This window comes from Rhinolophus ferrumequinum, chromosome 11 (genome assembly GCF_004115265.2).
Source record: "Rhinolophus ferrumequinum isolate MPI-CBG mRhiFer1 chromosome 11, mRhiFer1_v1.p, whole genome shotgun sequence".
Taxonomy (NCBI): Eukaryota; Metazoa; Chordata; class Mammalia; order Chiroptera; family Rhinolophidae; genus Rhinolophus; species Rhinolophus ferrumequinum.
The window spans coordinates 42,664,071-42,808,249 of NC_046294.1; the positions used below are offsets into that span (position 1 = coordinate 42,664,071).

The 144,179-nt window shown below is 40.6% G+C and overlaps 2 protein-coding genes and 2 pseudogenes across 3 annotated transcripts; 1 reads left to right on the forward strand and 3 right to left on the reverse strand.

The window, feature by feature from the left end:
* Positions 1 to 5,923: 5,923 nt before the first annotated feature.
* On the reverse strand, positions 5,924 to 75,990 carry SWAP70 (switching B cell complex subunit SWAP70). Its single transcript, XM_033121051.1, has 12 exons — positions 75,819 to 75,990; positions 53,385 to 53,525; positions 37,974 to 38,147; positions 28,081 to 28,308; positions 25,725 to 25,871; positions 24,465 to 24,573; positions 21,926 to 22,107; positions 16,121 to 16,228; positions 14,488 to 14,654; positions 8,394 to 8,592; positions 7,358 to 7,454; positions 5,924 to 7,036 (listed from the first exon to the last, which is right to left on the reverse strand). Exons 1-12 carry the CDS (start codon positions 75,915 to 75,917, stop codon positions 6,930 to 6,932), a joined length of 1,758 nt encoding a protein of 585 aa, XP_032976942.1. The 5' UTR covers positions 75,918 to 75,990; the 3' UTR covers positions 5,924 to 6,929.
* On the forward strand, positions 38,158 to 39,597 carry LOC117030338 (60S ribosomal protein L30-like; annotated as a pseudogene).
* LOC117030818 (60S ribosomal protein L21-like) lies at positions 68,868 to 69,344 on the reverse strand (annotated as a pseudogene).
* A 43,149-nt stretch (positions 75,991 to 119,139) lies between the features above and the next one.
* Positions 119,140 to 136,588, reverse strand: WEE1 (WEE1 G2 checkpoint kinase). 2 transcript variants are annotated; one of them, XM_033121269.1, is made up of 11 exons: positions 134,050 to 136,588; positions 132,388 to 132,593; positions 131,827 to 131,890; positions 131,308 to 131,480; positions 130,720 to 130,841; positions 126,143 to 126,289; positions 123,247 to 123,342; positions 123,068 to 123,153; positions 121,994 to 122,164; positions 121,750 to 121,895; positions 119,140 to 120,472 (listed from the first exon to the last, which is right to left on the reverse strand). In XM_033121269.1, exons 1-11 carry the CDS (start codon positions 134,620 to 134,622, stop codon positions 120,319 to 120,321), a joined length of 1,938 nt encoding a protein of 645 aa, XP_032977160.1. In that variant the 5' UTR covers positions 134,623 to 136,588; the 3' UTR covers positions 119,140 to 120,318. The 2 variants fall into 2 exon arrangements, with proteins under 2 accessions (XP_032977160.1, XP_032977161.1); XM_033121270.1 differs by lacking the exon at positions 134,050 to 136,588 and adding an exon at positions 133,598 to 133,818.
* Positions 136,589 to 144,179: the final 7,591 nt, after the last annotated feature.

A 144,179-nucleotide genomic window follows, 5' to 3' on the forward strand; every position in this document is an offset into this window, starting at 1 on the left:
GGGTGTAAGGTCCATACGTGTCACTTGTGTAACCCCTACCCATTTCCAGCACCTCACAAGGTTCACTGGTGCCCTTTTCCAGTCAACATCCCCCCATGCACACACCCCTGGGTAACTACAGTTCTGACCTCAAAATCCACAAAGTAGCTTCGCTGGTTCTGGAAATTAATACAGATGGAATCATTGTTCTCCGTGTTTGGCTTCTTTATAATGTCTGAGATTCATCAACACTGTTGCATCTCTCAGTGATATCTTAGTGCAGCAGCCTTATCTGACTACAGCACAATTCATCGATCTAGTCTCTACTGATGGACATTTGGGTTGCGTCTGATTTGGGGCCATTCTAAACGAAGCTTGTGGGGACAGAGTCCCAGAGAGCAGTTTCCAGGCTCTTGGCCTCACTTGGAAGGGTGCTGGCTCGGGTAGTAGATGGCCATCAGCTGTAACCAGTTAGGCCAATATAACTGCCATGGCTACGTTGGTTGGTTGGTTGGTTGGTTGGTTGGTTGGTTGGTTGGTTGGTTGACTGATTGGCAGGCAGAGAATCGGACGGCAGATTGCAGATCGTGTAGATCCTACTTCGAGTGTCTCGCCCGGCCGCCAGCGAGATGGGGGTGCAGGAAGACCCCTTGTTGGGGTACTGGCAGATGTGTGCTTCCTGTGTCTCCAACCCAGCCGCCAGCGAGACTATAGTGGTATGACTCCCCTATCTATGGCTCCGTGGGTGTTCCTTTTTGGCCTCACCATGTCCTGCGTTCTTATGCGGGGAGCGGGACCAGGGACCCCGCATGACAAAACTGCTGTGAACATCCTCCTAGGGTCTTTGGTGGACATGTGCCTCATTTCCTGGGAGGGGAACAGCTGGTCCAGAGGGTAGGTGTCTTTAGCTTTAGTAGCTTCCCAGAGTTGAGGGGTGACTTTCACAGGTCTCAAGATGGATATATAAAGAAGGGAATAGAGAGGAAGAGAGGAGAAAGAAACAGATATTCCTCAAACTATTCCCAAAACTGATCTTTTCAATAAAATTTGAACACCTAGTAGGAACTGCTGAAAGCCCAGCGCCTCTTCCCCACTTCCACGTGGCCTGACCTTAACTTACCCTCGCTCCACTAGGGCAGCTGTGCCCTGCTGGCACTACCCTGAAAGTACAAGGGAGGCGCGGCCAAGTGGAACAGGCACTAGTGTTCAACGAGGTACGTCACCGTCTGGGTGGTAAATCTGAGCACTCGTCCCTCACCAGCTGCTGAATGGTTCTGACAGACGCTGCCTGTGTTTAGCCACTCAAGGAAAGAAATCAAGGTCTCTCACAGCAGCTTTTACACTTCATGCCTCAGCAACCTGCCTCACAGAAAAACTCAAACATATCCAAACCAATTCCCTTCAGGTCTATGTTGAAAGGGCATTTACAGTTTCCGAAGCACAACGCCCCACACGGGGTGCCAAAGCTCCCTGCCAACTCACAAAGCAAACAGCCTCTCCCTTCCAGGTGCACCCCCTTTACACCAAAGAGGTCAACTCCTGGGACTCCTTACAGGGAAACCCTGCCTTCAAAAGTCTGCTGTGTTCTGAAGAATGGAACCTGCCTTTCTGCAGAGCAGGTTTTTGCAAACTTGGTACTATTCACCATCTAGTCTGGATGATTCTTTGTAACCACGGGCTGTCTTGTGAACAGTAGGCTGTTTAGCAGCCTCCCTGGCCTCCCAGGAACACTCCCAGTTGTGACAACCAAAAATGTCTCCAGACATTGCCAAATGTTCCCTGAAGGGCAGAATCGTCCCTGGTTGAGAACCACTGTGGTGAAGAAAGAACAGTATTAAAAAGCACCACCCAGTGTGCTCTCCCCTCTAGAAGGGGAAGATCAGCGTCCCAGGACACAAGCTGGACTGAGCAGCCTCCTTTGTCCACAATAGGTGTTTCAATCTTGGTAACCATGTAAAACCAAAACACAAAACCACACAGTTTACTCTGGGAAAACAAAGAAAAACTGAAAGGCATAAAATGAATTTGGGAAAGCAGAGTTCAGAGGATTTGGAGGTCACAGCAACAATGAGGGAGAAAATCATCTCTGTAAGTTCCCGTTTGTGAGCTGACACATCAGCCATGGTTTCCCACATTAGTGACTCAAACACCAAACACGAGGCCATAGCTAACTTCATGATGGCATTGGTTTGGGGGTTTGTGGGGACAGAGTCCCAGAGCGCATTTTCCAAGCTCTCGGCCTCAGGTGGAAAGGTGCTGGCTCGGGTAGTAGGTGGTCATCAGCTGTGACTAGTTGGCCACCAGCTGTTACCGGTTAGCCATTAGCCCCTGATACAACAGTCGTGGCTACGCTAAGGGGTGGGTGGGTTGGTTGGCAGAGAAGCGGACGGCGGGTTGCTGATCGTGTAGGCTCCTGCTTCCTGTGTCTCCAACCCAGCCGCCAGCCAGACTATAGTGGTATGACTCCCCTATCTATGGCTCCGTGGGTGTTCCTTTTGGCCTCACCATATCTTGCGTTCTTGTGTGGGGAGAGGGACCAGAGACCCCGCATGCCACCCTGCATGACAAATGGCGCAGCGAGCAGGGTATGGTGTCGGCCAGAATCCCCAAAGGGGTAATGGAGCAGTTTATACGTATAAAAGCTCTGTTTCGGGAGGCCCGTAAGGAGTGGCGCCGAGAGTAGGAAACGCAGTCTGCTTGGGAGAAACGTGACCCCTCAGTGAATTGGTGGTCCTCTGAAGCCTCCGGATGGCACGCCACCCTGTTGGCCGTGGCAGGCGTCATCTTCCTTTTGGTGGTCTGCTGCTGCTGTGGGCAACTAGAGTTGTGGATATTTTACACGGAGGCCTCCACCCAATTGGACGCCTGGCACGGCGAGCAGGATTCTGGCCAGGTAGGAATAGACTCTGACTCTGGGCAGGAAATGTGGCCCCCTCACAGTGTGTGGTACCTGGTAGCCACTGTTCTCAGAATTTGGACCCCCGAAGAGGGGTGGGAGGACATGGATGGCTCTCCAGCCAGTGTGGAGAGGGCCTTGAAGGTTCTGGCTGAGCGGTTGCCGGGGAGGCGAATGGGACAGCCGGCCATGTGGGCTGGGTTCCTCGCTGCTTGGCATCATAACATGGAGGACGCGCTTAATGAAATAGCTCAGGTGCAAGACCAGCAGCCCCCGGTGGGGAGGACTTGGAGCCCTCACCCTACAAAGAAGAACAGCCCCCAGTACCCTGAAGATGCCTGGTTTACTGATGGTCCTAGCCGGGGAGCTGCAGCCATTTGGACGGCTATTGGTATGCAGCCCGAAACAGACACCATTTGGCTTGATACTGGGACGGGCCAGAGTAGCCAGTGGGCTGAGCTATGGGCTGTGTGGATGATAATCAGCCACGAGCCCGACCCCTAGTTATTTGTACTGACAGCTGGGCGGTGTTCCGTGGCCTAACATTGTGGCTTCCTACATGGAAACACCAAAACTGGTTGGTAGACACCGTCCACTGTGGGGTCAAGCCATGTGGCAGGACCTCTGGGACCTAGGGCAGAGAAAGTAGGTGATCTTAATGCATGTCACAGGTCACTCCTCCTTAGTGTCCCCAGGTAACGATGAAGCAGATGCCCTAGCATGAGTCCGATGGTTAGAACGGGCCCCTGCCACTGATGTGGCCCATTGGCTGCATAGGAAATTGCCAGCACGCTGGAAGCCGAACCATGTGGCAGGTGAGCAGACGCTGGGGTCTGCCTTTGAAATGGCAGGAGACAGCAGATGCCTGCTGTGACTATGCCGTCTGTGCCGAGGACAGCCGCCAATGGCAGACGCTCCCCTGGGAGACACAGCTGATTACACGAGGGAGGGTGCCCCTCACTCACTAGCAAGTAGATTACATTTGGACCCCTGCCTAAAGCCTGCAATGCGATATACACATTCACAGCAGTGGACACTGCTACGGGGTTGATGTTTGTTTGGCCATGTCTGCCTGAGGATCAGCGGCATACAGTGGTTGCTCTTACACGACTGTGCGCCCTCTATGGGTGCCCCCAAGTCATTGAAAGTGACAGGGGTACCCATTTTACGGGGCAAGAAGTGCAGCGCTGGGCTGCCAGGATGGATGTACAATGGTTGTTTCATACCCCGTACAATCCACAAGCAGCGGCATGATTGAAAGCTACAACGGAGTTTTGAAGCGAGGCCTCCAGGTATCAAAACACCCTCCCACAATGCGTGACTGGGCTTTGCGTCTATGGGATGTCTTAAGAATCCTGAATGAGAGGCCACGGACGGAAGGGCCTGCACCAGTAGAAGCTCTGCTACATAGAACAGCCGCTCCCATTCAATTACAAGTTACCACAAGTGAGATTCTGTTAAAGCCAGGCTATGGGAGAAATGGAAACGTTTTGCTGCCAGCACCCACATGCTTGAAAGCAGGGGAACAGAGCAATGGACTTGGCCCTAGCGGGTCAAAAGCCCCCACTATCGGTGGTTGGGCCTGATAGCCCCATGGGGGGCTGGTGTGACCCATGATTTGCAAGTGATGCCAGGGGTGGTGGCTGAGTGGCCACCGCAAGTGACTATGGTATATGGAGGTCCTGATGCCGGGATGATTTTGCGGGGAACCTATGTGCTCTCACTATGGCCTATTATTGGGTCCTCTGTTGTTACATGTTGAAACTACGCAAGGGAACCCAAGCGCTGCCATAAAGGTCTGGTACCACAAACCGGTAAAGGTGCCCGTGGCAGCGACCCTCCTTTCCCAGGACAAAAAGCTAGCATGTATCCTCCCAGATGGAAGGGATTTGCCATTGTTGGTTCCTATGACTATGACTATTTCTTTCTGCCTGTAGGTGCCTATCGGCTAATACTGCACAGGGCCCCTCGCTGAAGATGCTTGTCACATAAATTGTGAGGCGAGACCCTGTAAGGGTGGAGTGTGTGGACAGAGTCCCAGAGAGCAGTTTCCAGGCTCTCGGCCTCACGTGGAAAGGTGCTGGCTCGGGTAGTAGATGGCCATCAGCTGTTACCGGTTAACCATTAGCCACTGATATAACTGCCCTTGCTACGTTGGTTGGTGGGCTGACAGAGAAGCAGACAGCAGGTTGCGGATCGTGTGGCTCCTGCTTCCTGTGTCTCCAACCCAGCTGCCAGCGAGACTATAGTGGTATGAACCCCCTATCCATGGCTCCGTTGGTGTTCCTTTTTGGCCTCACCATGTCCTGCGTTCTTATGTGGGGAGTGGGACCAGAGACCCCGCATGACACCCCGCATGACAGGGTCCAAACCCAGTGTTTTCAGGAAGTGTCCCTAAACCAAGCCCATCTCATTATATGAAAAATATGCACACATATACAAAATTTACCCAATTGTCTTATTAAATCAGACAGTTTAAAATGTAGTTCTGGTATTTTTTATTTTCTTACTGAGCCCATTTTACAAAAAAAAAACAAAAAAAAAACGATATAAAACATTTTTACTATACCTTAGAAAATTAGCAAAAAATTAAGAATGTTCAGCATATTACATTGTACAATATTTAGGTAAGAATGTTTGAAAATTATAAATATTTTGTTCCCTCTCAACACGGCACATCACAAAAATATATTTTAGAAACCTTTTTCATATATAATTCCTATAAATGAACATATCCCTGTCTATGAAGTAAAAGGCCTGATTGTGACAAGCATTCCCACACTCCTGAAATTTTCTGTACAGTAACTACAAAAGTAAAACCAAGGGGTCCGTCAGCACTTTGACAGTTGAAACCATTTTAAATCTTAGGAGGAATTCAGTTACCGTCTTACCCCGAAAATAAGACCTAGCCAAACCATCAATTCTAATGCGTCTTTTGGAACAAAAATTAATATAAGACCCGATCTTATTTTAATATAAGACCAGGTCTTATGTAATATAAGACCTGGTATAATATAATATAATGTAATATAATATAAGACTGGGTCTTATAAGACTGGGTAATATAATATAATAATATGATACTGGGTCTTACATTAATTTTTCCTCCAAAAGACGCATTAAAGCTACTGATCCAGTTAGGTCTTATTTTTGGGGAAACATGGTAGTATAAAAACATCATTCCAATGGGATTTACTTAGTTCATCTCTGTGCTTTGATTCATAAGTACAGCACGTCCTCAAATAACCATTTCATTCAACGTAGTTTTGTTATAATGTTGATGAGACGCTGTAGGAACTTAACTCTTGTTTATATGAATTTGCCTATGGGAAACATTGCTTTTGCGCTATACGTCACTTCGCTTAAAGTCACAGAACCTATCGATGATGTTAAGTGAGGACTTACTGTATCTATCTTAGCCAAAGCATTGTTTAAAAGGATTTCTTCCTCCTAGATAGTGACACTGAAGCCAGACTGTAAATCAGTAACACTGCATTAAATAGAAACTGTCTGCACAACGGCATATATGGGCTATAACCGCTTAGTCGAAGCCAGGTCCACGGGCAGCTAGTGACTTCTCTATCAGAGCAGCAATAGCTGACGGCATTCCACGAACTGGCATATGAGGGCAAGCAGACTGGCCCATCTAGTTTAGAAACAGGTACTTGGAGAAGGAAACACGCGGCCACAGCAAGTGACTGACCCCAGTCCTCAGAGGTTCTGATTATCCAGTGAACTTGAGCACCAAACCCCGCTCCCCTCCAAACAATGAGGACGACAGCGCCTTGTTCCAACAAGAATCTGAGAGCTAAAAAGGAATTTTCAGAAGCTGAAGTTTTCAAAGAAAGTCTATTAAGAGCTTGACAATGCTGACTTTTTTTTTCTTTTCTGGTCAGCCCTTATTTGCAGGAAGACAAATAAGGCTTCCTTGGTATATTGACCCACTAGGAGTATTGAAGGAAGAAGAGTTAGAAGCCGCAAAGCCAGTCCCTGTTGTCTTTAGCATAAAGCTTTCCAGCGACACTCGGAATCTACAGAACTGATGTGAGCGCTGTCACTCCGTGGTCTTTTTCCCTTTCCAGGTCTTCTCTCTCTCCTCAAGCTCTGCCTGGGTGAAAGCTGCAGGGCCCCAGTTAGTGATCAGGTGAGGGTTTTTCGAACCTAAAAGACAAACGTGCTTTTAATGTAGGAAGTACGTATTCTTCAAGGGGCATTATCACTTTTCCACAGACAGAACAGGAGCTCTCCTACTGCATCTCTTCTCTGAGGAACATCCATAAATGTCATAACCAGCCAGAACAACCAGAAGATGTACACAAAGGGCCTTCTTATCTGGTAGAAGCTAAATCAGTCAAGAGAAATTTACCCTAAACAGCTTGGGTTTCTGTATATTTGGGCTAAAGAAGCTTCTTTGCACAATTCAAATACATAAACAGAAAAATAAATTCAATAAACAAATGACAAAATCAAAAAATGTGCTACCTGGTTCTATCAGCCGAATCAGTCCTTCGTGATGGGCCACTTTGTCCTTCCAGCTCTTGGTCGTATTAGTTGCCATCTCTAACTTCTTTTTAACTCCCTGGAACAAAAGGAGATTTTTGGATTATGCAAACACTGGTTGCTTAAGAGCCACATAACAAAGATTGGACACTTATTATATGCTTGTGGATTATCTCATTAAACCCTCACAACTACTCTAAGAAGCAGAAACTTTTGTCACTCCCATTTTATAGACGCAGAAACTAGGATTCAGAGTGGTTAGGTAACCTGCCTGAGGTCACACACAGGACCTAATCCACACTAACTATAGATGAATATAAAATGCTGTGTGCTAGTTATGGCTTACTGCCTCTCGGCTCCAAGTTCATTGTCCTGCTTCTGACATTTAATTCTCCCACACCATCTGGCACCATGTAAGTTGTCAGTGGAGCTTACTGAAGGGACAACGGAGGAGGAAGGGGCTTTGCTTCCAAGTTCACTATGCTCCTGTGGTACGCAGGACACCCATGGGTGCTCACCCCACTGAGTTTCAGTGGCACCTGCCTGTGGGCAGCTTCCCAGGGAGCTCTGCTGGCACAGCACCCAGGAGAGCTTATCTGCCATCCAGCAGGCCAAGCCTGTGCCCTCCGCACAGAGGTCTGGCTCACAGCACTGGGCTTAAGGGGACCCTCTTCCAGATGTTCCTTCCTGGGCGCTCTGCCTCAGTCCTAGAGGCACTAGCTGCTTCCTGCATCTGCCATTCCTGTGTTCTCAGAGTTTTCTTCACCTCTTCGTAATTAATCCTGTTATAGTTAATACTTGTTTATATTAAACTTCCCTTGTTTGAGTTATTGTGTGGTTTCTGTTTCCTGACTGGACTCTGACTGATACATCTCATTGCCTATACAAACGTCTTCCGTCTTACTTACAGTGAAGCAAAACTCTTACTATGGCTTCTCATAGCTATGCAAATGTTCTCTTATTAAAAAATGTTTGTTCTTTAACATTTAAACACACACATTTGCAGGGATGCGCTTACCTCATACTGCTCAAGCGCCTGTCTCCGTTCTAACTCCAGCTGCTCCAGCTGTTCCATGGCTTCCTGCAGCGCCTGTTCCTTCATAACTCGCTGATTCTCCAACTCCTGCTTCTCTGCCTCAGTTGTCTGCATGGCCTGCTGCTGCTCCATGTGCCACTTCTCCAGTTCAGCCCTCTTGGAAGACTCTTCCTCCAACAACCTGCAACGTGGACAGCGCAGGATCAAATGAGCCAGGTCACCACACATGACCCAGCACTTGATGGGGGTGCGTTAGAGCAGGAGAGAATATTTGAGCTCATCTCATCTGCGTCTCATTTTACAAGGAGGCAACCAGGCGCCAGAGAGGCCCATGTTCACAAAACTGGCAAGGTGACCCATGTGTCCTGCTCCAAACTCTGTTTCACCCTTTCTGAAAAATAATAACATTTAAGTAGGGCTTAATGTGCCACAAACTGGGTCAAGAACTAAGTGTATTTTCTCAATTAATCCTCACAATACACTTAAGTATTGTTATTCACATTTTAGAGACAGAGAAAGTGAGGCACAAAGGTTAAGTGACCTGTACCAAGTCTTTCACCTGGTAGCGGGCAGGGCCAAGTTTTGAAATTTGCCTGGTTGTTACAACATTCAAATAGTTTTCATCCAGTAAAAAACTATTATCAAGGAAAACGCTGACAAATTAATGAATATGAGGGAAGAAGGAACTAACAAAAAAGTAGACTAATAATAGATACCATTTACTGAAAATGCCAGGCATTCTACCTTCATTATTGCTAACCCCCCCAATAATTCTGGAAAGTATTATTATCCCTATGTTACAGATGAAGCAATCAAAAATCAAAGAGTTTAAAAGCATGTTGCACAAGTAGCAGTGGATTTTGAACCAGGTCTGTGTGACTCCAAATGTTACCTTTCAATATCAGGCTATATATCTGAGAACAGCCAGCTATGCAAGTATTTAAATAAACAAACTAACATACAGCCCAAACCTGTATCCAAAGTGTGGACAATGTGGTTAGATGCCAGTCCAGGACAGGACTCATCTCTAGTGGCTTGACCATTGCTTCTCGGCCTTTTGGCTAAGATCAAGTCTAGTGGTTTGACCATCAGTATTATGGCAACACACTATGCAGCAGGGCAGTTACTACCGTGTTTCCCTGAAAGTAAGACCTAGCCGGACCATCAGCTCTAATGCATCTTTTGGAGCAAAAATTAATATAAGACCCAGTCTTAATTTACTATAATGTAAGACCAGATATAATATAATATAGTGTAGTATAACATAATATATAATATACTACCGGGTCTTATATCAATTTTTGCTCCAAAAGACGCATTAGAGCTGATAGTCCGGCTAGGTCTTATTTTCGGGGAAACACGGTATTACTTAAGAGCATCTGCTCTTCTAAAACCAACAACAAAGGAAGTAAAGTAGCTGACTGTGTGCCCCTTATCTGACCACCAACTCCTCCAGCCCCAACCCCCCGCCCACACCACTGTAAGAATTCCCTCTACAACATCCTGCGTGACAATTGTACAACTCTGCTCAAATTCTCTGTCAGTGTCACAGATCGGGTCAGTCTATTTATGTGCAGCCTCAATCTTTAGAGAGTTCTTCCTCAATTAAATAAGCTCTCCCATCCACTATTCCTAGTTCCACAAAGGACCGATCTGCACCCTCCTCAGATGTCTCTTGGAGTGTGAGGTCCACACCTGAATACAACACTGCAAATGTAGTCTGACCAGTGCAGCATCTATTATGCACCTTCTATGTACTTTTCTAGGCACTGGGATTATGACAGTGAACAAGACTGGAAGGGCTGGCACCTATTTCTTCACCCTAGTGATGAAAGAATAGAGGGGGGATGAAACAGGGGCCGGCCCTTCCAGTCTTGTTCACTGTCATAATCCCAGTGCCTAGAAAAGTACATAGAAGGTGCATAATTTGCAGGTATGTAGGCTGCCCAGGATCTGAACCCCGTTCATGAGTCTAGGGAATCTGTCACAGTAGGCATCTCGATGGGAAGTACGGCCCATCTCCCACTATACAAGCCATAGGCCAGACACCTGCCCCCTGCCCGGTGGCAGCCAGGGCCTGGTGAAGGCTTCAGCTGGGCTGGGCTAAGCAGGTGCCCCTCCCAGAACACTGACTCTGAAGCAACTGAAACAAAGAAGCAAAGACAGTGGAGAATGTATCTTGCTAGTGACAGCAATATCCACTGTCAAGTGACGGCAGGAGCAACCACCCACTGGCATCAGTGCATCCCAAATGGACTCTTCCCTTGGCCTGGTTTGGGCTGAGTCTCCCTTGGTTCCTGCCTATGTCCCAGGCCTGGCCACCTCCCTTTCTGTGGAACTGGTGAACTACTCAGGAATCTTCCACAAAATTATTTTATTACTTTAGCTAACTCAGATTGGCTTCTGTGGTTTGTAAACAAGCCCCTGACCAAAGATTTTAACCTCTCTGTGCCTCAGTTTCCTTGTTTACAATAAAGGAATAGGAACTACACTCACCATCAAAAGTTTGCTGATGAGTTCAATGTGATAATGTGTATAAGGTACTTAGAATAGTGCCTATCACGTAGAAAATGCTCACTATATAGTAGTTCTTATTATTACAGAGGAAATAATACCTCATTTGTTATGGGTCCTTTGAATTCACTAATGCTACCTGAGAGTATATGAGGTTTTGGCAATCATACGACAAGGAAGTAAAACCCCGAATCTTTTTAAATGAATTGCTATTTAGCCAGGTTTCCTGGATCCTGTACTTGTTCTGTTGATATTTTAAACTATCTTCTTAGTATAAAAACAATCACTCCAGCCTGTCAATATCTTTTACGAATGCTTATTTTGATATTCTTCACATTATCTATCTTCCTCATCTGCAAATAAGAAACAGAAACCAACACACTCTGAGTGCCTACCAAATGCCAGACCGTACCCTAAGAACTTTGCATGCATTATCTTATTTAATCTTTACAACCCCACAAGGTTGGCAGTTACCCTTATTTTACAGATAAGGCACTGAAGGCTCAAAGCAGTGAAATAACTTTTCTAAAATTACACAGCTAGAAATTACCAGATCTGAGAATCAAACCCAGACCTCACCCCAGAGCTCGGTTCCTAACTGCTTTCAAATAAATGAAAGGTATTATCATGTGATCATAAAAGAGAGCCTGTTGTTTCACGTGGCCCCAGTGAATAAAACTTGAATCCATTTATTCATTCAAAAACTATCCCTCAGGCATTTACTGTGTGCCAGTGACACACAGACATGACTAAGGTATGTTCCTAGGCCTTACAGATCCAAAAACTTAGTGGGTGGCAGTTATAATGGGGCAGAATGTGGCTTAGCCTCAAGAGCTTTCCAGTAACTGAGTTGTCCAAATGTTAAATGAACAGTTTTCTTCTGAGCTCCTATTCAGAAGAGATTGGACAACCTTCAGAATTACATATCATAACAACAAACTTCAATTTTAATGAAAAAAAAATTACAAGACCCTGATGGCTCAAATCAAAGTTCGTGTATTTAAACAATTTACTATTAAAAAGTATCTCTGGGGAAAGTTAAGACACTGACAAAGAAAAGACCATCTATGGCAAGGGCAAGATGCCAGATATTCCAAGAATGACTCGCTAATGCTGAAAGAACAGGAGGATTAACCCTTGTCATACACCCTGGGCCTGAGATTATGTTTCATTTCATTAGTGCCAGGCTTAAATGTTTCTATCCCAACTCCACGACGACTTCCTATGATTTTCTACCCAGAAAGGTCTCCTCTGAGGAGTGGAAACAAGAAGAAAGCCCCCTTTGCCGATCTGACAAAATGTCTCTCTGAACGAGGCCCACCTTTTGGGACTTCTGGAAAGAGAAGGACTTGCTTCACTTAAAAATGACCACCAGAGGGGGGCAGTTTGTCCATTTCAAGTTCCAAAAACAAAGTTGAAAGAAAAATAATTTAGAATAGTAAAATAACTGTATTCATAAAGTGGCCTATGCACACCAAGAAAAAGTTAACTTTTGTGCAGTAATTTCAGTTTATTGGAGCAGATCTGTATATAATAGTTATATTTGCATTCAAAACTTTGAAACCATTTTGCTATGTACTTAAATCAGAGTGCACCAAATAATTAGCCTGAGTTTTTTAAATAACAGTACCTGGCTCCTAGCCACAGATATTTTGAGTCAGTAAATGTGAGACAGGCCCGACATGTGTATTTTGTGAAAGCTTTACAGGTGATTCTGATATTTACCACTGGTTAAAAACAACAAGTTTTATTATCCAAAATTTTCTCTTATTCAAAACATCATTCATTCTATAAACACAAAACAACTAATACTGTAATAAATTTCTAGAGTTATCTAATTCACTTTATGGTATAATCTCTGCTGTAGCATAATCAACCTCTCTCAAAACTGTTGAGAGTTAATACATGTACCATTGCTCACCTACAAATTCTCTGCACAGGGGCAATCTATAAACTCCCAACATATCGCAAATTATAAATGTTAGGTCTCTGAATGTTAGAGACCTTGACTTAATGTTAGGTCGCTGAATGTTAGGTCTCAGAGACCTTGACTTACAGACAGAGCCATGTCTGCAAGAAAACAATAAAATGTCTGTTGGCCTGCACCTTGCGATAAACTAAGCACCTTGAGCTAAACTTGTTATAACAGAAAACGCCACAAAACAGCTATTGGCTTGCAGGCAGTCAACGTTTTCTATTCAAACAATGCTCCCCTGTCAGCACAGCTCCTATAAAACCCTCCTCACCCCCTCCTTCGGGGCTGCAAGTCTCCTTTAGACATGCAGCCCAGACTGTAGCAGTCTTTGCTCAGCCCAATAGACTTCTCTCTCTGACAATAAAAACTTTCTTAATTTGCCTGACTATGCGCATTCCTTTACCGGCCGAACTATCAATAAAGAGGATCAAAAAAACATCTCATGTCCCTTAGAATGCCTCTCTGGAAGTCACATGGGACTCCAACCTTCCCAGGTAGAATCCTGTGCTATCATCACTGCCAAGGGCAACTGGCTGAGAGTCCCAAGGATCCGGTTACCATCACAGCACAGTGAACAAATACAGTGGGACCTATAAATGCCAGGCAATATGCTAAGCATTTAAGTTTCTATTTGGAAGATAATTTTTCCTTAACAGAATCAAAATTTTAAAGGCTATTTATTTTTGAAGTCATTTTGGCAAAGTACACAGCAAAGACCTCCTTTTTTTCCTGTCTTCCTCCTTAAAGACTAAATGAACATCTTTGGCTGCTCCACATGTGGCATGGCAGCCATGGAAAACCTGCCCCAGCTCATCTCACAACTGCTCCCAAAACAGGGTGTCACAGCTCAAAGCCTAAGGTATATCTGCACTGACCAGCTGCTGCTGCTGAGGTAAATATTTTCAGTGTTGCAGACCAGACATCTTGAAGAAAGTAAATGGGGTAGCAAGTTAGAAACTGGACAAGGATAGCTCAAATTTCCTTTTGGGGTCTTCATTCTACTTTGCCCTCACTGCTGCTACAAAAGCCAAAAATTTAGAGTTTTCACCCAGAACATGACTATTATAAGCAGTATACTGGCTTTAAAAAGTACAAGGGGGAAAAAAATCTAAATTTTAAGAACTTCTAAAACTAAGATTTCAAATAGTATTTAACAAATGTCTCCAATCTTGAATGACCCAAAGGAAACTGCTTATTTCCTCCTTATCCCCCCAAAGTGGCTGCAACTCTAGCCTGAAGCAGGCCTCTCTCCCCAAACCTAGGGTCCTCTCTGGTCTGGAACATGTGGAAGCCAGGTTCTCACCAAAGCTGATCCTGGGCCCACGGACATTCTAGAATATGACGAAGGGCACCCAAGCAAACATACCCCAAGGACTGCTCCAAAATAGATGTAAGGCTGTCTTTAGCCCCAGAAGCAAGGCTCTTCCAGTGCCCCAGATTGAGAATACACGACGCAGCCAGCCAACCCTCTGGGGTCTCCCCAATCTGGCAGAGACACTCCCCCTCTCCTCCAGAGTGTCAGTCATTCCTAGAAACTATTAGCCCAAGCAAAGTACATAAAGCACAGTGTACAAACTGGTCTGGCACCTGGCCTGAAGCTTCCGCACGGTCTCTTCGTCCTGCCGGGCCTGCTTCTCATCCTCAAGCGCCTCCTGCAGCTTTAGGTACATGTCTTCCAGCTCCCGTACTCGCTGCAAGTACTGTTCCAGTTCAGAGGACTTTTGAGCAACCTGTTCTTCCATCTGCTGTCTGATCTGATGGTACAAAAGGCTCATGATTAAGCGCAGGCTGACGTCACCCGCAAAGAAGGCCTCCACCACCATCCTGAGAGGTCGCCACAGCCCACAGAGTGGCAGACCTGTCCCTCGGACCTTGGATGGAAGGTGGAGGCAGCAAGGGCACCACACCCAATACCAACACCAAGACCACATCCAAAGAGTCCAGGGACAAACGATAAGCCCAGTGCCGTGGTATATCTCCATTCCTTCCACTCCGCACTTTAAGACTCAAGTCAACGAAAAAAAATGTTTCCCTGTATAATCTCTCTCTCTTTTCTGTCTTAAAGACACAAGCTCTTTACCAACAGAGCCTTCTGTAAAAGGAAGGACCCCTCTCCCGGTAAGAACCACCAAAGGGGAAAGAAAACCCTGACCTGCAGCGACGCCTCCTGCACGGACCCGTCTGCCGAGCACCCCTCCATTCTCCCTCCCTAGGACACCTCCTCCTAACAACTTTATAGTTTCTCCCTTCTGAACTAAAGATGCTGAATCTCTGCCTTCAGAATCATAAGACAGGGGCATCCTAAATGTAACAGCACACATAGTAACATATATGCCTGCATTTTATAAAATATTTTCAACAGCATTAGCTTACTTCATCCTCGTAACAATTGTGGGAGGTCATATGCTGATCCCCTTAATTTAAAGGAAGAGAAAACTAATACTCAGTAAGAAGGAGCAGAGAGGCAACAAATCCAGATCTTCTGCCTGTGCGTGTACCATTCTTTTACATCACGTCTGCCTTCCTCTGTGCTTTTCTCTCAAAACACAAACATGTCCATTTCAACTCTAAACAACAGAAAGTTACTGAAGGTGATGTGATGAGCATCTGTGTAACAGGCAGCGGGCTCAGCACAACCTCATGGGAGAAAACCTGTGCTCCAGTAACCAGCGAACTACGTGAACCTTGGCTCTCTTGGGGATTGGGAACCTCTAAGATGAATCAGAGCTGCCCAGAACAGCAGACCAGAATTCATACGTTCTCATGATTTCAGAACCCCCCACTTTGTTCATTACAGAGGAGAAATGTCATGGAACCTATGCTTACTTTTTCCATAGTTATTTATTTTCCAAGCCAGGACTCTTGGAAAATACACCAGGACGGCAGGGACTGTCCCGGGCAAACCAGGACATATAGTCACCCTAACCACAGTACGTATCACCCCATTCCATAAATTTCTATTTTGGGGTCTTGAAAGCAAGGTTTATGTCTTTTACCTTTACATCCTTGGCATGGTGACAAGTACATAGAAGGTGCTCAATAAACCAACAATGGACGAATGAATGAATATATAACTTCTCCCAATAGCCTACTGCCAAGTCAGTGGCAGAGCCAAGCTGACAAGATAGCCTCACTCCTGTCTCCCACACCTCCACCCCTCCCCCAACAGGATGGCTCTGTGAGCTTATGCAGCCTCATTCCCCAGCCGTGTGGTACTCACAAGCTTCTCTCGCTCCAGCTCTGTGCTGAATCTGGCCTGTAGTTCCACTTGGGTCTGAAGTCGTTTCTTTTCTTCTTCTGCTGCTCGAGATGCTGCTTCTTCCAGTTTCTACCCAATCAAAAACCCATCCACAGAAAAGCAGGAAATGTTACAGTGAAAGTGGAGACAGAAATGGTCACACTTAAACATATGCGAGAACTCAAAACATTGTTCATGTTCAATAAATACAGAATAAAAACTTTCAGATCTGCTGGAAAGCCATTCCAACAAATAAGTCTGAACATTTTGCAACTGAGTCATTGAGTTAAATTCACTTGTAAACGCTATCATGAGGTTCGAGATCTATTTCTTGAGTTCTTCCTGTACAGCTTTGTCATCTCACACATTCTTCCTTAAAACTTTTACCAGAGCTCGACTTCCAGAAGGGTGGCATGAGGAACTCCAGGGACCTTCTCTCCAGTGAAATAACAATTAAAAACAAACAAACGAAAACACTGCAAGTCTCTGGGAATTATTCTAAGGGCATACAGCAAAAGAACGTTTTTCCAAGAAAATCAGCTAAATCTCAGGAATAACAGTAAGTCTATGGCAGCTACTCCCTTCCCCCACGCTGTCAGTGAGAAGGAAGCACCCCCACCAGCGATGGAACTAAGAACACAGTGCTGCCTCTTGCCTCAGCTCCCAGCTCAGGGAGGCAGCATCTCCCCAGGACAGCCAGGCAACAGTATTTCTCATCCTCCCCAGCTCCGTGTTGCAGAAACCCTATTCCAGGCAAGAGTGGCTGTGAGGTCTGGGGCTCTCTTCCTCCACCCAGCTCCACTCAAAGGATGGAAGTTCTACTTCAGGTATGACGGGCTGAGAATCCTGGGCATGATCACCTCTGTCCCAACTCACTTGTAGGGCACAGGTTCCACAGCCGGAGCAGCAAGCTGAGACCAGAGGCTATGACCTCCACCTAGTGACAGGTTCATAAAGCAGGGGTGTCACTCAAAGAGACGCAGACCACTGTCTGCCCCCAGCTCCAGACACTGGCAGAGGTTTGCCCAGAGAGAAAGGCAGGCTCGGAAGCTCTGCCGAAGAGAACTGACTTTATTTAAAACACAGTGTGAGGAGTTCAAGCCTAAAGATGCTCTTGCAAACAATGGCGATTTTAGTGGTAAGGAGTAAGAGGAGGCTGCCAGCTCCGTGAGACCAGCAAGCTACACCACAGGCCAGCTGCAAGTTTGACAGAGAGAACCTGGGTAAGACAGCCAAGAAGAGCCCTCACCAGTAGGAGCCAGTCTTAAAGACTACCTGTGGGCCTGAATTTAAACAATATCAGACTGTGGGGCACTGCAGGACCCAGGGTATTGCTAAAAACAACAGAGCAACCACTGGAGATTAGTGAGCTCTGACAGAGAGGGCTGTGACACCAACAGAGGCAGAGTGACAGATGACAGAGACTTTCAAAGAGAGCCCTGCTAATATCAGGTCATGCCAGGGCACTGTGTGTGTGCCCGAGGCTGTTCCTCTGAAGAGCACAGAGGCTTTACACAGTGAAGAAAACAGACCTCACGGAAATAGTCCAGCCACTAGTCCAGCCACACTACTAAACAAATAAACCAGCAAACAGTTGGGGGAGGGGAGGAAGCTGTATTCAGAGTGCTACAATATGTTATCTAAAATGTCCAGTTTTCAACAAAAAATTATGAAAATCTCTTTCAGCAAAGAAAGAGGCAAGTGTGACTCCTACACAGGGAATAGAAAGTAGGCAACAGAAACTGCCTTTGAAGGGGCCCAGATAGTGGACTTAGCAAAGACTTCACAGAAGTCGTATGTTCAAAGAACTAAAGAAAAGCACGTTTAAGGAATTAATAGAAGGTATGATGATATCCCTTCAAATACAGAATATCAAGAAAAAGATAGAAATTATAAAAAGAACCAAATGGAAATTCTGGAGCTGAAAAGTACAATAAATGAAATGAAAAATTCACTAGAAGGAAACTCCAGTAAGATTGACTGCTGACTTCTCATCAGAAACATGTGACTAGTTCTGGTCAAAATATTGTAAACAGAACTGAAGTGTGACATTTCTGGGCTGGAATACTTAATTGCCAAACCCTAGAACACTTTGAACTGTGATACAGTGAATAGCAAGATTTGAGACGCTGGCTGTTTCATCAGCCTAGATTTCATGATTATAGATGTATATATATATTCCCTGATCCAGCAAGCCCACTTCTGAGAATTTTTTCTACAGATACATTAGAACATGTAGGAACACAGGTATAAAATAATCCCCTGTAGCATTGTCTACTAAAACAAAGGATTAAAACAACCCAAATGTTCATCTACCAAGGACTGGTTAAATAAGTAATGATACAGCCATTTAACAGAACATTATATAGCTAGAAACAAGAATGAAAAAGCTCTCTTTATACTGACATGCGAAGATCTCAAATATATATATAAATTGAAATACACGAGTTGCAGAACCATGAGATCAAGTATGTACATATTGTGTTTAAAGAGTGGAAAAATAAGAGTGCATATGCATATGTTCTTATATATACATTTAATAAATCTAGAAGGATATACAAGAAATAAAAATTAGTGGTCATTTTAGGCAAGAGGTGGGAACTGGGCAGAGGGAAGAAAGACATAGGAGGAAATCTTTTCACTGAATCCCTTTTTGTATTTTAAAATTTTGGACCATATGATTGTATTACCTATTCAAATGATTACATTTTTAAAAGAAAGAAAAATAGAATTAAAAATTGTTTGGGGAGGAGGGATGAACAGATAGAGCACAGAGGATTTTTAGGACAGTGAAAATACTCTAAATGATACTTTAGTGGTATATATACGCCATTATACATTTGTGTAAACCCACAGAATGTACAAGAAGAGTGAATCCAAATGTAAACTGTGACTTAGGGTGATCACGAATGTCAGTGTGGACTAACCAACTGTAACAAAGGCACTGCTCTGGTGGGGACTTGACAATGTTGGAGGCTCTGCATATGTAGGAACAGGAGACACATGGGAAATCTCTGTACCTTCCTCTTAATGTTATTGTGAACCTAAAAACTACTCTAAAAAAATCTAAGCCGATGATTCCCTGAACCGAAGGGTTCTCAAGGGTGCCCAAGACCTAGTGGGAGATGAAGGATAGTTTGGGGAGAAGTGGAGGTGGTTGGTGGAGGAAGAAGCGAATGTGCAAGCTGAAGCGCAAAAGAAGAAAGATGAGGCAGAGGTCCAAGTAAACCGCTAGCTTGTGCACCGGTGGAAGCCACAGGGGCAGAAATGAGGAAAGCCAGAGGTCAGGGATACTGGAACAAATTGTTGGACTGCATGCCTAATATCTAGGACTTCTCAATGGATCTAGAACATACATTGCCATCTGTTCCCCGCTATCACCTTTTGAGAAATCCACTTTGCTTGTACAAAAATAGTCCTTTGCTCTGGACCTGTGACATTCTACACAAATTCTGTTCTCAGTTGTGGCTGAATGTAATGTGTACAATAAATCATCTGCTGTCTTAGCTGAAGAAAAAAAAATCTAAGTTTTTTCTCAAAAAAAATTATTTGGGAAACCTTTTAAAGAAATCTGTTAATTTATTTAAAAAATACTATGATTTCTCATTCCTTCTTCTGAATTAACTAAGGAGTCTTGAGTCTTAACAAAATTCACAAATATATAACCTAATTCCAGGTGATTGAAATATTCACCTAAGCAGTATTTTTCTAAAAATGCTTCCATGAAAAACTGGAGAATTTTATGCCTTGATAAGAAAAAGAAAATTAAAGATTAAGGGACCTGTAATAATTGTCTAACACTTATCCATCAAACCTCAAATCAGTTGCTTAAATAATTCTGTAAAACTAGGCAGTGGGGAAGCTGTCTCAGTGGCCTAGCCTCGGGCATACATTCACATAACACAAAGCAGGGCATCTCCATGCTCCCAGAAGCCTGAGTTTAAAAGAGTCTGAAAGGACGCTCGATAGATGCATCTCAAATGCACGATGCTAAGTGAAAGAATCCAGTCTTGAAAACCTACCTAACTGTATGATTCCAATTATATGCCAATTTCGAACAAGCAAAAATATGGGAACAGAACACAGGTCGGTGGTTCCCAGGGGTTGGTGTGAGGGTTAGGGTCTGACTCTAAGGAGCAGGATGAGGAGATTCTTTGAGGCACTGGAATTGTTCTGTATTGTGTCTGTCATGGTTACAAGAATCTGTGCATGTGTAAAAACTCATAAAACTACACAAAAACCAGGGCATCTGGATGGCTCAGTTGGTTAGAGTGCAAACTCTCAACAAGGTTGCTGATTCAATTCCCACATGAGCCAGTGGCCTGCGCCCCCGCAACTGAGATTGAAAATGGCGACTGGACTAGGAGCTGAGCTGCGCCCTCCACAACTAGATTGAAGGACAAGACTTGGAGCTGATGGGCCCTGGAGAAACACACTGTTCCCAATATTCCCTAATAAAAAAATTCTTTTAAAAATCAATTAAAAATATATATATACAAAACCCACAAATCTTACTGGTTTTAAATTTTTAAAAATTAAACAGAAGAAACGACACAGAAGCGTCTATCTTAATTTAGGTAGTTGTTTCAGGAATAGTCACTTCATAATTATTTGTATATACATATTTTATATTCTCCTCTATATGCATATTTCACAATGTTTTTTAATTATAAAAGAAGGACACCAAGCCCAAATGCCCAGCCCACTTCCATAACACCCATTCTGCAGTGTGCTCAGTGGATGGAGGAAGCAGCAATCACGTACTGCAGGTGCTCATCCGAGCCCATGAAAGGAGTCTTGAAAGAAAACGTATTGCAGCAGAAAGAGGCAGGATGCGGGAGTGATTCGGAAGGAAGAGAAGCGAAGCCTAAGGGGCTGCTTTTAGAAAGTGGGTTTGCTGGCTAGGAACAACTGTTTCTAAGACTGTATGCTCCCATGGTTCTTAAGATTACAAAAATATAACACAATTTTGGAGTCTACTCGAAGGAAGTCAGCATAGAGTGCAGCATTTCCATGGTTTGCAAAGGGAGAACCCCACCAGGAATGTGGGGCTTTGAACTATGAACAATCTCCATATCCCAGAACAAAGGTGCTGCAGAGAAGAACACAAAAGGTCTTTGAGCTCGTGGTTAACAGGAAGCTCACTGATTCAAGGCAGACAGGCTCATCCAGGAGGTGTCCCAAAGACCATGCCCACACACTGGGGACTCACCGCCACCCCCAGAACCACTGTATTATATAACCGAGGAACAGGGTTCCCCAGTAAACATTAACTATCCTGTACAGCCTATGGCACTTGACCCCCTACCCCTGAGACGGAAGGAGAAGCTGACCCAGACTGTGTCTTTGACCGCAAACAGTAAGTAAAACCCACAGTCCTATACTTGGGTCTTGCAAGGTACTCATGAGTGAAGATGGGAGCTAATGGGGGAAAAATAAACAAGCAACAGACCCTGCCCAGGTCACCAAAAGGGACCTTGACATCCATAGGAGAATAAACTTTCTCATCTTTCTCAGATAAAATTCAACTGTGCCCATTCTTATAAATACGCTTTTCTGGTCAATGAAATGTCCTCTCTGCTCTGACACCCTTATACTTTCAGGGCTAGGAAAACTAGGGTGTCTCACTCAGTGGTCTAGATACACTTCCTAAGAACACAGTTCACCAAAAACAATCCCCCTAAAATTGCAGTAACCTGGTCTTGGTAAAACCAAAACTCCAAAGTAAGGCAGCTGTGGCTCCTGCAATGAAATGAGAGCCGCCCCCAGCCAGGCGCCCACTCCCACCTTCCTCACGGTCTCCAGCTCCTGCTGCTTGTTTTCGTTGGCAGCCTGCAGCTCCTTCATCTGCCTCTCCAGCTCGTCCTGCTCAGCCAGCAGCTTCTTCCGGAGTTCTTTCCGACGCTGGCGGGCTTCTTTGTGTGGCGGGGGGCTGCCCAACTTCAACAGATAGATAGTAGAATGAATGGCTGTAAAAGGTGAAGAAAAAACAGGAAATACACTTTATTCTTTGTAAGCCTAACATGCAAAAGGCATAGTGGGAAGAAAACCAGACAAAGACCCAGTGTAGATTCTGATTCTGTCACTGAGCTGCACTGTGACCCTGAGCAAGTCACACAAGCTCTGCAGCATCACTTTCCTCGTCTCTAAAATGAGAGACAGGATCTTGAAAGTCCCTTCTAGCTCCAAAATTCCATAACTGCGCATCTGTGCTTAAACAGATACTTGACTGAGGAGTACCACACACACTGGAAGAATTTAAAACACTTTCAACTCCCTTCTCCATACTTCGCAGAAGGCCAAATAAGATACAGACGTAGGAAGGGCTGAGATTCAAAGTCCTGGTATCTGATTTGCTACCTGCATTGTTTAGTCTGTCCTTCATCTATGCCTTATGAAACCATCTCCCTCTACAACCCCCTTCCTGAATGATAACAGTAACTACCATTTATTGAATACTTGCTATATATATATATATATATATATATATATATATATACCTTTTATGTGCATTATCTAATTTTTATATGAAATTTGATTTCTTTCCTGATTATTTCAATTATATAAATTTAATTTTTTGAATAGCTAATACTTTCACATTGTTCAAATTCAAAAGCATGAAAGGACACGGAGGACGTCTCCCTCGCACTCCTATCCCCAAGGACTGGGTTCCCCTCCCCCCTAGCAACTAATGCTAACAGTTTCTTGTGCTTCTTTCCCGAGATATTTAAAGTATTCACAAATAAACATGTATATACGCCTTCCACCTTCTTTTGACCCAAATAGTGACATAACACACTCTTCCGAGCCTCGCTTTTTTCACTTAATTTAACTTGGAGAGCTTTCCATATCAGTATACAAAATACTATACATAAAATATTGCACAGTACTCCATTGTGTAACTGTACCATAATTTATTCAACTATTTCCCAATTAATGGACATTTAAGTTGCTTGCAATCTATCACAAACATTGCTGCAAGGATAAGCCATTTTAAAATGTGCAAGTATATCTTCATTAACTAATTATTACTATCCCCATTCCACACAAGAGGAAAGCAGCTACAGAATTCATGACTCAACCTAAGTGACTCAGGAAAGAGGATTCAAACCTAGCTGCACTTGCCTCAAACTCTTAAACCGCATCAAAAATGATCACAATTTTCAATATAATATATTTTTACCTGAAATCGAGGATCCCTATAACTTTGATTAGTTTTAAATCCCAGCTCTGGAAAGCATATCCCTCTTTCTATATATACACCCCTCCTAGACCTAGCCTTTCCCCCAATAATCAGCCACCCCTGAGGCAGCAGCAGACAGTATCCAGATCTGACTCACGGTCACAGGTCTGGACCTCTGGCAGGTTAAAGATAACATCTTGACCTGAGTTATGTTTCAGCTCCTGAACCCTAAGGTGGAATGACCCCCTGGCTACTTTCCCATGAAACCAGACAGAGAGACGCTGGAAAAGACCTCAGAGCTGTCCTCAAGACCAGAAGAAATGTTTATTACCCTTACCTCACTCCCAACCAATCAGCTCCCAGCCGGACCCCAAACTCCTAACCCACAGTGTCTTGTGATTTTGCCCCATATAATCTGTAACCTACACACCATCAGGTAGTCAGGTTTTCAGCATTAGCTTCCTGCCTCCATATTGGCCAATTCAATATTAAACTATTTTTCTTTCTATACTGCAAACTCCTGCTCATGCATTTCTTTGGGCCAGTGCATGCAGGCAGACGGATTCAAAAAAGAGAAAATTCAGGTAATGGTAACATATTTATGTCCAAAAATATCACATTCAGAATCCCCTTTCATGATTTAAAAAAACAAAATCTCATATATAGTGTCTCATTCTTTACTAATTTTGGAATAATGCTTCAGTTTAAAAGTTATTAAATCAAGTTTGTGTTCTTAAGGTTTGTGTTTGAACCTAGTGATTTCTTGTGGAAATAACAGATCTTGAAAATTATTCAAAAGCTACTATTACATTATTCCTCTTCTGTTTTACATATTACTCAACACTCATGGGGGCCACTTTAAAAGTCCTCAGAGTTGTTAAAAGGGGAAATTCCATACCCTTTAAATAGTAAGAGTAAAAAACTCAAAATGTCCAGTTTATAATTTTCCCACAAGTTCATATGCAAATGAAATTGAAAAATTTGGGAACTCCTCTTAACTGTTTTTTTTTTAAGCTACTATGTTACACACAGAAGTAACTATAGACAATGAGGAAACAACCCCTTAGTATCTCTAATGAAACTCAAAAATAGAAAGTGAGAGCTCTCAAGTTATGTCGTAATAAATAATAAAAATTACCATACCCTGAATCCACTCCTGTTTCTTCTTCTTATCTGAAGCACTGATTTCAAAGGTCTTATCAAAACATTTTATGAGAAAAAGGCATTTCTTTCCATCTTTGTCAGGCAAAGACTAAAGCAGAAAGGAAAATTAGTTCTTTAAAATTTCATTTTTAAGTATTTAAATTCAATTCCATCTTACCTATTTGTACAAATCTGGCTGACATTCAACGTCAGTGAAAAATATAGATCTATAAGTGCCTATTACTGATTTACTGATGCTGTCCCCTAGGCGACATCACTATGGGAACCACGCGTTCTGATTAGCATACCACATCTGGACTGGGAGAACCACCAACACCTGATCAAGATGCCATGCTTTGGGCTTCACTGAGCAGTGACTCTTGTACTTGAGCACATCCCTTACAGGAACCCTGGAAGGCATACCTATGGAATTGTTACAATAGCTGACTCTGTGATAAGCCTGGGGAGGCCTGGGTGATTCCACACCCGCTTGATGTAGCTCTCCTCTCCTTACACCTGGGATGCTGTTGCTCCAAGTTGCGGTTCCTGTCCTACATCCTTAGAAGAAGGCTGGTATGGCCTATCATAACCTTGTGAGTCTCCGTGTTTAGTTGATTCTAAGAAGATCCATTAAGTGGGCATTGCACACCCTAAGACATTAATATATCTGTACCACTTCATCCATCAAAATACATTATTGTTTATAAGTGAGATCTTAGGTATTTTAAATATTCTTCAACAAATACAGACGTGGTAGTAGTTCAGATATAAATTAACAACTCAAAAAGTTATGTTCTTGAGGACTTCACTTCTTTACAGAATTAGCAGTTGTGAATAAAGTGTCCTGAAAGTCACCCAAAATATTCAAAGGTAATGCTCGTATCTTCATCAGTTTTATTTATTGCACTCCAAATGGTCCAGATTTTCTGGTACAATCATGATTTCAAACACTGTTTTCTTGAAATTTTTTTTGCTTTATTTTGTGTTTTATGACTCCATTTTATTTAATAAATGATTCCTTAAATGTACAAGTAAATGGGATTTAATCCCTATACTTTGCTCATGAGTATAAGACAAGAAATAAATTCACATTAGATAAAAATTTTGTGAGGTATCTTTAATTTTTAGTCCAGAAACTATGGCAATTTTATGACTATATTATTTTAGAAATGTAAATTTTAAAATTATTTTAAGGCTCTCAAGTCTGGAAGAAGGAAAATAAACTACTTGAGCAGCAGAGGGCAGCACCAGAAAACTTACCTCTACACAGCAGTTTTCATCCAACAGAATGTCTCCTTTCTTGTCTTTCAGATCCTCACTCACATAATAAGAAATTATGTTGGGTTTTAGAACAAACCAGCGTTCAGTCCAGTTTTTCCGTTTATGGCCTTTTTTCATCATGTAACCCTATGAGAGAGCAAATCTGATATAAATGCCTGTCCTTTTATTTACAAGAACTAATATCTCTCTTCCCTGATATTCTTGCCTACTCCATTACCTCACTGATGTATGGTCGTGAATACATAAATATCAGTGGTTCTTGTCCTTTATGGATCATGAACCCTTTGAGGATCTATGAAGGCCGGGGACACTATATCCAGTCAAATTCATGCAAGCATATGCAAACAAAAGTCTACACAAAATTTTAGACACTCAGAGACAACCCCTCCCCTCACTGCAAAGCTATATAGACAGTAAACTTTAGAATCCCGAATGTTAATAGCATTGTGGGTTTTTTTAATTCTTTACCTTTTAGGGATACCTATGGAAATATTTATAGATAAAATGAAATGTCTGAGATTTGTTTCAAGTAATACAGGAGCAGCAAAAGTAGGTAGGGCAGGATTCACCATATGTTGGTGGTTACTGGAATTGGGTGATGGATATATGGAAGTTCATTATACTATTCAGTCTATTCCGTTTAAATCACACACACACACACACACACACACACACACACACACACACACACACACACACACCCTACCCCTAAACAGTGATTCTTAGTAAATTAAAACCTCAATCAATGAAAATGCTAAAAGGTATCAACTTGGCCAAGTATATCTTCTCAATCAATCACCTCTGGCACCAACCTACCTTTCTACCTGACCTCACACTATTCTGGACGATGAATTCTGCTCCACATGAGCAGAAAAAGAACTGGACCAATAATTAGGACACTGGCTTCTAACTGTAGCTTCTACACTCATACGTACTAGTCCTATACTTCCTTCCCACATATCAGCCTCAAAGATGTGTAATTCAAATTTTTACTTCAGCAAAATTACACATTATTATAGGCCAAAGCCCTTCAGGGTTGTTCGAGAACAGCTGAAATTTAAATATTAAATATTAAAAGGTGCTGACAGCCCATGGTAGACTATTCATAACATTAAAGATATGATATTATTAGCTTGGCTGTAAGTATCATTTGATTATTATAGTCAGTTTTAATCATATTACTTGTTCAGTTTCCTAATCCTTAGACATTTAAGCAAAAGCTATCTCATACTGAAATTCATCTATAGCCCTATATCCTGTCATCCTGGTAAGCCTAAAAGCCTAACATTTTAACTTAGGCTGAAATGATGTATCTACATCATTTACACTAAGAGATGTTCAATTTAAGAAATATTCTTTTACAGTTCCAATAGTGGATCTTTAAAGGATCATGATACTATCAGGGAAGAGGGTATGGATAAATTTGGACAGAGACCATGTCTCATACCTCTTTATAACACCAAAACCCTATACAAATTAAGTCTCAATTAATTAATGTTTATTGATGGGCTCCATTAGGCAAAAAGAACAAAAACAACAATATCACCTACTAAGCAAAAAAAGGACCAAAGTAAGGAAATCCCAAATCAGTTATTATTCAATATAATAAAGTAAGAAATTTGAAAGATCCACTAAATATATATATAAATTCAATTTAATAAGCATTAAGCTTCAAATACGCAAGTCAGATGTTATGTAGGGGATGAGAAAACAAACATATCTAATAAGATAAATGCAACTTTGCTAATTAAAGGTATTTATTTAGCAAAATTTCCAAAATTAAGGATATTTTTCTGATTCTATAAAAATAATATAAAATCATATACACAGAAAGTGCAATAATAATAAAGGAATAAAAAATAAAACAAAATTTACAGGAATCCCACAATCTAAAAGCAATCACTTTAACATTTTGGTGAGCATCTTCCAGACAGCTCTACATGCACATATCACAATGCATGTAAGAGATTACAAGATACCACTGTTCAACAACCCGTTTTTTTCTCTGAACAAGATGCCATGGGGATCTTTCATATCAGTAAGTATGGATGTACACATGACATGAAAGCACTTTAAAAATACTTTTGGAAATGTGATCATTTAAACAGTTCTTTCAAAATGAAATTTCCCAATGCTTAACCATACTTCAGAGATGCAACAATAATTCTTTAAAATGCAAGCTTAATATAAGACTGGGAAAATAAGAAACTTTATTCCTGTTCTAAATCAGTATAAAAGTCTAAGTGACTTACAGTCATCTTTGTGATGAAAATTTGTTTTTTTTCCATGTCAAATTCTAAAAATGAGAAGAAATGCAGTGTTAAGGGACTCTTACCTGCTTCAACACATCTAATATAAGCTCGTTGAAGACTTCGTTAATTGCCATAGACACCGTCTGCCGATCCATGCCCTTGCTAAACTGTCCATTTCCAATAAGCTCAATCAGCTCCCACACAGAAAGGCCATCTTTACCATCATCAAAATTGATTTTATAATGTTCAAATTGTTCTTGCTGCCAACCTCCTCCCATAGCTTCTGTCAGTTTCTTAAGCAGGTATTCAATCTATATAAAGAATTTAAAAATTATTATTTCCTGGTAAAACAAATAACTTTTTAACTTAGGTATGTATCTACATTATTTACACTAATATGGTCAATTTAAGCAATATTCTTTTACAGTTCCAATAGTGGATCTTTAAAGGATCATGATACTATTAGGGAAGAGGGTATGGATAAATGTCACTGGTTCTATATTAACTTAGAAAAAGTAAAGGAATAAAAAACCGATAACCCTCTAATAGTATAGTTGTATACAGAACTATAGCAAACTGCACACATCCATTGCCATACACAAACTAATTAATGTGATCTGATTATTCCCTCTTGGATAAATATTTCAATATATCAGAATATTACTCTTACTGAACTAATATGCAAGCACTAAATTAAATAAGCATCTCAAAGTATGGACAAGTTTCTTCCCAATTTACAAATTTTCCACGTAAGCCAATTATTTTAAATCCATGCTGCTTCCTCCCATTAGAACACTGACAATGTTGCAAACAATGGTTGAATTCCTGGCCTGGGCTGGAAGAGCTTATTAAATCCTGAAACATACACCTTTGTGCAAAAAATCCTGTTGTTAAAATCATGGCAGTTAAATAAAACAGTGAGGCAGTAATACTAATGAGAAATTGATCATCTCTTATCTTCTGAAAAGCCTGGGTATCCTACAATGCTCTCAAACTCAACATGTCCAAGCAAGCCACCTCTACCTTCCAAGTGGCTTGCCTTCCTATTACTGATTTCAGTTGGGAGCAACACCATTCACCACGGCAGGATTCTTGTTTTCTACTCCCTTACATCAAATCAGTGCGAAAATGTTTTTACCTCCCTAGATCAGTGTTTTTCAAACTTAGGTTAGGACCCAATATGAAATCACCTTAGTGGGTAGTAACCAGCATTTTCTTTAATGGAATGAAAGATATTTGAGTTCACTCATAATAAAGACAAATACTGTTTTGTGTCAAGTTTTGCTTTGTGTGTGCTGGGTCATGAAATAAAATGTTTCTCTTCCTAAATAGGTTGCAGTCAAAAGAGAATAAACAATGGTGCTCAAGACAGTTCTCAAATCTGTCTCCTCCTACCATGTTTCCCCGAAAATAAGACCTAGCCGGACAATCAGTTCTAATGCGTGTTTTGGAGCAAAAATTAATTAATTACTATAAAAAATTAATTACTGTAGTAAAATTACACTGGGCCTTATATAACATAACATAGTATAATATAATACAATATAATATAATGCCAGGTCTTATATTAATTTTTGCTCCAGAAGACACATTAGAGCTGATGGTCAGCTAGGTCTTATTTTCGAGGCAACACGGTATTCTGTCTGCCTTTGCTCAGGCCTCCTGGTTGGTACCCTGGCCTCCAGCATTGCCCCCCGTATCAATATTCTGCCAGAGAGATTTTTCCAAATCAAAACATAAGCCTGTGACCTCCCCTCTTTTCCAGGGATTCTGTCCAGGATCCCTGTCACTTCAAAGATAAAGGCCACCCTCCTGGGCATCCCTGGGTGACCAGCCTCCTGCCCTCTGTCTCTACGTGTCCTCCGCTATGCCCGTGGCAGACTACATTCCACCAACACTAGCAACAGCAGCAGCGATCAGGGGTCTCAAGATTGTTCTGTAAAGGAATAGAGTAAATATTTCAGGCTTTGTGTATCTGTTATATATTCTTTTTTGTTTGGGGATTTTTGGGTTTTTTTAACAACCTTTAAAAACATAAAAACTATTCTTAGCACACAGACAATACAAAAACAGACTGTGGGCTGGATTCAGCCAGCGAGTCAGAGTTTGCCAACACTTGTCATAGATTATAAGTAGTTTACCCACTTAACATACTTTTTATGCTTCTATGCCTCCCCCCATGCTGTCCTCCTTTACCCATTTCTCTACCTGGCTAACTGGTATTTGTTCAACATCCTACATCATCTAGGATATTCCCATTCCAAGTGAGAGCAGCAGCAGCACTTGGAAGCCTAGGAGAAGTGAAGTATCTCAGATACCACCAAAGACCCCAAATCAGAATCTGCCTTTGAACAAGAACCCCAGGAACTTCCATATGCACATTAAAGTCTTCGAGGCCCAGCTCTAGCAAAACTGCTCTGACCAACCCTAACTCAGGTCAGATGTTTTATGTCCCTGAACTTAACATACTGTATCAAAATTATCTCTGTCCTCATTTGCTTTCCCACCATTTTCTGAATTCCTTATAGGAGGAACCATGTCCCACTCATCTTTGAATCTCCAGAACTCAACATGCTACCTAGAACGTAGTAGAGCTCAATTAATGTTTGCTAAACTGAAATAAAAAGTAAGCTAAGGCTCGATTTTCTCATCTATGAAATGAGCAAAGTGACACTCATCACTTATAACTACTATGGGGATAAAAATGAAACAAATATAGAACATTTTGCACAATGTCTGGCACAGTAGGTACTCCATCGATATAACTTCCCATCTGCACTGAAATGGTATTCAACTATTTTAAATTACATTTAAGAAAGCATTTAGGAAATAACAAAAAGTGAAGAAGAATGCAAAATTAAATTTACATATGATTTCCACTCCATAAAGATTATGTAAATATTTTGATAAACACTAGAGGAAAACATAGAAACAGTAAGTCTAATTGTCACAGATAGGATTGTGAATTATTTTTTCTTTCTCTTCTTTACACTTCTATTAACTTGATTATAATATTGTTTGTGAAACAACATTTTAACAGAAAAAGAATGCAAAATATAGGAAAAACATGTTTGCAAAGAAAAGTACATTCACAAAACATTACAAAGTCAAAAAATATCAAGAGTTCTACTGATTTAATTTGATGACATAGTGTAAAATCCTCTAGTACGTAGATTATCTAATCTCCTAAATCTAGCATATGCTGTGTTTCCCCGAAAATAAGCCCTAGCATGATTTTTCAGGATGACATCCTCTGAACATAAGCCCTGATGCGTCTTTTGGAACAAAAATTAATATAAGACCTGGTCTTATTTTCAGAGAAACATGGTAGTAGGTGGTTAAGAAATGTTTACTTGTTGGAGAAAAACACACTTAGGTCTTTCCTTTCTCTTGTTGGAGATATATCATCTACTGTTAAGTTTATCAGATATTTTCTTGGCTCCTAAATAGAAATAACAGGGGTAGTCAGTAGAAGAGAGAAAAAAGAAATGGTTAAGAGAAAGAGAGAGAAAGGGAAGAGTGAAGGAAAGAATGAGACAGAAAACAGAGAAAAATAACTCAGGCAAGACTGAAGAAAAATAGAGAAAAAGAAAGTAAAAAAAAACATTAAAATAAATAATTGCCCATGGCAAAATACCGTAGAGGCCTTAAAATGTACAGAAATTCAATCTCCCTAAGGCAACAAAAAGAAGGAAGGGCCCATGCTGCCTGATCACAACTTGGGGTAAAGGTAGAACAGGCCCAACTAGAATTTTTAGTAGCAAGGCCAATGTAAGCATATGCATACGGCCACTTGTATGCACAGGACGATGAAAAGTGAGCGTGACAAGATGGTGCATCTGGCTGACCACTTGACCCAAGTCAGGAAATGCAGCCTCAGCTCTTTCTCACCTACCACTATGAATGAACCCAAGCCCCTCGTACTTCGAGCTTCAATTCCTCTTGTATATCAGATGACCTTTTGTAATGTTTGTGACTCAGAAAGTACCTATTAGCAGCAAACTCAGGTCTAGAGGCAGCGTCCCAGGTTCATCTGGAACCTTTCTGAAGGTGCCCTCCCAAACCCTTGCGAGTTTGTCATCAGTACCCAGTATCTATTCAGCATTCCCAGTGACTGTGCCAGACAACTAATCTAGATTCACTTCCTGTTGACTTTTGGCACAATCTTACACTCATCGTAACCAAATAACTTAAGAACCTCTCAATTCATTATATTGAGCCAAGGAGAGACAAACATTACCATTCTCAACTATTCAATTATACTAAATAATAAATCACGTGCTGCCGTGTTAGTCTCAAGTGGCCTGCATCAATTCTAAGAGCTCATTCAGTTTCAGGAAGCAGCTTACTTCCTCCTTCCAAGCAAGTTTCACCAAAAATAACAAAGAATAAACTTTTAAGCTGCATGTGATTTTCGAGGCCTTTGGCTCCAAAATTTATTTAGTTAAAAGTTCTTTCCCTGTCATCATTTAAAAGAGACTTTACTGGCTTAACTATAATTCAGGTTTTATTTCACGAAGGGTCTCTTAAAACTATTGCGGGTTTGATATTTAATTGTATCAAGGCAATTCTTCCAAATAAACACACAACAGACACATCCTATTTTGTTCTTGGCTCTGTGGGAAATAAATACTAATGTAGAAACTCTACTTTACAGACACACATTTCCAAGAATACCATTTGACAAAAATTACAGAAACCTCTCAAATGGCGACATACTAGTTCTTGACTTTTTTGTGTTAAGTCACTGAAATATTTATTCAATATTCTTGACACTAATTTCTGGGTAATGGGAAACTGAGTCAAAAGTAAATTTATTTATACCACTTATGTTATTCATATAACAACCACTGTTACTTATATAATATTAATTGAAGCTGGAGAATAAAATCTTACTTAAAAACAGTCAGGACTTAAAATGCAAATGATCATCATGGTAGGTTGATTATTAGAAACATAAAGAATTACTTTAAATGTATAAAGTCTAAAAACTGTTGATAAGATTACAATTAAACTAATGTACATAATCATGACAAATTAAGACTCTACTTCAAATTTTATTTATATATGTTTTCACATTGAATTTTATTAAAATCTGTAATTCTAAATAAAACCAGTTCAAAATATAGTTTTTAAAAATGTTATTCAAGTATTTAGGAAGGAAGGAAAATCTAACAGAGAATAGCCACCTTAAGAAATATTATGGCTCTAGTGTTTGCCACAAAATAGTGTGACCCTGAATTTGCAGTCCTTGGTGAAAGGCCAGGAGATATGCTTAGAGCTCAATAAATACAAGGCCATATTTTAAACTTCGGGAGGCTGGTTCACCAGCCAGACAAAGCAATTCCATGTAAATCTGTTCCAATGATCCTTCTTTCCCCACAGAAGTCCTCCTGGCCACAGAGGAATAATCTGTAAAACTAACTCTAATTCTATTTCTAACTAGAAGAAATGGAAGGAGTTAAGGATGTCAAAACACAGAGTAAGTTCAGACAATAACATGACAAGGTGTGCTGCCTGGCTACTCCATCAAGTCAGAGAGGCTGCTCCCTTCTCAAATGCGATGAATTTGTCTGGAAAGAGGGCCAAGACATTTCTGTCAGCCCGCAAAAATAAAGGTAAGCATGGAGTCTTGGCTGGGCAGTAGGGCGCAGAAAGGATCGTCATGGTATACATCCAAGTTCACGTGGGTCCCCATTCTTTGGGCCACTTGGAGCAGAAATCTGGTGGGTTTCTTAGGCAGAGCAGTCAGGAAGCTGATGCTAACTGGCTCCCTTCACAGCCTGTCACTCAGTTATCATTCAAAGCCAATGACGAGTCCTTCACAGCAAGCAGGTGCTGCCTCGAGGAAGAAGGTAAGTCTCCTTGCTCATTAATTTCTAATTCTGAAATCAAGACAAGGTCACTTTCAAGTCCAACACAAATATTTCAGCCAACGAAAGAACCAAAACATCACAGGTAAGAGACCCACCCCTCCTCCAGTTCCAAAGAAAACACAAATAAATTTGGAAAACTAAGTGTAACTTCAAAAGGTCTTACAAGACAATACTGGAAATTTTATTAGCATAATTCTTCCAAGCAGCAACTATGTTTTCAAAATACCATTTTATAATATATACCATTTTAAAAGATATACCATTATATTTCTTTCTACTCAATATTCCATTCCCTTCTATATGTCTCTATATTAAGCTACATAATTTTTGTGGACAAAAATTCCATAGCTCATTTTTTTTTATTTCCCCTTTAACAACCATGCGCAATTACATCACTATGGCTATTGAGTACTAAGAAACTGTTCCTACCACTGACTTCTCCTTGGTCACCAATGACCACCTAATTGTTAAATCCAAGAGCAACTTCTCACTCATCACTAAGTTTTCTGTAGCATCGAATGCCAGTAACTACTTTTCTGCTTCTGAGAACTTTTTCTTTCTTTGGCACCTATGACTCAATATTCTCCCAGTTCTCCTACACCATAGACTTTTCAATTCAGCTTTCTGTACCCAATCTACTTCCTCCTGCTGCTGTAGAAACAGTCCCAAGGTTCTGTCCTCAGCCTCACTACTCCCGCTGCGTCCTCTTCCGACCTGATCTAACCTCTTCCCATGGCTTCTCTATCTCTGTCTCCAGCCCCGGCCTCTCACGGCCTCTCAATGTGCACTTCAGTTGAATACAGGCCAGCTCCACAAAGATGTTCCACCTAAAATGCCAAATATGCCAAACCCATCATTATACATTGCATCCCCAATTTGTTCACTGTCCTCTCATTCATTTGTACACATGTGTGCACGCACACACCATTTACCATGGAACCAGACACTGTGTTAAACGCTTCACATCCATCAACTATTTTAATCCTCACTTGTGTCCTGTGCAAAAAGGAGTTATCCCCATTTTAATGATGAGGAAACCCAAGCAGAGAGTAAATCATTTACTCAACGTCACATAGCCAAAAAGTGGTAGAATCAGGATTCAAACCAAGCAGTCTGATTTCAAAGACCACGCTTTAAACGGTTATACTATATTCCCTCCCAATCACTCAGCCTGAAACTTACCTACATTTCTGCACAGAAAGGCATTCTGAGCTTGGTCCTGTAACCTCCAGGTCCCTCCACCTGGCCTTCGTTTCCATTCTCACTGACACTACTTCAGTCCTCAATGCCTCTTACCTTTTCTTAACTTCCCACCTCCCATCTATCCATATTTCATCTATTTACCTGTCACTCTCTTGCTCAAAAATCATCAGTGGCTCATAGCTCCCCACTGCCTACAGAATAAAGTCAAAATTCTTTCCAGCCTCATCTATCACCACTCTCCTTCACCGCCATCATTTCAGTTAGAAAGGATATGGTTCATTTTTTTGACTGCCCAGCATCTAACCCCCTTCTTACATCTAGAGATTCTCCACCTCCCAATATAGGAGCTAAAACTGCAAATGTCCCCTTTCTGAGCCTCCTGTGCAGCTAGCTTATGGCACCTGACCTAAGCCATACCAATCAGATGCTTCATCCAGATGGTGACCTGGGAAGTGGGCAAGCAAAAGAACTCTCCCTGGTTTACCGCAAGAACAGCTGCAGGAAGGTCTGAGCAACCAGCATGCGGGGCCAGAGGTGTTCCATGGCACAAATGCAACATCTACCCTATGGTGGCAGCAGCATTTTCCCTGTGCTTCTGCGCTGGTATGACCAGAGTAGTTCCAGGCTGCACAGCCTCCACACCTGGTTTTTCAACCATCATGGTGACTCTGTAAACTACCCAACATTCTTTTTTAAAATTCCTTTTTGGCTTAAATCGGCCAATCAGTCCCAATGGTTCCAAGACAGCATTCTTCACTCATCTCAAAACACACCATTTGCTTTACTGCCTCATATAAACTTGTCCACTGTTTCTTCCATCCAGAATTCTTCTCCTCTGCCTTCTCCATTAGTCAAAACTCTTCCATCTTTTTTAAGACCCAGCACAAATGCTCCTTTCCAACCATATTAAATATAATACCTAACACTTAATAAGCAAGCATTCTCTCAGGGCCAGGCATTCTTCTCATTTGATTTTCACAAGAACAGCAGGAGGCAAATATTAACATTAGCCCTATTTTACAAGTTAAGGAGACTGCAACAAAAACAGTAAGTAAATCGCCCAGCATCACACATCTAGTGAGCAGTGATGGACCCAGAATTCAAATCTAGGAAATCTAACTCCAGACCTCTGCTCTTAACCAGGAAACAGCAAATTACAGTCCATGAGTCAAATCTAGCCCAGCAACCAAATCTGGCTCACAGCATGTTTCCATATACCCATGATCTAAGAAGAGTTTTTACATTTTTAAGTGGTTGGGAATTTAAAAAAAAAAAAAAAATCAAAGGAATAATATTTCATAACTCATCATGCAAATTACATAAAATTCAAATTTCAACATCTATTTTATTGAAGCACAGCAACATATTGTCTATGGTTGCTTTCATGCTGTAACAGCAGAGTTGAGTAGCTTCGAGACAGTATGGACCACAAAGCCTCAAATATTTACTGTTCTGGCCCTTTACTGAAAAGGCTTAAGACCCTGGCTTTTAACCACTACATTATATTGCCTTTCTTAAAAAGCCTTTCCTGATCCCTTACGTCCCCCAAGCTGGTATAAATCTTTCCCTTCTCTGTAGTTGCACGGTACCTGCATCTCTCTTATAACATTTGCATCTCTCTTATTACTTTGAATTACACCTGACTTATATTGTTTTTCCTCCAGCACACTGCAAATTCCTTGAAGGCAGGAAGTAATCTTTCTCACTTTGTATTCCTCTTGGTGCCTCACTTATTGTTGGCAGTCAATAAACGCTTGCTGTTTTTACATAAAATATTGTAGTGTGAAACTTTAAAAAGATTTTCCTCACATGAACATGAATCAGAGAAATCAGACAAGACTCTGTATCAGCAGGATGGGTAATAATGGGCACCCTTAACCACTACTGGCAGGTGTTTAAATTGGTACACTCTTTCTGAGGGGCCTTTCTGCCTTGTTCATCTAATACCTTCAAAGTATGCGTTTCTTAGACCTCAAAATTCCACAGATCTCAAAATTTCCTATCCTTAGGAAATATGCAGACTAGTGTGCAAAAACGTATGCAATAGTAGTTATAGGAGTTAACATATTTACTGAGTACATATTACATGCCAGGCACTGAGCTAAGTCCTTTAAATGAAGAATCTCACACCCTTTAGAGTTATCATTGCTATAAGCCGTATTTTATAAATGAAGAATTTAAAACCCAAGAGATTAAATAATTTGTCCAAGGACAAGGGAGTATAGACTTCTTTTTTAAGGGGAGGACTACAGCTGATTTTAATTTTGCATATTATGAGGCTTCTCTAAATTTACTATTATAATAAGCATGCATTCATTACATGTATAATTTTTTAGGGCAGTAAGAGAGCACAAAACCTTACTCCTCTTTTTGTTTTTCCTTTGGAAGCTTAGGGGAAAAAAACCCAAAACAAAACAAGCAAATGTCCTTTTTCATTTACTTTGGAAAGTACAGTAAACAGTCACCATCATAGACTTTGAAACAAGAACAGCATTTCCTCACATAAAACAGCCTTGAGAACATTCTGAATGCTATGTGTTTCCCATATGGCATGACTCAGCCAGTTCATACGGTTTTGTCAATATGCAAGCAGACAGAAAATTATGTTGTGACTTGTACTAAATAAATACTCTTTGGACATAAAGGTAAATTCATCTATAATTATAGCAATTTAGAGAGGAAGAGTCCCACCCTGTCTGCAAATCTCCAGAGGTATTACATGACCCCAAAACACTAAGGTTTGGACTTTTTTGGATTCAAGTTGTTTTGCCTCTGATTCAAAAAGACTAGCCCAGGATCTCCTTCCATATCCACAGTGAATTCACACAACTATTTCCAAGCTAAGTCTATTAAATACTAAGATGACCATCTAAAAACTTCCCAGAGCCATACCTTACCTCTTCAGGCACAATAATTAATGGATATTTGTCCTCAGATAAAAAGTTGAAAATAACCCATACTTTAAATGAATCTTCTTCTGTAATGAGCAGGGGACTTTTTGTGAGGTTTTTTTTGACACAGAGGGTCCAACACATCCGATTGAATTCAATCTTGTCAAAGTTGTCCTGGACCTAAAAAAGAATGAGGAAAAATTCCAATGAACCAGTCCAAAATAAGCAGTACAATATAAGCCAAGTAAAACAGAAAGACAGAGCCTACTACCATGTTTCCCCGAAAATAAGACCTAGCCAGACAATCAGCTCTAATGTGTCTTTTGGAGCAAAAATTAATATAAGACCCAGTCTTATTTTACCACTGGGTCTCTATAATATAATATAATTCCAGGTCTTATATTTATATTAATTTTTGCTCCAAAAGATGCATTAGAGTTGATTGTCCGGCTAGGTCTTATTTTCGGGGAAACAGGGTATAGGCTTCCATTTTTAATTAATCCAATTAACCAACAGCCATTTTCTAAGTATATGCTTAGGTACTACCCTTTTAAAGGCTCAATTAAGGATGTTATCTTTAGTATGACACTGAAGCAACATCTGTCCTCATTACTCAGTGCATAAAATACTGACTTGCTGAATAGTTATTTTTTTCATATGTACACATTATCTTCCAAATAGACTACCAATCCTGATACAGAGGAGTTGAGAATGTCAAACTACTCAAGATGAGCCACATACAGATATCTTTACCTATACAGTCAAAGAAGATAACTTTCTTTTGGGGAAAACTATTTAACTGAAATTCTGAAAGACAGCTCTGCTATTCAGTCATTCAATCATGCATTTAACATTCCCACAGCATCTACTATGAGCCAAGCACTATGCTACAAATTAAGGATATAAAGATGAAGAAGAACTTGGTCTCTGCTCTTAAAATATTCAGTTTATTAGGGAAAACAGATATGCAAATAGACAAATTTTAATATAACACGGTGTATAATTCAATAGTTTTTCATTAAAATTTAGATAGTAATAACTATCTGCTAGGGACAATGCAAAGATATTTAACATGACACTAGCCCACGCCTCCAAGGAATGTCAAAACCAATACAATACGGTGTGATGAACACTAGAATAGATATAAGCAGAGGGTTCCGTGGAAACACGGAGGAGCTGACCCAGTCTTAACAACTGGGGAAAGAGACCTTGGTGGCTACTCTTGGCTGGGGGCTGTCCCACACCTAAGGGAGGAAGACGGTGGCCGCAAGACGGAAAAGTCACTAGAGTCAATCAACTCTAGGCTACAACATGTTATGAAAAGTGGAAAGTACGAGCTGGGGTAAGCAGTCTCTGAAAATGATCAGACAAGGCAAAGCGAAACTGGTCATCCTCGCCAACAACTGCCCAGCCTTGAGGAAATCTGCAATAGAGGACTACGCCATGTTGGCCAAGACTGGCGTCCATCACTACGGGGGCAATGATACTGAATCGCGCTCAGCCTGTGGCAAGACTACAGGCTGTGCACACGGGCTCTCATTGATCCAGGTGATTCTGATATCATTAGCAGCATGCCAGAACAGACTGGTGAAAAGTAAATCATGCAAAAGTTTTCCCTAATAAAACTGGCCAGAGCTTGCTTTTAAAAAATTTTTTTAATAAATAAAAGAATTGAGGGAAGACTGGCAGAAAGAGTGACATAACAGAGCTGCGTCCATCAAAAGTCAAACACTTCAAGAACGGAGTAGTGTGTCCCAAGAAGAATAGAATGTGAGAACACCCAGAGGTGGAGACAATCACGGTCAGTTTGGAAGAACCGTACGAAGTTTCATGTGAATGGGGCACCTGGTGCTAAAGGGTGGTATGCGTTAAGGATCTTCAATAAGTGCAAACAACATAAACTACCTTGAGTTCCTTTAAACGAAAAGGAATTTATTGGAAAAACAATGGGCAACTTCAAAGATCCAACACAAGCCCTGGAAAATCTCAGCTGTTACCAAGCTAGGCTAGGCAGTCAGAACCGTGACTGAAACTACTCATGGGAACAGCGTGGTAGACACACCACTGCCAGTGTAACATGCGGCCGTCACCACTGCCACTGACCCAGCTGCAGATTCAAAGTTCCACTGGCTGAGTCTGGGTCACATGCCTTCACTCTAGCTGCCAGGGAACAGGGAAAATGAGTATCTGAACTTTTCAATATCTGAGATGTGAGATAGGTCCTGTCCTTTACCAAGAATTTGTGGATTTTCCCAACTATAAAAAAGACGTCAGGACCAGCCCGGTGGCTCAGGCGGTTAGAGCTCCATGCTCCTAACTCCGAAGGCTGCCGGTTTGATTCCCACATGGGCCAGTGGGCTCTCAACCACAAGGCTGCCAGTTCAATTCCTTGAGTCCCACAAGGGATGGTGGGCAGCGCCCCCTGCAACTAGCAACGGCAACTGGACCTGGCTGGAGCTGAGCTGTGCCCTCCACAACTAAGACTGAAAGGACAACAACTTGAAGCTGAACAGCACCCTCCACAACTAAGATTGAAGGGACAACAACTTGACTTGGAAAAAAGTCCTGGAAGTACACACTGTTCCCCAATAAATTCCTGTTCCCCTTCCCCAATTTACAAAAAAAAAAAAAAAAAAAGATGTCACCTACTGGACAGACAAAAAAATTACAAATGTCCACTGCATGGGGCACAGTGAAAGATGAGGCTAGAGAGGAAAGTGAAGACCAGATAAGGACAAGCCTATAAATTAAATGGCTAGGATTTGTTTGTTTTGCAAGAGTCGAAGGGAGCAACTTAGACAACCTTCATTTTAAAAGCCATTCTGGGACATTATGGAAGACGCAGGACAATCTGAGAAAAAGGCATTTCTTTTTAGAGAAATATAAACAAAGTGTTGTGTGTACAGTAAGGAAGAAGTCACTAGCTGGCTGTAGGGAGAAGTTTCTCTTGATCTCAAACTAGAATTTGTAGCTTGTACACCAGTGTGCAGGAGTAGGAAGACATCCTTTGTGCTCTGCCTTCAGCACCCTTTCTCAGTGTGGCACCATTTCCCACGCCCCCATCACACACAATTGATCCCATGAAGGGAAAGCACTAGCTGCTGCTGCTGCTGCTCTTTTTTCTTTTTCTTTATATGCAATTTCTCTCTTAAACTTCATATTGGCCCTGTAAGGTTAAATACTGGCCCCATTTAACAAATCAGGAAATAGAGGTTCAGAAAAATTAGGTTCAGAACTAGAGCACCAAGTTCACATGGCTAGTAAATATCAAAACCATCAGAGTTCAAATGATGTTTCTTTCTACTGTGCCAAACTGCTATGTGACGGAAGGCATCGCTACAGGATTAGTTTCAAAGGCCATCACCATCAATGCTATCCACCCACACCCCTAAAAAACACTAAGTGGAAGATATGCCACCCACGGGAAATGACCCATGCACAAAAGCATACAGCCTTGCTCTGAGGAACAAGAAGTGATTCTGTGTGGATTATGTGGTGAATTACAGGTTCCTACAGAGAGTGGCCTGATTTATGGCTGGAAAAGCAAACACAGACCAGATCACAAAGAGCTTCATAATTTTAAAAAATAGCCTATAGAAAACCCTCAACTGAAGGATTTTGGAGCAGAGAAGGAGCAGGTCATCTGCAACCCAGGTCAGTACTCTGTACTTGAGGAGGACCTTGAAGTATATTGAAAGTGCGAAGTAAAGCATTCCAAAGGACAGAGAAGGAGATGGCATGAGCAAAGGCATGGCAGAAGGAGCACACCAACTACACTTGGGGAAGAGTCACAATGTGAAGGAGACAAAAACAAGGGAGAAGGAAAGATAAAGTTTTCGATTATGGGTATCTTCAACTGGAAGTTCTGGTAAGATATTTAGATGGAGGTATCCAAAGACAACCAAAGAAGTGAAACTGTAACCTAAGAGCGGAGGCAGGTTTGTGAATCAACTGAATGCCAATGACGACTGAAACCACAATAGTCAATGAAATCACTGAGAGAGAACATAAAGTAAGAAAAAGGTGGGATCAGAAACAGAACCTCAGGGGTGTGGCCATGCAGCAGCCTACCGTCTGTCTCCTCTGTCTCCTCGTACCTGCCCCTAAAGAAAGGAGAGTCTGTGAGACGGATCCTTTCAGGGACTTTGCTTCACCTTTGTGCTTACACTTTGTCTCCCTGCTTGACCCCAAAGAAATGGCTGCCTAGTCAATGACAGGTAAGATTCCCCGGGGTGGGGGGGGGGGAACAACTCAGGCCAGGCACAGTCGAGTGGGGACCAACAGGAGAATCCACGGGGTTCATAGAGGTGGGCACAGCCCCCCACCTTCCCCAGGTTAAGGAGAACCTCTGCCTCTGTGGCTGCATTCCTTCCCATAAACCTGCAGGGGAAGTGACTCAATGATGTGCTCTCCATCTATTCATATGCATAAAGTTCATCCCTTGGGGAAGTACTTATCCTGAGACTTCAATTCCGCTGCCTGAAGGCAAGGGTGATTGGCTTAAATCAGTTTCCTTTTGTAATGTATGGGATTCACAGATCTTGAGATTGACAACTTTACTTCTTTTACTTCCACACCTAACTAATAAAAACCATGCGTTGGCATGATTCGGGGCTCAGTCCTTGAGACTTAAGTCCCTTGGCCCCGCTTGCACTCTGCTCTTGTCTACTGTCTTTCTTAACCTTGTGCTGCCCTTCTTGCTTCCCACTGCTCGTCATGCTGGACGCAACACAGGGGTATAATATGTACATTTGCAAAGTGACAGGAGGAAGAGGAATTATGATGACTGAAAAAACAGTCAAAGTGGTAGGAGAACCACAAAGTGAGGAAAAAGTTAGGAAGAGGTTTGATCAATAGTGCCAAATGCTACAGAGAGATTAGGGGGAAGTTTAAGAAAAGACCACTGGGGAGGGGGGTTGTCACTGTGTGAGAGATATAAATGATAAATGTCTAATTATTACATTGTTTTGTGCACCTGAAACTAATAAAAAAAAGTTAAGAAAAAAAAGAGAGAGATTTAGCCACATGACCTTTGAACCTCTATTTAATTAGTAGGTATCAGTTTTGGTTTAACTTATTTAAAACATGTTTCAAATATTTATTTATCCACACTTTTAGTTTCTCATATGTAAGTCATTTAGAAAATAATTTATAGGGTTAAATCATTTCCCTTTTAATATGTAACTTTTTTAAACGTGTATGGGAGCCTAGTATATTTAACAAGTACAGGCATACCTTGGAGATATGGTGGGTTTGGTTCTAGACCACTACAATAAAGTGAATGTCACAATAAAGTGAGTCATACAAATTTTTGTTTTCCTGGTGCATATAAACGTTATGCTTACAATATACTATAGTCTATGAAAATATACAATAGCGGGCCAGCCCGGTGGCTCAGGCGGATGGAGCTCCGTGCTCCTAACTCCGAAGGCTGCCGGTTCGATTCCCACATGGGCCAGTGGGCTCTCAAACACAAGGTTGCCGGTTCAACTCCTCGAGTCCCACAAGCAATGGTGGGCAGCGCCCCCTGCAACTAAGATTGAACACGACACCTTGAGCTGAGCTGCCTTCCGGATGGCTCAGTTGGTTGGAGGGCATCCTCTCAACCACAAGGTTGCCGGTTCAACTCCCGCAAGGGATGGTGGGCAGCACCCCCTGCAACTAGCAACAGCAACTGGACCTGGAGCTGAGCTGCGCCCTCCACAACTAAGACTGAAAGGACAACTTGAAGCTGAACAGCACCCTCCACAACTAAGATTGAAAGGACAACAACTTAACTTGGGAAAAAAAAAAGTCCATGGAAGTACACACTGTTCCCCAATAAAATCCTGTTCCCCTTCCCCAATAAAAACCTTAAAAAAAAGAAAAACAATGCACATATCTTAATTAAAAAATACTTTATGACCAAAAATGCTAACCATCATTTGAGCCTCCAGGGAGTCGTAATCTTTTTGCTAGTGGAGGGTCCTGACCTTCAATATGTAAAACACACAGTATCTGCAACGTGCAATGAAATGAAGCGCAATAAAAAAAGGTATGCTGTAAATGATACTTTAGTGTGTTGTATTAACCTATACCTATTTTGTTATGAGTAGGGAATGGGGATGTTTTCAGCAGAACTGTCTTGTTGTGGAACTTTTTTTTTTTAAATATGACCACTCTCATATGTGTAACTCTCAGAATGCTCAGGAGTAAGCATAAAGCCTCATCGGTGTGCCAGGAGACTGTTATAGTGACAGTAATGGAGATATTAACTCACATGCATGCAGGCAATTCAAACATAAGTGGAGAATTTGTTATGTTTGTAAGTCATACTACACACGTTCTGTTATCTGCACGAAGAGAATCAGCAGCATCTTTTTCATGGGAGACATTAAAAGAAAACACTGGGTCAGAATGATCTGTCGTTTCAGATAATGAAGGCTTTTAAGAGATGTTTTTAAGATTAAGGATATGTTAATTTTACTAAATGAAAATATTTGTAACTTTTACTCTTTCACTGACAAAGCAAGTTGGTTTTGCACTTCAGTGGTCAGTAGTTACCTTCAAGACAGCTAAGAAGTTTGGGTAAAAGTCAAATTACAGTGGGATCAGGAACCAAGCATATTTTCCATAAATTAGTTTTCCCGGGAAATAAGTAGTGGCCTTTTTATCCAAGTTCACTGTATCTTACTTAATTTTAATAGGCTGTCTGTTTGGATCATTCCTCCTCTAAAATCTCATCCACTATTATTTAGTTTAATCATGCTCCTAGTTAAAAGAATATTAAATGATGGCATTTATTCCTTTTTAGTGAGTACAAAATCAGATCATATATGAAAAGGCCCAAGCTAATCTCATACTCAACAGTGATAAACTGAAAGCTTTTCCTCTAAGATCAAGAACAAGGCAATGATGACCACTCTTACCACTTCTATTCAACATTGTACTGAAAGTCCTAGCCAGAGCAATTAGGCAATCAATCAATAAATAAATAAAATAAAATAAAATAAAATGCATCCAAACTGGAAAGGAATTAACTGTTTGCAGGCGACATATCTTTCTTATATGCAGGAACCTCTAAAGAGTCCACAAAAGAACTGTTAGAACTAATAAACAAATTCAGTAAAGTTGCAGGATACAAAATCAATACTCAAAAAACAGTTGTGTTTCTGTACATTAATAATGAACAATTTGAAAAAGAAATTAAGAAAACAATCCCATTTACAATAGCATAAAAAAGAATAAAGTACTTAGGAATAAACTTAAAAGAGACACAAGACTTGTACATTGAAAACTACAAAACATCACTGAAAAAAATTAAAGATGACACAAACAAATGGAAAGACATCCCATGTTCATGGACTAGAAGACTTAATATTGTTAAAATGTTCACGCTACCCAAAGCAACATACAGATTCCTACCAAAATCCCAGTGGCTTTTTTTTTTTTTTTTTTTTTTTGCAGAAACAGAAAATATCATCCTAAAATTCATATGGAATCTCAAAGGACCATGAATGGCCAAAACAATCTTGAAAAAGGACAAAGCTGGAAGCCCTACATTTCCTAATTTCAAAACATATTATGCCCCCAAAAAACATATTTTATAGCTACAGTAATCAAAACAGTATGGTACTGGCATAAAAATAAACATATAGACCAATAAAATAGAATAGAGAGTCCAGAAATAAACCCTCACATATATGGTCAAATGATCATTAACAAGAGTTCCAAGACTACACAATGAGGAAAGGATAGTCTCTTCAACAAATGGTGCTGGGAAAACTGAATATCCACATTCAATAGAATGAAGATAGATCCTTATCTTACACCATATACGAAAACTAACTCACAATGGAGTAAAGTTCTAAACGTCTGACCTGAAACAATGAGACTCCTAGGAGAAAACACGAGGAAAGCTTCATGACATTGGAATTGCAACTTATTGGATGACACTAAAAGCACAGGCAACAAAAGCAAAAACAGACAAATGAAACTACATCAAGCTTAAAAACATTTGCACACAGGGGCAGCCGTGTGGCTCAGTTGGTTACAGCGCGAGCTCTGAACAACAGGGTTGCCAGTTCGATTCCCACATGGGCCAGTGAGCTGCGCCCTCCACAACTAGATTGAAGACAATGAGCTGCCACTGAGCTCCGGAGGGGTGGCGGGATGGCTCAGTTGGTTAGAGGACAAGCTCTCAACAACAAGGTTGCCGGTTCAATTCCCACATGGGATGGTGGGCTGCACACCCTGCAACTAAAGATTGGAAAAAAAAAAAAAGTTTGCACACAAAGGAACAATCAAGAGTTGGACAGTGGTGAACCAGACCTTGCCATCAGAGAACTTACTGGGGAATCTGATGTCAAACAAGATAGCAGTAACACAACCACCTACCTGTATGATGAAAACTGTGGTAAATGCTATGGAAAAAAAGCACAAGATGCTGTGACAACACAGGAGAGCTGCTTAGTTCTGGGAAGGGTGGAGTGCTACCTGGAGAAACCTCTCTGAGGAAGTGACAATCAAGCTGAGCCCTCAAGGATGAACAGGAATTAGCTGCACGTTATGGGTGGAAGAAGTCTTACAGCAGAGGAAGCAGCATGTCTGAAGGCTCTGTGGCACGACGGGTCTTCATAATTAAAGGAACAGAAAGAAGGCCAACGTGGCTGCACTGAAGTGAACAAGAAGGGGAGAGGAGGAAGTGGAGGCTGCAGAGATGGCAGAGGCCAGATCGAACACAGCCCTGCATGCCATAATAAGGATGTCGGACTTTAATGGAGATGGTCTCTAAGTCCGTTATAACTATAGGAGGTCTAGAAGTCTGACTCCATACTCCATCTCATCTAAGATTACAAACGGCTCCCAAATCCCAGTTTACATCACACACATTAAATTGATAGTCTCACATCTTTTGGAAAACTAAAAACAGCTGCCAGTGGTTTCAAGGTATCCAACTAAAAGATAATTTCCTAGAAAGAAATGTGTAGAGTTGTTCTTATTTTTAACATATATTGGCTTCTCACCAAAATTTATACATATGAATAAGATAACAATAGTATTTTTTGTCTTAATTTCCAACCATAGCCTATATAACTTTTACAATAAAGAAAATTGCTTTAAAAACAACATTTTACATTAACCGTCAGGGAGATACAAATCAAAACACAGTATGATATCAAACTTCACACCCACTAGGTTGGGTATAAACAGAAAGAGAAAACAACAAGTGCTGGTGAGAATATGAAGAAATTAGAACGATCATACATTGCTGGTAGAAAAGTAAAATGCACAACAGAAAACAGTTTGGCAGTTCCTCAAAAGGTTAAACATAGCATTGCCACGTGACCCAACAATTCCATTTCTAGGTATATACCCAAGAGAACTGAAATATACATCTACACAAAACTTGAACATGAATGCTCTGAGCAGCAAATTCATAATAACCAAAAAGTGGAAACAAGTCAAATGTCTGTCACCTAATGAATATGCAAACAATATGTGGTATATCCATAATGGAATATTATTCGGTCATAAAAAGGAACAAAGCACCACTACAGGCTACAACATGGAAAAACCTTGAAACCATTCTAAGTGAAATAAGGCAGACACCAGAGGCCGCATATTATATAATTTCACTCATATTGTATGAGTCCAGAATAGGCAAATCCAGAGACAGAAAGTTAGTGGTTGCCTAGGGCTGTGGGGAAGGAGAGAGGAGTGTTAATGGGTTCAGTTTTTTTGAGGGAGGGCGATGAAAATATTTCAAAATTGATTGTGGTGATGGTTGCACAAAAAAGTGACTATACTAAAAACCAATAAATTATACACTTTAAACACTTAAACTGTATGGTATGTGAATTATATCTCAATAAAGCTGTTATTTTAAAAACCAATATTTCTTTAAACTACATCACTCAGATTTACATTTGGATTTCAATGGCACAGTCATCCATAGTTCTCAACATGGAACCTCTGTATTCACTCAGAAGTTTTTAGTCCTATACAACTTCACAAATAGGATGAAAATGTAGAGTCCAACTAGGCCGTTGTACCAAATTAAACTATACAACTTTCAAGCAACAATAAAAGAAAAAATAACATAGACTAAAGGACAAAAGAAAGAACCATGCAAAAGTATGGTTTGGGGTATTTACAAGCAGTACCACTTCTTATTAAATGACAATTGTTATTGGCACACATTTGAAGACATTTTGAGTGAAGGTATATCCATTCAACTAACAGAAATTTGAAACCTCATTTTATGGAAGAACTACAGCTGACATGTGAACAGCAAGAATCTGGTAAGAAAGTATAATCGTCAGCCTAGGAAAACTGAATGCAGAGGCTGCTAGCCTCTAGAGAAGGGACATTATATTGAACTGAAATATTTCTCTTTGTGTGTTTATCTTTTGTGTGATGTATGTTTCCAAAAAGACCAGAATAAGGATTATGTTAGACAGCAACAGATTCCCCAATTAGGATTTAGCATATTGCCAATGGATTATTGGTTTTAATCATAGCCCAGACCAACCTTCAATACATAGAATCGGGGAAAAGAACTGACAATGATTCAGACCAAAAGCCTAATAGGTAATTAAATCTCATGAAAGAACTAGACTGCCTCATAAACATGCTGAAGCAGAACTAGTTTTTGATGTAGTCTAGTGGATGGAGTTCATAGTAAAAAGTTAACAATATACCACATTCTTCAATTATTCACTGTCAGATAATCCAGGTATAGTTATCTCTCTGCCAAAAAAGAAAAAAAATCTTCCTAGATGTTTACAGAATTCCATTCTTTACTAAAGAAGGAGTTTAACAAACAATCAAAGAAAAAGTTTACTACTCAGAGGGGAGGCAAAATATTTAATACAAGAACAGATATAGTAATCATTTGAAGTCTCAGGAAAGCTGAAAATAAATTCTGTCAATGTGAAGGAACAACAGGAATGATTATCTCTAAGGAAGTAAATATAGAAAAACAAATGGAAAAATTACTTTTTGGAAAGCGAGTTTCAATATAATTTATGTCTTGATCCCAACCCCTTTAGAATACTTCTCCTAGGCAAAGGAAGAAAAACACTAAGACAACTTGCGGGAAAATGACCAAAATGAACACCAAGGAACACCAGATACTGATGAAAAAAATCGTCTTAAAACACTTGAGAAAAAACCTAAGAGAACTAGATGGAGGCTGAGCTAGTTTGAGATGATCAGAACGGCTGTTTAAGCCACTCCACCCTGCCCTATGTATCCCCTAACTGGGAAAACATAATAATTCTGGAAGGGAGTAATTAATCCCTCAATAGTACAGTTAAAAGAACACTGGTCCAGAAGTTAAATGGCTTAGGTTCAAAATCTATCTACCCCTTATTAGGTAGGCAATCATATGCTGTGTTTCCTCCTTAGTTAAATGGATATAAGAATTCCAATTATGCACTGCAGGATTAACATGAGAATCAAACGAGACAATGTATCTAAGGAAGCACATCTTGCAAATGTTTAATCATTATTTTACATTTTCTTTGCATAACTGATGACAATCTCTAAGTTTATGCACGTTTTTTTCAACCAAGTTTCAAAACAAAGCACTAATCTTTGCTCAATTTAAACCCACACCACGGAAACTTTGGCAGCTTTATTTGGATTGAAGGACTGGCAAAATTCCACTCCAGGTGGCTAAGCAACAATAAACAAGGGCTCACTGTTTCATCACATCCTCACTCGCTCTGTGAATAAGTTTTTCTCCAAATTTAGTGGCTAATTTTGGACTTTTTAAATACTGCTATATTTTCTCCCCAGTTACAAAACCTTAAAATACCTAAATACTAAAATAAAGAACATATTAAAACTTAAAATCCAAGATGTTTAAAGAAAGTTACACCAAGGAGAACAAAATGCAGTATGAGGGTACAGCACTTCAAGATAATTAAACTGGGGTGGCCGGTTAGTTCAGTTGGTTAGAGCGTGGTGCTGGCAGCACCAAAGTTGCCGGTTCATTCCCCACATGGGCCACTATGAGTTGCGCCCTCCTTAAAATAAAAAATTAAAAAAAGATATTAAACCATGTTTCTCTATCCACTGGCCTAGCCCACACAAATTCTAGCACTAAAAAAACAAAGCAATTTCCAGATTTCCAAGAATATCTCAGCACATTCTATATTTTAATGACATAATTCTGCTTACTGTCTTTAATTTTTAAGATTAAACACATGTACACAGCAGATCATCAAATATTTGCTGAGTATGATATTTATATATAACACAAAATACTACATAAATGAGCTACCTGATCAATGAATAGAACAGCAGTCAAAAAAGCTCAATAAGGGCCGGCCCGGTGGCTCAGGCGGTTGGAGCTCCGTGCTCCTTTCTCCGAAGGCTGCCGGTTCAATTCCCACATGGGCCAGTGGGCTCTCAACCACAAGGTTGCCAGGTTCGATTCCCGGCAAGGGATGGTGGGCAGCGCTCCCTGCAACAAACGATTGAACACGGCACCTTGAGCTGAGCTGCCACTGAGTTCCCAGATGGCTCAGTTGGTTGGAGCGCGTCCTCTCAACCACAAGGTTGCTAGTTCCACTTCCCGCAAGGGATGGTGGGCTGCGCCCCCTCCAACTAGCAATGGCAACTGGACCTGGAGCTGAGCTGCACCCTCCACAACTAAGACTGAAAGGACAACTTGAAGCTGAATAGCACCCTCCACAACTAAGATTGAAAGGACAACTTGGAAAAAATCCTGGAAAAATACACACTGTTCCCCAATAAAGTCCTGTTCCCCTTCCCCAATAAAATCTTTAAAAAAAAAAAAAAAAGGAATTACATTATAAAAATATCATTTAAAAAACAAAAAAAAATCTCAATAAACTGATGGTTGGGGGGGGGGGGGTGGAATGGGTTGGGGAGCTGGATGAAAAAGATGAAGGGATTAAGAAATACAAATTGGTAGTTACAAAATAATCACGGGGCTGTAAAGTACAGCATAGAGAATATAGTCAATAATGTTGCAACTACTATGTATAGTGCCAGGGGGGTACTAATCAGGGGGATCATTGCATAAATTACACAGAGGGTGCCAAAAAAATGTATACACATTTTAAGAAAGGAAAAAACTGTATTAAAATCACGCTAATGGTAACCACTTTGAGCACCTCTTGTAATTGCGGAAGTCAAATGTGACTTGCATTCATCTTTTGTTATCAGTATATATTGAGTATTACAATTTTAATACAGTGTTTTCCTTTCTTAAAATATGTATACATGTTTTTTGGCATCCTCTGTATAAATGTCAAACCACTATGCTGTATATCAGAAACTAATATAAAATAATACTGAATATCAACTGTAACTGAAAAAATAATCAAAAATATTTATTTTAAAAGCTCCAGAAAATAGTACAGCATCACTATACAATTTGATTAAATTTTTTATTGAGATATAATTCACATATAATAAAATTCACTCTTTATAGTATATGATATAGTAGTTTTTTTTAGATATTCACAAGGTTTTGCAACCATCATCACTGTATAACTCTAGAACATTTTCATCACCCCAAAAAGAAACCACATACTCATTGGTAGTCACTCAGCATTCCTATCTCCCCCAACCTCAGGTAACTACTAAGCTACTTTGCATATCTATGTATTTGCCTACTTGGGACATTTCACATAAATGAAATCATACAACATGTGGCTTTTGTGAGTCTGATTAAATCTCACATTTCATTATAGTGTGGTTTCTCTTTTTTTTCCTAATTAAAGCATGATTAAGGTAATATTATCATCTCTGCAAGGGAAACACTTTAAAAACATATATAACATATATATAAAACACACACACAGTAAAGAGCAGAAAACTGTGAGACTGACATGGAATAACAGACACAGGTACAAAGAATACTACATAAAGGAACACACTGTAATTTTGATAATCTTTGCTACAAAATTTCTGAAAAATGTAATGTAATTTTTTAAAAGAATCCTGACCTACATTTAGCATTTTCCACACTACTAACAAATTATTATTATAAATTTTAATTACTGTACTTTATTATAAAAAAATACTAAACTAAAAAAGAATTTATACACATAAAAAGCAATAAAAACCCAAAGGAGCCATAGGAAAAAAATATGTAAACAGTCATGGTATTTAGGTGATGGGAAAATAGAGCTGTTTAAATGCATTTTATTTTTAATTTAAAAATATTATCACTGTCACTTTTTGAATGGCATTTGTGAAATACTCATATATCTAAAAAACTTCCACGCTTAGTGTTATAAATATGAAAAAGCAGGAATTCCCAACCCTTCATGTGAATATATGCTTACTTTCATACCTAAACTAAATACACATGATACGGAAAATGATACTAAAATATTGTTCAGTTTAATAAAAAAAAGTTGATAGAATACTTCAACTTATACATACACACCTACACACGATCTTATTTACATGGGAACAAAACATTGTATATTGTGTAGGTATGTGTTTGCATGTATATCGGAAAGGTCTGCAAAGATATTTACCAAACTGTTAACAGTGATTACTCTTAGAGAGTCAGACTAAAAAGGGTAAAAAAAATTCACTTTTGATTTCATAAATTTCTGTATGAATTGCCTATTTAAAAACAAGCATGTGCTACTTTTTATTTCATAAAATAAAATTTCACTTTTTATTTCACAAATTTCACTTTTTATTTCACTTTTTATTTCATAAATTTCTGTATGAATTGCCTATTTAAAAACAAGCATGAGCTACCTTTCATAATTTTTTAATCACCAATTTTTAAATTACTTAAATGTGCCATCAGCTTAAATTATTTTCTCCTAAAAAAGAAATAAAAGTACCTTAAATTCAACACTTAATTGTGTCAATTTTTAATTATCCAAACCACGGAAGAAACTGAACATGACAACCAGTGCCGATAGGTTATATTTGGCTTCCATACACATAATAGGTTTTTTGCAGCATCTTTACTCATAACATCCAGAGGAAGCATCCAAGTGGTACTCTGAAAAGTCTACGATGAAACCTTTGCTGTGTAATATCTATTTAGTAAAGATAATTAACATCCCTTTAGTATTCACGTTTTATCCCATCATACCCATGCTTTAACAATCATTGCCAGTACATGGGGAAATCAAAATTTAAAAAGAGAAAAAAACACCTCGAGAGAAAAAAGGTACAGATTAATACAAAATACAATTCTTATTAAAAAAATGAACAAGTTGGGAAAATATCAAAACAAGTTTTAGAAACAGTGGAGAAGAGGGAGAAATAGTCGGTTCCTCATTCCTTCTTTTCTTTTTGAATCACCCCACTTGATGCTTCACACCACAGTGAACTCCATAGTGAACTCTCACCAACCAGGGACTCTGGAGCGCAGTTGAAACGTGCAAATCAAACAATGCTGTGAGCAAGAGGTTAGAATCATACCTTTTCCAAAATGAATTTGTTTAAATACGGCATGTAGCCCTGATTGGAGACAGGCCCCTCATCATCGTCCCTGAAGTGCTCTTCAAGGGCAACGGGGTCGTGTGGAACCTTCAGCACGGTGCACAGGTTATGCGAAAGGACCTACGGGGGAAAGAAGGTGGTTTAAAAGCATCCACTAACCAGCACATGGCACTTTGACCATCTGAACACAACTGGCTACCCTGGGGAGAGCAAACTGGAGAATAAACTAGCAAATATGGGGTGAGTATGGCTCAGCGGCCAGTTCCCCAGTGGTTACCCATGAATGTCTCTCATTCCCTCCTCAGTTTTGGTTCACTTCAAACAAGTCTCTCTTACATGCCTACAATGAGCCAAGCTCCATGCAAGATCTGTGACTATTAATACTCCTTGTAGTCTTTTATTAATTGGCACACGTTAGAAAGAAAAAGGGGAGGAGCAAGAGAGTATGTTCAAAATTAAACTTCTTCCCAAGTAGAGTAGTATCAGTCAATTAGCGCTATAAAAGCACTAGGTACTAGGTGGCTGCAGCCGGGGTTTCCGGGCAAGGTGCCTGATCTGGGCCAATTACAACCTCTCTGGGCTTCAGTTTCCTTATTTGTTTAAGAAAAAGGACCAAATGAATATGCAAATATACCAAGTATTAATTAGTAATCTCTAAGTGCCCAAAAATCTCTAAAATTCTACCATGATAGGCTATTTTCAGCGTAAGTATAAAAGAGCATAAATGTAAAAAGAGAAAGAAATCAAGGGCCCAGTTTATAAATGAGAAAAATCAGTAGCAAAAATATCTTAGGAGTTACCAAAATGGTTGAAATATTTTGTAGAAAATTAGCATTCCATATATAAAGGGTTACTGGTCCTGGCAATAATCTAAGTGCATACTTTAACAGTCAGGCAGTTAAATTAGCAGTCTGGGCCATCGCAGTACTAATCTTGTTTCACATTAAAATTTAAAAATAAAACTTAAATGTCTTCCATTTCATTTGTGCATTCTAAACAGGTCAAATTACACAGCTAAGGTTGCACTTCCTTTAACAGAGAATCTTATTAAATGTTAAGTCCCAGGTTAAAATATTTCCTATTTTTCTCAGTCCTACCCATTTAATCACTTTAAGAGCCATTCATCTCAATGAAGACTTTCAATTCTATTAAGCAAGTCATTTTTTTCTGCATACACATATTTCAGTTAGGATTTTTTAAAATTAAAAAAAATTGAATCTATAAAAAGAACATTTGCATATCTTCTTTCTACATTTATTTTGTTTCTCAAAGCTTCATTTATGTGGAGATCCTTTTCTACATGCTCTACTAGTTTTAAGGAAGTAAGTAAAGTAAAGGAAGTAAATTCACAAGTGGTTATAAATGAAGTAATGAAGACTTTTATCAGCCCCTACAAAGCAGGCTGTGTTTCTCGAGCAAACTCTCTATTTGCCAGTAGTAGAGCACATGAAAAGAGCATGGTGGAGCTTTTGTTGAAGAATGGTCCACCACAGTCAGAAAAATCCTACATAGGTACTTCCTTTCTCTTATTTACCTAGTAAAACCTAAAGAGTAATTAGCTACCCCCGAAGAGGTTTTGTGAGGATTAACTCTAAGAATGTAAAGTGCTTAAAAATTGCAACGTACTACAGAAATATAAGTTTTAGAGAAATAACATATCTCTTAGATAAGGATCAAAAGTCATTCAAATTTTAAAATCACTTTGGACTTTACTCAAGTAAAAATTTCCCACCACTGGTTAAATTATGATCCATTCATAAAATGCTAAGAACGAGGAAGCTCACTGTATATTGATATGAAAAGATCTCTAAGATAAATTCAGTGATAACAGCAACAGCCCTGAGACTATTTATAGTGTGCCATATTTTATGTAAAAGAAAAGGGAAGACAAAAAGTAAGAAACTCCAAGAGGACATATAAGAAACTAACAGTGGGGGAAAGACTAGTTTGATACTAGACCAGGAGAAGGCAACTTTTCACTGTAACTTCCCTTTTTATTGTTTTGGAAAAAAGAAATTCCCTATTCAAAAATGTACTACCTATTTAAAAATGTATCTGTTTTTAAAAGTGGCCAGTCTAAGATCACACAGCTAAATCTGTTTATCTTCAAAGTCTATACTTTGTCTTCTACATTAACCTACTCCCTAGAGATGAGGTATAAAAAGAAGGCATATTCCACAGCAATGTACCATGATTAACGGATGAATGCGATATAAGGGCAATAAATGAGTTCAGAAAGGAGAAATAGTGTGTGCAACAGTGACTTGGGAGAGGAAGTGAAAAGTAACCTGGACCTTAAAATAAGAAGAGCTTTTGAGTAGGAAAAGCTTTTGGGAAAATTGAAAGGCTTACCAGATAGGGGAATAACATGAGAAAGTAGTTAATTAATGCAAAAATCCTCAGGGTATAAAAAAGGAGACATGAATCTTTCCCATGCCCAACCCTCTCTCTGCTGTGGGGTTTCATAGATCCTCCAACTTCAAGTCCTGGCCCCTTGGACACCATATTGTTTTTCTTCTCCTCTTACAGATGGTGAGTAGTGAGTGGCTCAAAGAGATTAAATTTGTTTTTCTTGACTAAGGTTGCTTAGCAGAACTGAGACCAGAATTCAGGTTTTGTAATCCCTAGTTCAACACTCTCTAGTAATAAGGAACATTAGGTTTTCAGTTCTCTAAAGTCAAATGTTCTTTGTATGTATAGATGCTTAATTCGATTTGCTGATGCCACTGAAGAAGATTTGGATTTGAACTCTAGACTTCAGCCTTGGACAATTAAACAGTACTTTTGTTAAATATAGGGATAGCTGAATTCAGTAATGATTTTCTTAACCACCTTTAGTTAAGCAAATTGTGAGGCAGACAGCACATTAGGGTGACAAGAACTCAGACAAGGAGACCTGGGTGCCGGCCGGGCTCGTGTGGTCTGTTTCTGTTCAGTGGTTGCCATTTTCCCTTTTTACATATTTTAATATTTTGCTACTTACTCACTTAGTCTCAGTATCCTCACTGCAAAATGGGGAGCTGGACTTGTCTCTAAAAAAAAGTTTTTAAAGCCCAATCCTTAACTGTCAACCCAAATTCGTTTCATGAATTCAACAAAAGAACTATCATCTAGATCAGAAATTTAGCTTTTTTCAGTGTTAGTAAGGCCTAGAAGAAGGAAGTCTTCTTCAAACAAAATAACAAACTAAATAATAGATAATTGAAAAGGTTTTGTTACTAAAAGAGAAAAACTTGTGTGCTATCTTTAAAAAATTTTATCAGCAATTTTTTAAAAGCCTAAACAGTATCTCAAGATTTTCTTGTATAAAAAGTGAAACGTACAAAGAAATCAAATCTCGAAGGTCAGAATATAAACTAGTAACAAGAAGTAAACGCTCCATAAGTTTATACAGCAGTTGATGGTTTTTAGAGTAGACACGTCATCCATGAGTTGGTCTGAGTCTTGCCCCTGAGAGAGTATTATTGCTATTTGACAGATTAGGAGATGTGCCCCGAAGCAAAGAGTTGTCTGCAGTGAAACTGGGACAAGAACTAGACTAGACCAGACTAAATCTTGTGCTCTAGGGCCCTTCCACTCCGTGCCACCTCCCCTCTCCTTCTGGAAAGATAGCCCTTCCTATACAGAAGTGCTTCTTGCTGTTGCTAAGGTGCAATGATGGCCTGGTGCTCGCACAACCCCACCCAGTCGGTTCTCCAGGAGACCCAACAAGACGGCCAGAGCTACTTAGCAGAGCCAAGTTAAATCCAGTGGTAAAGAACTACACATACCTAGAAATCTGGGACCATTCCCTCTCTGGGAGCCCCCATCTCCCAGCACCCACCTTTGGGAGAAACTGTTCCAAGAGGCACTGGCCTCCTCTCCAGATGAGGAAGCTGGAAAGGAGATCAGGAGGAAAGAGAACTACGCATTCTTGATTTGTAAAAGGACTGCCCCTGAAGCACTCTAATCACAGTGCTTGCAAGTTTCTTCCAAAAGCTGAATTTACCCCACTTCAAGTGCCTGCTCCTCCAAAGGCCGTTCTTTTATCACTGACATGACTACTAAGCAGCTTTGCTCTCATGCCCCTGATTTGGAGAATCAAGTATTGTTACTACAGTAAAAGATCCATAACCACGCCAGAAATCCAGAAATCCATCGCTCCGGTTCCTTCGCAGCTGCATGCTATTGCCCTACAGGGCCTCTGCTGACAGAGCTGACTAATTAACTGCATGAGCCCTGCTCGTGTGGTCTGTTCCTGTTCAGTGGTTTGCCACTCACCCTTTTTAAGCATTTTGCTCCAACTACCATGAAAATGAAATCAAGGGTGAGGAACGACCAACAGTGTTTTAACACACTAGTGCATAATGTTTATCTTCCTCCCTCCCAAAGATGTAGAGATTATAAAGGTTCTCTGAAATGTGCCCCCCCAGTCACACAGTTTCCCTTTACAGGATGTGCGTAATGGGCAAAATTCAACACTGAAAAAAAAGGGGGGTGGAGGGGTGGAGATCTCTACTCCAATAAGCTTATCTGAACGGACACAATTATAGAATTATAATTCATAATGGGCAAACTGTTTTTAAAACATGAAAATTCCTGTCTGATTTATAAAATTTCAAGCTAATGGCAAATTACCAGAAAACTCTTCGTAACAATGAACCAGAATGACCAATTTCCTACAAGTGCTATGCCCTGCCTTAAGAGCATTGTCTAAATAGAAGTCCTGCCCCTTACTACATGGAGTCATTTTCCCTTTCCTGACAATATCCTTTCATCCTGCTTGTCACTGCTTAAGTTTTGCTTGCTTTCTCTTACATTATCTTTATTATATATGCAGCCTCAGAAATCTCAAAGTCATCGTTGATGCATGCTAGGTGCTGTGGGAATGCAATCAATCCCATCCTAGACACTTACCAAATTCATCTTCAAGAGCTGCTTGTATCACATTATCCCCTTGTCTAAAATTCATCAAAAGCACACAGAAGTAAAAACCAAGTATGTATCTGAGCTCCATATTTAACTCACTCAACAAGCCAGCCCCTACTTTATCTTTCTGGCCTTATTTTGTCCCACCCCTCTGCACCATCCATACAAATCCAGCCAAACAAGTTTACTCGCTGTACCCCAAACAAACCCTGTACCAGCCCCTTCCTCCTCCAGGCCTTTGCTCCAACCACCCCTACCTCCTTTCTACCTACTAAATGCCACCCCTTTCTGAAGCTTCCACCACCCCAAATCGAGATGCTCTTTCCCGACTATTTCCCAGGCTTTCTGCATTTCTTATCTTTTACTAACTACCACACACGATTTTTCTCTCCCATAAGATTGACTATTTCTGAAAGAAAGGCCTATGTCTTACCCATCCTTGCACTCCCACAGCACCTAGCATGCTACCCAGAATGCAGAAGGCTTTCATTAAATGCTGAATGAATTCTTTCCAAAAATTTTCAGGAAACAGTAAAACTTTAATAATGTAATTTAGTAATACTTTAATAATGACAACAATCTTAGGAAAAGCTTACTCCTGTCCCCTTAAGTCACAGATAAAAGGACTGGAGCCTAAGTCACACACTGATTAGTACCAAAGCAGGGACGAGAACCCAGGTCTCCTAATGGCCTGTCCCACAATGATGCCCTATCCTGGAAACATTCCCTCCTGCCTAGTCACATCCCTTAAGGTGGGTTCATTCTTCATAAACTCTGGGAAACCTTCACTGACCTTGTCTGTCTACTGAACTCCTATTCAGCACTTAAATGAATTCTGTTTCATACACTAGTGGTGTCTCAAATACCTAATTGCAGCTCAGTGAGGGACGAAACGCTGCCTAATCCTTTTCTTCTGTACCCTTCATAGTGCCTAGGCTAGTGCTAAGGGAGAACTCAGAAGGGGCGTAACACGGATGGACAGATTAAGCAGGATATTTAACTCAAAACCATCTGTTGTGATGTTGTCCATAAAATATATGCCACTAAACAACAGTATATGCCATTGGGTTACATTCTAAGTGAACCATCTTTAATAAGTTATCTTGGATAATTCATTAACTTAGCCCTCTTCAGAAATCAAACATAAAATATTGGCAAATTTGACCACATTAAAATTTTTTAAATTTCCCTTTAAAAAGAGACATCATAAGCAAACAAAAAAGACTAATAGGTCCAATATTCAAATTACTCTTAGAAATTATTAAGTAAAAGATGAACACCTAATTTAAAATGGACAACGGACATGAACAGAAAATTCACAAAAGAAACAAATGACTAATAAATATCGGAAAAGACATTTAACCTCACTAGTAACAAAAATAATGCAAATTAAAAGAGGTATTACTTTTTGCCTGAGTAACAATACCTGGTGTTTGAACAGATAGAGGGGAGTAAAGATTGCCAGCACCCAACACTGGAGAAGGTATAGAACAGGTTCTCTCCAACACCACTGACATTCTGAGCCAAGTAATCCTTTGTTTGGGGAGCACGAGGAGGTATCTTATGTGTTGCAGGATGTTTAGCAGCATCCCCAGCTGAAAACATCAAAACACCTTAAATATCTATGCATAGGAAAGTGGTTAAATAACCCTGATGCATCGACACAGTGAAATAGTTCATAGCCATTAGAAAGGATGGTGTCTGTATCCATGCACATTGATATGGAAAGATGACCCTACCATACTGTTTAAGAAAATAAGTTACACAAAAAGGCAACCAATGAAATAGGCAAACAATACCTCTGATAAGGGGGTATCCAAAAATATACAATATCCAAAATATACAAAGAACTCCTACAAAATTTAAAAAAAGAACTCATACAATGCAACACCAAAAGAAACAAATAATCCAACTTAAAAATGGGCAGAGGACCTGAATAAATACTTTTCCAAGGAAGACATACAGCCAACAGATACATATGAAAAGATGCTCAACTTCACTATTTATACGGGAAACACAAATCAAAACCACAATAAGATACCACCTCGCAACTGTTAGAATGACTGTTATCAATAAGACAAGAAATAATAAGTGTTGAAGAGGATGTGAAAAAAAGGGAACCCTCATACACTGCTGGTGGGACTGTAGATTGGTACAGCCGCTATAGAAGACAGTATGGAGGTTCCTCAAAAACTTAAAAATAGAGGTTAGCTCTTTCTTTCACCACGTTTCGTTGGAATTGGGGTTTTTCTCGCTAATTCTGGGCTATAGAGTTCTTTCCAGGCTACTTTGTAGCAACTTCAGAGTTTTGAGTGTCACCTTCCGCTCGAACCCTCTGGGGGATCTTGGAGGAGCTTCAAGCTGTGACTAGACTTCCAATGGACTCCCCAATGAAGCTTAACCGAACCTCCACCCCAGAGTCTCCTCAGATGCCCAGTGAAGAAGATTCAGCTAGCTCTCAAGCTGTCTCAGAAGTACTAGCAAAGAACCTTAGTAACTTGACTCTCAGCCCTAGTACCAAATTCCCTTCCCTTCTACCAGAATGTTCACCCCAACAGCAGGACAGAGAAAAAAACTTACAGGGGCTTGGACTGGGGCTGGGTCAAGGCATAGTCTACAGGAGGAGACGTGGAGTAAGGACACTGGCAACTGCTCGGAAAGAAAGGATGCAAAGGATGTTACAAGTTATTAGATACCGTACCCTGTCTCTGCTTCAAAAAGACCCACAGGAAAGGAAAATTGAGATTGAATCACGATTCAGAAGATTTAGATGTAGCTGTCATTATTGCCTATATCATGGAGATCCTTCTGATAATATTAGCATGGAGAATAATGATGACATGGAGTCCATTTAGCCAACAGTACCTTATTCTGGTACTGTTTTATTTCTTGCTAGTAATTTTAGGATCATTATGCAGCAGCTAGGAAAAGCTGTTCTATGCTAGGACAGACTATACCAATATTTTGATAACCTAAGATATAAATTCTGTGATGTCTTTTTTCTTGCATTTTTTCCTGTCTATTTGGATACCAGTAACTTCTAAGGAATCTATGTAGTTTGCATTTGAATGACTTCAATATACTTCAGTTCCACTTTTTTATTTGACCTAAAGAAGCACTAGTAAGTCTTGAGTATTGCCTGTGTATTTTGGAAGCCTGAAGTCAGTAAGATGAAACCCAATATCAAGAATTAGAAGCAAGTAACTTTTGTGTGGAAAGAATGTGAAAAAGAAGACATTGGGTGGTTTGATTAAGAGCTTGATTAAGGCAGGGTGCATTAGATGCTCTGGTTTTCAAAGTTTTGATTTGTAGCAAATTTTTTTGATGTGCTGTTTCAATTTTCAGTAGCAAATAAATGTGTGTATAGGGGATCTTATTAAAATTTGAGGCATATCTGAGTAACTTTAAAAAAAAAAAAAACTTAAAAATAGAGATACCACATGACTCAGCAATCCCTCTTTTGGGTATATACCCCAAAAAATTTGAAAAAACTTATTCGTAAAGATATATGTATCCCTTGTTCACTGTAGCACTAGTCACAATAGCCAACACATGGAAACAACAGAAGTGTCCTTCAACCGATGATTGGATAAAGAAAATGTGGTACATATATACAAGGGACTACTACTCAGCTATCAAAAATGAAATATTGCCATTTTTGCGACAACATGGATGGATCTTGAGAGTATAATGCTAAGTGAAATAAGTCAGATGAAAAGGACGAGAACTACATGCTGTCACTCATATGTGGGACATGAAAAACAAAAAGCAACAAATGAGCAAACAAAGCAAACAAACTCATAGACACAGACAACTGAACGCTGGTTACCAGAGGGGAAAAAGGTGGGGGGAGGACGAAGAGGATGAAGGGGGTCAAATATATGATGACAAAAGGAGACTAGACTTTGGGTGGTGAGCACACAAAGGAGTATACATTGGTGTATTATAAAGTTGTGCACCTAAACTCATATTTTATTAACCAACGTTACCCCAATAAATTTAATTAAAATTTTAAAAATGGTTAAGATGGTAAAAAAAAAAAATAGGTTACAAAAGCATGTGAAATATGATCCCATTTACATAAAATGGGATGTGTATGTATGTACACGAGTATATGCACGTGTGTGCCTGCACATATGTGCACGTAGGGGGCGAGGGAGGTAGAGGGAGAAAGGAGGAGGGGAGAGAGACAGAAAGACGTTAGAAAGATACTCACTGAAAAGTTAATATGCCTTTGGTGGTGGATTTTGGGTACTTTTACCTTTGCCTCTATATGTATTGTTTGAATATTCTAGGGATTATCTGTATAGTAAGAAAAAGTACAGCTTTTATATTTATGGAAAATTTTTAAATTAAATATGCCTAGGGGTTCCAGCTAGAGAGCACCAATACAATTACAAAATATGAAGAGATCACGACTATAAAGTTGATGGAATTAATTCACTTGGGTCATCCAAGAACTACGCTTTGCCATGCCTTTTGAAGAAACCACACCATGGGCGACAAAATTTCCCAATTTGGGACAGCCCCCTTAGATTCCAGCCTCATGCTAGACAAATGTATTTAAGAAGATAAAGCATTTGTAAGAAGATTTAACTCCAGTAAGCTTCTGTGTATCGCTCTCTCCTACTATTTACTACTTACTACTGTAAGTTCCTTAAAGAGAGGGTTTATATTTATCCAGCTGTGCAATACACCAAAACCTAATCAATCAAGTGCCTGATGAAAATGTCTGATGTTCAACAAATGTTAGCTAAATGAATCCCATTTGAGAATCTTGTTTTTTTAATTTTTATTTCCTATCATCTATATCTAGATCTGTGTCTTTGAATTTATTTCACTATACTACCAGCATATGCTTTCTGGAAAGAATTTTTGTTTAATTGGACTCTCTAATTCAGATCACTTTTGGAGTAAAAAACAATGCCTCCATTAGTTATTAACACCACCAGAACTAGCAGGCATAACTCATCAGGCCTGAGAGCTAGTAAAGGAGTCCAGTTCCTCAAAATTCAAAAAGAGATTTTTGAGGAAAGGATGTAGTAAGAATTAAGAAGTATGTGAGAGAGAATTCCATAGAAGACAAATTAGGAGTTCAGTTTCGTAGTCCACTCTTCTCTGAAGCCCGAGTGTACGCCCAAGGTGCTGATAATGATGACTGATGTGAGGTTTACCTCTGCTACCCCACCTTCTGACCACTCTGACTCCTATGGTCCCTATAATACGGCTCTATCCCTAGCAATCTCTTGAAATTTCTTTTTCAAAAGGTTTAATTCTGTGGCAGACACAGAGATGTACCACCCAGATCCCTCCTCAAGAAAGGAACTGCTGCCCAGCTACAAGGACTGTGGTTAGCTGAGAGCCGCCAGTATTAGTACCTGCAGGGTTCACCTCAGCCAATGACTGAGCAACGTGGTAGTGTCATTTCTCCCCAACGTGGGAGTCCTCTAACCTGCCATCTTTGCTCCAGCACTACAAGTTTTGTCAAGTTCATATCATGGTTTGACAGCTCCTTTTCCTAATCCTGCTTCTTCTTTCCTTTTTTTCCATAGGGTTTCTCCCCAATAACCCTTGTACTTCTGACTCTCTCAGCATCTGCTCCCTTGAGGACCCAACCTGGGACAGACACCTTCTCCACAAGTCCCTTTCCCAGGTCTGGCATTCGGCAGTGTGGATCAGCCCCGCCTCTTAGACTTCTCTTGGTCCCATGACATACTATTTTCTAAGTTCTTCTCTTTCCTCTACCAAGGTGCCTTTATGGGATCACCTCCCTCACCCCTCATTCTCCCACTCTGGACATTTCCCAAAGCTCAGTTTTTGAGCCCTAGTTCTTCGTTCTCTTTATTCTTTTCTTAAAAAGTACTTTTATTCTGACAACATTAAGTCACCTCTACTCTAATGACTCTCAGGTCTCTCTCTGGTTTTGACCTCTCAGATGAGCTCTGGTTTATATCACTAACTAATACTAGAGATTTCTATGCCAAATTTGCCTCACATCCAAAAAATCCAAAAGAGAACTTTTCTCCCAAAAACAGGTTTCCCGCCCTGATTCTGGCTCTGGTATCATCTTTCCCTTAACAACAAAACTATGCACTCTTCTGTTCTTGTACCTCTTTGACTTCCAGTTTGTCTTATTTCCAGATCTAAGTCAGCCCCCCTATGCCACCTCCTGTCTGCACTGAGTGAGCTGCTCTGTCGGCTTCAGGCTGACCAGAGAATGTGCAGCTGGGGAACAAGGGCTGGGGGCCAACAGCAGTGAGCCCGTTCTCCCCTCTGAGGTCCTAACAAAGAGCTGCTGAGGAGCAACCACTCACCAGGATGTGACCGGGGTAAACACACCAGGCTAACAAAGTTCAATTAGAAGGCTAAACCTGGAAGATCTTATCCTCTACTCCACATTTTACAAATGAGGAAACTGAAGCCCAGTAAGGAGAAATGACTTCCCACGGCCACACATCTAACGGGAGCAGAGACAGGTCTCCGGACTCCCCAACCAGTGCTCTCTCTCCGGACACTTTCTCCTGTTCCTCCAAAAGATTTACCTCCCAAATCTTTCATTATAGATATTCTCATAGAGGAGTTTCACACATCCCTTAAGGTCAGCGACAAATGTCTCTTCCTCTAGAAGCATTCTCTGACCTACCTCTTCTAATTCTCACTGCAGGCCAGGTAGGCCCCCTTCCTCTGCCGTCCCCAGCACTGTGTACTTTCTTTATCTCACTATATGTGAACTGCCCATTTGCTGGTCTGTATCACTCACAAGACTTTAAGCTCTAGAAGGCTAGGAAACATATCTGTTTTGATTCCCACTACCATCATCCCCATCCAGGACTAATCAACTGACTCATCAGCTTTCATAGCAGCCCCCCAATTGGGGTCCCCATCTCCAGCCTCTCACCTCTAATCATCATACCCACATTATCAGAATAATCTCAAAACTCTATCATATATCTACCCAGAAAGTTTTATTAACTTCCCCTCTTTACAGGATCAGTTCTGAACTACTCATTCTAATAGAGTCAACAAATGAATATTAACCATTTATTCTGTGCAAGAACAAAAACATGTATAATGTAACCCCACCTCCCTTTAAATCCTCATTTTCCACTATGCCTCAAAACAAACATCCTACTCCACCCAGAGTATTTCCTTACCGTTCACAAATACCCCAAGTTTGGGTTTTTGCTCTTATCTACAATACCACCACCATACCTGCCATCTTTCTGTGACTATAATGGACATGAGAACTGTCCCATTCCCACCAGAAACAGCTGCTGTTCTAGCTCCTCCATGAAACTTTCCTTGTCTCCAACTGTCTGCATCTCTTTCTGTTTCCTTTGAACTTCTACAGCAGCTCTGTCTGACAGAAATATGATGCAAACCCCATATAGAATTTAACATTTTTAATAGCCACATTTTTAAAAAGTAAAAGAAGGGGCGGCCAGATGGCTCAGATGGTTACAGCGCAAGCTCTCAACAACAAGGTTGCCGGTTCAATTCCCGTATGGGATGGTGGGCTGCGGCCCCTGCAACTAGAAACGGCAACTGGACTTGGAGCTGAGCTGCGCCCTCCACAACTAGATTGAAGGACATCTCCCTGGAGAAACACACTGTCCCTCAATATTCCCCAATAAAATTTTAAAAATTAAATTAAAAAATAATAATAAAGTAAAAGGAAACAGGTAAAACTAATTTTAATAATACATATCTAAAATATTATAACTTCAACATATAATCAATATTTTAAAATTATTAAATAGACATCTTACATTCTTTCCTTGTACTAAATCTCTAAAATCCAGTGTGTATTTTATATTTACAGCACAACCTTAATTTGGATTAGCCACTTTTCAATACTTAATAGCCAAATGTGGCTAATGGATAACATTACTGGACTGCATGGCTTAGAGCACTCATTTTCCACACTCTCTAGAACTTGCTTTTATGTTGTCTTATTATAATCATTTCATGTATTATCTTCTTTACTAAACCACACACTCATCAAGGTAAGGAACAATGTTGTATTTTTTTTCTTGTTGTTAAATGTCCTCTTATTCCCATTTAACAGATAATCTTAAGCAAATATCCCAAAGTCACCCAGGTAAAGAATCTCAGAATTCCAATCTAGTACCACCTACTAACAGTGGTGCACCATTAGCTAACAGCGCTTTCTCAAATCATCCCTGAAGAAAGTCATTGAGAGTTAAGGCTCCTGGCCACCAGCTCCTGCTCTCAATTCCAGGTTAACAACCATCTGGCTGAGACATCCATCACCCTATGAACTGAAAGAAATGGCAATTTGTTCCCTGGTAAGGAAAGAGTGTGCCATCCTCCCAGAGCTGTCTACCCAGTGAAATATGGTACCTTCAACCATCTGGCCAGTTGTCCATCTGAGCAGAACTTGTATCCTTAACTGGTGTTACTTCTTCTGGCTGGTATATATACACACATATACCACTGTACTGGCCCAAATCAAACATAGTCATAAAGCTAATTATTACTCCCAAAGAAGCAAAGATATAAAAGAGTCCTAGGATGAAAAAAATTAGTTCTTCTAATATTGCAGAAATCTCTCCCTAATTGCAAGATCTCCTTTTATGAAACTGGACTATATGAAGATTTACTCCTAAATACATTTCTACAATTAAGTAATTAATTGCTGGGAATTACAGTTTCAAGCAGACACAGATTTTGAGTAAAAAAAAGGAAACAACCTTAAAGTAGAATAAGAAGAAGAAAATAAAGCAGAAAGCAGAGCAGAAATAGACTTATGAAGTGAAGCTTTGAAGCTGAGGCAAAGGGCTACCTTCAGCTTATGTCGTAGAATGGGAAGAGGAACACAGGAAAGCAAGACGGAAGAGGCAGTCAGAGTACCTGGGTTCCCATGTGCTAATTATCACCGAGGGCACTATAATAACCCTCTTGTGGAGAGGGAATGAGAAATACCTACTCTGTGAGGACAAACAGTGAGAAAAGGTCACACAAAGCCTCTTCCGTCTCTCGCTTCCAGCTACTATGTGCCTCTGGGACTGTGGTGAGACCCCAAAGGAAATACAAAACAGGGATCAGGAAGGTTAAGAGCTCTGAGTCATAAGGTTAGAAATGTGCTGGCTGTTAAGATCGAGAGCCTCACACACACAAAAAGTGCCTCACAGTTTGCATATTACCTTCAGTAAAGCAAAAGTTTCCACGTATTTCAAAAAAAAAACAAAAATTTCCAAGCTATCCCACGTCAAGTTTCTAGCAAGTAAGAAATAGAGAAGGGAAATAACCCAGAATCCATTATTACCATTTTAAGATTTTTAAATGTCTCTTATATGTTTTTTATTTAGAGAGCTGTCTTTACTGTTTTATTTTGGTGAAATATATACATATATATTTACAAAGACTTCTATAGGCTCACTCATGACTCCGATACCCTAACCTCATTTTTTTAATTAGATTTTTAGTTCCTCAACAGAAACAATTTTTACCACAGGGGTTTACATGAATCAAATCACTAAAGATTAGGGAGGGAATACTATACATTCCAACTTCACAAGAATTAACCTTATCTTTTTTTCATTTTCAATTACAGTTGACATTCAACATTATTTTATATTAGTTTCAGGTATACAGCATAGTGATTAGACATTTATATAATTTATGAAGTGACCCCCTGATAGTCTAGTACCCACCTGGCACTATACACAGTTATTACCATATTATTCACTACATTCCCAACCATATCTTTTACATTGAGTTTCACCCAATAAAAGCCCTTTACTGCAACTTGCTCCCTTTATATTTTCAACTGCGTGGCTCAATTGCTTTTGTAACCAGCAAAGTTAATACATTTTGAGGCTAAATGCCTACATAAGAACAAAACACACATTATTCATAAGAAACATAAACCAACTGCAAGGCAAAAAATAAAAAACTTAGTTAAAAATCTATCATTGAGAAATGAATAAAGACTCAAACTACACGTTGTTCCTAAAAAATTTTTTTTCATTTAGATCCTCACTAGTTGTACAGTCTTTTACGTCAAAAGGACACAACTTAAAACAAAACAAAACCCTCTGTTTCTAAAAACAACGAAATAAAAGTGCGGAGCAAATAAGCTTATTTCAAGACATTTCAGCACTGACATGTAATTCACACTGCAACCATAATTGCAAAGTAAAGCTATAATAGAGGTTGCAAAAATATCACTAGATTTTGCTATATTTAGGAGAGCAACACTTAACTATAACAATAAAAGTATTAATTTTAAGGTACATTTTGATCTCTGGAAGGAATATAAGAAACTAGTAATAATGGTTACCTCCAGGGCAGGGAACTAGCATGCTCCAGGGGTTGGAGGAAACTTACTTCTCACTTTTGTGAATGTCCTTTTGAATTTTATGAACTTTATACCACGTAGATATATATAAACTATTCAAAGTTTCCTTTTTTATTTTTTCAGGACACAAAAGTTTTCTTTAAATATTTCTTTGGGGGAGGGGACGCCACACTCCTCAATTAAGAGAAATATTTTTAAAGAGGTCTTTTATTTTTTTACACTTGTGCCATGAATTCATAGGGAATGGGCACCAGCAGCTCAGGCTCCTTTCCACTGGTTCTCACAAAGTGTGCTTCTCTGGGTGGGGCAGGCTGGCGTTTCAGTTGAACCCAGGCACCTTTCTCTTTGGCTTCCTTCTTTTTCTGATCATTTTCCTTCACCCGTTTCAGGAAGCTTTCTCGGCTCTTAGAGTGCTTAATATGCTCAATACGAACATTAATTCGCTTGGCAAGAATCTTGCCCTTGACTTGTTTGTTTACAACAATGCCAACCGCACGCTGGGTAACATTGTAGACCCTTCCCAGTTTGCCATGGTAACATTTGTGGGGCATTCTTTTTTGAACAGTGCCCATTCCCTTGATGTCTACAATATCACCTTTCTTGTAGATTCAAATGTATGCGGCCAAAGGAACAACTCCATGTTTTCTAAAAGTCCTAGAGAACATATAGCGGATGCCTCTCCTGTTTCCCTCTGTGTTGGTCATTTTGACGAATTACTGGAAGATGGCATTACTGGAAGATGGCGGTCACAAAGTTTCTTTTTGATGTATATTTGTTTAAATAGCCTTCATCTTCTTGGAATTGTTATATATTCCTAAGTAACACTGGAGATTTATTATTCTTTAGCAAGACCACTGAAATTCTAAATAATTTGAAGATAATTTTAAACATCAGTGGAGAAAAAAATAATTATTGCTTCTACTTCAAATAATATGCCCTATACCTAGTTCCATTATGACTTCTGCAAATTTACATCATAAACTAAAAGTAACAATGTCTGTTTTAGATGGCATATTAATAAGGTTTCCTAAAATATGGAATCCACACACAAATGTCCCTCATTAAAAAAAATAGAGACAAAAGAAAGGCACAAACACCAAAACAAACCAAGAAAAAGTTGATTAACAAAATTTTTCTAACATTCAAAGCAATGACATTTACTTAGCTACCTACAGGTACCTAGCACCTTCCTGGCGATATTTTTTAAAGTTTCCATCAATCACTATTTGTAGTTTTTAATCTGCCGTCAGTTATCATAGAGTATACCAAAACTGCATTCAAAACAAATAATAAAGTCTTAAACTATACAGTTTGTTCTAAGGAAGGACTATTCATGAATACAAATTTAAAAGCAAGTAGAGAACGTGTTTCTGAGGATTTCTTCCCCCACCATTAGCCTAATGCTATCTACTTCAGCAGCTGAAACCTAGATCTCTCCACAATCAGAAAAAGCTTATCTTGAAACAAGAACTTAGTTTAGTATCCCTCTGTATTCCAGCCTAAAACAATGGAGTAACACCAAATCAATATGACAATACAAAAATGAGTTGCCTTCCAACAATCCAATTGCAAATTAAGCTAATGTAGCTGACGATTTCTGTGGGGTGCATGGGCTGAGTGTGTGAGTGAAGACTTATGCCGCTGCAACTCAGGTGGGGAGCCAGCAGTGCAACAACTGGAGCCAGAGACAGAGGTCCCCTGCAAAGGGGGCACAGATTGCCAGGGAAAACCCCAATGAGATCACAGGGAATGTGGGAGGAAGAGGGAGAAAGAATGGAGGTGAGGAAAGTGAAGCAGAGGCATTTCCTGCTTTTGTTTTTTGGGAGGGGAGTACTTTAAGAAAGATGAAAAAGATATTGACCTACAATGACCTCATACCTAGTTGTTTTAACAAGGGACCATCGCTATCACTAGAGGACAACCCACCATCAGCTTCTATAGTAGCTTATGTAAGTCACATGTGGTTTTTAAATTGTACTATATTTTTATCTTATTGATAAGTTTAATGAAAGTCCACGTTTGCAACAGCAAAATAATATGTTAATTTTGGGGGGGTTTAAGTTTCAAAATTTATTTATATAGTAATTCTTGTTTTACTTAAAAATATACTATTAGTTAATAATAAAAATTAGGTATAAAAAATAAGTTTTTGTTGGTATTAAACTGGGGACCCTCAAATAAAATATCTGATTATAAGAGTGACCCAAACACATTTATCTAAATGAGTACTGTACTGCAAATTTTAGGAGCAATTAATCTCCTTAGAAAAAATAAATTTATTTCCAAGATGATGCCAATACTCCAAATTTTTCACAAGTTTTCTTTAAAGAAATATGTCATTTATAAATTATGGCAAGGAAGAATCAATCTCATTACTTTATAATCTCTAAAATATTTGTTAATAATAATAATAAATTAACTCTCACAGATAAGAGACCATGTCTTCCTTGAAACTCTCTTCTCCCTCAGCTCCAGGGTTGCCCCAAAGTGTTCTTATCTCTCATTTCTGGTTCCCTACCTTCTATTCTTCCTCTTACCACCTACTGTAACCATTCCCCAATGCTATCAATGAATCTCTTCTCTTCTTTTTTCAAGCTCCAACAACCAGATCCTGTACCAACAGCCCCACACTTCCCGAGGGCATTATCTCTAGCTAAACATCCATCCCTCAAGGACCTCAAAACAAAATAAAACAAACCTCTACATGTTCAAAGCTAACTACTGTTTCTTCTCTGAACAGTTTCTTCTCATAACTTTACTGTTTCTATTAAAAACCACTACTAACCATTGGTTATCCACAGTTGAAATGTGAGACATTTCTAACTCTATCCTTTCCATTTCTCTTCACACCCAGTCATGGGTCCTGGCCTGTGGACAGCAAAGCTCCTTCACCCACCATTTCCCCCTGGTCCATCCTCACCACCTCTACCCTCCATCACCTCTCATCAGGACTACTGGGATAGTTTCCTAATTCCAATCTACCCAATCTACTCCAATCCCAGTATGTATGTTACTGCCCAAGTGACTTCCTCAAGCGCAGTTCTGATCATGGCCAGCACCTCTCAGAAACTTGGAGGCCCTGTCGCATCTACCTAACTAGCCTGGCACTGAAAGCCATTAACCCAATCTATTTCTAGAGCTTTATCACCAGCAATAACTCTCTTTTATACATACACAGAACACATACCCACTCATATTCTATACTCCAGTCAAGAAAAGTTACACAGAAAAGTCCCCACAAATGCTTGATTAATTCCTGTCTGTTGCAATAGTTCACAGGGATGTCTTAGAGCTAACAGCAGTCAATAAATATCCGTTCAATGAATGAATGAAAAGAATGGGCTTAATCCTCCCCATTACTACATAATCACATCCTAGCTTTCTTCAGAGTTCATTTCAAAAATTTTTTTCATGCAATAATCCCACCAGTAAAAAGTAATTGTTTCTCCAAAATCTCATGGTCCTTTATCCTGTCACACTCAACATCTTCTATCCAATAATATTTCTGTATATCTTATCTCTACCAACAGATTTACAGTTCTTAAAGATAGGGTAATTGTCTGAATAACATAATATTTTATATACACACACAGAGTGAGTGCCTTCTCTAATGGTTGATTATTCTCTTTATTTGCCTACCAAAATTTAAACTCTTTGAAGGTAAAGATTCATATTTGTTTCTTTTTCCCCGACCTTTACTACCATTATCACTCTTAGCACTTGGTACGGTATCTAACACATTAAGTCTCCATTACATAGTGAATGCATCCATTCAATGTGTCAAAAATTGTAAAGGTAATTCAAAAAGACAAGTGTCAAAAATATTTTAGAATGTCCATATAGTTTCCAAAGTGATAAATTTTAACCCTCAGTTTTGGATACTTAATTTTTAGTCTACTATTTAATAAAACAATTACAGTAGTCCCCCGGTATCCATGGGGGATACAATCCAAGACCCCCAGTGGATGCCGGAAACTGCGAATAGTACCAAACCCTATATATACTATGTTTCTCCTATATGTACATACCCATGATAAAGTTTAATTTATAAATTAGCCACAGTAAAACAATAATAACTAATAATAAAATAGAACATTTATAATAATATACTGTAATAAAAGTTATGTGAATGTAGTCTCTCTCTCAATAACTGATCTGATAACCAAGACAACTACTAAGTGATTAACAAGTGGGTAGCGTATAAATTGTGGATACGCTGGACAAACAGATGGGGTGGAACTGGGAGAAAACACTGCATCAGATTTCATCACACTGCTCAAAATGGCACACAAATTAAAACTTACGAATTATTTCTGGAATTTTCCATTTAATATTTTTGGACAATGGTTGACCACCTGTAACTGAAACCATGGAAAGTGAAACCACGGATAAGGGGGGCTTCTCTGTGCATGACGTATCCTCCCAGGAGATATTAACTCTTAAGGGCCTAAAAATACTAATCTTGTTACAAAATTATCTTGGTACTCTACACAGAGTAAACACACAAATGAACAAATGAATGAACAAATTAAGGCAAAAACCCTACTCCAATAGATTAATGAACATCAAACTTCAGAGTCAAAACAAAAGATAAAGACCTAAATAGAAAATATTTTTTAGTATTTTCAATTCCAGAAACACTAGCAAGATGAACAAAACTGAATCAACCCAAAGTCTCTCAATAAACTAGGTAAGGGAGAGACAAAATACATTGCACAGTTGCATTATCAACATCTTGTGGGTGAATGCTACGAACTGGGATTTTAATACTTCCTGCCAAGCTGCAGTCAAGAATCCTCTAAACACTTTTTCTATTAGCAGCCACAAGGACAGTTTTGAATGGAGTGCAACAAAATTAATAGAAAACATCTCATTTATGCAATCAAATAGAAAACACTGGCTCAAAAGTTTGAAAATCTTTGTTCTAGATTTAGCTACTACTTACAACTATGACTTTTGGCAAGTCACCAAACATCTCAGAAGCTTCATCTACCTTATCTATAAAATTAAGGCGTAATTTGGGAGTATCTTGGGGGAGGGGGGATACTATTCTTCTCTTGAGAGATCTTTAAAATAAAGATGATGGCTGAAAGCAAAAATTTAACATTGTCTGATAGGGTTTTAAATGTATGAAAATTAATCAATATGATAATAACAACATAAAGCAGGCAGGTTAAAGGGACCTATATGGTGACAAGGTTTCTACATTCCTCTTAAAGTCGTAAAATATTAATTCTAAGTTTACTGTTAAAAGTTATATACGGATTATATATATTATAATCCATAGCGCAACCATTAAAAAAAACTATACAAATATAGTAAAAAAAAACCTCAGTATTAAAATGGAATACTAAAACATATTCAAATAATCTAAAAGAAGGAAAGAAGAAACAGAGGAACAAAAATAGAAAGAAAACGAACAGAAACCAAATAAAAAATAGTAGCCTTAACTCTAACCATATCAATAATTACACTAAATGTAAATGGTCTAAACACACCAATTAAAAGACAGAGATTGTCAGAATGGATTAAAAAACAAGACCCAACTATATACTATCTACAAGAAACCCACTTTAAATATAGTAGTATAGGTGAATTAAAAGTAAAATGAAGCTCTATTTATAATCGCAGAAAACTGGTAATAATACAAATGTTCTTCAAGGGTGACCGTATTAACTATGCTACATCCATACAATGGAATATTACTTAGCAATAAAAGAATTATTGATACACACAACACAGATGAATCTCTAAGGCATTATGTTGAATAAAAGAAGCCAGTGTCAAGAGGTTACATACTGTATGACTCCATTTATGTGACACTGTGGAAAAGATAAAATTATAGCAATTAAGAACAGATCATTGATTGCCCACAGTTGAGGGTAAGGAGGCAGCTAAGAGGGAGTTTTTTAGGAAAACAGAACTGATGGAAACGTGATATTGGTAGTAGTTATACAAAACCTATATATGTGTTAAAATTCATAAAATGTCCACCAAAAAGGTCACTTTTACTGTGTGTTAAAAATAAAAAAATAAAGTAAAATAAAGATTAAGTGGATGATTTCCGTGGACCTTTCCAGACTATGATTTTATAAATGGGAAAAGGAGGAGTGCCAAAGAAAGACAGAGGGAATGCTAAATCCTACTGGCATAAAAGCCACTACTCATAAGAACCTCCTGATTACTGCACAAAATATACAAAGCAAACCCAATCTTCAGAAACTAATTCCCAGAAGAGGCTAAGAAAACCATTCAGATCCAAAATGTGTATATTTGAAAATGCCTGTGAATGGCTCTTCTTGTCTGTTTCCATATTTTATACTTTCACGAAGCTGCCAATTGCTCCTGGCTAAGTGCCACTTCCCCTGCTTGGGGTTACTCAATTTACAAGCATTCCTTTATTTATTTCTTATACTCTCAGTTAATGATGGGATCTTTGGCAGTCACAGTAAAGACTCTGCAAAAGCAGTCGCTTTTACAGGGTGCCAGAGAGATCAGTGCTCCTGGCCCGGGAGTAAGGTCCCTGCGGGACACGACACGCCTTCGAGTAGTTCCAGACCTGAGGACACTAGGTGGGGAAGTCGTCACAAATCACAGTTTCCCCCACCGCCAAAGCCCCCAAAGGAGGAGGCCGTTGGAGGATGGGCTCTGGGGCACTTCTCCCTTCTCTGAACTGCCCGGTTGCTTCGGGTGCAGCTGGCCGGTTTGAGGACTGACGCAGTGTAAAGCGTGCACTGAAAAGGGCTCTGCCCAGTGACCTCTGGCAAGTCCCTTCCTCTCCCAAAATTAGGGTACAATTTTAAACTTAGGGGTACAAAATTAGGGGTACCTCTTAGACAACTCTGGGTAGGTTGTCTAAGAGGGTCTCCCACTGCCCTCCCCGAGTCTGAAACTTTCTGGGGCCCCCGCGCCAACAGCGAGTCCCGCTCGCCGCTCAAAGACCCCACCGCCGCCTTCCCCAGCTCATGGGAAACGCTGAGGGGAACTACACACTGGCCCGAGGGTAAGTGGGAACCAAAAAGTGCCAAACCCCGGTCTCTGCCCGCTCCGCCCAGAGCAGGCCGCCGGGCCGCATTCCGGCCCGCCCCACCTTGTAGTGACCGCGCGATGGGTCCCGCTTCCACCCCGCGGAGCGCGCGCCGGGGAGGCCCGGGGTACGAGACCCCGGCGGGGGCGCCCACCTTGAGCTGGGACTTGGAGACCTTGCCGCTGTGGTCCAAGTCCAGTGCGGTGAAGGCGTGCCAGATAGCCTTGAGCAGCTCGTCTTTCAAGACCCCCATGGCCGCGGCCCTGTAACCCCGACTGTCCCGCCAGCCTCTCTCAGCGCGTCGGACACCCTTGGGCCTCCGCAGCCCGCCGCGCAGTCACCTGACCTCGACAGGCTCCGCCCCGCCAGGCCCCGCCCACTCAGCGCCTGCCTGGAGCCGCGCGCTGGGATGGAATCGCGGGGTCGGTGGGTCTGCCCATACTTGCCGGTGGGAATTCCCTGCTTTCTGCCCTGGCCAGGATGGTAAACGCCACCCCGCAGCCCCCTAGTGTTCCCCAGGCATGCTCGGGCCATTTTCGGTGCTCTCCTACTCCCTAAACAAGAGTCTCCCTATCCCAAGGGAAAATATGAGAGTCGGGGTGAGCAGCCTGCCTGGCTCCAGCTGGCGCCGCTCAGTGAAAAAGGGCGTCCTGGTCCTACCCCAGGGACGAGATCACTGAGGAGACCAGACAAAACCCCGAAAAGTCCCCAGGCAGGAGCTCAAATGCTAGCGCAGTCCCTAGAGGGAGAGGATGTGGAGGAGGACGGGAGGCAGGGAAGGGCTTCTGATGCCTACTGTGCAGTGGGTCTGGAGGCACAGAGACAAAGTTTAAGGAGGGCTTAGAAGTCAGAAAGTCAGGCAATCTTTTCTTTCTAACTCAGTTGTTGAAAGGTCAGTTTACAACTTAGGAAGGGTTTGACCGGGTTATGCTGCTGTTCCTGGCTCTGTTCTTACATAATAGGAAATCTGGGAGGACCCCAGCAAACCACTCCACCCATCTTACTAATCAGAAAGGGCTGACCTTTTAAAGGAACTTGTCCAAATCTAAAAGACCATCCTCCTCGTTGTAGATGTTCAATTACTATCTGGTATCAATAGTCACTTGAGCTCTTTGGGCTTCAAATTCTTCACACAGTAAATGAATTTGGTTGTACCAGATGTTCTGGATAGGTTCTTGTGCTTGCATTCTAGGATAATGATTATTGCTGGCTGACTCCAATCTGATTGGGTCACCAGGCACAATGCCTTGCCTCTCTGATCCAAGACCAAATCTGAACAATATGGAGAGAAGAATAAATACCAAGAGTTTTCAAAAGGAGATGGCTCTCAGATAAAGTTTGGTTTTGTTTTCCTAGTTTATGTTCCTAAATGCACACATATGTACTTTATAAAAAAGGAAAATGGTGTCGTAATGAAAAGTGATTAGGAAAGAGAAGAAAAGGAAGGTCCTTCCTGAATGTGAGCCCAAAGGGAGCGTGGTGGGGCAGAAAGGGAGGCCCAGCTGAAGGGAGGGGGGGCGAATAAAAGGACTGTGGGTTCCTCGCTTGCCTGTGACAATGCAGTTCCTATCATTTATCTTTCTCAACTCCAACACAAGTCTGATAGCAGAAGCAAGTGATAAAACCTCTAATTTCTTCATGCCAACTCAGCTTCCCCTGAGTAGTGGCAAAAAAGAAACCCTCCTAATTCTCAAGGTTCAGCTTAACCACTAGATGACACTCCTCCTTCTCTCTCTGCCTGGGAGCACCAGATATTTCAAAGCTTTTTTTTTTTTTTAAATCACATAACCAGGATACTCTGAACTTGCAAATTCCTACTTCTTCCACAATCCCCATTCTCATAGTCCAAACAAAATTTAAAGCAGAATGATGTCATGGAAAGAGCTGTGCTTTGGAACCTAACAGATTATATTACTTATCAGTCCCTGTAACCAATTACCCCCAAATTTAACAGCTTTAAACAGTAATCAACATTATCTCATATTTTCAGTGGGTCCAAAGTTTAGAAGCCACTTAGCTGTATCGTTCTAGCTTGAGGTCTCTTGAGAGATTTCGGTCAGGATATGGGGCTGTAGTCAGCTGAAGGCTAGGCTGGCGCTGGAGAATCTACTTCCAAGATAATTCACCCACATGAACTTATTCACGAAAGGCCTCAGTTTCTCCCTATGTGGGTCTGTCCACAGGCTTCCTGAGTGTCCTTACAGTATGTCAGCTGGCTTTCTCCACAGCAAGTAATCCTAGAATGGGAAAGGTAGAAGCTGCAATGTCTTTTATGATCCAACCTTGAAAGTCACTCACCATCATTTCTGCAATGTTCTACTGATCGCTCAGGTCAGACCTAGTTAATATGGGAGGAGAACTTTAAAAAGAGCATGAACACCAGTAGGCAATAATCACTGGAGCCATCGTGGAAGCTGGCTACCACACAGACGTATGGCAGGATCCAGCCTCCACCGTTTTGCCCTCCTATGAGCAAATACAAGGCTTCATTTCCTCATTTGTAAACTGGGGGTGCTAATATTTATCTTACAAAACTGCTATCAGGCTTAAATGAAAAACTAATATATATGAGACACAGCATCATGGCACGGTATCTGGCAACTACTGATGTTTGACTCGTGGCGGTTTTGTACTGTGTCAGTTTAGCTAAACTGGAATTTAGTTTCCCAGATTTTTCTTCCAAGTCCGGTTCCAGAATAGGACTGGCCACAAGAGAAATTTGTGTTAAGATTTGGAAGGAGCAAGTGAGGCCACACTGTGCTCTAATGATTGATATAGGTGCCAGGTGTCAGCTGCAGATTCTAAACTTGTTACTGATCTGCTGGCAGACATTGTCAATGCAGAGCAGAAGCCGGACCCCAGTTCCTCCAGCTCCCATCATATTTCCTATCTCATCTTCTCCGATCCCTGAGGACAGGCACATATGTAGTTCCACAGAAAGGGCATCAACTTCCTCTGCAGACTATCTGCCTCATCGACATGAGAGATAGCTAGGGGTTCCATTTGTCCTCATGGGTTCCAGTTTGCCCTTGTGGATTCTAGTTTGTCCTCGCTCTCCCCCAATTCAATCCAACTTTTCTTCCTGAGTGCTAGACATGATGACCTATCAATTTCAGGCCCATTACTGGATGCAGAGGTAACAGCCTTCCATAGACTTTTGCACCAGCTTTCTTTGTGATTCCTGATTAATCACTTTTCTCTGATCCTCCAGCCGTCTCCTTTCAGACCTTTCCTTCCTTAGCGTCTTCTGCAGTTGTGATGTATATAATCCCTATAATAAATTCTGTATTCCACAGTGGTGCTGCTTCCTTGATCAGCCTTTAACTGATACTGACATTGGTGAAGTTAGATACGGCTAACAAACTATATGTGCTATTGCCTTTGGACAGTGCACTTTGGGCAGGAGCTAAAATGGCCATAAGTGAAGGCTTGAAATTGCAATAACCTTCAGGTTAGTGTTATGAATTGAATTGCATCCCCCAATTTTTATTTGTTTAAATCCTAACCCCCAGTACATCAGAATGTGATCTTATTTGGAGATAGAGTCTTTACAGAGGTAACCCAGTTAAAATGAGGGCCCTAATTCGATATGACTGATGTCCTTATAAATGGGGAAATTTACACGTAAAACATGTACACAGGGAGAAAGACATGTGAACATAAAAACAGAGATCAAGGTGTTGGGTCTTCAAGCCAAGGAATACCAAAGATTGCCAGCAAACCACCAGAAGCTAAGAGTCATGGAACAGATTCTCCCTCGCAGTTCGTAGTAGGAATCAACCCTACTGACACCTTGATCTTGGACTTCTAGCCTCCAGAACTGTGAGACAATAAACTGCTGTTGTGTGAGTCACCCAGTTCTGTTGTTTGAGCCTCCCGGTTTGGAGCACCTTATTATGGCACCTAGCAAATTAATACAGTTGGATAAAAGTTATATAGTGCCATGTTATATAGTGGCAGAAAGCTTGACAACAATGTTGCCTGGGGTAACATTAAAATTGGAAAGGGTATCTAATGAAAAATATAAAGGATACTTAATGACCTGTGATGCAGCTAAGGAGTTTCCAATCAGAATGTTGAAATTGCCGTTGGCTTCTTCTATTTGTCTGAGACAAAATCCAAAATGGGAGTTGAACTAAAGAAGTAATTGTTCAATTTTCAAGCAGAATTTAGAGGGACTAACTATATACGTAGAAGTCATGACTTGCTAGGTACAAAAATGAAACTGTTTCTAACCTCCAGTCTCTCTCAGTTTAAAACTCTCAAAACAAGATATAGACTAAGCAAAGATTAAATTCAGCATTCTTCAAGTAAAATATGGCCTCTGGGTAAAAATTATTTCAAGAGTTTTTTCAGCACAGGGGACAGATGTAAGATTCAAGTGTCTGCTTCATGGACACTCCCAATTAGACTAAAGGCTCTAAGACTTTTTTTTTTTTTTAATTTATTGGGGTGACAATTGTTAGTAAAATTACATAGATTTCAGGTGTACAATTCTGTATTACATCATCTATAAATCCCATTGTGTGTTCACCACCCGGAGTCAGTTCTCCTTCCATCACCATATATTTGATCCCCCTTACCCTCATCTCCCACCCCCCACCCCCTAAAAGCTCTAAGACTCTTAAGAGCATTATCTCAAAGTATGTTGATTCTTAGCCCAAGGAAGAGAGGGGATTGTCTTTAGGATATTTTAGGATGTGGCTTTTATATAATCGAACGAACATAAATACAATTAACAGAAAACCCACAGTGGTGTTAAGAGAATTGTATTAGTAGAAGCGCTACCAACTGGGACTGAAAATAACAGAAATAGTTCAAAATGAAAAGAAGCCTTGGGACACCCAGCTTTATGTGAACAAGAAGCAGGCTGAAAAAGCAACTCACTTGCAAACATAGGGCATTTCTTATGGGAAAAGAAGAATGACTGAGTACAAAGCCAAGAGCCCATGGGAAAGAGCCAAGAAACACTCCCAGGCAGCAGGGCCGGGACTTAGCCAAGGAACTAGAAACATGTGCCTGGATAGATTTCAGAATTGCTATGGACCAGTGACAGCTATATGCCTCTCATGCCTCTCCCCTCCACTTTTTAAATGGGAGCGTTTGTTGTCGTTATTCTGTCCCTGTATTACCAGTACATGTTGGCCAGTATATAAAAACAAAAAGTTAACATAGCAGTCCTGATGCATGTCCTTAGCAAGGTCTACTTATAGGATTGGCCTTTGGCTGGCAACTGGGAACCTAGATTTCAGGAAGGTTTCCACCATTAACTGGTAAGGTCACTCTCTGTGCCTAAACTGTTTCTACAAGTGATATGTTTATGTTGAACATCTGTCTTCCTTCTAGGAGTCTGCAATTTGGGTACATGACAGGCTGAGACTGCCTACATAACTAGCCATTAATTAAAAACCCTGGTTGGCAACATTTCACATGCGTTTTCACAACTCATTTTAGGAGAAATTAAGCATGTCTTGTGTAACTCCACTGAGAGAGGACTCTGGAAGCTTCACCTGGTTGTCTCCAGACTTTGCCGCTATGTACCTTTTCCCTTTGCTGATTTTGCTCTTTATCCTTTTGTTGTAATAAATCTCAGACATGAATATGACTATATGCTGAGTCCTGTAAATCCTCCTGGTGAATCATCAAACCTGGTGATGGACCCCCAACACAGGCAGGAAAGGGACAAATAACTTGTCTCTTTAATTCACAATTCTTCAGATGAAGAAGTGTTGCAATCAAGGAGCCTCATCCACCTAAACCTGATTTTGATGAGATCCTGAACTTCATGAGAATTCCATAAAAGATACATGAATTGTGGTAGCAGGGAGGGGGGTGAGGATTGTGGTAGATAATCTCCAAGGGGGCAGCTGCCATTAACTCTGTCTCTCCCTATAGATCCATACTGCACATTATATCAAAAAGTGAAGTCTAATTCCCCTCTTTTTGTATATGAGCTGGATTTAATGACATGTGGCAGGAGTGACAACCTAGGATTTCTAAGGCCAGATCATAAAAAGCTTTATAATTTTCACCCAGATGTCTTGGGATTCTCACTCTTGGAACCTTGCTGCCATGCTGTGAGAAGCTAAACTCACATGGAAAGGCCACATGAAGAGAGAGAGAACAATGCTGGCCAAACCCCAGCTGTTTCAACCATTCCAACCCAGACATCAGACTTATGAGTGAAGAAACCATCTTGGACATTCTAGTCCCAGCAGATACTACATGGAGAAGAACCGAAACTCCAGACACATTACCCCAGTCAAGCTGTCCCTGTCCTCTCCAGTCATTTGAGCCAACCCAGCTGAAGCACCAGACATTGGGAAAGAAAGATAAACCATCCCCTCTGTGCCCTACCCAAACTTGCCACTTACTGAATCATGAGCATAATAAAATGGCTGCTATCGTGAGCGGCCGGCAGCCGGAGAGAGCTGCCGTGAGCTGCTGTGAGCAGCCCACCGACTATCGACTATCGGCTACCAACTGCCTGGGGAGAGGAGGGCAGGGGGCGGGGGGAGGGGGGAGCACAAGGCTCATAATCCCAGCATGGGCCAGGGAGCTGTGTCCTCCACAACTAGACTGAGAAACAACGGCTTGAACTGGAGTGGGGCGGGGGGGGGGGGGGGGGGGGAAGGGGGAGAAGAAGAAGAAAATAAATTACTTACAAAATAAATAAATAAATAAATAAATAAAAATAATAAAATGGCTGCTGTTTCATGCCATTAAGTTTTGGGCAGTTTGTCATGTAGCCTTGGGTAATTGGGTAACCAAAAAACAGTGACAAGATAATGTTCCCAAGATAACGTTTCCTTCTCCTTCCCACCATAGAAGATTCTGTCTTAGCCCACTCAGACTCTTCCCCTCCCCTGCCTTCCAATGAGAGTCCTACCTTTCCAGACCAGTTTTTGAGATTTTTTGTTTGTTTTTATTTTTTTGTAATGGAGAATCAGGAAGAAAAGAAGAGGGAAAGGAGACCATAATGCAGTATGTTGGTTTATAATTACCCCTTGGTATTCACAGAATGTGAAAGAATTCGTGAGACTCTGAAAAGTAGGAAAGCAAGAAAAAGTTGATTAAAAGTTGGGCAGTGAGGATGGCGGTGGCAGTGTCTAGAGAAGATGGCTGCCCCGATAAGAAGGAGAGCTGGAGTTTTATATTTTCATATGCAGGATGTAGGGTGCTTGTCAGCTTGCAGGGGGGCTGCCCCGTTCCAATTGTCTTGTCTTGTTCCCGTCTGTGATGGATGTCAGCTTGCAGGGGGTTGCTGTTACAACTGGCTTCTTTCCGGAACTGTTCTGTTCCCACCTATGATAGGTGTTTCTTAGCTTGCAGGGGGTTGCCATTGTGATTGGGACTGTTCAGTTCCTACCTATGATGGATGTAAGGTCCTTGTCAGTTTGCAGGTGCAGTGCTAGCCAGGGAAATCAGAGCCAAGTGGTTAATTTTTAAGCTCATTCCTACTAGTTTACAAACTAGCTCCTGTTAACTCTTTAGTTGTCTCATTGTGCAGTTTTCTGGGGAAAAAGACAGTTGCTGAGAAGAAAAGAAAAGCAGCTGTAGAATGTGAAGGCAGACGACGGGAAAGGGGGAATTCTGAGGTCTCGTGCGTGACTACATAGTTACATTGTGTTTGAAAGGTACAGATGAAGGACTTGAAATCTTTCAAAATTCCTTTTGGTTGGATGGACTGTATTCTTTCATTCAGGACTAGCTCAGTCATGGCTAACACTCGTGGCTTTCTAAGTATTACAAATAAATGGCATTCCCTCCCCTTGGACCATGTTACAGACCCTTCTGTCTTTTTTTTTTTTTGCTAAGTGCTACAAAGGAAAAGTATGGGCTGATAGGAGAATGTATGCAGGTGAACATGCTGCTCCTTTGGGGACAGGAAAGCCTGCAAATGAGAAGTGACAACGGGGGCTAGCCCGGTGGCTCAGGCGGTTGGAGCTCCATGCTCCTAACTCCAAAGGCTGCCGGTTCGATTCCCACATGGGCCAGTGGGCTCTCAACCACAAGGTTGCCAGTTCAATTCCTCGAGTCCCACAAGGGATAGTGGGCTGCACCCCCTGCAACTAGCAATAGCAACTGGATCTGGAGCTGAGCTGTGCCCTCCACAACTAAGATTGAAAAGACAACAACTTGACTTGGAAAAAAGTCCCGGAAGTACACACTGTTCCCCAATAAAGTCCTGTTCCCCTTCTCCAATAAAATCTTTAAAAAAAGAAGTGACAATGGGTCTGAGTCCTGAAGGATAAGCTGCAGTTAACTGGGCAAAAAGTGAGGGAAGAACCTTCCAGACAGAAAGAACAGCGTGGGCGGAACATGGTGTAGTCAAGAAACCCAAGTGAAGGCCAGTGTGACAGGAGTGTGGAGAACAATGGCAGGAGTGCTGAGGTGGGAGGAGAAATTGGAGAAGTCAGCCTCTGAGTCCTAAGAAGACAGGAATACCGGGCCTGTGGGTTAGAGAGCTCTTATTTTCCCCAAAGATCTGCAATACCCTTTAATCAGTGGCACAATCTGGCAGCAAGAAGCAGAAATGCTGAATGACTGTGTGTGAAGTTGGCAGATGTAGGAGTGATGTCTGGGCCACTGGCCACTCAACAGCTGCCATTACCCCACAGCTTTCCTGGGGATGAGAGGAAGCTTCTGGTGCCATGGGAAGTTTCACAAGCCAGTCCCAGGATTTAAACTGAGCCACAGGGAGCCACAATTGCCCCCAGGCCCTCAGAGCCAGGTGAAATTACAGTGTCCTCATCTGGTAAAGACCACAGCCTTCTCTGCTTCAAGGTGTTGGGTTATTGTGAGGAACAAATAAGATAACAGCTGAGAAAGCATAATCACTATAGCCCATCCAAATGGGAGGGGCAGTGGTGATGAACAAGAAGGAGGATAATAATAGAGTTCTGCCAACAAGGACAGACCTCTGGGGCCTTAGGGTTGGGTGGTTTGCTCAAGGTGCAAAAGCAGCAAAATCTGGTCTTTTAATTATAAGAACTGTGTGACAGGGCTAACTCTGAAAGCCTTCTCAGATGTCACTACCTGGAGTTTAGGCTGAACCCAATGTTACACAGAAAATCCTGGGTTAATGATCTTTTACTGAGACCAAGGCCGGATCTGAATGCATAAAAATCCATCACGGAGGAAGTGGAGATGGAATCTTAAGAATTGGTGGAAGTTCACAGGCTGTTGTAGAAGGAAGGGCATTTCAGAAAAAGGTAGTTGTATGTGCAGAAGTATGGGAGGGAAAAGCATGTGGGAGATGAAAGAGAAGAAGTAGGAACATACATGGTGTTTTGGCTATGTGACATTGTGATTTATAATAAATATATGTTTGGTCTTTTTCTTCTGGCACAGAGCTCCCTAAACGCTTGGAATTTCCTAGGTGGTGAGAAGATAAAGGTGTCTTTTGTTATGTTAATAAGGTAATTTTGGAAAGTACCTAAGGGTGGGGCTGGTAGCCAGAGGAACCAACAGATTGATTAGAGGTCTGAAACTTTCGCTCTGACCTATGGAGCAGAGAGGGGCTGGAGGTTGATTTCAATGGCCAATGATTTAATCAATCATCCCTATGTAATGAAACCTCCATAAATAAAACCAGAAAAGGACTGGGTTTAGAGCTTCCAGGTTGGTGAACCTGAACGCATCTGTGTGCCAGGCCCCAAACTCCATGGAAACAGAAGCCTCTGTGTTCAGGACCTCATCCTATGTATCTCTTCATCTGGCTGTCGATTCATATACTTTAATATCCTTTCTAATAAACCAATAATCTGTAAGTAAACTGGTTTCCTGAATTCTGTGAGCCACTCTAGCAAATCAATTGCACCCAAGCAGTTGGTTGTGGGAACCTCTGATTTCTAGCCAGTTGGTCAGAGGGACAGGTGCTTAGACTTGCGATAGGCACCTGAAGTCAGGGCAGTCCGTGGGGACTGAGCCCTTAACTTGTGGGAGCTGATGCTCTCTCTGGGTAAATACTGTCAGAATAGACACAGGCTGGTGTTGGAAAATCGCTTGGTGTAGGGGAAAAACCCACACATCAGAACTGGAGTCAGAATCATAGACTAGGGAACCTTGGTCTTTGCAATCAGAAAGGTGATCCAAGAGAGGTGTTTTTTAGGAGATATTGAATCCAAAAACCAGGCAGACCCTTTGACTAGACAGAGTGGAGGAGAATCTGGTAGAAAAGCAGTGGTGCAGAAATCAGGAAAATGGACCAAAGCAAAGCTCCAAGCCCAAGGGTGGGAGGCAGATCCTGAAAAAGGGCCTGATTTGTACACAGGAATTCCTGCGGTCAAACACAAGAGTGTGGCCTGAGGGCTATGGGTAATGTCCAGCCCAGGTGAGACACACAAGTAGATAAGTGGATGAGATCAGCTAGAGAAAGTAGAAAGTAAGATGAGACAAAGGTAGAATCCCAGCAAACACCAAGATTTAAGGCATGGCTTAAAAAGGAGTTTATGAAAGAGGCTAAGAAAGTCCAGCCAGAGAGGTCCAAAGTCACCCTAACGCCTAGCAACCCTCTCAACCCCATTCTCCCTTCATAGCGCCCTTCGTTCCTGAGGTAGTTCTTAATTCTTTCCTTCCACGCTCTCCATCAAAACTCCCTTTCTCCTGAGTGTAGGAAAGCAATCTGAGTTAAAGCAGTCCACAATTAGGTTTGAATGACCAATGCTTCTCTACCTTCAGCCAGTCCTTGAGTGTTTTACATATAAATGTTACCTATGACTGTAAATTAATTTCTAATGCATAAAATTTTAGCCTACTTGACCTGGGAATGGGAAGGAAAGCTTCAATTGTGGCTCCCCTGACCCCCGGTATATAGAAAATGCAATATTATTCAGCCTTTATCAAAAAGGAAATCTTGGTGTTTGTAGCGATGTGGATGAACCTGGAGGACTTGATGCTAAGTGAAATAAGCCAAACACAGAATGACAAATACCGCTAGATCTCACTTATATGTGAATCACAGAAGCAAAGAGTAGAATGGTGGTAGCCAGGGGCTACAGGAGGGGGAAATAGGGAGATGGTCAAAGGTACAAAGTTTCAGTTTTGCAAGATGAATAAGCTCTGGGCATCTGATATACAGCAATGTAAATATAGTTAACAGACTGTATTGTATATTTGAAATTTGCCAAGAGGGTAGGTGTTAAGTGTGCTCACCACAAAAAAATTTTAAAAAACCCACAATGGTAACAGTGTGAGTTGATCGATATGCTAATTAGCTTGATTGTGGCAATTATTTCACAATGTATATCAAAACATCAAGTCAGACATCTTGAATATATATAACATTTTTTTGTTAATTATACCTCAGTAAAGATGGGGGAAATCAACAACATCAAAAAAAAATTGTCTGGGGCGGCCAGATGGCTCAGTTGGTTGGAGCGCAAGCTCTTAACCACAAGGTTGCCGGTTCAATTCCCACATAGGATGGTGGGCTGGGCCCCCTGCAGCTAAAGATTGAAAACGGCTATGGGACTTGGAGCTGAGCTGTGCCCTCCACAACTAGATTAAAGAATAATGACTTGGAGCTGATGGGCCCTGGAGAAACACAGTGTTCCCCGATATTTCCCAAAAAAAAATTTTTAAAAACTGTTTTTTCTTCCATTCTTCACTCCCTTCCTTTCTTCCTCCATGCCTTCCTTCCTTCCCTCCTTCCTTTCTTCCTTCCACAAATAAGCATTGAGCATCTTCTCTGTATCAGGTATTGTGCCAGGCGCTGGGGAGTCAACAATGAACACACAGGTAGGCCCTTCCCCGCCAGGACTTACAGTTGGGTGGAGGTCTGGTCCCATCTGCTGATGACATGAGGTGGCAAGGCCATGTGGGTGCTGCTGAGTTCCCATTCCAGAACTGTTCAGCCGGCCCCAGGTAGCTTCCTGCTCCTTCCCACATTGCCAATCTTTCCCCATCTCTCCCATCAGCTAATCTTTAATATAATAGCAGAATCATTCAAAAATTTCAGCTTCCAGCAAACAAAGGATTGAATCTGCTGAGTTGGCTTTCTTTCTGTACGACAATTGATTAATGCATCTTCCTGGAACACATTATCAGACCCTCTTTTTACGTGGTTATTATGTGACCATTGTGTTAAATCATTTTTCCTGCTCTTGGCACAATCCTTGATTTTACATAATTTTGGCTTACTTACATTTCATTGTATATACTCTTCCCTCATTACACAGAGATAAATATATATTTATACTTTATACACAAAAAGTACCTAACAGAAGAAACAAAGCAACCAAAAATATTAACACCTACTTTGAAAATTAACAAGAATTTAAATATATTTTATTGTATTTATCCTACTTTTGTATTATAATTACTTTTTCATATACTTCTTCAAAACTTTTCATTTTGATACATGGACTTTACAAATGTTATAATTAACTGTAATGATTCTTTTCTGATGCTCAAAAGAATCACACGGCCAGTGAGAACCCTGTTATATTGGCTTCATTGTTCAATCAGCACTATTTCCAATATTTTTGCAAGCATCCTTTTCTCGGATGTTACAAGCCCGTCCTGATTTTTCCATGCTCCAAGACATGGAATTGGCTATGCTTCAAAAAGCCCTGGTTTCTTTTTAAGGAGCATAGAAGAATCCAAAATCTGGACGTTCAGTGTGCAAATCAACATTTGGTAGTGAGTAAACATTTGGTTGTTTCCGGGTGACAGACCTGGAAGAATATGTTTCAAGTCCATCAGTTTTCATTAAAACTTTCCATTTTTATCCAATTCTAAATTATTTTTGCTCTAATAATATATTTCCTTAGTATAATATATACTTCCTCAATTTTTAACCCCTCACCAAATCTATGATTTATAATCCCGTTCATAATCTTTATCTGAGTCATCTGTCACCATTCAGAAGTCTCTTCAGAGATGCCAATTTATTTGCATTCTTTTTTTGGTCCAAGGTAAATTAGTGCTCAACTGTAAGACAGAATTTCCAGTTAGCTGTTATTATCTATACCTTGGCTATTTACAAATGACCTGTGTTCTGCTTCAATTTTAATCCTTTTTTGGAAGAATCTTGGTATAAGTATGAAATAAACGGACAGTTTATTTTTGCAATCAAATAAAACTTGAGAATAAAACAAATGTGATACATATTTCATGAGTTGTTGTGATAATAAGATAGTTAAGCATGTTTGGAAAAGTTTGCATAAATGAGGATGATTAGATACCTGAAGATAGTATGTCAAGGGTTAAGTGGTAGGACAGATGGGGAAAGATTGGCAATGTGGGAAGGAGCAGGAAGCTACCTGGGGCCGGCTGAACAGTTCTGGAATGGGAACTCAGCAGCACCCACGTGGCCTTGCCACCTCATGTCATCAGCAGACGGGACAGGACCTCCACCCAACTGTAAGTCCTGGCGGGGAAGGGCCTACCTGTGTGTTCATTGTTGACTCCCCAGCGCCTGGCACAATACCTGATACAAAGAATGTGCTCAATGTTTATTTGTGGAAAGAGGGAAGGAAGGAAGGAAGGAAGGAAGGAAAGAAGGAAGGAAGGAAGGAAGGAAGGAAGGAAGGAAGGAAGGAAGGAAGGAAGAAAGGAAGGGAGTGAATGCCCAATATATAGGGCACGTTTATATTTCCAATGGTTCCAAACAACTGGGTCAATATTTAACAAAGGCAGTACAATCAGTTATTTAATAGTACCCAAGCAAAAGTTTAAAAATACATAATTTCAGGAAATCTCCTATGAAAGGTACAAACACTGATGGAGCAAATAAAGTTTAATGATAAAAGAGGTTCAGTCTCCACATAGAATACGATCCATTTGTATGGAACATCCAAAATAGGTAAATCCATACAGACAGAAAGTAGATTAGTAGTTGTCTAGGGCTTAGAGGAAAGGGAAAATGCAGAATGACTGCTAATGGGTTTCTCACTGGAATGATGAAAGTGTTCCAAAATTAATTGTAGTGCTGGTGGCACAACTCTGTGAATATACCAAAAACCATTGAATTGTATACTTTAAATGGTGAATTGTATGAGATGGAATTTTATCTCAATAAAGCTGTTATAAAGGGGGTGAGCAGCCTGATGCATGCCAGCTCAGGTTTATAAGGTGCCACCAAATCCCCTGCTCCAGCCAAGAACCAACTATAAATAACCCTGACCCTCATAAATAACCTAAAATAAATAACCTACATTGGCCAGCATGAGATGGTATTTTAACTTGGAGTCTAACAAAATTACTACAACCCTAGAAAAGTATCAAAATAAATATTACTTATAAGAGTAAGTATAGAGGCAATGAAAAAGAAATTAAATCCATGGTTTTATTATTTGTAAATTATGTTAAAATGTGGCTATAGCCTTTGTGATTATTTTATTTTCGTGATTCTGTCTGCTGTTTGGTGTGTTAGGATGTTGGAAATGTTCAAGGAATCAGTCTTATTGGATTTATGATTATAACTTGGATTGTTTAAGGGAATTTAATTATGTAGTGATCAGTATGGTGGACACCCCAACATCATTCCACTCTGGGACAATTAGTAAAAGCCAGCTGGCAGTCTCATTCTCCTTGCAGGTGATTGGTTTAGGAGTGGGTATGTGACACAACTCTGGCCAATGAGATGTCAGTAAAAGTCCACTGTGGGGCTTCCGGAAGAGGTTTCCACAGTCCCCAAAAAAAGAGAAATAAGAGTCCCACTTCCTCCTCTGAATTGTTGCATCTGAATATGATACTATCGTAGTTGCCACATTGCTACAAGCCTGAAGGTGCTGCCAATACACAGAGCAGGGCACAGCCAAGAGAAGCAGAATGATGTGGAACTGCAGCCGGGTATACAGCGACAAAAGCACACTCCACCTCAGGGCTTCGTGGTATGTGAGATCAGACATTTCTGTACTGTTGAAGCCATTTTGATTCAGGGTTTTCTGTTATTTTCACCCAAAAGAAGTAAAATTTATAATCAGGATTTAAATGTAAAAATACAGTTTAAGAAATTTTTATTTTCTAAGTTTTGTTTATTAGGCATATACATTTGATAAACTGAGCATCAGTTATACTGGAAGTTGTAGCGAGTGTTCCAGAGCGTTGCCAGATCTTCCCTTTTTCAAGAAAAGCCAGTAACCTGGATCGTGTGAATCCATCAAGTTTTAGATTAGGGCAACCAATTCAAATTTAAAAACCAAACACTGTGGGGCCAAACAGAACACATCTACAGGATGTACGGGCTGCCTTTGCAACCTCAGCCCATAGGCTTGGAGCATGTCCATAGAGGGGATGTATGTGAAAGCTGAGACATGGGCCCTGTGCTGCCAGGCAGGGCAAGCATATTCCTCCCACAAGAGCTTCTTAGACACTCAGACTCTGGGCCATGTACCGAAAAGATGTGATTCATAGTAAGAGCCAAGCAAGAAGGATGAGTAGCAAAATGCACCTGCAGAGTTGAATGAAATGATCTGTTTCATGGAGCTGGCTAGTGTCACATCCTTCAGTTGTGACGGCCGACACACAGTTTTCATTTCAATACTTGCCAAAGCATGTTGCATATCAGTGATTAACCACAAATGCGATTAGTCCTACTAAACTACTTTGCTGTGTTCCTAGGCTTTATAAATTAGGAATCAGTCATCCACTTACAACTGAAAAAAATAAGAAAGAGAGAGAGAGAGAGGGAGGAAGAGAGAGAGAGAGAGAGAGAGAGAGAGAGAGAGAAGGAGGGAAGGAGGGAGAGAGGGAGAGAGAGAGACTGAGACTGCTGGTCCAAGAGAGACATGAGTCTCGAGAGTCTTTTTACACATTTCTGGAGCTTCCCAGCACAGCACAGCACAGCCCCTGTTTGCAGTGGTCATACAACAAATATTTCCTGGTTTCTTGAAGACAAAAAGAGTAATCCTAAGGCCTGTGAATGCCTCTGACTCAGAGAAAAATCTGCTCATTTTCATAGGCCTATTTGTGTGTTACAGTATTTTAAAATAAGTGTGATATGACACATCGGAGCAGGAGGAACTTAGGTTAGATATAAGGACAATGTTCTGACTAACAGACTGTGAAACATTAGAGCAGGTTACAAATGAGGAAGTGGAGGCTCCATCTACACAGGAATTTTCCCCCAGGGTAAACGCCTGATTCTGTTGGTCAGATGCTATCACTGGTGAGGTGGCAAGGTCCTGTTTGTGTGATGTGTCTTCTCCAGCCTGCTCTTCACTCTTAATAAGAGCTGCCATTTACAAAGGGGCAACCTGTTCGCTGTCCTAAGTCCTTTATCTTCTCAAATCCTGATAGAAACCCAATAAGATCAGTTATTCCCATTTTACAAATGAGGAAACTGAACCTCAGAGAGATGAAATAACTTGCTCAAGCTCCCCTGTTAATAAATGGCAGAGCAAGGATTTGAACTCACCTCAGTGTGGCATCCAAGTCCAGCCTCTTTTTATAAGGCCCTGTTGCTACAAATCCCTTGGCAGAGCACCTGCAGCTACCTATGGGGAAGAGAGACCAAAGGGCAGGTTCAGGCAAGGAGAACATTACCCAAAAAAGTGGTGAGAGCATTGCTGAGGCCCAAAGAGGAAGCCAGTGTCAGGAAGACAGATAAGATACCCACTGGGGAAAAGACAGAGACAGGAGGGGAGGAAAGGTCAGAACCTGGAAGTCAAGGGATATCCTTCCAGAAATGAGTGTGCACTGACTTGCACAGTCCAGGAAGTGAAGATAGTGAACAGGGAGTTCCTTTTAAGCAACACCCAGCTTTGCTGCCCAACCTCCCAAACACCAGGCTGGGTGCTGTTGGCCCACCCAGCTCAGATTTTCCTTTGGTGACTCTTGACCTGCTAACAATGCCTTTGGGGAATTCTCTTTCCCACTGCCCCACCCTCTAGCAATTAATTGTCTTTGATGTACAGGAACTGAAACACTTTCCAACAATGACTCTGCAATTTAGTCAAGTGTTTATGTCCATGTTCAGAATACCTGTAATCATGGACCTTTCCTTATCTAAAAAAGTATCCCTGTTGTTTCTGCCATGCTTGGGCCTAGGTTCCTGGAACAGCATCATTGTTACAACTTAAGAGAACGCAGATTGAAAACTGCAGGGTCCCTACAGCCCCAATATATTATATGTTAAGCCTCATCACCTTTCCTACTTAACACTTATGGCTGCAAAGAGTTAGTGTCTTTATTGCAAAATCAGCCATAACGCAGCTTCTGTCCAACGCTGAAGCAGGGGCCACCTGCAGCATATTTCAAGAGGTGATCTGGGTCCTTCATTCCCCCTTTTAAGAGCTCATTTCCCAAACTCCAGTATGGCACCAGTAACTCCAGCTTCCATGTGCAGATAGGAAATCTAAGGAAATGAGCATAACCCACCAAGGCACAGGAGAACAGATTTATTGGGCTGGGCTGCCAACTGTTCCACTAGATCTGATATTGACTTACTTTAATTAAACTCAAAACTTCCTGGAAGTTCATGCTTTAAGTAGGGAGCCCCAAACCTGCCCTGCTGATCAGTGCCTTTGGGAAATTCTTTCATTCAGTCTGCATTTTCCGGAAGCCCACCCCCTTATAATGAGGGCAGAAGGAGAAATAGTAACCAGAAATAAAATAAACAAATAAATAAATAAACCAGAAGGACTTTTCTTTCCTCTGAAGAGACTTAAGTTGGCCAAGTCAACAAATCAATCAAAGCGAGGACACATGTTTCTGAAATTATTTCTCTCACCCACCCACTACGGAAGAAAGCTATTGCTGACTTATCTATGACTTCAGTGAAAGGTTAACTTCTCCCAGGAGAGCCACCACCCATTCACTCCCATGTTATGTGCTGCTGCCAGGGCTGCACCCCAGGGTCTGAGGTAGGACAAGTCTCCTGGGCCCCAGCCAATCCAAACCTCAAATGCTGCTGGCCATAGAGACCACTTCAGGAATGGGTACCTGACCCAATGAGAACAACGCGAGTATAGCAGGACTTCTGAGAAAGAGGTTCTCACACTTGTCTCCTGGACTTGAAACACAAAAACTGCTGAACTTGAAGCACAAAGCAGTGAAAAACATGGTTCTAGAACTGCTGCCAGCCATCTAGCCACTCTTTGAATCTGAGTCTGAGGGTGACAGAGCAAAAGGCAGAGCTGAGAGAAGAGAGTCCTGATATCATCATTTGAACTTTAAAATCAGCCAAGCCCGAAACCATCTCTGCCCCTCTATAAACCAATAAATGCCCTTTTGTCAGAAGCCAATTTGGGTTGGGTTTTCTGTCACTCAAAAACCAAAGGAGGCATAAAAGAAACTTGAACTCTGTGGGGGTAGATATTTCCATCTCTGTTTTCTATAAGAAAAACTGAAGATCGGGGAGGTAAAAAGAGATGGCTAAGGTGTAACAGAACCAGGTCCTGATGTCAATTTGCAGATTCAGTCCTTTGCCCCACAGCTGCCTCTCTCAGTCCCAGAAATCCAGAGGAAGCACAGACAACTTTAGGCTAAAAAGATTAGCCAGGCTTCACAGGAACATCAATTGAGCTGAATTTTGAGAGACAGGTTGGATTGGCCTGCAGTAATGGCAAAAGTATTATGGGTAAAAGGGAGCATCACGTTCTAGGTCCTGGAAGTGAGAAAGCTCAGGGGTACAGAGACAAGAGCAAGTACTTTGGTTTGTCAAAAACATTGAGTGTGTTAGAGAGGATAATAGGGAATAGAGTTAGGAACATATCTCGGGTCAGAATGTTTGGGGAACTTGAACTTTGTCTTGAAGGCCAGAAATTCCCAAACCCCACTGTATTAAAATTGGATTCAATTGACTGAAACTCGATTTAGGCTATCTTAGTTGTACAGGAAGGAGGACTCCAAAGAACCCAGTGAGGAGAAAGAGTCAAATCCTTGGCTATGAGGTCCACAATAGTGTCTTAAAACAAGGCAAGCTGACGGAACGGAAGCAAGACTCACCATTCGCACAAAGAGAAATGCTGGATACTTCTTTTTTTTTTTTCTGAAGACATATAGGGGATTGAAAACAAGAAAGGGAAATTCCGAGGTGCCAGAAATCAAAAGGGAACCCAAAACTAGCATGGTGAGCAGAATCCAAAGCTAAAACAGGATAGGTATTAAGAAGGGATTTTAATGTTGATGAGACAACAAAAGATGAGGCCTTGAGCCCTGACAAGACCTGAAGTTGAAACAAAGGTCCTCTCTACTCCCCACAGGATAGAAAACTCTGCTTACCAGCCTGGGGAAAGAACAAGAAAGGCTGCCATTGGTCTGGGTCACAGGGAAGAAAAGAATCATCAATAATAAATTGGAACCCCAAGCCTGTTTCTACACCAATGTGGGACCTGAACTCACATTATCCTTTAGGTGCAGGCCACAAGATATTGAGCAAAGTACAAGTAAATTCATACCTCGACAGCTTGGTAAAATTGGAGAAATCAAATATCAGAAACAAAAATCTTAAAAGCAACCTATGGAAAAAGACCAGCTACCTACAAAAGACTGACAAACATTAGCAAGCTGCTCATCAGCAACAATAAATGCCAGAAGACAAAGGAATATCTCAACGTTGCTGATCTGTTGAGCTGCAAAGGATAATAAGAATGAGATCCAGGAAAATGCTGTGTAACCAGAGAGTGATGTTTTCAGAACAGAGAGGCTATGTCAAAAGCTGCCGAAGAGTCAAGTGCAGTTAGGACAGAGAAATGTCCATTGGATTTGGTAACCTAGAGATCGCCAGTGACTTTGACTTGGTGGCTTCAACAGAGGGTGGGGGGAAAAGCAGGTGTGAGGAGGTTGACGTCAACACAAGGAAGTGAGTTTCTGTCTCCAAAAACCCCTTTGTTTCAAACACATAGCCAGCCATGACATTTAAAACATAAAAATGATTTAAAAAAAACACAACTGGACTCTTACTTACCTTCATGAACCAAAAATGGAATAGAAACAAAGAAAGATCAGTGGAGCTGAAGACGAAAACTTGTGGGCTCTAAGTCTGCAAGCTGGACGCTGGCAGCTGTGCAAAAGTTCAACTCCCGTGGGGGTAAAGTATACTCCCCATAATTTGGTTGAAAAGAAGCTGAAGAAAACAGCTGTCAATCTGTGGACGCTGGCTTTATTAGAGCCCAGGGAGGGGTGGAACAGAGAACATCTTGCCACCAGGAAGTGTAAAGCTGCCTACTGGCCCATGAATAGATCTGTCATCTCCCTAATATCCTGGGATGGAGAATCATGATCCAAAGCTCTGGCTCTAGGTCGAGGCCCAGAGGGCCAGACAGAGGCATCCTGAGAAGGGATGAGAGGAAAATAAGAAAGAGAGAGACATTAAACAAAACAAATATGTTCTCATTCAAAAAGAATTTGCAAACCAGAATTCCAAAACATCTGAAAGAACCTACTGGTGAGAAAGATACCCCTTAAAATTAACAATCAGATCAGAAATGTTCTCAAATTTCCTCTGGAAACTTGTAAAAGACTTTAAAATAGTAGGTTGAAAATGCTCAGAAATGAATGCACATCTTCCATTTCAAAAGATTATTAAGCAAAACTAGACTGAAATGAAACAATATGAACAATAACCAATTAGAAATCCTTGAAATGAAAAATAACTGAATCTAAAAGACCATAGATTCTAATTGAATCTAAAAGACCATAAATGGGAGAAACCCTAGACTAAATACGCTCAAAGAGTAAATTAGACAACTGGAAGAGAGAACTGAGGAACTCAGAATGAACAAAAAGAAACAGCAGTTAAAAACATGGAGAACAGATTAAAAGGTTTAAATATTTATATAATAGGAGTTCCAGAGAAAGAAAAAGAAAAGAAATGATAGAAAAAGCAATATTGAAAGAGAAAATTACTGAGTTCTTTTTTTTCCCAGAATTGAATCAAAAGCCTTAGGAATGAAAGAAATTTACATTCAGCCAAATTATTATTCAAGAGCATTGGGGGGTGGGGAAATTTCAGTATATAAAAACTAAGAAGTACTTACCACTTGTGGCCCTTACTCAGTGAACTACTGAATTTTGATTTTAACATGCATATTTCTTCATTTGTTAACATCTCTGAAATCATGATGCAACAATCAATTGGCAACTTTTATTTTTAGTTTTGTTTTCCCTTTAAAAAAAATCCAACTTTGTATTTGCTTAGTTTTCTATGTTCTATCATAATGTATCTTCCAACTTTCCACCAGCTGTGTAAATCTCTCAGGTACATTTATTCCCATTAGGCACGCTATCTATTTCATCTACTTAATGAAGTCTTCCCTGGAGCCTTCTGACTTCTCCAGTATGAACTGGTTTTCTTCTACAGCTGCAGCATCATCGTCATCTTGGATTCTCCATTTACCATCATTTGGAGATTTCCTCTCTTTTGTGATGAAGACCTGGTCTCCTGGTTCCCATTCTTTCTACTTCTTGGCTTACTCTGTGTTTTAATGGAGCAAAGTCCCCTATTATGTCCCAAGAGTGCATGGGAAGTTAACATTTTTTGAGACCTTGCATGTCTGAAAATATTTTTTTCTATTCTCACTTGATAGCTTGGTAAGGCTAGAATTCTAAGTTGAAAATTATTTTTTCCTTAGTATTTGGAAGGCATTTTGCCATTGCCGCCTAGCTTTCCATGAGAAAGCTGAGCATTCAGAGGCATTCTGACCTTTGAGCCTTCATAGAAAACTTGTTTCTGTCTGCAAGGTTTTAGAAACGTCTACTCGTCCACACTGTTCTGGAATTTCTCCATGGAGTACCAATTTTCATTCACTCTGCTATACTTTTAGTGGACTCTTTTATACTTTATTCCAGCTCCAAATCATATCAAGGCCAAAGTCTCATCTTCTGTTGCCATGTCGACACTAAAATGCCATCCTCAGGACTAAGACCTATCCTGCTTCCAGCTTCCTGCTCCAGCTGCCTACAGTATTAGCTCTGGGCTCCTTGTTGGTTTCTGGCACTTGAAAATTTCCCTTCCTTGTTTTCAAACTGTCTTGGTGATGTTATCCTGCCTCACAGTTTTACATATCATCTGCACACTGACAACGTGCAAATAATATATCCATACCGGGCCTCTCCAAACCTGCGTATTCAGCGGCTCTGTGATAGCTCCATTTGTGTATCCAATAGAAATCTCAAATTTAAAATTCCAAATCACAACTCCTGATAATCCCCCTAAACCTGTCCCTCCCTCATTCTTCGGCTTCTCAGTCAATGGCAATCTTCCAGGTGCTCAATCTGAAACCTCAGAATTACCCTGGACTCTTCTGTCTCACCCATACAAGGCTATCAGCAAATCCCCTCAACTTTACCTTCAAAACACATCCAGAAGCCAGTGAATTTTCACAGTCTCTATTGTTAACACCTTAGTTCAAATCACCATCATGTCTTGCCTCAATTACTGAAATAGCTTTCAATTCAGTGGTGTTGGACTGTCACTTGCAGGCCTCCAGTGAACTACTTGAACTGCTCACATCCTTAAGTGGTCCCTCCCCATGAATCTGGGCTGGCCCTGTACCCTACTTTAAATGTGAGAACTGGTGCATGCCAGTGATGAGCCTAAGCCGTCAGAAGGTCTGGCAGCTTCCATTTGTGCGCTTTTAGAAGCTTTGAGCTGCCATGTAAAAAGTCTGGCTAACCAGTTGGAGAGGCCACATGAAGAGGGAAAGAAGAGACTAGAGACCACCTGGAGGTGAACCGAGGCCTTCAGCCAACGGAAAGAACCAAATTGCGAGAATATGACTCCAGTGTTGCCATCACAACCAGCCCCCAACTCTTTATGAATACATAGTGGACGTTCCAGGCCCAGCAGAAATTGCTAGCCCTCCTGCACTCGGTTCAAATTACTCATGGCCCACAGAACCACAAGTGATGATAAAAGTTTGTTATTTAAGCCTCTAAGTTATAGGGTACTTTATTTTGCCACAATCTGAACTGGTTGTCTAATGACCTAAACTCTAGTGTCCCTGCTTCCTCCTTCACATACACCCGCTTCAGCCTGTTCCCCACACAATGGCGGGGAGCTCCTTTTAAAACATGAGCGGTCCTCTCACTCCTTTGCTCAGAATCCTCCAATGCTTCTCCTCTCACCCAGAGTAAAACCAAAATCTTTATCACAGCCTCAAGATCCCACAGGGTAGCAAACTAAGGTGGGTCAGATCTGTGTATTGTCAAAAAGAAAATGTTTACAACTTTAAAGAGTTGTTTTAAAATAAAAAATAAGAGGAAGAATATGTACTAGAGACCATATACGGCCTGCAATATCTGGAACTTTACAGAAAAAGTTGTTAACCTCTGCCCTACGCCATCTGGCCTCTTGATGACCTGGGGTTCATCTCCTACCCTTGGTCATTCCCTCTGCTCATCTAGCTCCAGGCAGACTGGCCTGCTTCTTATTTCTTGCCGTTTCTTGTGGTTACTCAAACCTGCCAGGAATGTTCTTGCCCTGAGGTCTTGTCTCCTGCTATTTTCTCTGCCTGGAATGTTCTTCCCCCAGATATCTGCCCAGCTAACTCCTTCTCCTCCCTCAGGTTTTTATTCAAATGCACCTTCTTATTGGGACCTTATCTGCCCACCTAATTTAAAATTACAATCCCCCTACATACAGTCCCTGACTGTCTCTGCTTTATTTTTTTTTATATCATGTATCACTATCTAATATACATTTTTCACTTTATGTTGTCTTGGCTTATTTTCTATATTCTCCCATTAAATGTAAACTCCATGTGGACAGGTACCTTCGTCTGCTTTCTTCACTGATGTGTGCTCAGTGTCTACAATTGCTCCTGGTACATTGTGGGCACTCAGTGCATATTTCTTGCATGTCTTTAAGAATCATGAAAATTTCCCCATTCCTCCGTTTTCTGTGCAGCACTCATTGCTAGCTATAAATTCCATATTTAGGAATTTGTCCACGAACTCATGAGAGTGGGGACCACTGAACAATACTCAAGTATCCGATGTAGTATTTATTCGGTAAATAAATGTACCTCCCACACATATTTTAAAAGAATGAATGCGAAGTGAGGAGGTAGAAACACGGGAAGTCAAGAACTTTTTCAATAATTTTTACTGTGAATGGGAACAGAGAGATGGGATGGTGGCTGGAAGAGAATACAGTGTCAAGAGAGGATTAAAAATGGAGATACAAAATATATGGTGATGGAAGGAGAACTGACTCTGGGTGCTGAATACACAATGGGATTTATGGATGATGTAATACAGAATTGTACACCTGAAATCTATGTAATTTTACTAACAATTGTCACCCCAATAAATTTAAAAAAAAATGGAGATACAAGGAAGAATCTAGATTGCACAACCAATAGCACAGGAAAAAGGAGGGGATTGAAGAAGCAGAGTTCTTGGAGAGGTGAACGCAACGGGATGCAGAGCATAGGAGGAGAGGTTGGCTGTGATGGGCCGAGATCTGTCCTCCCACTGAACAGGAGGAAAGAGCAGAGTTAGAGTCTAGCTAGTGGGAAGATGCGGGAATTCCCTTCTCCTGTCTTCTAGTTCCTCACTGACATGTGGGAGATGAGGTTATCTGCTGATACTAAGGGGAGAACAGATATGGGAGCTCTGAGAAGAGAGGACAGACGGAATGCGGAGAGAGACAGACTTTACTAGGGAAATGTGAAAAGAGAGCTAGGCAGTTGAGGGCCTATTTGAGGTATGTAATTACAAATTTAAATGAAAGCAGGCAACCCAGTCGGTAATTTCTCTTGAGCAGCATCCAGCTGCTTGGTTGCAGGTGCAGAAAAGCCAGCCTGGAGTTCAGTCAGGGTGACTGGAGCAGAGCAGGGTTCTCAGTGTGTGGTCTCCTGACCAGCAGCAGCAGAATTATTGAAAACTGCTAAGAAATTTAAATTCTTAGGCCTCACGGCTGCGCCCCCTGAATCAGAAACTCTGAAAATGGGGCCCACCAAAGGGTTTTAACAAGCCCATCAGGTGATTCTGGTGCTATACCCAGGCAAGTCTGAGCAACACTGCAATACAAGGAAAGAACAAGAGAGCCGAGGATACTTATAAGCGAATAATTATATTAGCAGACTATAGAGTCAAAATTTAAAAAGACAGGAAGTAAAAACCCGATCAAAAGTCATAAAATGGTGGGGCCTATGTCATAGAATATGATAAAGTCAAATAATTGTAGTGTGGTGTATTCATTTCCTATTGTTGCCAGAGCAAATTACCACCAACTAGGTGGCTTCAAAACCCACCCACCGATTGATTATCTCCTAGTTCTAGCTCTGCAGGTCAGGCCCAGGTGCAGTATGGCTCAACTGGGTCCTCTGTGCAAAGTCCCAGAGAGGCTGAAATCAATGTGTTGGAGGGACTGCATTCCTTTCTGGAGATTCTGGAGGTAAATCTTCCAAGCTCACTCCGTTTGTTGACAGAATTCAGTTCCTCATATTTGGAGGGCTCACTGGTCCTCATTTCCTTGATGGCTGTCAGCCAGGGGCTTCTGTCAGCTTCTTAAAACTGCCTACATTCCTAGTCATGTTGTCCCCTCCATCTTTAAACCAGCAAGTTGGTGATCAGAACTGTGCTTTAAGATAGTGGTCTTTAAACTGGGGTTATGCAGGCATGGACAGTTTGAGGGGATCAATTTAAGGGGATCCTTGACTTCCACATGTGCTTTAGCCTAAAATTGATCTAAGGATGCCCCTTCGAGGTGTACCACTATGCCTGTTGTCCTTTCCCATCACCCCTTCTCTTTACAAAAGAAAGGTGTATCTCTCACCCATCCTGAATCTTACATTGTGAATTGATCCAGGATATAAAAAATTATCTCTTTAAACAGGACACCTATAGTAGGCTTCATGTCTTTCCCTGTTGTCATGCAGGGACTCTGGTTCCCCTCCCCACGTAAGAACACAGGATATGGGGAGGCCGAAAAGGAACACCAACGGAGCCATGGATGGGGGTTCATACCACTATATTCTCGCTGGCGGCTGGGTTGGAGATACAAAAGGAAACATCCGCCAGTACCCCAACAAGGGGTCTTCCTGCACCCCAGTCTTGCAGGCGGCCAGGGGAGACACAGGAAGTAGGATCCCCATGATCTGCAATCCGCCATCCATGCATGCTAACCCCACTTGCTAGCCGCAATCTGCAATCCACTTCTCTGCCAACTAACCAACCCCCTTGCTAACTGCAATCTGCCCTTGCTAGCTTAGCCACGCCAGTTATATCAGTGGCCAATGGCTAACAGGTTACAGCTGATGGCCAACCAGTCACAGCTGATGGCCATCTACCACCCGAGCCAGCACCTTTCCACGTGAGGCCGACAGCCTGAAAACTGCTCTCTGGGACTCTGTTCCCACACCTGTCTTATACATATTTGTGTTAAGTTTGAAGCATCACATTGGAAACAGGGTAACAGAGCACTTTTGAGATGTTCCGATTTAAATATGTGATAGAATGGGACCAAGGAATAATGACAAGCTGTATTCCTTCCTCCATCTCCAGACTGCTATGAAATCTCTGAATACGTTTCTTCAGAGACAGAATCCTGTGAGAGCAAAGCAAAAAGAAGTTCAGGAGGAAATACTGAGTGACAGCACCTTATGCCTTCCAGGTGCAAACTCAGGGTTAGTCTCTCTTCCTTGTCTAGCCATTCAATTTAGAACTAGAATTCAGATGAGATATGTTTGTTGTAGGGAAACACAACATATTTATTGATATTGAAAAATGAAGCCTGACTGGCTGATTAATTTGATAATACACTGGTTTTGCCAATTTTTCTTAATGCCAGACATTTCCCTTCAATTTGAATGAGTCAAATCTGTAGGTCCAAGTTTTGACAAATTATACTTAAAGCCTATAATAAGATAAAAGCATTTCATTTAAAAAATTATATTAGCAAGTCATTTTAAAATTAATATTTTTATGTTCCCAATTCTTTCTAAGTATATTGTATTAAATAATGTGCCACTACATAAACAAATGAAAGATATAAGTAACATTAGCTTGTTAAGGCTTGATAAAGCCTTTCTGCTTCCAGAAATTGGAAAGTAAACGAGTCTAACTGGGTAACAAATCCTTTTGAAAGTCGGGTGGTTTCCAATTCCTTTGCTTTCAACAAAACTGAAAATTGAGTTATCAGCTGACAGATTATTAAAAATAATTTTTGATAAAAGTTAATAATTGCTATGTGATTTTTGGCATATAACTCAAAAGGGGCTCAAATAATTGACAAAATCTGCAATAACAGAACTTCGTCCATTCTCATTTACTTATTCATTTGAGTAAGGCAATATTTAACCACCAAGACATGGAATAACAAAAACACAGGTCCATCCATTTCATTAAGAGAAACATTTTCACTAAAATTTTGTTTTCATGTTTAATAATTATTTATCATGATTTATAACACATTTATATTGTTTTAACCAACTATGTACTAATAATTATAATAACACCAATTTAGTCCAGAAGAAATTTAGCATCTATAATCTAAAGATCAAAGATAATATTTTTTATTTCAATTCATATACATTTTGTTATGGCAGAAAAGAATAAGGTAATCAATAAAAGACTTTCAAGGAAAAAAAATATGTTATATCAGGGTAAAATTCTATGTGGAGAAGTGCAACGGATTCCACCAGTTCAGGGAGTAAAAGGCACAAAATTCCCACATTAAAAAAGGCCTTGTTTGTCTTTTTTTTTTTTAATGGATAATGGTGGGCATCAAGCTGCCATGGTATTTAGATTCCATTAGATACTTTTTAAATTTAAATGTCAGTATATACGATCAGCCAGAAATTACATCCTTCGAAATTATTTAAACCTATAGTATAAATTCTAACACTGATTTTGGGGAATACAAGACGCTCAAAATTTTGAAGACTGCTTGCTAAAGACAATAGCCCAAAATAACTGACCTATAGTAGGTGGATCAATGAGTCTTTGCTGAATTTAATTATCATCAAATGTAAAACTAGAGTCAGGGAGACCAACAGGAGACTATTGCCACAGTTCACTCACTTTTAGTGTTTATTGATGGACTAGCCACTCTGTGCTGGGAACTGTACTATGATCCAGCGATCAAATAGTAACCACAGCCTTGCCCTTGTGGAGTTCACAGGCCTGGAGAAGGGCAATGAGGCCTAAACCAAGGCAGAAGCATCAAGGGTAGAGGTGAGGGGATAGATGTCAGCAATACTGACACCTGCTGGTTTACTTGCATGTCTGTGTTTTTATCCCTATTTTCCTTTTCAACAAAAAAGACTAACTTGCTGAAAGTCTAAGTCCCAATACTGAGGACTCAATTGCAGGACCTCCTTGAAACCGAGTGTAATGCAGGGTCTCAGCTCCTGCTCCCCGCACAAGAACGCAGAATATGGTGAGGCCAAAGAGGAACACCAATGGAACCCTGGATGGGGGGGTTCATCCCACTATATTTTCGATGGCGGCTGGTAGAGACACAAAAGCAAACATCCACCAGTACCCCAACAAGGGGTCTTCCTGCACCCTAGTCTTGCTGGCGGTTGGGCGAGGCACAGGAAGTAGGATCCACATGATCCGCAATCGCCATTCACGCTTGCTAACCGCACTTGCTATCTGCAATCAGCCATATGTTTCTCTGCCAGCCAGCCAACACCCCCAGCGCAGGCACAGCTGTTATATTAGTGGCTAATGGCCATCTGATCACAGCTGATGGCCATCTAATAACAGAGCCAGCACCTTTCCACGTGAGGCCAAGAGCTTGGCAACTGCTCTCTGGGACGCTGTCCCCACACTGAGTGATTTTGTTACCCATCCCTCATCCACCACCAATTTTTAAAATAACAACATAACTCCTGCTCATCTGAAGAACACAAATAACACCAAAGTGTAAAAGCTGAAAGGTTAGCCCCTTTGTTCCATCCAACCTCGTTTCTGTAAAGCAACCAGTTACAAAATGGGATGATTTTTATGACACCAGGCCCCAAGCGGGAGAGGCCATGGAGTAAATTAGGCACATACATATACACACACAACGCACACACACTCAGGGTAGTAAAAGATGAAACTGTTACACGCTTGTGTGATTCCAGCTGCCTCTGGACCTGGGGCGCAATGAACTGCGTGCATAGCCCCTGCAGGCTGGTTTCCCATTCCAGAGTTGTGCTAACACTAGTTCCCACCCATCTCGGTCCTTTTGGGGACTTATATGTTAGAAAGCCCTGCTCTGTTAACCCAGATAAATCACTAATTAGGTCTAATTGGTAGGTCTTCCTAGCACCCCCTCCCCTGGCCAACATGTCCTGCCCCAGTGCCCTCAGGCAGTTTACAGAGGTGAAGGAGAGAAGGGAAGGCTGAGCAGGGTCTCAGCCTACACAGCTGCCCTACACAGCTGTTTAGGAAGCTTTAGAGCTCTGATTCCATGTTTGCGCCCTCCTTGAGCCAAGGCAGACCCTGAGCTCCTGGGCAGCAAAAGAGTAAGCAGTATTTGCCAGAAGACCACCAGTGGATTCATTTCACTCTTCTTCTACTTTTCCCACCCTCGAGGTTTTTGGCAGCTCCTACAGCATCTTGGTAACCCTATGAGACAAATGCCCTGCTCAAAGAATACACCACCTTTCATCCTCTTGGACACTCAACCTTTTAATTCAGGAAGGCTTGGACTGGACACAGAGTTGATACTCCCAGTATCTTCCATATTGTAGGTGGAGAGAAAGCATGTGAATGAATGAATAAATGAATGAACAAATGACTACATGGTCTCTCTAACTTCGTTTTTTAAGACTGTTACTCTTTTAATATGCCTCCATTCCCTGCCTTGGTTCAGGTCCTCAATAATTTTTTACCTGTAGCCTTCACCCAGCCCAGGAGTCTCAGCATTATACCTATATCTGCTCTTGGCAACTTCCATCACTCCCACATTACAATCTGCCTTGGCGACCATCAGACGCATTTCCTTATGCTCTACATTCAACCATTCATGTATTCATTCATTCAACAAGCAGGAATCAAGCATCTGCCATGTTCCAGGCACTGTTCCAGGCATTGGGCACACATCAGTAAACAAAAACGACAAAACAAAGATTCCTTCACTGGAAGAGCTCACACGCAAATAAATACATTATATAATATGTTGTAAGGTGAAAAGTTATATACAAAATCAAAAGGTAGAGCAGGGAAAGCAGGATCAGGTGCAGGCATATCAAAAGGGTCTCAGGAGGAGTCTCATTGAGAAAGTGAGATGATCAAAATCTTAAGAAGGTGAGGGAACAAGACAAGGGGCACACCTGAAAGAAGGGCATCCTGAGCAGAGGGCACTGAGGTGGGTATGTTTGAGGAACAACAAAGAGACCCGTGTCACTGGAGCAGAGTGAACCATGAAGAGCACAGTAGGAGGAGGTAGAGGCCCTGGGTCAAACAACGTAGACCCTCGTCAGTTATTACAAGGACTTTGTCTTTTACTCTGAGTGAAACTGTTGGAGGGTTTTAAGCAGAAGAGGGACTTGCTCTGACATGTTTTAAAAGAATCCATCTGGCTCCTGTGTTGAGAAATAGACTGGTGGAGGAAGAGAGGGGTTAGGGTGGGATGATGTAGAAGCCGAGGAAATTTAGGAGGCTATTGCAGTAACAACCCAGGCAAGAAATAATTCATAGCGACTCTGACCAGGGTGGTAACAGTGGAGGTGGTGAGAAGTGTTTCGATTAGATTCTGGATATATTTTGAAGACAGAGCCAACGGGATTTCCTGACAGACTAGAGGTGGGAGGTGAGAGAAAAGTAAAATGTGACTCCCAGGATTTCGTTTGAGCAGTGGCACTATCACCAGATGAGATGGAGGAGGCTGTGGGTAAAGCAGGTGGCGGGTAAAAGCAGGTGTTTGGGTTTGAATACATTGAGCTTGGGTTGGCTTTTAGGCATCCAAGTGAGATGTCAAGTAGACATCGGGATAAATGATTGGGAAGAGAGGTCTGGGCTAGACCTTGTGCTATCTCATGCTTTAAATATCAAGTATTCACTGACATCTCCAAAACCAGCTCTAACTTCTTCCCTAAGCTGCAACCTCTTATGTTCTACTGCCTACTTAACTTATTCACTTACCTTTCTAACACACACCTCAAATTTAGCATGTCCAAACTAAATTCCTAATTCCCTGTCTCCCTCTACAAAATATAAACAAATGAAGTAACAACAGCAAAACAAAAGAACTCAATGGCAATTCCATTCTTCCTAAACCTTTAAGTCATCTTTGATCCTTGCTTTCAAACTGCATATTCAAACCATCAACAAGTCCTGTTAGATCCATCCCCAGGCTATCCTTACTACCTTCACCACTGTACCCTGGTCCAAAGAACCACTTCATCTCTTACCTGGATTATTACAAGAATCTCTGAACTCTGACAGTCTGTTCTCCACATGACCAAATTGATTCTTTTAAAAGGTAAGTCAGAGCATCTTATTCCTCTGCTCAAAACCCTCTAATGGCTCCTGATCTCAGAGTAAAAGTCTGTAGGCTCCCACAAGATGTGGCATCCACCACGTACAACCCACCTCTCTACTCATATCTCCTTTCACTCTTCCCCACTCATTTCACTTCTGTCACACTGGCCTCCTGCAACATGCCAAGCACAATCCTGTCCCAGGGCCTTTGCACTAATGTTTCCTCAGCCTAGAAAGCCCTTTCTGGGAGGCGGGAGTGGGGTTCTAGAAGAGGATAAATAGGGTCTAATATATGGTGATGGAAGGAGAACTGACTCTGGGTGGTGAACACACAATGTCAGATATAGGTAATGTATTACAGAGTTGTATACCTGAAATCTGTGTAGCTTTGCTAATGGTTGTCGCCCCAATAAACTTAAAAAAAAAAAAAGCCCTTTCCCCCGATTTGCAAAAATGTTACTCCTTCACTTTCTTCATGTCTCCGCTTAATGTCACCTTGTCAAAAAGGAGTTCCCTGATTACTCTACAAAAAAGATTATACCCTATCTCCCTTACCTTGTTTCATTTCTCCCTGTTGCACTTATTATTGCCTGACATTATATATAATAAAATATAATATAAATATTTGTTTATTGTCTGTCTTCCCTAACTAGACTACAAGCTCCACAGTAGCAGAGACTTTGTTTTGTTCGCTTCCCTATTCTCAGTTCATTAAATATTTGCTGGGTGAATGAATGAATGAAATAAACACAGCTTCTCTGGAGCTTGAAGTTTCATTATGACACCAGAAATTGGACAGAGAAAAGAGACCTCAGCATGAACTCTCTGAACACAAGTTTGTGGCATAACACCACACACACACACACACACACACACACACACACATAATCTGAAACCCTTGCAAATATATATCAAGAGAAATAATGAAGTGTGCTTGTAGGGTGGAAAAGTATACAGCCATTAAAAACACTAATTATGAAGACAGTAAAATGTTTATGGTATGTTAAGGAAAAACAGCAGATTACAAAATAGAACAGTTCTTAATATATAATCACTGAACTACTATAATCACAGCAATGCAAAATGTGTATACATAGGAGAGTTGATATAAAAAACAACATTAGTTATTGCGCTAGGCCTATTAGTGGGATTGTAGGGAGTTTTGCAAATTTTTTTTCTTCACAATTAAAAAAAAAAATCTTGTACTCTTTTTTTTCCATAAAAGGAACAGGTTTTAACTCCCTGGGCACATTGGCTGAGGAAAATCCCAGCCCAGTGAAGTCAACGCCCAAGTTCCCCCAGAGATTCCCATTCGAAGCAGAGGGGTCCTGGGCCAGGCTCGTGCCCTTACTGAGTGGTAAGTGAGGCATAGAGCATTTGCATGACTAACCCGGGGAAAAAAAACCCACCAGAGAATATTTCTATTTAAGTTCAGAGAAATGCAGAAGTAAATCTATTTGAGTCTAACTTGGCTTTAAAAGGAAACTAACCCAGGCTCCTGGAGGTTTTTTTTGTTTGTTTTTTTTGTTTTTTGTTTTTTTGGTTTTTTTTTGGGGGGGAGGCTTTTCTGTTGGGAGGTAGAGTCAACTCCAGGCTCTAGTGAATCTCCCGGGGTCCAGATTCATGGGCCTCGGGTCCTCAGCGGTGCCTCAGTGTTACTGAAAGGGGTTCTAAAGACAACCCACTGAGCATTGAAAGGCCAGCATTTCTTAACCGAACTGTAATGAATTCTTTGGTAATCATAAAAGGTATGGAACTTCGTCTCAGAAAAATGCGCATCAATCCAATTTTTAAAAATAATTTCAGGTTTTTCATGGACTCCCTGAATCCTTGACACTCCTACTTGTCCCTGTAACCCCCCTTTAAGAATCCCTGCTGGGCTTGAGTAAATACCACGTCTTACATACGATGTTTACAACATGTATGCTATTTTTCAAGTCTGTTGATAGGATTGTGATGAATTGATACAAATTAAAAGAAATGCTGAATTCAGAGACGCTGTTGTTATGTATGTTCTCCAGAGAGACAGTAAACGCCTGTGTAGGTCCAGGAGCATGATGAGAGGGATCTCCTATCCCTGCCGCAAGGCTGTCTCCCAAGAGTCTCTTCCAAGAGAGTGTGTCCTGCGGGCCGTTCCCCTGCCCCAGGGCCCACGCCAACGGACCGCCACGTCGGTGGATCCGAGGCCCCGCGGGGACCGACCCCGGCTTTTCAGGGGTTTTTTTTTAATGGAAATGATACAACCGCTGGCTGGCTCACGTGTATTTGTTTTACTCTCCAATTATGACCGGGTTTTCCAGACGCATGTTGTCAGCGCGTGTCCAAATGGTTACCAACGTGGGCCTGGGCGCGAGACGCAGCCATTGAGGTTGCTAAGGGTGAGTGACCATGGGCGGAGTCCCTGAGGGGCCTGGGCGTGGGTGGCTGTCACCCGCCGCGGCAAACCGCGGAATGTCCTGCCCTGGAGCTCCCTCGTCTGGGCGCGTCCGGGAGCCTGGCCCTGACCCGCGGAGCGCACCACCTTCCAGCACCGGGGGCGCTCAGGACCCCGGGGCCGCCCGGGCGCCTTGGAGTTCCGGCTCAGGACAAGCCTGGGCCTCGCGCTGGACGGTCCTTGGGGACTTCTTCCCGGGGGGATCGCAGCTTAATGAAGCGATAGCGAGTGGCTATCCCAGCTCTGTACTCTTCCCGAGATGTTCAAAGACCTGATTTCGACTTTGGCAACCAAACCTGGTTGGTTCTAGACGCCGAGGGTGGGCTCAATATGGGACTTATTTGACAACAGTATCTGGCACACAGTAGGTACGTGTGCATCTGTTGGATAAATAAAATATTTTATTTTTTATGTTTAATCCGTGTCTGCTTCAACATTTCCAACAGCAGGTACAGTCAACAATGTGCTAGAAGAATGGGGGACAGCTGGGGAAGTGGAGGGAAATATGGGGGCCTAGCGCTCAGCTTCTGAGTGAGCTAGAAAGTCAGAGCCCAGAACCTATCCCTGCGCCGCGCCCTGCCTGGGTGCCGAGGAATTCCGCGCAGACGGTCAAAATCCCTCCGCTGCGGATCCGGTGGTCAGAAGGTAGAAAGGTACGAAGGGCAGAGACCAAAGGGGACAGTCCCCACCCGACGGTGGGTAGAAACCCGGCTCTACTGGGTCCTAAAGATATGGGATCAGCGAAGCTCGAGACCCCAGGAGACCTGGACAGAAGGAAGACGGTCTAAGGGGCCCCAAATCCTCCCCTTGGGCAGCGGGATACATCTACCCGGGTTCGGAGGGGGACGCAAGGAGGCGAGCGCCCCCCCCCCCCAGGCCCTGCCCCACCCCACTTTCAGGTCCGTGGGGACAATGGCCGCCTGCAGGGGGCGAAATGTTCCTTTAGTTCTGCTAGAGTACAGAGCCAAAAATAGAAGCTGAGGTCAAGTGAAAGGAATGAGACTGAACAAATAAATATATACCAAAATGTACACACGTTTTAAGAGACGTTAACCGCTTTGGTCAACACGTTGCCCAAGCAGTAGTTTGCAGCCATCAGAAGTGTCTGGCTGCTGAGGGTAACCACTTTGAGCACCTCTTGTGATTGCAGAAGTCAAACATACTTGTATTCATCTTTTATCGATATATATTAATACGGTTTTTTCCTTTCTTAAAATGTGTATACATTTTTTTGGCACTCTATGTATATATATTCCTGATGATAGTAAAGTAGTATTACCAAACACTGGCAGTAAGGAGGGATTACTTAGTAAGGAATTTTCAGATAAATGAATGAAAATTTTTTGGGGGGGAAAGTAAGTTCCACATTATACATCAAAATAAATTCCAAGTGGATTAAAATGCTGAATACTTTAAAGAAGAGTCATAGAAATACTAGATTAAATAGGATAAAAGTTATATTTATGGCTAAATGTCAGCTTTGGAACATTAGAAGAAACTACAAAAGAAGACTAACATTCAAAAATATAAAAACTGGACAGCATTTTAAAAAGGCAAAAGCTTGAAAAAAAAGTTTGCACCAAAAAACAAGCTGAAAAACATCACAATAATGTATAAGTTTAAATGCTTGTTTAAATATATGAAAACAACCAAGATACCAGTAGCTAAATAAATAAAAAAAGGTAAGTACATAATTCACAATGAGAAATAAAATTAGTAAAAAAGGACGTGAAATGTTCGGTCCTTTATAATTAAAATTTTAAACTTAACCTTGACATAGCACCTTACATCTACTAAAGTAGCAAAAATGTTTTAAAATTGTAATGCAGAATGTTAGCAAAGTGATAAAATAATAAAGTCACCATAGCTTCATACAATTCTTTTGAACAGCAATATGGTGATCTTTGTTCATTCAATGAATAGCTTTTGAAGAGTTTGTTCTAATGGAGAGGAACAGACAATCTACATGCTATAAGATGGCGATAGTGCTAAGAGGAAAAATAGAACAGCAGATAATAGGACTTAACTATTTGAATTTGATTAGGGTAGGCCTCTCTGATTAAAAAAAAAAAACATCTGAACAGAGCCTTGAAAGACAGGAGAGAGCAAATCTTGTTCCATCTGTGGGAAGAGTGCTCCAGGCTAGGAGGAACAGAAAGTACAATGACCCTTAGGCAAGAACATGTGACCACTAGAATGCCATTTGATTCTTTTTTAATCCTGCACACAGTAATACTTGGGCTATTTTAAAAACTGATTTACTTTATATACATATTAAGACAATGGTGAATTCGTTAAGGTGAAGCAATATAGTCAAATATATGTTATTTTATCTTCACTAAACTAACAGAACTTCATCCTCGATGGATGGAAGATGACATTGCAGAGATTGTTTCACACCATCCTCTTCCCAGAGTTGTAATCAGTTAGACATAAAATGCTACTTCTTCATTTTTAGCTCACTCAGTCCTTTTCTAAATAAAGGATCTACTGATATTAAGTAAAGCACTGTCATAATTCAGGGAAAAGTTCTTCAAAGTAAAAGCAAAAAAAATGTGGGGGGTGTGTGGCTAGTGGGTTTATCCAGTTTTGTGGTTTTAAATACCATCACTATCCTAATGATTCTCAAACAGGTCCTTAACTCGAACCTCCACCCTGAACTCTACACTCAAACATCCATCTGTCCACTTGACTTCTCAAAAAGGATGTCAAACTTAACTGTTCCAAACTGACCACCCGTTCTCCATCCTTCCTTTCCTAAACACACACACGCGCGCGCACACACACACACACACACCCCACACACATCCCACACACAAAATAGTTTCTCTAACAGTCTTCATCTCAATTAATAGAAAGTCAATTCTTTTCATTTGCCTTAAGCCAAAAACTTGGAATTATCCTCGACTCCTCTCTTTGCTTTAAAAGCTGAGTCAGGTCATAGCAGTCTTCTACTTAAAACCTACGCTTGTCTTCCCATCCATTAGCTGTAAAAGCTGAGGTGCTCACTATGCCCTAAAAGCCCCATCACTTCTCTGGCCTTTTCTCTTACTGTTCTCCCCTACCGTCATTCCTCTTGGTCAGACTGGCCTCCACGCCGCTCCTCAAACACACCAGGCACGTGCCCACAGGCCTTCGGACTTGTTTTCCTGGACAGGAACAATTTTCCCCTCATACTCATGCATGGTCCATGCCTTACTTCCTTCAGATCTTTACTCAAAAGCCGAAACAATTTTCTCAGTGAGGCAAATACACAAAAAATACCATGCTGTGGATTTTCTACTGTATCACTATCTAAAGCTACATAGGTATATACACACACATTTATATACTGGGGGTGCCAAAAAAATGTATACAAATGGACACTTTGGTCAACGTTGCTCAAGCAGTGGTTCACCATAATCAGAAGTGTCTGGATGCTGATGGTAACCACTTTGAGCACCTCTTGTAATTGCAGAAGTCAAAACGTGACTTGTATTCATCTTTTGTTATCGGTATATATTATTACAATTTTAATACAGTTTTCCTTTCTTAAAACGTGTATACTTTTTTTTTGGCACCCTCTATACATATAGAGATAGAGATATATAGATATTTCACTTGTTTGTTTTTTTATCATCTGTGTTTCCCATTAGAATGTAAGCCTCTGAGGCCAGGGGTTGTTGCCTGTTTTGCTCACTGACGTATATCCAGGGCCAAGAACAGCGCCTGCCACATGGTAAGCACTTGATACATATTCACTGAATAAATGAAAGGGGGAAGGAAAAGCAGACAACAACAATGTGGTAAAGATCAGAGACAGAAGGAAACATTCTAATTCACAAAAAGCTAACTTAGGGGGATTACTAAGAATACAGGTTGATAGTGCAAAAGATTCTACAAAATATAAATAAGTGTCTGAGTCACCAAGATAGAGGCTGGAGGACAAAGAAGCCTGGCTCTCGGGCTCGTAGTTTACATCCAGCTCCATCTTTAGAATCACGGTCCTCTGAGGGGTAAGAGTGGCAGAATCTGCACCATGCCCTGCCCCCCTGACACACCTTGGCCCCGGAAGGTGGAGTGGAGGAGCTGATGGGACAAAAGGATGCCTAAGATATGTTTCTCAGTTGGGCTGCTCTCAGGTAAGATAAGGTAACAGAACACTCAACTGAAACTGGTTTAAATAATATAAGGCCTTTATTGTCTCAGAAGAAATGGGGGCTTGAGAGCGGTTGATCTGAAAGTTCTCAACATCTTCAACCGCTTTGTTTCTCTGTCCTCTCTTAGCAATTCCCTTCCCTGTGTGTTGGCTTTATCTTTAGGCTATTTCCTCACGTGGGAACAGAAGTGGCTGCATTTTTTTTCAGATCGTACATCCTTACATGGCACCATCCGTACAGATTACTGGGCTTCAACCTGTCCAGGCCAATGACTGTCATGTGCCCACCCCAAAGTGGCCCCTCTGCTCAGAGAAAAGCCAATGTGCAGAGGAAGACAGAGCTGGCTTAGTCCCTTTCCTGAACCAGTCAGTGGGCCAAGGAATGGGGTCTCTCTAACTGGTTCAGGACGCACTTCTAGGGCTGAAGTGATCAGTCCTACCTAAAGAGCATGGCTCCTCCAAAGACAAGAGGGGGTGGCATGGATGAGGGTGCCATGACAAAGGCACAGGATCCATGACGAAGGCATGTCCACCCAGGGCTGGGGTGCAGACCACTGTCCACTTCTTTTGGACTCTAGTCTAATTACCATCCCTTCATCAGAGCCGGGTCCCGCAGAGGCTTCCAAACAATGTCACCAAATTTCTGTTGGAAACCTGGTACAAAACCCCAAATTGCACACCGGCTGCAGACATGGCTTAGGGACTGTCTGAACAGCATGGAGGCCACTTCAATAATGGTCTCCTTTGTCCCTGGTCAATCAGTCCCACTATGACCCCCTCCCTCTCTGTCATTCCAGGCTAACTCCCAAAATGTAAGTCAGCCCAGCTACCTGGCCACTCCTGTACTCTTAAGCTGATGCCCTCTGCCCGTCTGCCACTACTCCCAGCCTCCTGAACCTTTGTTCACCTATAGAAAGGAACTCCCTTTCTGACTTAACTGAAACCTGGCTGAGGATGTGGCTTTCCTTGCTGACCTCTGGAGGGACACCAACTCATTCCCATAGCCCACCTCCCATGGGACGAGGAGGAGGGTGGTCAGCATCCTTCCACCTCTTACCCCCTTCTTTGGACTATCACTCTTCTGTGAGGCTCCCTTCCTTGGCACTGTCATTTACCCACCTCCCAACATTCACTGAGGATGTGAGCCCCTGACTCACAGGCTTTCCGGGGGACAGTCTATTGCCATCATCCTAGATGACGTAGGTCTCTGTGGATAGCACATCTTAACCTTAAAGTCTGACTCCCTCATCTTCAATGACCTTTGCCCTTCTTACCACTTGGGCCACTTATTCCCTTGGCCTTAACATCCCCTAGAAGTGCTATCCTTGACAAAATCCCATTCTCTAAACTTTGCTGCTTGTTCTTGCAGCTCTCCCTTCTCTACCTCACTTCCTCTTTTGTCTAGCATCCTTCCATCTTCTTGTCACCACATACTGCTGAGCTGTGGTGGGGAAAATTCCCTGGACTGGTACCAGGGTCTCCAGTTTCAACCCCTTGACATCTGGATTCTCTAATACACCACCAAATCTGCTCTTTTCAGTCACCAGAGACGTCTGTGTTGCTCAACTAGAGGGATACTTCAGTCCTTATCTGAAGGGTTGGAGTCCTCTTCTGTATGTTATTTCCTCATTCTTGAAATTTTCTTCTCCTGGGGCTACCAAGACACCAGTCACCCCTTATTTTCTTCTATCTCCTTGGATGCTCTTTCTCCATCTTCTTCACTGATTCCTTTTCCCTCATCAACCCCATAAATATTGCTGTTTCCAGGGTTCTGCCCTGGGGTTATTTCTCTCATTTTACAAATTCTTCTTTGATTATCTCATTCAATAACTACTCAAAGGCCATTGTTTAAAATGTAGAAAGTTAGAAAAGAAAAAGGAGTAGGAAATATCCCATAATCCCACTACTCAAATGACAGCCATTGTTAGTGTTCTGTTCTTTTGTTTAATGCTTTTAAAAAAAGAAAAAATCCTGTATATACAATTTTGCTTACCTTTTCACTTTAACATTATATAACATACATTTCCCCAAGTCATAAAAACTCCTGAAACATTGCTTTAAATAGCTACACAGTGTACTCTGAAAACTTTTAACCACCTCATTCAGAAGGAAAGAAGGCAGTGGAAATGGCATTCCTCTCACGTGTGCATCTGTCCTCAGGCATTTTCAGTTTTTAGGACTCAATTCCAGCTTCAGAGAAGAAGAGGCCATCAAACTGGAATTCCCCTCCCCCACGAATAGATATTCCTGCATTCCTCCAAATACTTCCAAACTTGTCTCATCCACACTCATTCTTCCTCTGCTCTAGGCTGAGGACTTGCTATGCATTTGGCTAGTAGTTCAGATACACATTTTGAATCCTAACACTTCATAGCCGTGTAATCTGGGAAATTTGTTTTACCTCTCTGAATATCACTTGAGAAAGGGGGATGTTGTCATAGTTCTTATGAGGATTAAATTACACTATGTACGTGAAACATTTAGCACATAATGGGTGAATCACCCAACAACAAAACCCCAAAATTTCCCTCTAGCTACAGCCCTCTCCTCCCTTGCCCTCCTTTTTCGGCCATGTTTTTGGAAAATGATTTACACTTGCTGTCTCTATTTGTTCATCTACCATTTACACCCCAGCTTAGTGTAATCTGCCTTCTGTTCCTCCCCTACTGACACTGCTCCCCTAATAAACTCTAGATGCCTTCACGGAGCTTTGAGTCACTTCTTAATCTTTGTGCATAGTCACAGTTAAGCAATTTCTCCTTCAAAATTCTCTCTTGGCCTCCACTACCAGAATCTTCCCAATTTTCCTCTTACTCCTCACTCTCCTTTGCTGCCTTCACACTCTCCTTTAATTAATATCTGTCCTCAAGACTTTCATGTCTGTTAAAAGCAGGATTCTTTGCTGTGAGATCTGAGTTGGTATTTTGGTTCTCCTATGTACTTACCAGGGTCCCTAAATTATTTAACTCACCTGAGCGTACACAGTCTCGTCTGCAAAAAGGTGACTTCTCTCCTGGATGATCATCCTAAAGAGAGTCATTGTACAACTGAACTTTTATTTCCCATTGGAGGAACGGATTAGTAGGCATAAACTGGAATTCCAGGGCTGGGAACCATTTCATAGCATAAGAATGTAAAAACTCAAAACAAATAATATGCTCTTCAAAATCTTTATTAACCATATAAAACTAAATAATATGAAATATGATATAAATGTGCCTTTGAGGTATTTTTCTTTATGGGCTGGACTGGCTGAGGTTTCTTAGACTCTTAATGAAATTTGAACAGAATATGCCATTTTTCCCTGGTAAATATTCCTAGAACATACATACGAGTAGATTATTTTTCCTTACTCCAGAGACCTTTGAACTTCATTGAAAATTAGGGTCATCAGCCACAAAGCAAAAAAAAGTTCAATGATGTTCAGATGAATGCCTCTCAAAGTTTATAAAAGCTGAAAGTTGCAAGAGGGAGAGTTTCAATGTCTATTCTTCCATTTTTATAAAAATCTGCTTTGCTGAGCTTCTGAGAAATTTCTACCAATACAACCCGGTTTGCAGGAGAAACTTCTAGATCTACTCCCTCTGCAGTATCTATCAGTTTCAGCGATGCTTTCTACAGTAATACAAATGCCTTCAAAATAGTTTCCTCCAAATTCCTAGTTCCAGGCTCCATTTAGGATTTTCACAATATGCAAAACATTTCCAAAATTCTTTTTGATCCATCTTCCTTGTTGCTTTAATTGGTCTTCAAAAATTTCCCCAAAATACCTTAAGGATGCAACAACTTGTTGGATCTCATGGCTAGTCAGTGAGATGCTTTGTGGAGCTGAATGGAGAGAAGAAAAACTACTCTGTCGGGATGCTGCTGCTTTAAAGTTAGGAGACAGCCTAAAGTATTACCCAAACCCAGCTTTTATCAATTTTTTAAATGCCATTATTTCTTGACCTCTGGAACAAAGTTGAGTTAAAATCAAAGCTTGAGAATTGGCTCTTCAAAAGACATTAGTTCATTAATTAAAGAGGACTGCCTTGGATGGATTCTTGGTAAACTCCATCCAAGAATCTTGGCAAGTTAACGTTAACGGTAAAGCAAGTTTCAATTTGCAGTCAACTGCAATATGGGATTCCTCCTACCCAACTGCATAGTCAGTATTTTTCTTCCTTACTAAAGTGAGCTTTCCAAAAAAGTAGTTTTATCAATGTTAAGTTCTGTCCAAAACAGTAACAGGGCTCTGCATTTTAAATTTTTTGGAAAATGCTTCAGTATTAGCACTTACTTGTAGCTTCAGCACGATGGTCCTAAGTTTTCAGTTATAAAAACAAAAACTATTCAATGTGGTGTTCTCATCTAATGAAATCCCGATTCCCTTGTTTCCATCCACATGGGTTCTAAGTTCAGGCCCTAATTATTGTCCCTTGAACCCTCACTCTACCTTGCAGGATTCCTCCAACATAGCCTTTATCACATTTTATTGTCATTTTATTTTTACATGGGTCTCCTCTATTTTATCCTGAGTCCCTAATGGGCCAAGACTACTCCTTACTGGTCTTTGGTCTACCAGTTAGCACACAGAAGGCACTCAACGTAAGTATCCTGTGTTGGATGTGAGCCCAGCTCTCATAGCAGCTTCCAGATGGCTTAAGAATTCTTTGAAAACCAGATTATTTTTCTACTTTATCTAATATTCTTAAACATTTGAAAAATTTACTGCTAGTTTTGATGAAAAACACCAGATTTTTCTCTTTGAAGCTAGTGCACTAGAAAAATGAAACTTTAATGACTTGGAGTGAGCCTAATGATCCTATATCATACTTTTATAGTTATCTTCTGTGGCTCCTGAAACGTGTTATCTGCTCCAGCCTATGACGCTTTTAAGGTTGTCACCCACAACTATCAGCTTTTATATCTAATGGACCCGTCTGCACCAATTCCTTTCACACCTCCAAGTTGTGCTTTTTAACATGCCATAGGCTAGAAAGCTAAAATAATCAAGTTTGTTAGAAATATTTATGGCAGAAATAGACCCTAATCAAGAGAAATAGAGCCACGATCAAAAAACACAAGATCTTGCAACATCCACTATATCTGCTCAAAGGCCTTTGTTGCTTTCTCTGGTTCAAATCTACATCAGAAAAATATGTCACTTAGAATTAGCACTGTTTGTCACTTAAATTTGCACTCACTTCTTAAAATCCAGCTGAGTTAAAACCCTTCCCACCTTACAGCTCTTGTGACTCAGTTCAAATTAAGTTATGAGTCTATTATATTCACTTAAAAATCTAAAGCTATTTTAAACTGTATTATACTACCTTACTAGCAGATCAAAAGCACAATATGCAATGTGATGTAAAAAAAAATTAATATTTGTAAGTAATAATATTCATTGATGGGCAAATTTTTTTTAAATCCCAAAAATGTAACTAATGTGGACTAAAACTCATCACTAAATATTCAATGTTTCATATTCTATCAAAAATGTGTCTTCTGCTTTTAGTACTTTACATATACTATACTGTTAATTTCATAGTGTAGTAATAATGGAGATAAAATAGTACAAAATAGGCATCACAAAGATTTAGACAGTTAAGCTCAGAGTGACTTTTAATATGCCAATCAATGTTAATAAAACACAAGTCAAAGAGACAAGTGCAAACATGTCTTACACCAAAATTAATAGGAAAACAATAGACAAATTCTTTTTTTCCAACATCTATTAGCCAGTATTATTAGTCAAATGGCTAATCACAGATAAAACGTATTTTGTGAAAAGCTTGGAATAGTCAGAAGTCATTCTGGCATTTCAAACATCTATGTACAGTATCACCAAGATTAGTTTATATACACAAATATTGAAGAGAAACTGGGCAAAACAGTTAAAAACAGATTAACAATACAATCAAGTTCAAAACTTGGGTGGAAGGAGGCAACATTTTTTAAAAAGAGTCTGGGAAGGGCATTATCAGGAAAAATTACAAAACCAGTAATAATTACACTACATTAATACAGCATTCCAAAGGGGGGGGAGGTGCACTTCTCCAATGCACTAGCTTCAAAGTCCAAAGAAAAAGAAAGGCAAATAGCTGCTTTTCATCAAGAGCAGCTATATATTTCACATAATTGTTTTCAAAAGAATGCCTATTAACAATGATGATTGTTTAATGCTACAATTTTACAGCAAAAACAAAACTAAAATAGCAGCAAATTCACAAGGCAATACTTCCACAGAATTATCATTCCATGGTTCATACAGTGCCTACAAAGTGCTCCCAGTTGGATATACAAGTATAATTCACAATAAAAAATAATAAAAAAAAAGAAATATAAGACTGACACACACAGGTACACTGAAGGCCGTGGTAACTGAGTCTCTTACCATTTTCCTTTTCAAAGGGAGAATGTTTGCAATAAAGCCCTTGAGTCCTTTTTACAGGTCATTGTAGGGAATGATACCTTTTATTACAACCCAACAGCAAACTATAAGCAGCACACAACCATAGTGGTTAACCCTGGAAAGACTGATGTAACATCCAACATGACTGACACACCCTACCAGACAGACTGGTAAGACTAGATGAAAGCCTGATAGAGCATTGGTCAAAATACAGCTTTTAACTGTAATTCACAAATAAAAGTCCTAAAAGATATTTCAGGTAAACAACTGATACCAATTTTGAGAAAATGATTGTAACTGGGTTCTAGCAGTGATTTCAACCTATCTTCCCTTTTGTCACAGTTTTTTGGGGGAGGTGGGACATGAGTAGTTCAGTATATGGTAAGACTGACAGAGCGGTTCATTTTCTTTCCAATAAGTCGAGATGTTCTATTACTCTGGGTGGTGGACCTAGTAGCCATCCGGTCAGTGAAGAGTGCTCTCTCCTCAGCTGCAGCTTTTGCCATCTGGGCTTTTTTGAGTTCTCTAAGAACATAAAAATAGGAAACAAGATTTTTCACATACTGTATTAATCCTAGGAAGGGATCCTAAGAGGCCAAACACAAACTATGTTATCAGGGGAGATCTTTGCATGTCATTATTCTAAGATGCAAATAAGGCAGGAAAAATATGAAATTTTAGTTTCTGTTCAAACAACTTACACTTATGAAATAATTTTACTTTGTGCTTTCAGAATTAAAATATTTACACTTAAATACAAGTAATAAAGACTAGTAATGACTGGGTTTTAATTAAAAAACAACTTCAAATAGAACTCTATATTGTGAAAATATCTTTACATAACAGGTAAAAGGAAAATTCTACTTCCTATTTGTATGAACAATGATGGCTATCAAACTAGTGGCAAATAAACCTTGTATTTCAAGTAGTTTTATTAGGTTAGAATCAAAAGGATAGCAAAAGCAAATGAATTAGAATTATTCCGAGTTTTCTGAAAATGTGAAAAGTTATTTATATCACACGAGAATCAACTATTAACCTAATCAACATTAATTTCATCCTTTCATAAAAATAAGTAGAAAAGAATGTTTCAAGGAAAATGTTAATTTTTGCTAAGTTGGGAAGCGAGGAAACAGTGCAGGCTCACTTAGCTTTTGCTATGGGGTTTAGGATTTGGGGATTATAACAACTTGCAAATATATGCTAGTCTTAAAAAAATGTTTTAAGTCTATAATTTCAATGATTAGAAACAACACAAATTATAGGTCAAATATTAATTTAAGGCAGAAATCCCCAAACTTGAACTGTATAACATGCCAAATCACCATGTCCTTCACTGACAGAGAGGCTTAATCATCTCTCATTAAAGTTTGTGAATAAAAAAATAAGAAAGGGCGGCCAGGCGGCTCAGGTGGTTGGAGCGCTGTGCTCCCAAAACCAAGGTTGCTGGTTCGATTCCCACATGGGCCAGTGAGCTGCGCCCTCTACAGCTAAGACTGTGAACAAAGACTCGACCTGGAGCTGGGCTGCCGTGAGCGGTTGGCCGTGAGCGAGCGGCTGATGGCCAACATGAGAGGCTGGAGCCGCCAACCATGGGCCGGAGAACGAAATAACTGCCTCAGCTGGATGGAGCGCAAGGCTCATAATACCAACATGGGCCAGGGAGCTGCGTCCTCCACAACTAGACTGAGAACAACGGTTTGAATCAGAGTTGGGGGGGGGGGGGGCAATGGGGTGGAGAGGGAAGCTGCGAGAGGGTAAAAAATGGTTAAGTAAAAACAAAACAAAAACCCCTCACTTACTTCTGCAAAAGTGAATTTTTGAACTTTTCAGCATTCAATTCTATTCGTAATTGTTCTGCACTTTTTCTAGACGCAGACAGCAATACTGAATGCTTTACCAGTGCCATTGCTGAGGGTCTTCTCTCTGGTTCTGGATGAATCATAACCTTAAAAAAAAAAAAAAAGATGAAGTTAAGGTAAAGACATGTGATTTAGTAAAATATTGAACCATGTCAAAAACTCGCTTCATGTACAAAATATTCACTTTTAGCAGCTCTGTAAATTCTTGAGAAAGCACTTGTGGAATCCGAGGTAATCTACCCTGTCTGATTTCATGCCATTGGTCTCCATTTCTGGGAAGAGGTTCGGCACCAGCAGCACATACCACTGTGAGGGCAAGGGCAAAAATATCCGCTTTTGGTAGATGGGTATAGTTCTGTGAAATTAAAACAAAATAAAATCAAGGAAATATAAAAATGGTCAAAATAAAGTAAGATTACAACTCAATAATGATTTCAGTGAGAAATAGGACTAAATTAAAATGTCCAACGCCATTTTTAAGTTCAGGACCTATTCAGAGAACAAGCTAAATTTGGGAAATTATTCTAATTACAAAGTAATAAACACTCTGGGGGTGGGGGAGTGGTAAATAAATTTCTAAAACTGAATGTCTCGTCTTTATCACTAGATCAATTCAACTTTCAGAACAAACTCCCATCCTTCTTAGGGGCATTCATATGAAAACACAAAACATACATATATTGACAAATTACAAATACACATATACATGTGAGACACAAACAAAAAGCACAATGGCGTCGTACCATTTATTTGTTCTACTTGTTCTATTTCATTCAAAACTTATTGAGGAATGTCTCAAATGTTTCAAAAGAGTGTGATGACTACTAACTACATAATTTACTTAACCATTCCTGTATTGCTAAGCACTTATTCACATTGTTCATTGTTCTCAGTTTACTTATATGAATGTTTCTATAGGAGACTTCTAAAAATGGAAATTCTGAGTCAAAGGGTGTGTGATTTTAAAATGTTATGAGATACTAATACTTTGATCTCCAAAAAGGCTATGCCATTTTAAAGTTACACTAGTACTGTATGAGAACTTGTCTTTTACTACCACTCCACCATTGTTGAATATTATAAATCTTTGCCTTTACTGACTTTTGCTAAGTTAAATACCCCAGCTGGTGGTTTAGACTTCCGATTTTGTATTACCATGTACTAGTTACTATCTTAAAATCTTAATACACCTGCATTTATGTTCTATCAACTAATAAATGTTACAAAGCAAATGGCATTATTAAAAGAGAAAAACTACCTCCTGCAAAACTTCATTTGCAAGAAAACGGCTATCACCCTCTTCAACTTGTGGGCTAGAAATCCTTGTTACATGCCCAAGATCACCTAGAAGTATTGAAAAAAATACAGCCAAGAGTTAAAACACAACAGCCTCTCTCTTTATTTAAAGGTAATAATCTGGTTATCTGTCTTTCTTACCTATTTTAAATATAACTTTGTTGGACACCCAGTCATCTTCATCTCCTTCTTCAGAGGCAGCATTTGGTATTGAGGTTCGAGATATGAAAATGTTACCTGTCAAACAGTCACTTACATAAGCCACACTAACAATGAACAGTTTAACCAAAGTTCACAAACAAGGCCCTACGTCAAAATTATCCAGAAAGCGTGTAAATATACAGAGGATGCCAAAAAATATATATACACATTTTAAAGGAAAAAAACTATTAAAATTATAATACTCAATATACACTGATAATAAAGATGAATACAAGTTATGTATATACATTTTTTTTTGGCACCCCCGGTATATACAGTGGTACCTCGGTTTTCTAATGTAATCCGTTCTGGAAGACCGAGTTCTGAAATGTTCGAAAACCCAGGCACGGTTTCCCCATAGAAAATAATGCAAAATGGATTAATCCGTTTCAGACCTTTAAAATCAACCCCTAAAACTGCAAATTTAGCATAAATATTACTATCTATTGATACCATAGATAAATAAAATTTACGATGTTTGTAAACTGAAATGTTCGCCAGCAGAGACGTTAGAAAACCGAGGTACCACTGTATAGAGATTTTCCTATGTTCTACCCCAAACCCAATGAGAATTAAGAATCACAGGGGATAGGAACTGAGGCTATAGTGTCTAAGAATATATTTTCGGGCTTAGCACAGGTCCTTGAGCACTTAGAAATCACTGTATCACGTCCTTCTCATCTGCCTATTCATCATCATCAGTTTTAATTACTTAGAAACAATACAAAGGGCAATAACAGTTATCTGTAAAGCTGCCAAAGCACAAATTTTATCTAAGCTACAAGGCTGATGTGAAGAGAATAGTCATGTAGCTATTGAGTTTGGCTGACCATACAGCATCTATATCGCAATGTGGCTTCAAGGTCCACTATTTTAGATGTACACACTTTTTTGCTTCAAATTTGGTTAAGCTCATGATTAACATAAGTTTTAGTGCCAAATTCATGTTAATAGTTTAACAATATAGTACTGAATTTATAAATATTCTATTCATTGGAGTCATCTTTCTAGCTTTGCTTTATTTGTAGGACAAATTATTTTCGGTGGTATTTGTAAACTGAAAATTTAAAAACTTCACATGCCTTAGTATTTTCAACTTCAGTACTTACAACATAAGGGTCTACTATGTTTGTCTGACACACAATACAAGATATGACTGTGTGCAGGCAAACTTTACAAGTCACCTTTACTGCGATCAGTCCAAATATATTTTTTGAAAATAAAAATTTTAGTGAGCTGTTTTAGGACAGATAAGCACTTCTTCACATACTCATAGAATTGAAATAAACTGTGTAAAAATGACTTAAATTCCCATGAATTACACATTTCCACAGGTGAAAAAATAAATAAAACCCCAAACTTTTAAATATAACTGAAAAACACCTTTCCTAAAATGTTTAACTTGAATCCATCCTTTTAGTTATAACTTCAAATTTATAGGAAATATAGGGGAGAGAGGAATAAGCTAAATGATGCAAGGAAACAACCAATAAAATTCAGAAGGATGTACGTCTTTGGTATCTATGTCAAAGGTATCTATGTTATTATTTTTAAAAGCAGGGCAAGGTTAACACCTAAGAAAAATGGACATAATCAGATGTAATGCTTGGTCCTGAAATGGATACTAATTTGGACAAATCAACTGTTAAGGACTTGAGTTAACTGGGAAAATTTTTAATATGATCTGGGTATTGATGAGATGAAAACTTATTGAAATGGAGATAGAGATCGTTGACTTAAAAATTAAAACAGTGTGTACGTTATGGTACTTTAATTAAATGAGGGATTTGCACTAAGATGTTATTGTAAGATTCACTTGTATCCTTTTTTAAATGCAGTAATCATAAATGCAATATAGTCATAATGCGTGAGCCATTTTCACGGTACTTTATAGGCTAGAAATACCACCATGTTTGTAAAGTACTTAAGTTTTCAAAGCATTTCCACACCTCAGTTTATTTTAATAACCCTGTTAGCAGGAATGACATAATTTTATAACTGTGGTTCTAGAGACTAATAGATGAGTGGCTATTTAATTTTTTTTAGTTTGTCTTATCTATATTTAAAAATATTTTTACAATGTACTCATTACTGCTTATGTAATAAAATACTGTTTCAATTTAAGCTAAGATTTAAGCCTACATTTTGGTTAGTACAACTGCTCCCTTCAGTCCGAAGTCTCATCAGCCTTTGAAAGAATACTCTGATATTGGTCTAAGCCATAGTATGGTCAAGTCTACTGGAGCCATTTATATATATGAAAATCATTTTTTTAGCTGAAAAATAGCCTAACGTAAAGAGAAAAAAACTAAATCCACTATATTCCTACTCGCAATCGCCAACCCTGATTCACTTGCAATCTTTTTTATAAAGTTACAATCGTAATATTTGTTATTTTGTTTTCTGAGACATACGACTTTATTTTACAGACTAGAAATACGTTTGTATAACACTTAAGTTTTCAAAACATTTTCACATTTCTCATTTATTCTAATAACCCTGATAGCACCAGCATTAATTTATAATTATGGTCCTACTGTCTAGTAGGGGCTTTAAACACAGGTTCTTAGTCTCCGCACAACAGAGTCCCACTTCGAGACTATGTAGTTTGCACAAGATGCCTCAAAATTTTCCGTTTTTAATAAATATGAGTTCATCAAATCAAATCTTTGGGGATAACAAGAGATGAATGGAAATCCTAAAACAATACCAGTAAGTTGGCTAAAGGTCTTTTAAACTAACAATGAACAAAATAGTAAGATGTTTTCATATTGTTTTAATGAAATCCTTTACTCTTAATCCTAAAATCACAGGTCATAGGATTTGTAATACTTACTAGGTTTTATATCCATGTGAACCAAAGACATTGAATGAATATACCTCAAGCCCCGGCCAACTTGCAAAAGGAGATCCTTCAACTCTGCCTCCGTAAAGTAACTCATGGTTCTGTAGTTTTTACTTATGGCATCAGCTAAACTTCCACCTAACAAACACGAAAAAAATTAGCATTTTCTTCTATCTTTTTTGAATGACCAGACTTAACCAAGAAAGGGACATTTTATAGGACTTATTCCCTTCAACCTGATTATGAATTCAAAATTTTATTCTTTCAATAGATAATACACTCACATGGGTACAAAAATATGATGTAGTCTTTGTCTCATCCGTATATACCAGCAACCCACCTGGTTCTTTTACCCAGAGTAAACCAATTTTATCAGTTTCTTATGCATTCTTTTCAACTCCTTTTTATACAAATCATAACACGTTTTCATTATCTTGAAGATAATTTACCAATGCACAAAAACTACCCCTTTCTTTCTTTTGTCTCTACAGAATTCCACTGCATAATCAAATAGTAATACATTAATCAATCTTTTAATTGATGGACATTTAAAAATAATTTCCAAACCTTTCCTACTATATATATTATGAACTAAGGAATAACTTTGTACATTGGCCATTTCACATATATTTAGTACATCTCCTAGAAACACACTGCTGGGTCAAAGGGTATGTACAATGTAATATATGAATGCGTAGCGTGTGTGTGTGTAATACTACTTTTATTACATCTAGAATAAGTTTCTGTAGCTGACAGGGCCATTTCTCTGTTTATCCTCTGCAAAGGAGCTTAGGACTGGTATTCACACCATCATCAGGAGCAAGACTTGATTGTCTCTGAAAAGTTCACATAAAGAAATAACAGGGCACTCAGTTTGTTTTCAAAATGGCTAGTACTTAACTGTATTAGCATGTGCCTATGTGAATCTTGGGTGATTACAGACACACACACACAGGCCCCAAAGAGAAGGCTGTACCAATTTATACTCCCATCATTAATGTATGAGAATACCTGTTTTCCCACACCCTTGACAAGTCTATAAATTTTATAGGTAAAAACCAGTATCTTAGTAATTTTAATTTAAACTGCTCTTACTATGTATTAGAATAAAACCTGTTTTTATAGAATCAGCCAAACCAATCACCTAATTTGTTTATACCTTTATTAAGTTTATACTTATAAGTTTTTAGTCTGGCTTAAATAAAGTTTAAGTTTTTAATAAAACTTGTAAGTTTTTAACTTTATCTCAGAGGAAATGAGGAGTTATATTTTTTTAAAAAAGCCCAAAACAAACCACTTCTGTTTAAAGTTTAATTAAGAATAATAAAAGCAGGAAAGTCAATGAAATATTAGGAAAGGTCCTACAATTTGAACAAGATGGAGTAAAATGTCAAATGTGTTTTTAAAATAAAAATAAATCATATACCTGGGTATCTTAAGCTTAAGTGTGTTCTCCATACTTAACTTGTATAAATCTTGAACTGCGGGGAGGAAAAAATAGGGCTCTAGAAGGGAGCAGGTCAATAAGCCTGTCAGACAAACAGGCTTGAAGTCCTAGATCAAGTTTATAAGAAAGAATATGGCTGCTTTTTAGTGGATCTAGCAACAATAGCTGAGCCTATCTATCTCATTGCTTGAAAAGCCAAGACAGGTTAGAAGAGCAAAACATTCATCTGATTTTCAGGTTCTCTTTCCCTGTTCATCAACATTTTTCTACACTTATCTATGGTAGAAATTTCAGTTTATCACCAAACCAAAGACAAAAGGCTTAAAATGCAAATGACTGAGATAATAAGGAAGCTTAATCACTGATAAAGAATATCAGTGAATCAACATGTATAAATGAATAACAGAATCCTTTCCCTGTGAAATTGGAAAGGGATGTGAAGATCAGGCCTATTAGTAGTACATTCAAAACTTTCCATGGAGGAATGGTGGAAAAGGGAACCAACGAGCTCAAATGTACCAGGATAGCCTTATTTTCTTTCTTCTAAGCAGAATAAACAATATAAAGAGGCAGTCTATTTACTTTTTTTTTTTAAGTGTGTTTTTCCAGGACCCATCAGCTCCAAGTCAAGTAGCTGTTTCAATCTAGTTGCGGAGAGCGCAGCTCAGTATCCCATGAGGGGATCGAACCAGCAACCTTGGTGTTATTAGCACCACGCTCTAACCAACTAGCCGAGCTAACTAGCCGGCCCCAGGTCTGTTTACTTTTAAAAGATCTGTAAGTTTCATACTGCTCCAAAATAAAATGAACTGTTTCAAAAGATTATGTTACAGGGGTAGCCGGATGGCTAGAGTGCGAGCTCTGAACAACAGGGTTGCCAGTTCGATTCCTACATGGGCCAGTGAACTACACCCCTTGCAATGAAGATTGAAGATAACGAGCAGCAGCTGAGTTTCCCGAGGGGCGGCCCGATGACTCAGTTGACGCTCAGTGGATTAGAGCGAGAGCTCTCAACAAGGTTGCTGGTTCAATTCCCGCGTGGGATGGTGGGCTGCATCCCCTGCAACTAAAGACTGAAAATGGCAACTGGACTTGGAGCTGAGCTGCGCCCTCCACAACTAGATTGAAGGACAACAACTTGGAGCTAATGGGCTCTAGAGAAACACTGTTGTCCGATATTCCCCAATAAAAAGTAAGAAAAAAAGTTATAATCTAACTTTATTACGGGAAAAGATCTTTGTAATCTGAGAGTAGCAAGAGTTTTCTCAGAACCAAGAGTTTTCTCAAAATCATCTGAATAACACAACCATATATTTAGTAGGTTGTTACAAATTTGTGATCTCTGGACTACTACTGAAATATTTGTTAAGAGAATCAGCCACATCAAAAAGGTGAGAGGAAGAAACTAAAAAGGTGATGGTGTCTAACAAAAATGGAGTGGAAGAGACATGGTTGAGTTGTACTACATTACATGCAGTTAACTGAAAAGTAAAGGTTAAGAGACAATATTTTAGGGCCGGCCCGGTGGCTCAGGCGGTTAGAGCTCCATGCTCCTAACTCCGAAGGCTGCCAGTTCGATTCCCACATGGGCCAGTGGGCTCTCAACCACAAGGTTGCCGGTTCCCCCTGCAACTAAAATTGAACACGGCACTTTGAGCTGAGCTGCCTCTGGGATGGCCCAGTTGGTTGGAGCGCATCTTCTCAACCACAAGGTTGCCAGTTCGATTCCTCGAGTCCTGCAAGGGATGGTGGGCTGTGCCCCCTGCAACTAGAAAAAACGGCAACTGGACCTGGAGCTGAGCTGCGCCCTCCACAACTAAGACGGAAAGGACAACAACTTGAAGCTGAACGGCACCCTCCACAACTAAGATTGAAAGGGCAACAACTTGACTTGGAAAAAAGTCCTGGAAGTACACACTGTTCCCCAATAAAGTCCTGTTTAAAAAAAAAAAAAAATTCCCCCTTTAAAAAAAAAAAAAAAAAAGAGACAATATTTTACAAGGTCATGGGAGACAGCTACATAAATATTTTGATGGTATGAACAGAAACATTTCAAGATATACAAAACAAACTAGCAGCAATGCTATATATATACTGAGCGCTCCTGTTCTTGCAAGCATAGAGAACAAAATAACAACTCAGTGAGAAATCAGGTTTCAGAACTGGATCTTTTACTTGTTTTGTTCACTTTTAAATTCAGAAAAACTGCATCCACTTATTTATTCACAATCTATGAGATGGATGAACTTATTTATGGAAAAAATAATGAGAATGAACAAAAATAATAACACAAAAATAAATCTTTGCTATAACCTCAAGTGTTTACTAAATTCTAAATTTCTCTAATATTCACAGAAGTTTACAGAAATAAAAATCCATTATGTATCAAGATTTGAGTACTTAATGACAGATATCTATAAGAATCAGAATTGACACCAGGATTTTGGTAAAAGTTTAACAAAAAAGGAGGGACCCAAGTTCGTCCCTGAAGGTCTTGCTGAAATTGAAAGCTATACACAGATCCAAAGTTAAACCTCTAAACGTGCTTATTTTGTTTGTTATAAAGGGGAAAAGGGGACGGAGATGGAGGCTCAGCTAAATTACAACAACTTAATAGAAAAGTGTTAGTGGAGTCTAGTGGTAAACTAGGTAGGATAGATGGGAGTGAGGACAAGATTACAGAATGCCTTGAACAAATGACTGAGTTCAGATCAATAGTCACTGTCATTTTTCTTAGTAATCAACATCAGTTTTAGCAGCTCATAAAATGAAATGGAAGGCTAGATACAGGGAGCCTGCTATATCCCAAAGTCTATGCTAGGTGCTAGGAATACCAAAATATATATGGCAAGACCAGTATCCTCTCAAGAAGATCAGTTTAAATTAAGTAACTGGCATGTGAATAATTTGTACTGTTCCACTACAGAGGCAGAAGGGACAAGGTTTCCAATCTTTATTTAATATCCAGATAGGCATTACTTGCACTTGAAATTCATGTTAGGCTTCTGATCTTTGAATTCGTAAGATAAAAGAGACAGAATAGAGCAAGATTTGAGATAAAATTATTTCCTCAGTGTTCATTCATCTGAGCTCACAGATTTATAAGGGAGGCACTACTCACCATTACAATATTCGTTCTGTATAAGCATATGATCATCTTCTGCCCATGCAGAGAAATACCGAACTACATGAGAATGTTGTCCAAGCACTGCATGAGCATACACTTCTCTCAAAGCGTTCTGCCTAGGAGAGATTTGAGAATAACAGAATGATAAATCATTTTTATTCAAGCCTAAACTGAATTTATCTGAAATCTAATAAAGAAATTTGACTTCTGAATCTATCATTATGCTGAAAAACAACTTGCTTAATTAAGAGAGAGGGAGTTAAGACTCTACTGCAGATTTTTCCAAAGACTTCCATTAAAGAATGTCAGTTACAAAGAAAAAATCTTACTAGACCTAGGAAAGATGCAACTCCATTTTACTGTGAATTCATGGATGCTACTAGAAATAAGAAATTTATGTTAGGTTCCAAAGTCAGACTACTCATATTATTTTACCAAGTCCAATAAGAATAGTACAAAATGAAAAGGATGTGATTGAATCATTCTAACTTCTCAAAAATTAGAGAATTAAATGTCTGATCACCTAAAACCTTAATGTTTGTAACACTGCAGGGAACAAAGGACGAAATTTTAAATACATACTCATCAACAGAGCCGGCCAATGGCTTTTTTGATCGCTTAATGGCATAAATGCATCCATCCAGCCTCTTCACACACTTAAACACAGAACCAAATTCTCCAGAGCCAATTTTCTCTAGCTCATGAAATTCTGTTGTATACCGTGACTTCATATTGCTTTCAGTAATTGTAATTCTCTGTAATGAAAAGTATATCCAGGGGTCAAATATATGGTGATGGAAGGAGAACTGACTCTGGGTGGTGAGCACACAATGTGATATATATAGATGTTGCACTATAGAATTGTACACTTGAAACCTATGTAATTTTACTAACCATTGTCACCCCAATAAATTTAAAGTGTGCGTATACATATACATATGCATACGCATACGAAAATATGAAAATGACTTTTTGCTATGATAGCACTATGAGTGAAATTTAAAAATTATCATGTTTTAATGTTTAACATTATATACAGTAACTTGTTAAAAAGTAGAAATTCAAATTTCAGAAACAATAAGAAAATTAAAAGGTATTTACTTTAGCAGGTCTTGTTTCATCTTCAAATTCATAATCACTGGCTTCCATGTCTTCACCACAGGAACTAAAAAATGTAATGTATTTTCTCCATCAACATATCTGAAAGCTACTAGGATCAACTAGAGATCTAAAACTTTTATCTGATAGGTGTATAAGGAAATGAAATTTTAATAAAAACAGAAAAGCATTTAATTTTACAATCACAACATGTAGCTCAGCTCATGAAAATGTGGTTCTTGCTGAGATATGCTCATTAACCAGAAGCTGCCACCACCACACATATCAAAATTAAAGCCTTTTTAAATTAACTGTCTCTGCCTGCCTCATTTTTGACGTTTGACACCAAGCTATCCAGGCTTTTTATTCCTTTCTTTTTCATTCCACTCCTTTTCCACAGCTGATTACTTCCCAACTATCTCTGTTGAGAATTAGGTGCTAGTAATAGAGAAAAATTTCAGAGCATAAACTTCCATGTCATTCAGTTGAAATTAAATTTTGTTAAGTGTACCAAACCAATCTTGGGTGGTTGGGGAACAAACGGTTGAATAATAACTAACTTACTCATTCCAATATGTTCTCTTCCTTCTTCGACACTGTCCTGAGGAATGAAGTAACACAGAATCTGGAGTAAAAGGATTAATATTCACTTGGGGAGTCTGTCGAATGTCAAATTCCCTTTTTCCTGATTTTTGTGTATCCATGAATAGAGAACCACCTCGGAGTTTAACAGAGCTGGAATCAATTCCTCGAGCTTTGGAGAGCAAACTCTAGGAGAGGAAAAATAAGTTTTTAGGATTCAAGACCTATAGACAACCTAACCTTCAACAAGCTTTTCACTTGGCTGAAATGTGTAGGTCAAAGCACCACACAAGCATTTTTTATAGTATTTCAACCAAAAGAAACAGTGGTTAATTTAGGAGTCTGAAGCTAAGTAATAACCATCTTTTCTGAAAACGATAGCTAAGAAAAATAGGTCTCTAGCCCTGAAGAGTAGGGAGTACCAATGCATATTAAAATTAAGTTCATTCTAGAGGCTAAGTTAACAAACCCTTTCAAATCCATCTAAAAATAGGAAGCAGTCAGGAAGCCCCATAAAAGATCCCCTTCCCCCCACCCCTCACCTAAATAGGGCTTTGAAAGCCACCTCCTCTGGGCTCCTCCCCTGACTTCCAGAGGGATCTTGCCATGGGCAAGTCGGCTAATCAACAGTAAAGTGCAAAAGCAAACATCCTTCTGAGGTTTAGGGCTAAAAGTACTGACACTGACTCAATTAAAAAGGTACATTTTCCATATTCATGTTACAAATGCGATACCTGTCTTAATCTCGGGAAGCGTCCGTTATAAAATTTATGGTTACTTCTCAAGTACTAGTAGTAGTTATCTGCATACTCTCGCCACTCAACAAACAGGTGCCGAACGCCTACTTCTTCATGATACCTTATCAACAATGTGAACGCGTAAGGGTCCAAGCACCAGTCCCAACGTTGGCTTTTAACAGTTGGATGTTCCTGATCACATTTAGGCTGACCAAACTTGGGCGCTACAAATCCACGGGTGTAAACCAACGCTGACCCAATAAAGCGCTATGTCTGGAAATAAGGTTAAATGCTACCCTGAGTTATTTACAAGTCTTTAAGGCTGTAAATGGTTGGAAGGCCAGCCTCCTCTCCTCAGTCGAAGCGCAGTCTCCCTCCCTACCTCAAACCAGCCCCCCCGCCATAAGGCCACATGACAAGAAAAGATAAACGCATTAAAATTATTTTAACCGAACTCCTGTGTGCGCCGCCCAAATTACAGGACCGATCCCTGCGTTTAAAAGGCACCATATGGCTGCGGCGCTCGGGAGTGTCAGGTGGCCGGGCCAGTACAGCTCCAGCATCCTTCCAAACCACGTTATCGGTGCCACACTCCGGTCTGACACTCGGGGCGGCCCCTAGTCGGCGGGCGTTCAATCGTCAGCCACCTGGACGGCGCCGATCAGCCCCTTTGAAAGATGAAGAAGTTCCAGACGAGGCCCATTATTCAGTTACATAATCCTAACGGACAACTTCTGGGCAGGGCCAAAAAGAGGGGCCTGCCAACTTTTGTTGCGGAGCCGGAGAGCGAGAGGGGGTGCGGCGGGGCAGTTATGTAACCGAACCCGAGGGGCGCCCGCTCCCGGCGCCTCAGCCGTTTTAAAAGGCTGGCCCGGCTCAGGGAACCCGGGCCCCGGGGTCCTCTCACCTTGGGGGTGTGCGGCGTGTCGAAGAGCCGCAGCTTGCGGAAGGTCTTGTGCGGCGGGGTGCCGGGGTGGTCAGGCAGCGGCGAGCACGGGCCCTCGCTAACCCTGCGCGCCCCGCAAATGCGCGGGGACGCGTCCCCCGGGCCGCCGCAGCGCACCGGCGAGAACGAGCCCAGGAAGTAGGCGGCCGCCGGCGACTTGACCGGTGACGAGGAGCCGAAGCCCTCCTCCTCCCACGAGTCGCCCTCGGCCCCGCCGCCGGTCGCATCCGCGCCGGGGCAGGCGCCCCGCAGCAACATGTCCTCCTCCAGCTCCCCGGGGCTGCCGGGAGCCGGGCCGGGCGAGCGGCAACTCTCGGGCCCGGGCTCTAAGGGGCTCCGCGCGGACGGCAGCGGCGAGTCGGGCTCCTGAAAGGCGGAGTCCTCCCCGGTGCTGTGGCCGCTGCCCTCCTCCTCTTCTTCCTCCTCCTCCTCCTCACAGTCGCTGCAGGGCGAGAAGATCAGTTTCTGTCTCAAGGTGCAGGAGGCCCCAGCGCGGCGGGGCGGTGGCGGCTGCTGTCGGCTCAGAAAGCTCATCGCGCTCCTGGGGTCGGGGCGGAGGACCGGAGAGCCGGGACCCGCAGAGTCCAGGACACAGTCGGCCCAGGGGGCGGGTCTGCCACGTGCAACAGGGCGCGTCCGGTGGCCGCCGCGGCGGGTCTGCGTGGCGGTGAGCTGGGACTCCGGGGCGCTTGAGGCTGCGGGTGATGGTGGCGGCGGCAACGCGGACTTATCCGGGAGAGGCGGGGCGGCCCGTGCGCCGAGGCTGAGGTCTCCGCAGGTCCAGCCGCGAGTTCGGGCTCCGCGGCTTCCCGCGACCGTTAACCACGTGAGTGTCCAGCCCACCAATCCCCGCCCAGCCCCGGGTTTGAAAAAAAAGGAGGGCGCGACGTAGCCCGCGGGGGAGGGATTAGTTACGTGATTTTGGCGCGAACCCGCTGGCTCCGCCCCCACGCGGCGCGGGGTGCGGTAGGGCGGGCGCGGCGCTGCGGGCCAATGAGTGAGCGAGAATGCCGGGAGTCTGGCTGGGCGCCACCGGGACGAGGCCGAGCTAGGGAACCGAGACGGCTCTTCAGGGAGGGGGCGACGGGAGCCGAGCTTGACTCGGCGGAGCCGAACGCCTGTCTGCACTTGCCCTCCTAGCCCTGCCTCCTGCGCTCCAGGGTCTAAAGTGGGAAAAGGGGCCGGGGAGGACCTGGGGGTCCCTGCGGATCGGGGCAAACGAGGAACCGCCGTGGCCCTCGGGTGCTTCCCAGAGAGACCAGCCTCCAGTCCTGCGTCCCTTTGGTGCCGGGGTGTTGTGGGCGTGGCTGTGGGCAGTCACATTCTCCGGTCGAGGTCTGAGCCGGAAATGTTGACTCGGGCCTCAGGACCTTTCCGAACTGTGTGAGCCGATTGCTTAGGTGGGCACCGAAATCAGAAGAAGACGGACTCGACTTCTCGAGGCGAGGACACCGGCTGTGGGAGTGGCGTCTGGAGTTGTTGGGGTGGGGTGTCTAGCTAGAGGAGCTCGGTCCCCTCTGCAGTCCGTCCCAGGCTTGTCCAGAGTAAAACTAAACAGCATCACGATTGGCCCTAGCACAAAACCAAGTGCCCACCTCGCGACTACTGCGATTGTCTGCCAGCACGTGGGCAAGTGTTGGCAAAACGGATTGGCCCAGCTTGCTGCAAACTTAAAGGCAACTTGAGGAAAAATATCCTAGTACTTCATCAAATTGTGATTTAATTTGTCACTTATTGTCGCACAGGTTTCTTAATTTTTCAGTTATAAGTAACCCCATGGTTAATATCCTCATGTTTTTTCTCTGTGGTGTGTGTGTTTTATTATTATTTAGGATATATTTATATAAGGAAGAATTACTAGGTCAAAAGATATAAACTGCCCTCCAGAAAAAAACAATTTACATTCTCACTAGCAGTTGATTAAAATCCACTCTAGTGAATTCTGAACAGCAGTGGGTATTTAAAGTTTGTTAACGGATTTGTTGTTTTGATTGATATTGGACAGATTTCCATGAGCTTATGGCCATTTACATTTATTTCTATTGTTTGTTTTTCTTACTGTAGCACTTCATGAATATTAACACAGCCATATATGTCGTTCTGACACTTTTTAAAGGCTAAACTCAAGCTGGATTTTGAATAATGGAAACATCTTAGTACTCGTCACATGGGGAATGCCCTAAAGATGCAGTGAAGGGTAAACCACTGTCTTCTACAAACATTTGCTAACTGATGTATAAATGTCTTTTTTGCATGTTAATCCAAATTCAATTTTAAGCTCTTGAAAGACAGGAAATCTATCTTCTTGTGTGTTTCAAGGAGAAGCAGTCTCTGATTCATGGTGACCAATGCCAAGGAGTGGTGTTTAGCACCCTCCCTCCAATGCCTCCTCTCTCCTGTTGACAAATACAATTTTTTGATATGGATAGTCAACGTTTTCCCAATTTCATGTGAAGTGTAAATAAAAATAACTTCAGAAAACTTCTGCTCTTTACTAATCTGCAATGTGAGTTGTATGTAAAACTAGTGTGCTTACTTCCTAAGTAAAGGGGAAGTTTCAAGCCCCGAAGACACTTCTCCCCCACAAGATTGTTGCTCCTAAACCCCTCCTAAATAGGAATTCCTTCTCCGTTATTGCTGTCTGTGCTAGTTCACATCCCCTCCCCCCTTCATTCTTTCACAACACCCTACTTATTTCCTTAACAGGTTATATCTGTCTCAAAGTATGTTTATTACTATCCCCTTCTACAAAACGAAGCCCTGAGTGTAGGGACCTCTTATGTCATTGCAGTATTCTGATGTGGCTTAGGTGCCCAATATCTTCTTAGTGATAATAGAGCCCTTATTTAAATATTTGTTGGTTTATTTTTCTCAGTGTAAATTCAATGGTACAGAAGTCTCCCACCTACCCCTGCAGCCCCCAGCTCAAGTCCCCTTCTTAGAAGGTACTTAATAAATGTTTCTGGAATAATTGAATAATAATCTTGTGTGCTTTAAAACAAAAGTGCCAAAATGAGTAAGAAACCCGGGACCTGCCTCCTCCAGCTGAGAACATGGCACAGTGTTGTGGTTTAACTGCAGCAATGTCCTAACTGAAATTCTAAATGATTGTTCTGATTTTTTAAATTTCATGCTTTTCTAAGTACAGCACACACAGTACTGGAGAAACGGGGTTACGCCCACCTGCCCCACGGCATATCTAATTCAAATTTCCTGTTCTTTCCCTACCCAGTGTTATTTCTAACTAGAAAGTTGCTAGGCAACTTTTGCAGAATCCACGAGCTTGTGGTAAAGTCGTAATAACTGAGTAAAAATCTTGCCCCTAGGCGTTGGAAGAACAAACTTAACCTGTTTGTCTCCTTTATTAAACAGATGACTTAGCACTTTAATACCACTATTGTCAGCCCATTCACCTTCCTTAGCAAAATAAGCAAGAGTCTTGCCCTAAAGATTTGTAATTGAGATTCCTAAATCACCCTGTCAAATACTTTTTGTACAAGCATGAATATATGTGCATATTATTAACATAAGAATGTTAACATTCGAATGAAAGATCCTTCAGAACCAGGAACTAATTTTTCAGTCTGTAGAAATGTTTCATAAAACTAACCAGTCTTTCCCTAAAGCTGAATCTTTTCTAGTTTATGCTTTTGATTCTGGAGAAATAACTCGAAACAAGAACATATTCTGACAGATTCCTAAATTAAAAAAAAAAAAGTCGTGTTAGTCAAATCTTTCACTTAAAAACCAAATAATATGCTAAAAAAGTTTAACTTTCTTAATCTTCCTTGTTATCTTTACCTTCCCCTTTCTGCTGGTTCTCTCAGTAACCAAACACTCCTACCCAGCTCTAACTGTTACCAACTGCCGGTTGGTCCCAGGAATCCAGATCTCAGACTGGAATGTGGTATAACCCCTACCACTACTCCTGTTTGACTTCCCAGGTATAAATTTCTCTACTCTGTCACTTGTCTTAATACCCTCTGATGGATGACATTTGACCATTTCGCCACATGTTCATCAGCTCACCCTCACAATACAATACTGTATAATCAAATCCAGTTTCTCCTTAGTTGTTCCAAGAATTAAATGGAAACTAGCATTGTCCCTTACAAATAGTGTTCCATAAATGTTATGTGTGCTCTTAATTATAATAATGTTGGAGAATAATCCACACTTGTTAATGGCTTTGTAGTCAGTAAATGCAACATTTGACTCCTGATATCCACAAAATAAATTTGCTTACATAATACAGGTAGACAGTTGAGTTTCTGTACAACCAGTGAGGATAATCGAATCGGAACAGAGATAGTATTGATATAATAAGAACTTGAAAAGCATAACTCAGGAAAAGTGACCAATTGAGAGTTTGTATTTTAATGACATAAACCGTATTTCTTGTCATGTCTAAATAATCTTTAAAGACTACTAACATACTATTTCTGTTTATGCTTCTAACATTTATATAATCAAGGGCAGATTTCATTATTTCCTTTAGATATGGATTACATCAATTATTCAGATTACATGCAAAATGTTTGAGGACCTACGATACTCATTCCATTTTTGCTTGGGGTCTTCGGCTATGAGAAACCATGCCAGGGTACTTCAAAGTTGTGTCTGTACATACACAAAACCTTGGCGATCACCAGCCTTATTAGTGAAAGAATTCTTCAGGCCTGCTCCCAGTGATCTTAGCCCTCTAATCTTGAAAAGGCCCCCTAATCTTGAAAAACTTGACAGTCCACTGCAATCAGCACTGTGGCGATGCTAACTTCAAGACTTTTCCCAAGAGAAAACACTGACCACTGACGATGTCATTCCTAGATAAGAGGAGTTCTCAACCAACATATTTAAAACTATAGTTCTGTGAAGCAGTTAGCCAAAACATCATGCTTCCCATTTGCGATTTTAAAACTCCTTTCTGCTGGAACGGAACCAAGTAGCCCCATATTCTCCAATTTCCTTTTTTAAGTCTTTTACAAAGGCCCCAAAGGCTGCTTTTATCTATATGCTTAATGAGTATCAATAACTGAAAAGGTCACTAAACAGAAATGCTATAAATAGGAAGAATCATAAGGGAGTGCCAGTGCTCAATACATGTTCAGGTAATTAATGAATTGCCTTTTCTCTTGGGTTAGTGACATACACAGGAAATGACCTGCAGGACCACGAGGACGGCCAGTTGTTTGCTGGCCACACTGTGGTTATTCAGACCAGCTTTGTTCAGATTACTGCAGCACAAAAGATGTGATGACTCCTCCAGTGAGTCAAGGGGCCCTGTCTCATTACAGACAGGGAAAGGAGATAAGGCAGACATCCCATGCTGGTCTTTTGTGTAGCAACAGGACTGTGTTTGGGTATTCCTGTTTTGATGACTCAGTAGTGAGTCAGTTTTAAAGTTCTGTAAAAGGCCTCCTTCAGCTAGACAGGATTGAGAAATGAGCTCATCCAGTAGCTAATTGGATAAAGACTACCTGGTAGTGTGTGATACAATCAGCCGATTGGTGGTGTAAAGATGTACATGGAAACACATGCCAGTGAGGATGAACTAATCCCTGAAAGCAGAAATCAACTTTACTTGGCAGTCATCTGCTGAGTGCCTACTCTGTACAGGCACCATCCATGTCCTACCCTCATTACCTTTATACAGGTCAGAATATGAGAAATGTCCTAAGTATGACAAAAAGCTCCGGTGCTTTTGAGGGAGCTAGGAAAGATATAGTGCTAGCTATAAGGTAGGCACTGAGTGAGATGCTTTACACATTCATCTAACCTTTACAGGAACCCTCCGAGGGAGGTATTTTTATTCACATTTTACAGATGAAGAAAATGAAATCCAGATAGGTTGAATGCCTGCATCACACAGTCATAGAGCTAGTATTAAGTACTATATTTCTAAGACTATATTACTACTTGCTTAAACACTAGCTCTTTCTAGAACCTCAGCAAGAATGGAGTAAAGTCAAGGTGAGAACTAACTGGCAGACGATGAAAGCAGTGTCACTGGACCCAGCTGGTGGGCCAGACCCATTATGCAGTGTGATGCTGGAGTCCTCTGGACAGCAGGGCACACAGCATGTATGTTATGAATTAGGGATGTGGGATCCAGAAGGAGTCAGACTTGCACCTTTACTTTTTTGTGTTACCATAAAACCCACTTGCATTTTAAATTTTAAAATCAAGGGGAAAGATCACAAAAATTGATAGTATCCTGTGTTGTGGAGGGTATGAGGGAAATGCATTCTTATCTACTATGGGGAGGGGTGTAAATGGGTACCATTTTTAAAAGATTGTTTTGATGATTTCTGTTACAGTTTAAATATTGATACTGTTTGACCTAGCCAACGTTTAAAACATTTGTACATATTTGCAAAAATAAATAAAGGAATGTTTATCGCTATATTAATCTATTCAATAAATACTTCATGAGATTCTCCTGTGGCCACTGGAAACACAGCAGTGAAACAAAACAAAGTTCTTACTTTCATGAAACTTTTGAGACCTCTGATGGAGACAGACAATACTTAAGTAAACACACACACACACACACACAAAATACCAAGTAGTGACAAGTTCTATTAGCAAAGAGGGGACGGGTAAAGGATTAAGAAGTGGTGAGGGTTGGAGGGTAGTGTTATTTTAAATAGTGTGATCTAGGAAGGCCTTTCTGAGAAGGTGGCATGTAAGGAGGAACCTGAATGAAGTGAGGGAATCAGCCAAATGGAGATCTGGAGAACTGTATTCCAGGCATTGCATATAATACCAAAAATAGGAAGCCACCCACATGTGCTTTAAATACTAAGTAACCACAGTCCACAAAATGAGAAAGCCATATATAGAAAATAAAAATATACCTAAGATATAATTTAAAAAGTCACAAAACTGTATAATGATTCCATTAAAAAATAATAAATTGAAACCTATATAATTTTCCCCCTTTTCTTCTGCCTCCCTCACAACTCTGGTTCAAGCCGTTACAGAGATCACGCAGCTCACTGGCCCATGTGGGAATCGAACCTGTGACCTCTGCATTAGGAGCAGGGTGTTCCTAACACCTGAGCCACCAGGCCGGCCCATAAACCTATATTTTACTAACAAACATCACCCCAACGGATTTAATAAACAAAAATAATAAGAAAAGTAACCTAAAGCAAATATGTCTACCACAGGAAGACATCTAGAGAAATACACAAAATTGTCAAAAACCTCACTTTTAAGGGTTGTTGTACAGATTGAATGAGAGAACAAGTCAAAGTGCCAAGGTGCCAACTAAAGAGACAGCCAGGAGGAAGGCCTTATCATTGCCTCTAAAACAGGCTAGGGCAGACAGAAGTATGACACAAGTCCTGAAGACCCATTCCCTTGCCTTCCTGATGTGCTTGGAGCTCTCCTCGCAGGTCGCTAGTGCCTGAGCCCTCCTTCCCTTTCCTCACTTCCTCACATCCCTAGCTCCCTCCTCCAGCTTTGCTCTTGGGAGCAAAGACTGTGCTTCTGTTTTCTTAGCCTGGATACTTCATCTGGAGTGGTCTTCTTGCCCATCTCGGACAAGCAGCTTTGCGTTCTAGCTGCAGTCTGTGCTGAGGTGCTGATAAGAAAGAGGGCTTCCAGGATCCCTCTGATTTATTATAGGCTCACTTCTTTTTTTTTTTTAATTTTTTAATTACAGTTGGCATTTGATATTATATTAATTTCAGGTATATATACAGTGTAGCCTTTAGACATTTATGTAACTTACGGAGTAACCACCCCAATTAGTCTAGTACCCACCTGACACCATACATCATTATTACAGTATTATCAACTATATTCCCTACACAAACATATCAAAATGTGTACGGTTTGGTGACTATTCCCAAACTCGAGACCCAGATTGAGAAACAGAACAGTACCAGCAGCAGGCATGAGGTATATAATTTACAGAGCCCAGTGAGAAGTGAAAATGCAGTGTTCAGATCTTACTAAGAACTTTAAGATGGTGACAGCAGAGCAGGGTCTCTCTAAGTGCAGCACCCTGTGCCCATGAAGCTGGCCCTGCCACACCCCTCGGGGCTCTCCTCCCATCCCTAACGCCACCTCCCACCAAGGGTACCCTGACTTCAAATGGTGAGGATAGTTTTGCCTGTACTCCTTTGTGTCTAGTTGCTTTTGCTCAGCATTCTATTTGTGAGGATCGTCTGTACTTTTACGTGGAGTTGAAGTACATTCTCATTGCTGTACAGTTAAAACTAACCTGTAATTCAGTTTGGGTATGCCACTGAATGAGGAGTTGTTTAGGAGAACTCGAAAAGTTTTCCTAGTGGTTGAGCACATTAGGCTGACTAAGGACTAACTTCTTAGTTTTGGGCTCTTTTTCCTCTGAAAGAGCAGGTGTTTCCTCACAGAACATATTGTATGAGTAAGACTCAGTGAGCTTTATTCCCTCAGGTTCTTCTGACACCCAATAAGGATGAAAGAGGAAGAAAGCTAGCCAAAGAAGGTAGTTAAAGGCAACAGTTTTTTTTAACCTTTCCAAACAGGATTTTTTTTTTTTTTTAACTTTTCCAGAGTAGCAGCACACACTGATTATTACAGATAAAGGGGTTGAGGTTGCCTTGTCAGCCTGTGAGTTGCCAAGGAAACTGGAAAGAAATTAGGTCCTTCTCTGTCAGGTTAGAGGGAGGCACAGCACGTCCATCATGGTTGTGAACAGGGGCAAGGTCCCTGTGCATGTACCGTCCCCCAGGCTGTCCTGGAGAGGTGACCAGTGGGCCCTTTCTATTATGGGGGCAGCTGAGTGCATTCCTGACAATGAGAAAGTCAGGGATGAGTAGCCCAGATAAGTAGTACACCAGTCCTTGAAGAATATATCACTAAAAGCCAATCATACTTTTCCATTCAAACTTAATGTTGAAGCCTAAATTCAAACTATTTTATTATAATCAACTTGTACCAGCCAGCCTATAGCTCAAATATGATGAGCAAACAGAACGTTTTTTATCAAAGTACTGTTTGTTTGAGGTAAAGGGCCTCAATAATGTCATTGGGACTCTTTCTTGAAAACAACAATTTTATTTGTTTTTAAATAGATAATAAAAAGTTCATAATACAAAATTTAAAAGGCACAAAAAGGTGTACAGTGAAAAGCAAGTCTCCCTTTCACCCCCAACTTCTAGCCTATTCCCCAGAGGCAACCAACATTATTATTTTCTTGCATTTTGTTTCAGAAATGACCTATGCAAATAGATGTAATCTTTTAACTATTTTAATAGAAATTGTAGCATATTATGCATACTGTTCTGCACTTAATATTTTCTGGAGATTGTTTCATATTAATGTATATAGGACTGCCTTATTCTTTTTAAAGACTGCATAGTATTCCATTGTCTGGATAAACCATAATTTTTAAAAAAGGTTTATTTTCTTTCTTTAAGCAGCTTCATTGAAGTAAATTTACATACCATAATATTCACCTATTGAAAGTATGCAATTGAATTATTTTTAGTTATAGAATTGTTACCATCACTACAATCCAGATTTAGAACATTTCTACCACCCCAAAAAATTTTCTTATGCCCATAATTTATCTTTTAATATTTTCATTAAACTTTGTTTTTCCTTTTAACTACTTCATTTTAACATTTCCTGGGGTTGTGATCCTTTGATTTACTATCCACTGGATAGGATTTAGAATGGTGAGATGTGTTAGAACATTTCAAACCTCATGTGGTATTGATCCTCTTTTTTAAAAAGCAGCTATTCTCCTTTACATTCAAGGCTGCTCTGATTTTGGAGTAAGAAATAGGAGATCCTGAACATTTTGCCAATGAGCTGCTTGCTGTCCCTCCTTCTTTCTCTCTTCATGAAAAACAGCACAGTCTTAACAACAATAGGTAGGTTAGAGGAGATGGACAAGCATCTGCTCTCTCCCTCCAGAAGATGGCTGGTCACGATAGACAGTAGCTAAGTCACAATGGCTACAGACTGCCCTGAGGGAAGCAGGAGGTAGAAGGCAGGTGACCTCTCTATATTTACTAACACACCATCTCAAACAGGCACCCTTCTTTTGGCTGATGGTCACCAGGGCTGATGAGAGAGTGTGTGTCTCTTGT

Excerpts from the sequence above, each read along its gene's own strand:
- SWAP70 (XM_033121051.1), bottom strand. The coding sequence starts at position 75,917 with ATGGGGGTCTTGAAAGACGAGCTGCTCAAGGCTATCTGGCACGCCTTC. Across the intron at positions 25,872-28,080 it reads TATTAGATGTGTTGAAGCAG|GGTTACATGATGAAAAAAGG; the intron begins GTAAGAGTCCCT and ends GCTCTCTCATAG. Across the intron at positions 8,593-14,487 it reads GTGCGGAAGCTTCAGGCCAG|GTTGTTGGAGGAAGAGTCTT; the intron begins GTGCCAGACCAG and ends TCCACGTTGCAG.
- WEE1 (XM_033121269.1), bottom strand. The coding sequence starts at position 134,622 with ATGAGCTTTCTGAGCCGACAGCAGCCGCCACCGCCCCGCCGCGCTGGG. Across the intron at positions 130,842-131,307 it reads TTGGCCGGCTCTGTTGATGA|GCAGAACGCTTTGAGAGAAG; the intron begins GTATGTATTTAA and ends AATCTCTCCTAG. Across the intron at positions 120,473-121,749 it reads AAAAATTCACTTTTGCAGAA|AGAACTCAAAAAAGCCCAGA; the intron begins GTAAGTGAGGGG and ends TTATGTTCTTAG.